General features: G+C 39.6%; 3 protein-coding genes and 3 pseudogenes across 4 annotated transcripts; 4 read left to right on the top strand and 2 right to left on the bottom strand.

Annotated features, from left to right (window-relative positions):
- Nucleotides 1-10,071: 10,071 nt before the first annotated feature.
- On the top strand, nt 10,072-16,724 carry LOC127770166 (uncharacterized; annotated as a pseudogene).
- Nucleotides 16,725-22,440: 5,716 nt separating this feature from the next.
- Nucleotides 22,441-43,977, top strand: LOC127770167 (L-type lectin-domain containing receptor kinase IX.1-like; annotated as a pseudogene).
- Nucleotides 43,978-60,007: 16,030 nt separating this feature from the next.
- Nucleotides 60,008-67,941, bottom strand: LOC127770168 (amine oxidase [copper-containing] zeta, peroxisomal-like; annotated as a pseudogene).
- Nucleotides 67,942-80,735: 12,794 nt separating this feature from the next.
- Nucleotides 80,736-82,123, top strand: LOC127772299 (ornithine decarboxylase 1A, chloroplastic-like). The gene has a single exon (XM_052298327.1). The coding sequence runs from the start codon at nt 80,736-80,738 to the stop codon at nt 81,966-81,968; it is 1,233 nt and encodes a 410-aa protein (XP_052154287.1). The 3' UTR covers nt 81,969-82,123.
- Nucleotides 82,124-97,064: 14,941 nt separating this feature from the next.
- Nucleotides 97,065-100,138, bottom strand: LOC127769460 (uncharacterized). Its single transcript, XM_052295046.1, has 5 exons — nt 99,728-100,138; nt 99,455-99,637; nt 97,995-98,064; nt 97,820-97,891; nt 97,065-97,314 (listed from the first exon to the last, which is right to left on the bottom strand). Exons 1-5 carry the CDS (start codon nt 100,022-100,024, stop codon nt 97,262-97,264), a joined length of 675 nt encoding a protein of 224 aa, XP_052151006.1. The 5' UTR covers nt 100,025-100,138; the 3' UTR covers nt 97,065-97,261.
- A 7,351-nt stretch (nt 100,139-107,489) lies between these two features.
- LOC127772138 (protein PELPK1-like) lies at nt 107,490-113,879 on the top strand. 2 transcript variants are annotated; one of them, XM_052298129.1, is made up of 4 exons: nt 107,490-107,724; nt 111,583-112,601; nt 112,683-112,766; nt 113,505-113,879. In XM_052298129.1, the coding sequence occupies exons 2-4, from the start codon at nt 111,608-111,610 to the stop codon at nt 113,585-113,587; spliced, it is 1,161 nt and encodes a 386-aa protein (XP_052154089.1). In that variant the 5' UTR covers nt 107,490-107,724; nt 111,583-111,607; the 3' UTR covers nt 113,588-113,879. The 2 variants fall into 2 exon arrangements, with proteins under 2 accessions (XP_052154089.1, XP_052154088.1); XM_052298128.1 differs by having other exon boundaries at nt 107,491-107,724; nt 111,554-112,601.
- Nucleotides 113,880-144,179: the final 30,300 nt, after the last annotated feature.

Consider the following 144,179-nt stretch of genomic DNA (forward strand, 5'->3'; position numbering starts at 1 on the left):
ACGACATAAGAATCGTCACTAGATTAATGACCAAAAAATAAGGTTTTGTCATAGAACGCCATTAGAGACGCATGATAGGTGACGAATGAATTTTCGTCACGCGAGCGTCACAGATTACAAACGTGACAAAATTTTATGTGTTTATGATGTAAATGAAGTGTCATCTATTATAAGATCTCTTGTAGTGAACTCACCCATCATGCTCATCTCAAATTCCTTGCGCATAGTCTCAGCAAAATCTATAACCAAAGCGTGAGTTGAACAACCAAAGATGATATCATCCACATAAATCTGAACGAAAAGTTGATTATCACCATGCTTAAGAACAAAAAGCGTTTTGTCAACCTTTCCCATTGTAAAACCTTTTGCAAGCAAAAATTTTTTAAGCCTATCATACCATGCCCTAGGAGATTGTTTCAAACCATACAAAGCTTTAGACAATTTAAAAACATGGTTGGGAAAATCAGGATTTTCAAAACCTGGTGGTTGTTTGACATAAACTTCCTCCTGTATAAAACCATTTAGAAAAGCATTTTTAACATCCATTTGATACAATTTAAAACCTTTTGAAGCAGCAAAAGCCAACAAAAGTTTAATTGCCTCAATTCTAGCAACAGGAGCAAAAGTTTCATCAAAATCCAAACCCTCTACCTGAGTAAAACCTTGAGCAACAAGTCTAGCTTTATTTCTCACAATCAAACCATCCTGATTTTGTTTATTTTTGAAAACCCACTTGGTTCCAATTATATTATGTCCAGAAGGTGGTTCAACTGAAGTCCAAACTTTATTTCTCTCAAAATTTTCAAGTTCTTCATGCATGGCATTAATCTTCGATTCATCAGTTAGTGCATGAGTAACATCTTTGGGTTCAAAAGAAGCAACAAATGCGGAATTTGCACAAACATCATGAGTCGTTACCTTAGACCTTGTAGTCCGCTCACCTATATTACCAATAATTTGTTCCGGCGGATGTCGTCGTTGAATGTGCAAAGGAGCAGTGACTTCTGAAGTTGATCCACGTTCTGTATCAACACTGGTCGAAGTAGTAATCTCCGGAGGACCATCTCGATCAGCATCAACAAAACCCTCAGCCAACGACCCTGGCCGGTCTGGCTGCACGTCCTGCGCCGGTCTGATCGGAGGTGTGCCGCCGGTCTGACCATCCTGGCGCCCGGTCTGACCGGCCGAGCTGACCTCGTCGTCGTCGTTGTCGTAGTCACTCTCGTCTTCAAAAATATGACCATCCTCCCCCTGAACCTGTGACAGTGTACCTGAAATTTCGGGTCTAGTACCTGGACTAGCCTCGTCAAAAGAAACTTCGCAAGTCTCAACAATTTTGTTAGTCTTCATAATAAGTACACGATAGCCACGAGTGTGTGCGGGGTAACCAAGAAACAATCCATCGGTAGAACGTGCCTCAAACTTATCCAAATTTCCAGATTTCAAGACAAAACATTTGCAACCAAAAACACGCAAATGTGAAACTTTGGGTTGATGACCAAATCGAAGTTCATAAGAAGTTGTTCCAAGTTTAGATCTCAAGAAAACTCGATTTGAAATATAACATGCAGTGTTAATCACCTCAGCCCATAATTTTTCTAGAAGTTTTATATTCATCCAACATCGTTCTAGCCATCTCAACCAAAACACGGTTTTTCCTTTCAACAACACCGTTTTGTTGAGGAAGACGAGGAGAATAAAATTCATGTTCAAGACCTCTTTCATTGCAAAATTGTTCAAAAGAAGCATTTTTAAACTCACCACCATTATCACTTCGAATTCTTTTCAAAGAACCAGGAAATTTAAGATCCAATCGAAGAAACAAACCACGAAAGTGTTGAAAAGCTTCGTCCTTAGTTGCCATAAAGAAAACCCAAGAATATCTAGAGAAATCGTCAACAATAACCAACACATACCACTTTCCTACAACGGATTGCACTCTAGCCGGACCAACAGTGTCCATGTGTAATAGCTGTCCCGGTGCATCCGTCATCACAGAAACAATAGGATCATGTGAAGTAGAAACCATCTTAGCATGACGACACGGTGTACAAACCAAATCAAGATCTTTCTTAAGTTTAGGCAAACAACGAACAAGATCCAAACCACTTAACCAAGTGAGATGATCAAAACCAACATGTCCAAGTCTACGATGCCAAAACATCACATCTTTATCAAACTTAACAACCAAACATCTTATCATAGGTGAAACAGGATTTTCAAAATCAGCTTTAAACACTCTTCCATATCGAGAAATATTCAGCACATAATCACCACGAGAATCAAAAACTTTACTTCCAGTTTTCTTAAAGTGAACCTCAAACTCTTCATCAACAATTTGTGAAACCGAAAGAAAATTATACTTTAAATCCTCAACTAAAGCTACATTCTTCAATTCAAATTTTTCATTTACCTTAACCAAACCTGTAGCGAGAACGGCACTTGTAGAAGCATCACCAAAGATAATCGATTCAGTCTTGGATGCCTTTTTGAGGGAGGAGAACCAATTTATATCACTGGTCATGTGCCGCAAACAACCGGAATCCACGATCCACATGTTCTCCTTCCTTGCCACCAAAGCATCATTATCTTCAAAGTCTGTGTCAGATTCACCACGCGCCATGAAGCAAACATCGGAGATATTCTTCCCCTTTTCATCATCTCCACTTTCACCATCCACATCACTTAGTGGCTCGAAAGCGGTGCAAACTTGTTGAAAAGCCTTCCTGAGATTCTCCATCTTCCTCCCTTGGGATGAACCCTTCGACTTGTTGTTGTTGGGCTTGTTGTTGCTTGTCTTCTCACCATCTTTGTCTTCTCTTTTGCCTCTCCCAAGCTTAGGACAATGCGAACGTAGATGATCAATTGAACCACATTCAAGCAACGATTTGGTCCACCTCTTTTCCTGTTCCTGGCATTATTCATAGCTCGAGCAATACGGTTAGCAACCAAAGCCAAATCCTCCTCCTCGATCTGTTCGAGTTGATCATCGGATGTGGCATTAAAAACAACAATAAAAGAAGGCTTAGATGAAGAAGCATCAACATCCAAAGAAGAAGAAGAAGAAACCAAAGCAGTCGACTTAGAATCAACTTTTCGAGAAAGAACATTCATCTCATGTGTTTTCAATTTGGTGTAAAGTGAATCCAAAGTCAAAGTAGACATATTAACCGACTCCTGAATAGATGTAACTTTCATCTCCCAAATAGACATATCGAGACCATTCAAAAAGTGACGAGAAATCTCAGATTGTGGATAATTAGCATCATAAGAAGAATCAACAGATCTAAGATCACTCAAAATTTTATTAAACCTAGAAAGATAGTAATCCAAAGCTTCTCCAGGTTTCATCTCAAATTTAATGTACCCATTTTTAAAAAGATCTCGACTAAGCTCTTTAATGTTATATGTTCCTTGATGAAAATTACTCAAAGCAACCCAAATCTCATGAGCAGTTTGAAGATAAGCAACACGATCATAATCCGAACGAGAAATACCACTCAAAAGAATGTTGCGAGCTTTGCAATTTTGTTCAAAAGCAGTTTTTCAGCAGGAGTATTAATAGCTTCAGGAATCACATAAGCATGAGAAACTTTTCTCCAAATATCATAATCTTCAGCCATAATGTAAGATTGCATCCTACTACACCAATGAGAAAAATCCGTTCCATCGAAAACATGTGGCTTAGTTGAAAACCTAGCAGGAGTAGCCATGGCAAAAACTCTAGATCGATAAAAATCCAAAGAAAAAAAAGAGGCTCTGATACCACTTGTAGGATCGAATAGCAATAACTAAGCCAACCAGAGGGGGGGTGAATGGTTGGTATACCCAAAAACCGAAAACTTTTAGCGGAAATAAAAGTTACCCTCGAATTCGACGAAGATCGGTCTGACCGGAGTAGATTAGCCAGTCTGACCGAAGTGTAGCCGCCGGTCTGACCGGTGTTGATCTTCCGGTTGAACTGCCCAAGAATCCCTGCCGCGCCTGTTGTCGCCGCCGGTCTGACCGCCGCGTGCCGCCGGTCTGACCGCCGGTATATTGCCGGTTAGACCGCTGAAACCCGGTGAAACACAAATCGAAGAACTCTTAAAGTGGATGACGACTTTATTACTTCTCTCTGTGTTTACAAAGTGCACCAACAGCACTCCTTACAAAAAATTCGACTAAACTCGAAACCCTAACTCAAAACTCAACTCAATTGCTCTCAAAAGCGATACTGGGAAGTCTCACGCTCCCCCTCTATTTATACATGAAGTAGGCAGCCTAAAGCCACGAACAAAACTCATACTAGGAGTCCTAAATATCTTAGGAAACCCTCTAGTACAAGAAAGAAACTTTACATAACCAATCGTACTAAATTTGGACTCCTTCGAAATTCGACTCCGCATACCATACGCACACAATAACTCCATTGTATGCCATATGGAATCTCTATCAACCACGTGCATCAACTCTAGCCTAAGTATCCCGCATGATCTTTGACCACCACGGACGTTGTCTTATCCCCAAGCCGACTCCCGGTCCATCACCGCAAATACTCTCCCGAGACATCGAGTCACCTACACATGAAATAAACAAAGAAACCATATTCCGAGACCAAGCTATCTCCAACTTGACTCATTAGTAGCAAACAGTAGTATTACATACGTATAGTATCCATCTAGAAGCTATAATCATGAAATAATCACGGATATCCAAATAAACAACCCGAAACCGAAACCGACACAGCGTCGGCCGGTCAGACCGCGGGCTACGCCGGTCTGACCGCGCGATACACGCCAGTCTAACCAGCACACACTGCCCAGTCTGACCGGTCACATAAAATGACGACTCCTGCGATCACCTATGCCCAAAACCACTTCATGAATAAATTCCAAATAACAAAACCAATAATCTCCAATGCCCAATTGTTCATCACAGAATAATAATAAAAAACACCTTTGATTTTATACGCCGGCCCTTCCCGGAGGTTCTCTGCCCTATACGACCACCGTGGCAAGTTCCATAGGTCCTAGTTCGTATCTTGTGGGTAAAGTGTGCCCCTCTGCAGAGATTAACTAAATGTTCGAACAGCTGTGCCCACGGTCATGGGCAGATGTGAGGTGTTTCCCGTTGCATAGATTTGTTTGCCTGTGCTTTGTGAAAAGTTGTTGTGGATTGGGAATTCGTCACCAGAATCAGCCTATGTGGCAGATGGATGACCTGAGTGGTCAGAAACGAATCTGTGTGATTCGGGAAGTCTGCGGGCATCATAGACTAGGGTTTCCGAGTGGAAGCAGATTGCTTTGCTGCGTGGCAGCAGGATTCTGAGAGTCCGAGAAAATTAAAAAAAGGCTTTGGGAGCCGATTAATCAAGTGAAATGGCTCTGGGAGCCGAGAAGTAATGATCCGATCCGTGAGGTCGGTGCATTACCATTGAGTTGTTGAAAAGCATATCTTAAGTTGAAACGAGACACTTGTCTCTTTTTGACCCAAACTTATAAATAAATAAAATCACTTAGTGATTTCAAAGTGGATTTCAAACAAAAGATTTGCAAAGCAATCTTGCCTCTCTTCCAAGCTTGCATTAAACACCTAAAGTCCCGTGACTTGCTGAGTACGTAAGTACTCACCCTTGCACTATAAATATATATATAGTCCATCCGCCCCGAAGTTGAAGATGAAGTGAAGAGAAGATTATGGTTTCGTCCTGGTTCCTAGCCGTCGCCTGTGGTGTTGGGTGTTAGACCGTTGGTTCCGCTACTACTGCTGTTGTTGGTGTTTGCCTCGTCTGCGTCGTCGGTTATATTCTCGGGCTGTCCTGAGCTGCAATCTAAGTTAAGGTAAATAAGTCCTCTATTTATTTTAAGGATTGCAATAATTCATAGTTGTCACCGTGGGTACCAGTGCTATGTCCTGGGACTGGTACTGAGATCGCGGTTTCATAGGAGGCGGTTCGCGCCTTTTTCCTACGACACGCTCTGTTGTACGGTGGTGCCGGATCGGGGTGTGACAATTGGCTACAGAGTCAAGGAGTCGCCAAAAAAATTGATGAAAAAAAAACAAAGAATGGCAATTCGCGTGATCGCGTCGCGGCTTGGCGGCGCCTCCCTCCTTCCTGGCCTACGCGTGCCGCTGGGCTGTTTGGGCTGCCGGGTGGGGAGGGGGGGTTGGGGTTTCATGGGCCGGGCCCCCTGCCGGCTTGGGCCTTAGGCGGTCGCACAACCGGCCTAGTTCTAGGGCTGGCCCTGCGTCCCTAGCAGCAGCACACGATCAAGCGATGATTTGGGTGGCGAGCATCTCGTCGGGGAGGCATCTCGTCCATGGGCAGCTAGCAACTTCTCTTGTTTCTCCTTTTTTCTTTTCCCTATTTGTTTCTCCTTTTCTTTTCCCCCATCTTTGCAAGGAATTCATTTGGTGATCATTTTCCTGGTGAATGTGATAATATTTTTGGAAGATTTTTTGTACCCATTGCAAGTTTGCGAAAATCCTGTCAGAAATCTATCAAAATTTTTCAGAGTTGGTCACATTTAGAGAAATATACAAGTCTTATTAGAAAATGATAGGCAATGTTAAAGGGTATATATGTTTTTTAATGACTGAGTTGACACCATTAAGTCATCTTAAGACAGTGGGGGTAAACCGGTGCTTCGTTTGAAAAAAAGCAAAAGGTAAAATTACAAATCCTAAAAAAAAGGGATAAAATCACAATTATATCTGAAAATAGGGGTAAGAATGCAATTAACCTAAAAAAATTAAGTGTCATGAAGAGATGTAACTAGTCCAATGTGTAACAGATGTATGTCCAAAATAAAAACATTGTAATAGATATAGTTCAATTGTCCAAGCTGCAAATGTGGTAAAGATAGATGACGCAACATGCAATTCAGTCTTCTTGTTTCTTACGTAAGTACTATAGATTATAGCGCGCTCTTGTTTAAGCTTTCAATTGGTTTATGGTTATGGTACTGAATTTGAAAACTTCTTGCAGAGAAAATAGTCCTCCTACACAACTTCAGAATAACTATTACTAGTATTAGTCATGAGATCAGTTATTACACCCTTCAAGGCAATATGGCCAGTCAGATGCTACTTGTACAGTTGTACTTCTCCACGGCCTACTCAAAGTCTGAAACAAACGCCCCCACATACAACTACAACTACAGTGAGGATGACAGTGAGGTTGTTGGGACCAACTTGACGTGTAACGTGACTTTAATTTTCGACCAGTGAGTCTCCCATGTAACCTTCGAGCAAGTTTAAGTTTAATAGTATAGTCAAATATTAGTTCTGAGTCATCTATAGCTAATCTAATAGCCCATTCATATAATAGTTAACTATAAAAATATACTATATCATTAATACCCGATCCCATCTTTCATACTCATAATATTTAGGCTGTGTTCTTTCCTCATGGTTCGGAACCCAACCCTTCAACATGGAAAACGGAGCAGACCATTAGCGCGTGATTAAATGAGTATTAGCTAATTTTTTTTCAAAAATGGATCAATATGATATTTTTAAACAACTCTCGCAGAGAAACTTTTTGCAAAAAATACATCGTTTAGCAGTTTAAAAAGCATGCGCAAAGAAAACGAGGGAGAGGGGTTGGAAACCCTGGGGAACGAACAGAGCATTAGAGCATTAGAGTTCGTGTTATAGCTGGCTAATGTAGCCCACTTTCTTTTCTCTTTTCTCTTCTCGATACGTGGTTATAACTGGCTTATAGTATGGTATTATACCTGCTCTTATATGGTTTGCGTAGTCACTACTCACTATATAATATAAGCACAACTACACTCTTTTCAATGTTATTTTTATAAAATCATGTGGTTGACCATTGCCCCGGCCTGGTCTCCCCTTCCAATGCAGAATTCAACTGCGCGTAGGTTCGATAAGTTACGTTGTCTCTATGATATTACTCTCTTTGTTTTCTAATAAACTAGCATGATGGTACATGTAGATTGCACGGCTAGCACTATTATAAAATTCTCTCACATAGAAGCATATATGTTTTCACATTTTATTATAAAATGTATTAAAAAAATGGCAACATAAATTATATTCTACATGGAGTATTTTTCTCGATATTAATTATTTTCTAATTTAATCCGATTTTAGATTTTCTTTTTATAAATTATTTTTTTACATGTGCTCTTATTTCAATATTTATTTTTTATATATTTAATCCAAATTTCATATTTTTGAAAATTGTTTTTTATATGGACTCACCTTTTATTTTTTGACTTTTTTATCTGAATATCATAAATTTTAAAGATGACTCTAATTTTTATTTTTAATTAATGTATGAATTTCTAAACCTTGAGAACAAACGTGGTGATTTGTTTTTCTATTATCTAATTTGTTGATGAAGCTAATTTTGTCGAGACGAATTCCCGCGTGACAGCTATTATTGTTTTGTGTATTTGTATTTTGCTTTGGTTGCTAAGTCTGTGTATTTTTTTTACACTAATGTAGTGAGTATAATACGGAACATAGACATGCATTATTTTGTTTCTGTTTCTGTTTGGTTTCACTTTGATAGACCATGTATGACTGTTGTTTTCTAAATTAAAATATTGTTTCCAAATTGAATAAAGAATAGGGTGTCCGATTGATTTTTTTTCTTTTCTTTTCTGTTGTTAATGTGATACCGTCTCATCTTGTGTTTTATTTTTTTCTTATTTTCCTCCAATTAATGTGGGATTTTTTAGGCCATGAGAGCGAACGTGGATGCTTCTTTTTCTATTCCTTTAATAATATAAAGATTACGTTATTGACTTTTAAATAAATATTTGATTATTTGTCTTACTTCTATACCTAATAAAAAAATTTGTAAGGCTTCCGTTAGTCCGTTTCGTCCGTCGTCCCTCGTAGGAGTCGAGTCCGAGTCCTTAAAAAAAAAATCCCCCAGCTTGATCCCCAAATAAATCGAACAATGAGACAACCAAAAATTACACAAAATTATCTCATTAATTGATCCCAAATAAACATAATCCCCATCGTTCGAGTTACTAAATCAACATCCCAAATCACAAAATCCTCAAAATATTCACAAACCAAACCGCCACCATGCCGGAGAGAACCGCCGTTGGCTCAACTTCGAGGAGGTGAGGAGGGCAACCGGGGAGGGAAGCTATCGCCACCGCTGCCGCCGTTGGCTCCATGTCTGGAGGGGAGGGGGCAGCTGCTGCCACCATGTCAGGGAGGGGAGGAGCAGCCGCCGCAACGTCGGGGAGGGGAGCAGCCGCCACCGCTTAGGATTTGAGGAGACGGAGAGGAGGTGAGAGAGGAGGCGTAGAAAAAGAGGGTGCCACCGGCCAGGGGAGGCACCGTGGGGTGTGGCTGAGGGGGTGGGGAAGGGGAGGGGGAGCGGTGGAGAGGGATGCTGTCGCTCGCTGAGGGGAGGCGCAGTGAAGCAGGAGAGAAGAAGATGTGGGCGGGCGGAGGAGAGAAAAAAGAGGAATGAATCAATCTTTTTTTGAATTCTGGGTTTTGTGGAGGGGCGATTTTTGGGCGATCTCAAGGGGGGGCGGCTGTTGGGGCTTCGCCGGCGGCGACGCCGGCCTCCTTGGCTTGCCTGTGGCGGCCCTGTTTCTGGCGCTGGCCATCCAGCCACTGGAGTCGTCCTCCGGAACCAGGAATCGGGCCACTGTTTCAAGTCCAACATTATTCAAACTAGTAAACAGCGTTCTTCAGGCCGACGGCCGGGAGTGGAGCTGTATCCTTCCCTCGCCGGTGCTGTGTCCTTGCTCCAAAAACAGATCAATGGTCTAGTAGAGGCTCCCCTGAGGTTCTTCCTCATTGCCGGCAATGAGTGCATCTCCTTCGGCGGTGGCTTCTTCTTCCTCAGGACAAGACCAAGGTAATTTTCCTACCCAGGATGCAGGTGCTGATCTTTGTGCAGGAAGTCTGAAGGTCTATGGACGGCGCCATGACTACCACCTACGTCGGCTAACCCTAGCACCAATTCCTTCCTCGGTAAGTGGATCTCGCTTCTCCAGCCTAGCTGACGTCATTGAGGAAGGAGAGATCGTTAATTCAGCCAGCTGCAATCAAGACCACGTTTGTGGACAGAATCTGATTGCAACCATGGCTGCCACAACTTCTGCTCCTGATTCTCCCGCTCAAGTTCATCACAACGGCTCAACGGCTCTCGCCGGCATGGAGGTTATAGGACTGAAAACGCATGACTCTCAATCAGGAGAGTCCGATCTCTCCCTAATCCAAGGGTTCTGGGACGAGATTGGTTTTCCCACTCCTGCTTCTCGTTGGTGGGAACAAAAATGCCCGACAGTGTCAGGGGTGAATCCAACTGCCCCACCTATCACCGAGGACGATCAGTGGACCAGAGTCTCATCAAAACAGAAGACAAAATCCACTGAGCGCCATCGCCGTGGATGGGTAATGCGTCCATGGAAGGGACCATTACCTCGTCCACGGCCAGCGTAAACAATTTTGCTAGGAGATTTCTTGCCGCAGGCCAAAACTTCACCAAATTCAAAATCAACACCTACCCAAGATCGGCAATCGATGGTGTCCGCATCAAACCGAGTCGATCAAAGTGCGGGAGGACGATTTTTGGCTAATTCCCTTCCCCAGATTCAGTTATGAGTGTCGATATTCCTTCCTTCCCACACAGACCGATTGGAAACCAATTTCGTGGAAAGTCCCTGGCCCACTTTCGCCTAACAGATGCACGCCATCTAGCGAGAGTTCCCCAAAGAAACCCTCCTACGCAGCGATGGTGGCATGCCCTTGTGATGATGCAGCGACGGGATGATGGAGCTACAGGGAATCCACCTTTCAATGCAAGAAATCAGCATGGGCCAAACCACTATCCTCCACGCCAGTTTCAGCGGCCGCCGGTTTTCCCGAGGTTCGGGGGCAACCATGCCGGCGGGTCTGGGACTGGGGGATCGGGAGGGCGTTGGCATGGAGGCGCCGGGCAGTCTCAACACAATAGCAACATATGGTTTCCTCAGGGAAGCAATGCTGAGGGTCATCGCAGGCGAGACCATGACGATCTCCTGCGTCCGGACCAGCAAGATCGGAAGCCCGAACCTCGGGGGAAGGGGATGGCGGAGCAAGGCCAGCAAATGGAGAAACTGAACCAAACAACAGATGGTGGGCAGCCACATCCTACTGTACAAGCAACTAAGGCCAAGAAGCCGAGGCCACCTCACTGTCACCAGTGCAAAACGAGTGGTCACATAGCGCAGGTGTGTGAAGCGGACATCGATTGCTATGTATGTAACAAGAAAGAGTCACATCTAGCTGTCAAGTGCCGCCCGCTCAAATTGCCGAAACCTACATGCTCTCTTTTTGGATTTGGGAAAACCGAGTTCGGTTTTATCCAAATCAGTGATTTTGGGATGAATGTATAGGAGGCTTCATCGGTTCCAACAGCTTTGGTCTCCATTCGTGGCGGTTCCTTGACGCCTGAAATCGTTCAGACAGAGTTAGCTCATCGAATCAGACCGAATTGGAAGTGGGAGGCAGTCCCTCATGCTGAGAATTCCTTCCTTGTCGCTTTTCCTTCCATTGAGGAATTGAAGAGGATGGATGATGTGGAATTCCGTCTAAAAAATCATGGTGTGTCAATGACAATAATCGAGTGGAAAACGACTGATGAGCTGATTCCGGCATATGAGTTGGATGAAGTGTGGGTGCATGTGTCGGGTGTGCCTAGCCCATGGCATCATTACTTGGCTTTTTAGGCGCTTGGTTGTGTTATTGGAGCTACTCAGGAAGTAGATATGCTCACCTATAGGCGGACGGGAGTGATTCGTGTGAAGGTTTATATGCATAGTAGCATACAACTCCCTGTCACTACAGATGTGGTTTTTGGGAAATTGGGCTACCCAATCACTTTTGCTTTGGAAGAGGAAGGTTTTCAGCCGGCACAGATTTTGGAGGTGGACTTTATGGACCATGACGGGGATGCACAGGAGGATCATGAGGACTCGTCAAAGGATGGCTCTCATGATCAGGCACACAAGAGGGCTAAGAATTCAGCTTCTCCAACAATATCAAAGGAACAAAAATCAGATGTTACCGCCATGCAACTAGTTCTAACACCGTTTGGAAATTGTCGGCCTCCACCACCACCTCGTCCAGTGATCACAGATGGGATAGCTTACACCATTGGTCACACCAAATCAGGTGCAACAGTGGTGGGTGAGGTCATAGCAGCAGCGGAAAAGGTGGATGAAATTTATTTGTCTCAACCGGTGGATAGTCCTACACCCGAGCAACCTTCTTTGCTGCCACCGGAGTTGGAACGTTGCTCCTTACTGTCCTCTCAGCCGGCTGCAGCTGCCAAGATCACTGGCGAGGCCTCTCCGGCAGCCACCACTGTTGCACTCTCCCTAGCTATACCTCAGATGGCTACACCTACCTCGACCGATGTCAATCGCAGCAAGGACCAACTGAGCAAGACATCTTCTACACCTCGTCGTCGTAGTGTGAGATCCAATGTTGAGAACATGGATGGCATCGCTGCGGGGGATGATGACTCACTGCTCAAGGCAATGAAGAGGAAAGCATTGTGCAATTTGGATGACAGCTTTGCTGGACGGGAGGTTTCGGCAATGAATTCTCAGCAACACTCGGCCTCTCATAAAACATCCTCTAGTGAAGGTACTGTTATAAACTCATCCCCTTCTTTACCTTCTTTACATTATGATTTTGTTGCTTCCAATCTTAGTTCTTTAGGTGTTTCTTTGGGTAACTCTCATGATGAAATTTCTTTCTCACTTAACGCTTTGAAACATATTGAGGTTGATAGAACTAAAGCAACAAACAAGACTAGTGAGTGTAACCATTCTAAGCACGTTTTTTCGGAAGTGGATCCTTACAACTAGTGATGACGAGGGCGACGATGATGTTGCCCTACTCGCTCACTTAGTAAAGGATCTCACGGAGATTGATATGGACGATGTGGACCAAAGTGACAAAATTTGTGACTTGTTGGTATCCACTAGAAAATCCAAATCTTCTTCAAAAAGAAAAGAGCGAAAGGCTCGTTCCCAAAATCCAAAAGCCTCTAAATCTGTTTCCTCATGAAAGGTATTTTTTGGAATAGCAGAGGTCTTGCTGACTTGGCTAAATACCGTTATGTTGCAGAAACAGTTAGAGAGAAAAAACTAGACTTTGTTGCGTTAATGGAGACAAGAAAGGGTGAAATGTCAAAGATGAATTTAGATCGTCTCTCTAGGGGTGCTGATTTCATCTGGCATTGTCTCCCACCTAAAGGAAGATCAGGGGGTATACTTCTCGGAATTAATGCAGCTGTTTTGGATATATCTTTAATTATTGAAGGGGAATTTTTCGTTAAATTTCATCTCAACAATAGGGAGGATAATTTTAAATGGATCTTGATGGCTGTGTACGGTCCGGCCCAAGATGATTTTAAATCTAGTTTCTTGGCGGAGTTCGTTCGTACATGCCAACAAAATCATCTACCTACTCTTATAGGGGGGGGACTTCAACATCCTGAGAAGTAGTGTGGAAAAAAACAATGCCCGTTACAACTCCCGTTGGCCTTTTCTCTTCAATGCTGTGATCGATAGCTTTGACTTACGAGAAATCGCTCTTTCGGGTAGGCAATTTACATGGGCAAATTCGCTTCCCATTCCTACTTATGAGAAACTAGACAGGGTCCTCACATCAACGGAATGGGAATCCAAGTACCCCCTGGTTTCGGTGCATGCTCTTGACAGAGGGGTGTCAGACCACACGCCTTTGCTCCTTGACACAGGGGAAGCGGCCTTCACGGGAAACATTAAACAGTTTAAATTGGAACTGGGTTGGTTTCTACGTGATGACTTCTATGATCGTGTTCTCGAGATATGGAACAAACCGGTCAAGGATCGTAATGCGGTCCAAAGATGGAATAACAAGATGAGCGCTTTACGTCGCCATCTTAGAGGTTGGGTTGCTCATACGAGTGGCGTCTTTAAACAGAAAAAGGCAAATTTGCAAAACACAATTGATTCTCTAGACATCGCAGCAAAGGTACGACTCCTTTCGGATCAAGAAAGAATTCTTCTTGATCAATCGAGGGATTCTTTGGCAAGTCTAGTCCGTGAGGAGGAGATTAAATGGTACCAACGCTCGAAAGTCTCGGACGTACTCTTAGGAGATAACAACACAAAATATTTTAACTTGATAGCCAACGGTAAACATAGGAAGAAGAGGATCTTTTTCCTAGACCAGGATGAAGGGAAAATTGAGGGGGTTGAGGCCTTGAAAACTTATATTACGAGTTTTTATAGGAAACTTTTTGGACCACCAGAGGAGAACTCGTTTTCGCTTGATGAGTCCATAATTGGTGATATGGCTCAAGTTTCACAAGCTGAAACTGATTTTCTTACTGCTCCTTTTTCGGAAGAAGAAGTGAAAGAAGCCATCTTTGTGATGGAGCATAATAAAGCTCCTGGACCAGATGGTTTCCCAGCTGAATTTTACCAAAAATTTTGGGACGTTATTAACCATGACCTGATGAACCTTTTTAATGAATTCCATACTAGTAGCCTCCCAATTTTCGGACTAAATTTTGGGGTACTTACTCTAGTTCCAAAAGTTAAAGAAGCAAATCAAATCCAACAATACAGACCCATATGCTTGTTAAATGTCAGCTATAAAATATTCACTAAGGTGGCTACAAACCGAATTAGCTTGGTTGCTGACCATTTAGTGAACCCGACCCAAATTGCTTTCATGAGTGGACGAAACATTTTAGATGGAGTCGTCATCATACATGAAACGGTTCATGAGCTACATAGGAAGAAGTTGAGTGGGGTGATATTCAAAATTGACTTCGAAAAGGCATATGACAAGGTTAAATGGCCTTTTCTGCTACAAACTCTGCGTATGAAAGGTTTTTCGCCCAAGTGGATATCTTGGATTGAGTCTTTCATTTCCGGGGGAAGCGTGGCAGTCAAAGTCAATGATGACGTCGGACCTTTTTTTTAAGACTAAAAAGGGCCTTCGGCAAGGAGACCCTCTCTCCCCAATCCTATTCAACTTTATCACTGATATGCTAGCCACATTGATAAATAGAGCCAAAACACAACGGCAAATTGATGGAGTCATACCACATTTGATTGATGGGGGACTCTCCATTCTACAATATGCCGATGACACGGTATTGTTTATGAATCATGACCTTGAAAAAGCTCAGAACATGAAGTCAGTGCTTCTAGCTTTCGAGCAGTTGTCGGGTCTTAAGATCAATTTTCATAAAAGTGAACTGTGTTGTTTTGGTGAAGCACTTGATTATAGTGATCAATACAACCAGCTCTTTGGCTGCCAGGTCGGCAACTTCCCATTACGTTATCTGGGCATTCCGATCCATTATAGGAAGTTGAGAAATGCGGAATGGAAAGAACTAGTCGAGAGATTTGAGAAGAAATTGAGTAGCTGGAAAGGAAAACTTCTTTCGTTGGGAGGACGACTTACTTTGATTAACTCAGTACTTAGCAGTCTCCCAATGTATATGATGTCATTCCTTGTGATTCCTAGTGGGGTACTTAAAAAACTTAATTACCTTCGATCTAGGTTTTATTGGCAAGGGGATGGACATAAGAAGAAATACCAGCTTGCTAAGTGGGACATTATTTGTCGTCCCAAAGAACAAGGGGGGCTAGGAATTCATGACCTCGAGATAAAGAATAAAGCGTTGATTAGTAAGTGGTTATACAAACTACTTACCACTGATGGAATATGGCAACAACTGCTACGCAATAAATATTTGGGATCACAACCTTTATCTCAAGCCTATTGGAAAGCGGGGGATTCATATTTTTGGGCTAGTCTTATGAAGGTCAAACAGGACTTTTTCCGTTTTGGATCCTTCAAGATTAGGGACGGCTCCCAAGTTAGGTTCTGGGAAGACAAATGGTTGGGTAATGCCTCGTTAAGAGAACAGTATCCTTGTCTCTATAATATAGTTAGGCATAAACAGTCGACTATCGCCACAGATTTTCCAAACCAATCCTCCGTGCTTTTCATGGCGACGGGATTTAATTGGCGCAAAACTAGCTGCTTGGCATAACTTATTGCCTCGCATAGCTGATTTGGTTCTGGTACAGGAGCAAGATGAGTTTCACTGGAACCTCACCCCGAATGGGGTCTTCTCGGTCAAATCTCATTATCTAGCTCTAACACATACCGGGGTTCCGAATATCAATAGACGGATTTGGAAGGTGAAAGTACCCCTAAAAGTTAAAATCTTCCTTTGGTATTTAAGTCGGGGCGTAATTCTTACCAAGGACAACCTTGCTAAGAGAAATTAGAAAGGCAGCAAGACATGTTGTTTCTGTCACAAGGATGAAACTATCCAACATTTATTCTTTCAGTGCCGCTTATCTCGCTTGGTGTGGTCTGTAATTCATTTGGCTCCTAATCTGAAACCTCCTCGCAATGTTGGTCATATGTTTGGGAGTTGGCTATCATGTGTCCCCAAAGAAATGAGGAATCTGCTTTTGATGGGTGCAACAGCTCTGTGTTGGTCCATTTGGCTAAGCAGGAATGGAGTAATTTTTGATAACAAGATGGTGTCTTCTCCTTTGCAGGTTATCACCTTAGTTACCCGGTGGCTACGTACCTGGGCTATCCTCCACCAACCGGGACTGCGGGATACTATTATGGTGGTATCTCGACGTTTGGACCAGGTAGCACAGGAGTTTTTTACCCAGGAGCATGGGTGGCGGTCTAGTCTACGGATTGATAGCCACTAATATATATATGTTTCTGTCAAACTTTTGTGCTTGGGAGATGTTCTAGTTGTTTCTTTCTTCTTTTTTGGCTGTGTGCATTTTATGCAGAGGCCGGAGGTGACTCAGTTTGATTGTATTATCTTGGTGTAATTAACTGAGTCTAAATAAAGCTTCCATTATCTTAAAAAAAGGCGGAGCGGAAAAAGAAGAGATAAGGCGCGCGGAAAGATCGAGACACGCCCGCGCGCCGCTCTCTCGCATTCTTGGCTCCGCTCGGGTCTACGCTCTGATGGGCGATTTTTTTTTTCATCGTTCGTGCGAAAAAAATCGGACGACAAAAAAACCGGGCAAAAAAAATCAGGCGAAAAAACGAATCCGATTCCAAAAACCGGGCAAAAAAACAATCCTATCCCGTTAACGCTTAAAAAAGGGTGAAAAAAATAAAAATGAATATGTCCGATTTAAAAAAGGAATTATATGTGTCGCAGTAAAAAAATCGAATCCTATTATGGTAAAATCTAAACAGGAGGCCTCTCTCTTTAGTCTTAATGGGAGACGGTATAGAAAGCCTACGTACATAGCAGAGAAAGCCTACACATCTGTACAGGAGACAACAGACAAACGCCTACACATCTATATAGATATGCATTTCTTTTTACCCTTCTTATAAAATTTTCTCCAAAATTACTTATCCGATATACAATCCGATTACACCATTGTGTTCGTTACAATTAAATCTTTACAACAAGATCTTACATGATTATACTGCGACGAAAAAATATTTATGTTTGTAAATTACTTTTATTATATACGTAAGTTACTTTTATCATATATATATAAATTACTTTTAGATTTGACTAAGTTACTTCTTATACATTCATAATGCTCTAAATCGATTATTTGTATTATTGTTTTTAGTCAATTCTGTAATTTGTGGACTTTAAATTTAATTTTTCGATAGACCATATTTTCTTTCCTACAACGAATTTACTTCTAATGTTGTAACAATTTACTTGCATTTTATGCTAAGTTACTTTTATGATTTATGTAAATTATTATTTATAGTACAGAGAGTTAGAAGTACTTCTATTACATAACTAAATTACTTCTGTTGCATATAATTACTTCTACTACAGAAACTTATTTCTATTGCATAGCTAAGTTACTTCTATTCTATAGCTAAGTTACTTCTATTGTATAGCTAAATTACTCTGCAATTTAAATACATTACTTTTAAATTAATAAAATATTTGAATATATATCCAATATGGATATTGCATTGTCACATATTTCATGCAGAGCATAATGACGCAAATAGATCCTAAAAACAATACGTGATTTAAAATATATAAGTTATTAAAGAGCTTAAATCACATATATATATGACAAAAGTAACTTACATATATAATAAAAGTAACTTACAACATATATATATATATATATTTTTTATCAGAATATAATCATGTAAGATCTTGTTGTAAAGATTTAATTGCAACGAACACAACGGTATATACAGATTATAAATCAGATAAGTATTTTAAGAGAAACTTCTCTAAAAAGAAAAAAATACATAGATATTGAGTGTACTAGTAGCTTCTTTTGGAAAGAAGAGTGTCTCTCTTTAGCACTATCTAGCTAGCACTCTCGGTGTAGTTGTGTCCTCCTATTATATGTGACACGGTAAAAAATTAAAGATAATTATCTTCATACCTATCTCTATCTCTATCTCTACTTTTATAAAAATTAAAGATGCTTTTATGGTATTTTAGTATGTCATCTGTGTGTTAGTCGGTTTTTAAAGTAAATTGCTTTTGGAAATACATATCCGTACTTGAGTCGGTTTTTAGACCCTTCACTTTTGGTAACACAGAAGGAATCATATAAGAAATCTGTTTAAAAAAACTTGCATGCTAACTTGAGACAATCGGACTCTAACTGCAGCTCATGATTTTCTAAAAATATATATATCCAAGCGAACTCCCACTGTGAATTTCATCTTAACTAAACCATATCTCTACTATTATAAAAATTTAAGGTGTTTTTGCCTGAAAGTTTGCTCGCTCGGACTGAAGATGAAAATTGAATTGAGCGATTTGAAGACGAGGATACTTTTCTTGCTAATTGGACTGTAGAAAGCTGGCCAAACTGACAATATGGGCTGTAAACTTAAGGGGGAAGAATAAGGGGGCTGCCTACGGCTCGCGCGCCCGACGATTTGAAGAAAAATCGGGCGCTGACATCGTGCTGATGCCAGCGCCCGATTTACGTGCAAAACTATTTTAAACTGATTTTTCTTCTAAATTACTTACCAAATCATGATCCGATTTCACCATTTAATTCGTTGCAATTAAATCTTCAAAACAAGACCATGGATATATTCCGACGAAAAAAAATTTAGCTCATTATTGAATTATTTTTAAATGTTGCACGATGTTCCACCAGGTATATCGGAATTGTTTCACTAAGTAGATCGAAAATGTTTCACTCGTTTAAATTGGGTGTTGTTTCACTTATATAAAAACAATGTGTCAACAAATAGCAAAAGAAAGGTGAAATATTTTTCGGTGGAACAAAAAATAAACCAAATTCTTTTAATAGGGGGTTTCCAAAATATGTCGGTTTTTTTGTTACAATAGATTATTTCAGTTCACTGCAACATTATATTTATACATAGTGAAATATTGTAAGTAAACATAGTGAAATATCTTTTGTGGAACATGGAGAGGGATAAGTGGATGGGTCCAGATGGGAAGAGGGAAGCGCGTGCATGGGGGAGGGGAGCGACCGATTTTTCCCACCTCCCCTGGTCGCCCGATTTTAATCAATATCGAAGAATAAGTCTATTTTACTTACCTCAGTTTTTGCCTATGAGCGAATAAAAAAGGTACTATCTGTTTTAGTTTGGTTCGTCTGGTTTATATTTTTGTCGCCGTTTTTCCTACACGCGGAACGGTTTTGTCCCCGTGCACGGGGTAAGTCCTTTTTTTTTTTTTTTGTCTTTTTTTCGGTTCTCTGGTCTGATCTGCATGCGCATAGCGCGCCTCAGCCGCCAATCTTCCGGTTTTCTTGGTCCGTGCGATTTATTTTTTTTGTCACTGTTTATTTTCACGCGAAACGGTTTTTTTTACGCATACGATTTTGCTATATCTCACTCGAAAGATTTTTTCTTATCTCTCACTCGATTTTCTCACTCAAATTTACAGTGTATTTTATTGTAAGTTACAGTGTAATTTATGAAGCTTACATCGTAACTTTTGTAAGTTACAATGTAATTTTTGAATCTTCGCACATAAGTTATAAAATTTATATTGGATTTGGTCTTTTTCTTGAAGATATGGTAATTTAGTGTCTATTATGGTGTTTCTTAGTTGCTTTTTGCTTTTTACTGTGTCTATTGATTTTTAACCCAAAGATTAAAAATTTATATGATATGATCATAAAAATCTTTCGAAAGATGCATACTTACTCCGCGGTAAGTCCTTTTTTCTCTTTTTCTTTTTTTTTTCCTTTTTCCGATCTTTGATCCGATCCGCACGCGCTCAACACGCCCTGCCTTAGCAGCCAAGCTTCTGCTTTCGTTGGTTCGTGCGGTTTATTTTTTTTCTCTCTTTTTCACGCGAAACGGTTTTTTTTCTTCGCATGCGGTAAGTCTGGTTTTTTTGTCTTTTTTTAATCTCGTCTGGTCCGGGCCGAACCCTAGTGCCGCTGCCACGTTTGATCTACTTCCCCGTATGTTTCCTACTTCAACTGATTGCAAAAATCGATTTCACATTCTTCCATCATCATTTTCCCTATGATATCATGGACTTTAATTCGCTGAATTTAATTCCGATTTGAAATTCGCTGATCATGGCAGGTCAACAAACTTTGATTCGCTTCGATTTTGAAAAAAAAAAGGAAAACAGGAAATTGAGTGATCAAAAAGTTCTGAACAAATTAAATTTTGGGAGATCTAGAATGATTCTACCGAATTTGGCATTGTACAAGCACGGGACTACTTTTTGGAGGTTGACGACGGAAGAAAAGCAGGGCGTATGGAGAGAGGTAGCGGACTGGGCTAGGACTAAAAAGGCAGTGGCCTGGGTTAGAACTAGCAAAGAAAAAAAGAATGTGCTTTTGGTCTAAAACCAATAAAAAATTCATTTACTTTTTTAATTATAGTGTATAGTGATTCCAATGACTTAGCTCTTAATAGTTGTTGTGTCACGAAAAAAATATATTTACCCATTATAACACACGGGTATTTTTTCTAGTAACAATAATAAGATTAAAATAGGCTTCACCCATTACAACGCACGTGTATTTTTTCTAGTAAAAATTTTAGATACATAAATATTAAGAAATAAACAATGCTTAAATTATTTTTCTAATAGAGAAAATCCACTGCCGTTGCCTTGCTCGCTTGCCGCTGGCCTATGGAGGCCTCACGGTGTGTATTCGTACGACACGTTGATAAAAAATAAGAGCATTTGTAATTGGTATTCGTTAGACTTTTCTCTTAGTAATAACCCAAGTCATAACAAAAATAAGTGATAATTATAATTTTTAATATAAATTAACGGTATCGTCGATCAAAAATATCAGAGGGAGTAGTTTTAATTAGATGGGCTTCGGTTAGAATAATTCAATGCATGGATGAAAACGACACGCCAACTAATTAATGTTGGCGAGACGTTGCTCGGATATAGCCACTGGGGGGTGCCGGGTTAGGCTATCAGACACGGGCTTCTCCGGTCTTGAGTGATGCTTTCATGGTAGTTGGATAGTAGATCAGAGAGGCAGGCCAGCAGAATATAGAGTTGTTTTCGTTCTCTTATTATTCTTTTATGCTATAAGTCTTTCTGTCTTAGATTCGTAATGTTTGGCCAGGTCAGCTTCTGCTGGAGCAAAGCGGAAACACGTCGCCGGAGGCTTGGGCCGGAGCAATCCTTTTAGTGTTTCACCTTCATATATACTTTTTGTAAGCTGCCATTCGGCGTTGTAACCTCACCCCGATATAATGAAGATATTTTGCTGGCTGCCGCCCGTGGTTTTTTCTCTTCTGTTTTGAAAGGGTTTTCCACGTTTAATCTTGTGTCTTATGTGATTGATCTATTCTTCTTTATCGTTTATTTGCCTATCATTTCCTAACAACGAAGGCCGGCACTAGACATCGATGAAGACAGCCGCAATGGATGGCGGCCCAAACGATGACAGCGTACTCGAGGCCGGTGTGCCCTCCGATTCACCCCGGGCCTATGTGCTCGAGGTCGCCGCTCGAAGCTGCGACTTGCTCCGCCATCATCGCCCGTCATCCCCTTGCTACGCTACCACTACCGTCACTCCTTCCTCGGCCATCAGCGCTATCGCTGCCGCTTGATGTGCCACAGTCGGTGTCAACGCTTGCTGGTGAGTGGCCGGTGGAGAGAGAGAGGGGGAGGGGATGAACCAGATGGAGGGATGGAAGAGGTGGTGGGACCCATCTTTGACCAGTGGGGGAGGCTAGCTCCCTTTTGCCATCCTGCCGATGGAGTCTTTTGGAGTTCGGTACTTTTTTTTTTAAGTATTGGCCAAATTTTAGCTTTTAGAGAGTCAAGTAGGAGACTTGGAGATGCTCTTACTAGTCAACCAATCCAAGCTCGCTAGCTAGGATGATGATCATTATATATACAACCCCCGGCTGGTTGGCTTAATTAGATCTCACAAATCACACTAGCAAGCCAAGTCATAACTCGTTTCATGTTTGCTAGCTGTAACAATGTCGCAGCTTCTCCACGCCGGCTACCTCCTACTCCTCTCCATGCCGGTTGAGCTTGATGCTTCACGCCTCATGGCTGAAGAAGCAGCAGCAACGCCACCTGTGTCCTTCAACTTCAATTTCTCCGATCCATCCACCTACAGCCTAGATGACCTCATGTTGGAGGGCGACGCGACCAAGCCGAAAGATGGGCTGGTCGACCTCACCGCCAGCAGGTCCAGCGGCCGGATGTCGTATGCTCACCCGGTGCAGCTATACGACAACACCACCGGCAGTGACGAGGTGGCCAGCTTCTCCACGAGGTTCACCTTTGCAATCAGCCCCATCGAACACTATACCAGAGCGGATGGCCTGGCTTTCTTCCTGGCCAGTTACCCATCTAGGCTGCCGGCCAACTCGTTCGGCGGCAACCTTGGACTCATCAATGACGGGACGATCACCGCCTTCGGTTCGGACCGGTTCATCGCCGTCGAGTTCGACACATACAACAACACTTTCGACCCCGACCCCGAGAGAAGCATCGACCACATTGGCATCGACATCAACTCCGTCGTCAGTTCCTTCAACACCACAATCTTGCCCTACTTCAGTCTGAACGGCACAATGACAGCGCACATCGAATTCAACGGCACAACGCAGACGCTGGTCGCCTCACTGTGGCTCACCGGCCATCCAAGGTCTGCGGACCACGATTATCAGGTGAGTGCACAACTGCCAGATCCGGTCAAGTCGTTGCTCCCGCCGCAGGTGGCCGTGGGGTTTTCTGCAGCCATCGCCCGTGGCACGGAGCAAAACCAGATAATGTTATGGTCATTCAACTCGACTCTTGTTCTGGTACACCAAGGTACGTGACCATGTTAATTGCCATACATGTTCTTCAACGCTTATGCTTTTCTTATCTTTTACGTCGTTAATTCTTTTTTTTTCTCTTCTGTTTTCCCTTTGCGATATCTTTAATCCTTTTTTTTACTCTCTACTACCTTTCGTATGACTGAAGTTTTTGATAATCTATCTAACTTTATTATATACTAAAAGTCCATTAAACTTCCTACAAACGCTCTTATGCCGTCACATGGCGCTCTAAAAACGCTCTCAAGCTGACATGTGGCATTAATAAAATCCATCACTTAATTTTCATTTAACTCGGTGGGCCTATATTCCAAGCCGTTAATTTGGTTGGGATTAAAACAAACCAGCTAGCTGTGCGTGAACAAGCGCCTCTGGAACCGCTATGACCCGGGTTCCCGTGCAGGCAGGGTGATCGATCAACATGTTGATCTCTGATCGATCGATCGATCAACCTGTATAGTGGACACCCTTCTCCTGCTCGTCCTAGCCTCCTTGCAAGATATGTGGAAGCCCTGATGATTAATTAATTCACTATTCGCTTTTGATATTCAGATTCCTATGCATACGTACATGTGATCTCTGCGTGTATACTATACGCTGATTAATTTGCTTGCCGAATAGTAATAAATCCAACCCATCTCTAACCTCTGCTTCACTCCCCTTTTCTCCCTTCTTCGTACGTATAGCAGTTTGAGATAAAATTTTATGATAATAAATTTCAAACAGCCATAACTTCTAAATTATATGTTTGATTTTTATTTATTCATCATCTATCTATTACATACTAAAAGTCCATTAAATTCCCTATAAACACTCTTAAGCCGTCACGTGGACTCCTACAAACGCTCCTAAACCGCCACATAGTGCTCTAATAATTTAAAGAAAATTTTAAGAAAAATATCAAACCGTCAATTTTTAAATTTCATTTAAAGTGGTGGACCCAGTACTATTGACCATTGGATCAAAACTAAATCCCCCATCACCCTTCTATCCCGGACCCACATCCATGTACGTGGACTATTACATCTGGTAGCTGCAACGTTTATTTATTTGTTTGCTTGATTTATCATTGACATTAGGCAGCATAATTATATATGGCCTCCGTGTGCTCGATTGATGCATGCATCCAGATCCTGATTTTTTTTCTAAATACACGATATACATGTACATCGTAATTTATCATCATAAATTATAAATTATTAGATCTATTTCTCATGGAGACTGATTTAGGTATGAACGTGCAAGCGCTAGGGATTTACAATAGGAGTGATCTTGGCGTTGTAAATAAGCAATTATTTTAGACGATCTACACGTTTAATTTAAGATACACTTGAGCAGCTTTAGTTTTTTTAATCAAATCAACAATTCAAGACCATGTTGGCTATTTGCTTTACTATTATATCATATTATATCTTACGGGTCCTCCTCCTATATATATTATACAACTATGTATTTATGATACATCGCATTCTAAAAATAATTATTACACAATTATATTTAACCATCCAATCGTATTCATAATAGCCTATGTGGAGCCTCGCACACACTCTAAATGAAATGCTCACAGATGGATTGTCTCTCAAACTATGCAATCATATTACAAACCCATGAATGTAGTGTAGCCTCATGTTGTACCCAATACATCTGTTAATAAATAATGGGCAACCTAGCTAACATCAATAATCCAATTAAAAAACAAAAAAAAGCACCTTGCTTACTTTACATTTAATTTAGTAGGCATGTTTTCTAAACAAAATAAGTCTACCTTCTATTCAGATGATGAAGAAGATTATAAATAATTGCTTATAGAAATTATTTGAATATGATATGATATAAAGGTAACTAATAGGTTAAAATTATATAAGCAATACTAACAAAAAAATTGTGAATGTATCGTACTTTTAAAGTGTGGTAGATTTTCTCCAGTGATATTCTATCCTTATAAGCTTCTCAAACCCAACCTACGATACATGCCCGCGCATTTGTGTTGAGTTGTATAAAATAAAACAAAAAATAGAAAAATAAATGCCAATATGAACTACATTAATTGAACTAATTGGTGAAAATCTTATAACTTATTTTTTTTCATTCTTTTGTCTTAGATATTAATGATTTTTCTTGCATCGCATCAATTTTTTAATTAAGTGCTTAGATTATTTTTTTTTCTCTATCATACGCCACAGTATTATGAATTTCTCCACATATTATTGCAAATATAAGCAACATACTAAGGTTACAGTACATAATCGATTTAGAAGTTATATTTCTTACTATTAAATTTAATTTTTTAGGGTCAAGTTGATTAGGTTTTTTCTTTTTAAAAAATACAATAGATCACAGATATCATAGGGAAACGAGACCTAGGATACATGTATATCATCTATGTCTTATTCATATGTATGTAATAATTAAACTGCATCAATATAAACCAAATAAAAGAATCGCTAGCTAGATGGAACAAATAAAACACTTTTGATAGCAATTAAAGTATTTTTAAGATTTGATAGAAAAAAGTTATCCCCTAAAGAAACACCTACCTTTTAAATTACATTTAATTTGTAGATATGTTTTCTAAATATACTAAATTTGTCTTATTTTAGATGATGAAAAAGATTATAGAAAATTGCTTAAAGGACGATTAAATATTATATGGTATAAAGCTAACAAATAGGTTAAAAGTTTATCTAAGTGATGCATCCTATGATACATGTCCGCGCTCGCGCAGGCTATCTTCCTAGTTCCAGTAACTTTTCTCATCTTTTCTCCACTAGTAAAAAAACCCTATTAGGTGCCGGTTGAAAAACCCACACAATCGTCACCTAATTAGAAGCAGTTATGGTGCTGAGCATCGGTGCCGGTTCACATATGTGGGTTCCCAGTAAACAAAAAAGAAATAGCATCGAGCCGGCTTGATGCTTTGAGTCAGTTAGATGATGCTTTGAGCCAGGGGATTAATCTAAATGCAAATCGATGATTGCAAAAAGACGATTATGAATCTTGCAACTCACTTTTTGCTGGCGAGATGATGCAGAGGAGGTTGCCGTGAAGAGACCATTTCTCACGAAGGAGAAATAGTCAACGCCACACCGGGTGTAGGGAGGAAATAGCCGTCGCCGTCCCGAGCGTTGGGTGGATGCAGCCGCTGCCCGCTGGTGAGCGGGTCACATCAGCTAGCTAGATCAGCCCACCCCTAAGCTCATGTTGGCTAACTCTGGCTGTACCAAGCTTGTATTGGCCGGATCAGGCGGTTGTCGAGGACGACGAGGAGAAACTGTTGACAACTTTTTTGACAAGTCGACAAGCACGATCACAGCACCTAAACGTCTTGTGGTGATATGGAGTCGCCAACCACCTCGATCTAGCCAAACGGCCAAATCAAGATGGGTTTTGCAAAAAGCAAAACTAAACCGGCTAGCGGAGCCGATTTAGAGATCAAAATCAGCCTCTAGGCCGATTTAGACCGATGTGAGGATAACTACCCGTCTCGTGGGCAAAACGGAAGGTTTTCAGGACAAACCTACAAAAAGGTGTCCCACTCTCGCAGCGGCGGCGGACGGTTTACGGCGCAAACCGACAAAGATGGACTAAAACTAGGGTAAAATAGAAAACATAGCAAAAGAACGATTCAAGTAGATTATATTCGGGGGTTTTACAATGAACTGGCCTTGTCCCTTAAATAGGGGTTGGTCTTGCCCTCTACAGGCCCTTCTCCACGTCTAACTCGGGATAGAAACTAAAGAAAACACGAAACATGCCCTCCTGAGCAAGGAAACCCGAGACCTAATGAAAACAGACTCGGACTCGGACCCTGACGGTCTGACCGCCCACATACCTGCGGTCAGACCGGCCCTACTAGCCGGTCAGACTGCCCACACACCTGTGGTCTGACTGACCCTGTGAAGGAAACCCGTCACTTTCCAAACTTTGGCAATTTTCTCCTATTTCGTCTATAGGTGCCAAATTTAGGTGTAAACACATGCCCCCTGCCTTTTTGGTGAACATACGTGAACCTAAAAGCATAGAACATGTTATCTCAGGGAGATAATTCAATTACCGGCCATAGAAACTTCCTAAGCATCTTACCAAATGCTCGGGAAGTATTTCTTCAAGCATTTCCTATTAATTGCTCTCTAAAAACACCGTCTTGAAGTGTCTTCATCTCCTTCAAAATCTTCAAACGCTTGTCGATGACGTTTTCAAAATTGCTTCCCATCAAGGTCTTGTAATCTTTAACCGATAAGTCGACTTGCTTGAAATACCGAAGAGAGCCAAGATTTACCTCAACTGGCAAAACAGCAATTTCAACAATGTTTTATTACTCGACTCGGCTTATCCATTAGCCTGAACGTAGTAAAGAGAAGAACTTAACAACTTAATATCATAAGATTCGGCAAAACTTCCCACTTCCTTGGACATAAAAGAAGCTCCTTTAACGTTTGAGGAATACCGGATCTATGAACAATATGCTTCAAAATAAAGTCAATTACCTCCGTACAAGTAATATTCTCGAGCGGCACGGCTTCGGCCCACTTAGTGAAGTAATCCATTGCAACTAGCACGAACCAATGCCATTTTGATGACGAAGGATAAATTTGACCAATGAAATCCAAAGCCCAACATCAGAACGGCCATAGTTTAATGATAGGATTCAACACAGCGGTAGGCGCTAATTGAACATTGCTGATCCGTTAACAAGCTTCACTCCCTCTATAGTATTTGAAACAATCATCAATTATTGTCGGCCAATGAAACCCTACTCTCCTAAGCAACCAATTTATCTTACGGGCCGATTGATGAATTCCACAAATCCCTTCATGAACTTCTCTCCTAGCAACTTTAGATCATTATCTAAGTACTTCAACAATACTCCATCTATTTTTCGGCGATATAATATTTGAACGCTTGCCGCCGAATCTTCCGATCAACCTTAAGCATAGGATCTTTCAAATATCTAATCAAAGGAATTCTCCAAGCTATTTCTAACTCATGGGCACAAATGTCCTAATTCACAATTAATTCGGCCTTTTAATCAACCGTAACGTGCCCCCCAGCTCTCTGCCCAGGATCGGTCAGACCAGCCACGCAATGCCTGTCACACCGCCCTGTCTACCCGGTCAGACCGGCCATGCAGAGCCGGTCAGACCGCCGGTACCACTGGTCAGACCGGCCGTGCAATGCCAGTCAGACCGCCCCTGGTCTATGACTTTACCAATTTCATCCAAACTTTTGAAATCAAGCATCGGCCTTTAGTATATAATTTTTCTTCACATAATAGCCAGATGCTTGGTGTATCAAATCATTGGACCAAAATTCCTTCTCTCTAGACATATAAAAAACTATAACATCCAACTAACATGTCTAGATGAATACTAATTCAAATGGCTTTTGAAACACTAATCATTATGGCATCAAAACACTTAGCCAATTGAAGTATGATCAATAATGAATCACCAAAATCATGTGTCACATGCATAGATTCCAATAAACTACAAATGTAAGTAATCGGCTTGAGCATGTATGCAAAATATTAAAAATGCCAATGTTACTAAATCAAACAACTCTAGAACAAATCATCACATTGACCATTGACAATAGCCGAATTACTAATAAGAAAGTCTTTCATGGTGCAATAAATATGAAATCTATATCTTATATGGTGATCCATAAAAACACATACAATTTGGCTTTAAATAAATATCAAAGACTCATGAGCCAAATCATACTTCAAACAAATTATATGCCAACCTACCAATTCCACTACTTAGGACTGGCATTTGCAACATGTATGTATAATATCAATTCGATAAGCAAAAACACACATGTGCTAGATAGTAAGCAATGTTCTAACATGGCATAGGCATATAATATGATGATGAACACAATAAACTCATACCTTGCCTTAGCATCCAACAAACGGCGGCTCAAAGATGTGGTATTGTATCCATCGCCGTTCATCTTCTCTTGGTTTCCTCATGAGCATATTAATGTCTTGCCCCTCGAGCAAAATTGGCTTTCTCGACTGCACGATTTCAAAGGCAAGACGAACACCGCACCAACATCCATAGCATGATGTGAAAGAGACTTATCTCTAATGACCGATGATTCTTCTCTCATCAAATTGGATTTATCTCTACTATGGGAAATCACCGGTCTCTTAACTTTTACCTCTTTGGGTCTCCACACTTGCCTAGGTGCTGTTCGAGGCTCTAAATTATTGCATTTCTTGTTCTCCACATCTTCGGCCTCCTTTTCTTTTTGACCTATGGCCCGAAGACGCTGTAGCCTCCTCTTTTGAGAGCGAGATAAGCCAGAAGGTATCCACTTCGGCTGTGGTTGTTTTCCAGGAGCTAAGCAATGATTCTTCATATTTTTGGTCAAAGTGGAAGCTCCTGTGTTGCTCTCCATTTTCCCACTCTTCTCCAATGCCCCCGGTCAGACCGGCCTCTAGGCCCGGTCAGACCGGTCACAAGCCGTCGGTCAGACCGGCCAGGAGAGTTGGTCAGACCGACCGTAGTCTGGCGGTTAGACCGGCCAGCTATTTTGGTCAGGCCGCCGATGTTGACAGTAACTGCGTCGGCTTCGATCTCCTTTGCTTGCATGATTTCCACTGCATCTCCAGTAGGTACATGAACATCCTCAGACTTCTCCTTGATAACAATGACCTCCAGAGCTTTGGCTTCTTTCCTCACTCACACCTTCTTCACCTTTTTCACCTTTGATCCACCGGACCGATTCTTTTATGGGAAACGGTCTTGTTTTGAGTTAGATGAATGATTTGGCACTGTCCTAGGTGATTCCTTCCATCCTTGCTAATACGGCATAGGTGGTTGAGGCATCCATGGCATATAATACATAAAAGGATAACCATATAGTGACATTGAATATGGATACCATGGCATCACAACCGGAGGTTTGTATGGAGTTGGTATAGTTGATGACTCTGATTGCTTTGGTGTTTGACCAAATCTCTTCCTACGAGATGATCTTGGTCTTTTTGAATCATTAGTTTGATTGTCAAATCGTTGACCGGTTAATCCGTTCTTGTACTTAGCCATAAGCATCTCAAAAGTGAGCTTCGGCTTTTTGGTCTTTCGGAAACTAGATGACTCATCCTTTGCAACTTTATGATCTTCGGCCTTCGCATTTTTTATCCTATTCTCGGGCCGAGGATCCCCAATAATAACACTTTTCCCTTTCTTTTTGTCAACATCAATAGAACTAACAGGGAGATGATTGCTAACAATTCCGGTCTTAGCAATAGGTGTAACCGAAATAGTATCACAGGTAACCGATGAATTATCAATCGGTCTTTGCTCCATCAAGCTTGCATCTTTGAAATAATCATGAAACTCATGCTCCATTTGTGACCATGTAGAAATTGAACTAGGAGCAAGTAAACTATACCATGTAGATGCAAAGTTTGACAAAGAAAGAGGAAACAACTTTAACTTAAGCAAATCATTACTATCGGCCTTACCACATTGATAAATAAATTGGCCGATATGCTCCATTGTTGTTCTAGCATCCTCACCTGTGAATTTCGTGAAGTTGGGCAACCTCAAATCCTTGCGGGTATGGGACCGAATCTATATGTTCAGGATACGGCCTTTGATATGTACGCATAGCTTCTTTGAATCCTATTTCACTACTACCCCGCAAGACATTGTCATTATCTTTTCCAACATCCACATGACCGATTTGTGATTCGGTCTTAGGTGATAATGCTATTTTATTTTCGTTTGTGATGCAATCCAAACTGCCATTTAGTTCGGCTATATTTTCAATGGTGCTATTGTCTAAGCAAGCAACACAATCCAAACCACCACTTGGTTCGGCTATTCCATCGTTGTCTAAACTAGTAACACAATCCGAACCAGCACTTGGTTCGGCTATAATGGTTGTTGCATTATCATCCAAGCTAGTAAGACAATCCGAACCAACACTTGGTTCGGCTATAATCATTATGGCATCATTGCACAAATTATTAACACAATCCGAACCATCGCTTGGTTCGGCTATACATGATATTGCACTATCATCTAAACTAGCATTTAAGCTATTGTCATCCACTCGGCTTTCCTGAGCCAGAGCTTCATGCAACACATGATCAACATCAAGAAATATTTGGCCATTCAATCTCTCTTTAATAGAATCAAGCAATCCATCATATGCAATGTTGGCCAAATCTTTGTCAGTTATTTTCAAATTAAAACATCGGTTTTTAACATCTCTAAACCTTTTAATATAATCAGCAACAGATTCATTGTATTTATGCCTAACCGATGTTAAATCAGACAACCTAAGCTCAGTTTCATTAGTGTGAAAATAATCATGAATTTTTTGTTCTAATTGAGCCCAGGTAAAAATTGAATTTGCCGGTAAAGAAGTAAACCATGTAAAAGCAGTATCAGACAAAGATAAAGAAAACAAGCGCAATTTAAAAGTATCACTATTAGCCTCACCACATTGCGCTAAAAATTGACCTACATGCTCCCATGTGGTCCTACTATCCTCAGCACTAAATTTGGTAAATTCGGGAACTCTATAACCACGAGGATATGGCACATTATCATAATAATTAGGATACGGCTTTTGGTAAACCTTAGCACGATTCCCAACTTCAATCCCGAATTTATCCCTAAAAATCCCACTAATTATTTCCTCCATATTATCAGGCCTATGTTGATTTAGTGGTGGATTTGGTGGCCTAATAGGTTGTGTTTGTGGCACAATATGATTATATTGGCCTTGCCTAGTATCGGGAGGATATCCCCTATTAGTATCGTTGTAGACATTAGGGATATGTGGAGTAGCATGACTAACAGTATTAACAGGTGATGAATAATAATTAAAATCAGTACTGCTAGTCGTGGTATGAAAACCTAGAGAAATTTACAGAGAACCGGTCAGACCGGCCACAGGAGGCGCGATCTGGCCATGATAGAGCACAGTCTGACCGGCTATGGTAGGCACGGTCTGACCGGCGTAGCACACGGTCTGACCGGCCATGGTGGGCATGGACTGACCAGCATAGGATGCGGTTAGACCGGTGCCATGACCAGTCATACCGTTTGCTAGATTTTGCATGTAGCCAATTCCTGTGTAATCGGCCGTACAAACACCCGTTGATCCCCATAGCATTATAAGCATATTGTATAGGAGCAAAACTAGAGGTAGCATATGCATCTACACAACGATTATTAGCAAAGGACGGGTTGGGCGAATCGGAGGTTACCTTCGGTGAAATTACAACTTGAGGTAGCGGGACGTTTCCTCTCATGACGCTTTGATCGGTCCTAATGTATTGTGTAGCCATATTGTTGAACCCGTTCCCGCTCGTCATAGTTGATGAAGAAATTCCTTGATTAAATCCGGACATATAGCTCATAGCCGAAATATTTGACTGAATAAATTAATATACGGTCTTGGAATTTTCCTTGTATGCTACTGTATTTAGCAAAAAATTGGAGAATTTGAAGCTTCACGGGAATAACCGATACAGTGAATCAGTTTTGATATTTCTTTTTTTTTTATCGAACAGCCGAATGTCAATCGGCTTTGATTTTTTTTCTTTTTTTTTTTCGGTAACAGCGTGCAGCAAGAACAGAACTGTTTCTGTCTCGTGTGTGGGCAAAAATTCAGAAAATCGATGTCTCACAATAACAGCCGAAACAATATGAATCGGCTTCGATCTTTTTTCTCGGTAACTGTTGCCTAATGCACAATAACAGAAACCGATTTGGTTTTGTCTTATTTCTAGGTAAATCGGCTCTAATAGCCTGATTTTCGGTATGTGGGCAGTAGCAGATCGGCTTTGACAGCCTGATCTCTTCTTCTTCTTTTTTCTGTTGATGTGTGAAACAAAAAGGAAACGTTGCTAAGCCGGCTGCTGCTTCCTGATAATGATCTTCGATACACACGGCAAGTGCTTATACGAATTTGATGACGACCGAATAGATTAATCCAACGATAAGAACAGTGCAGCGGCTATAACAATTAAGGTGTAGATTAATTTCGGCCGTTTGGCCGAAACAAACTGATTCGACGAGACAACTAGATTAAACGAAATTCGGCCGTGATATGGCCGATTAGATCGTTCCCCAGCGGAGTCGCCAAAAATCGTGTTGGCAACTTTTTAGACAAATCGACAAGCACGATCGCAGCACCTAAACGCCTTGCGGTGATATGGAGTCGCCAACCACCTCGATCTAGCCAAACGGCCAAATCAAGATGGGTTTGCAAAAAGCAAAGCTAAACCGGCTAGCGGAGCCGATTTAGAGATCAAAATCAGCCTCTAGGCCGATTTAGATCGATGTGAGGATAACTACCCGTCTCGTGGGCAAAACGAAAGGTTTTCAGGACAAACCTATAAAGAGGTGTCGCACTCTCGCAGCGGCGGCGGACGGTTTACGGCGCAAACTGACAAAGATGGACCAAAACTAGGGTAAAATAGAAAACATAGCAAAAGAATGATTCAATTAGATTATATTCGGGGGTTTTACAATGAACCGGCCTTGTCCCTTAAATAGGGGTTGGTCTTGCCCTCTATAGGCCCTTCTCCATGTCCAACTCGGGATAGAAACTAAAGAAAACACGAAGCATGCCTTCCTGAGAAAGGAAACCCGAGACCCGACGAAAACAGACTTGGACTCGGACCCTGACGATCTGACCGCCCACATACCTGCGGTCAGCCCGGCCCTACTAGCCGGTCAGACCGCCCACACACCTGTGGTCTGACCGGCCATGTGAAGGAAACCCGTCACTTTCCAAACTTTGGCAATTTTCCTCTATTTCATCGATAGGTGCCAAATTTGGGTGTAAATAGAAACCACCTTCGCGTTGGCTGGCTCCACGTTGCTGCCATCACCAAGAAGCATCTATCACCGCCCTCACTCCAGAACCGGTCCCGTTGTCGCCACACGTGACGACGCCACTGTCGAGGAAGAGGAAGCCACTGTCTAGGGAGGGGAGGCAGCGTTTCCTAGGAGAGCGGGATGAGACGAGAGGAGGCCGCCGTCGAGGGAGAGAAGGCGGCAATCCATCGTCATATCCCTAACTGGCTAATCCCCCGATCCCAATAAGCATTCCTGGCGGTGCCGTGTGCGGCCTGGACTCCAATCTGGAGGTAGGAGATGACCGCTAGAGAGCAGCTACGGACTGCGCTGGCGCGGGGCGCGTGCAGCTTGGGCCGTGCCGAGTAGAGCGGAGAGAGTAGGAGGGACACGGGAAGGAATAAGTTCACTTTTACTCCCTTAAAAGTCACTCGAATCTAACCCATTACCCTAAACCATAAAACCGGATATCTCGACCCCTGAACTATTGAAATCGGTGCAATTTATCTCCCTATGCGGTTTCGGAGGGTGGTTTTGCTGACGTGGCGACTACGTGGGCGGTATTGACCGGGTCTTCTTTACACGTAGTGTTATCGTGGCGTTTAAGTGGTATTAGAATTAAAAAAAAATATATAGGACCCATTTATCAATTACACAAAAGAAAAATGTGGGACCCACATATCATCCTCTGTCTTCTTCCTTCTTTCTCCCCTCTCTCTCTCTCTCTCCCTTATCTCTCTTTATCTCTCTCCCTGTCTCCCCTTTCTGTTCCCCTTTGGCTATCTGCGATTCTGCGGCAGCGGGCAGGCGACTCCCGAAGGACGGGCGTTGAGCGGTGGTGGCGGCGCGCGGGCGACGGCCGGAGCTGCGGCGGCTGGTGCTTGGGGAGCAGCAGCGTCGTCGTCCTCCCATCCGCCACAATGCATCTCCTCCTCCCTTTCGTTGTCCACCTTGTCCTCTTCCTCGAGGTGGTGGGGGTGGAGGTAGCCCGGGAGCACTGACGACGATGTGCTCGGAGCAGGAGTCTCGATAGGTGGAGACCGGCGTCGCGTTCGCATCCGTGGCTCAGAACGCTGAAAAACTCATCGTCAGACGAATCAAGAAGATGGCCACGAACAGGTGAACATTCAATCGTGAAGAAAATGACCAAGAACAGGGAGCAGTTCTGGACAACTCATCAAAGCGAGTCGACATCGGGTTCTTGAGCACCTCATGGTGTTCGTTCTCGTCGCCATCCAACGCAGTCTCATCACCGCTGCCGCTTCCCACTGCCGTGACTCCATCCGGCTCCGTCGAAGCAGTCCCGCTTGTGAGCCCCCGCATCATCAGAGGGACCCGCCGTAGTAACCCCATGAACGGCCGCTTCGATGGAGATGATGAGGCATAGCAGCCGCGACGGTGCTCAGCCTCTCGCCGATGACTGGGCATGTGCGGCACCCGGCCTCGAGCTCCGTCGGAGCCGCCGCTCCAGCCGTGCTCCCCGCGGCCGGCCGAAGGGGAGAGAAGAGAAAGAGAGAAGGGAGGAAGAAGAAAGACTCAGAGAGGATGACATGTGGGGCCCACATGTCGGTGGGTCCCACATTTTTTTATGTGTGTGAATGACAAACGGGTCCCACGTTTATGTTTTTTAATTCAAATGCCACATAAGCGTCACGTCAACCCCACAGACTAGGTCAACAACACCACGTCAGCGCCATGTCAGCGAAACCGCCCTTCAAAACCACCAAGGAAGTCAAATTGCACTGGTTTCAATAGTTTGGGGGTCGAGATATCCGGTTTTGCGATTTAGGGTCATGTATTAGATTCGGGTCATTTTTAAGGGAGTCAAAATGGACTTATTCCACAGGGGAATGGGCTAGTGCGAGGAAAGAGAGGAGGAGTGGGCCAGAAATGCGGGAGGATTTTAATTAGGAAAAAGTTCATTTGGAGTCCCTTAATTAGTGGCCGAATCTGATTCGTACCCCGAAACCGCAATACCGGATATCTGTACCCCTCAACTATTAAAACCGGTGCAATTTGACTCCCTCGGCGGTTTCGGATGGTGGTTTCGTTGACATGGTGCTTTGACCTAGTCCAACCAGCTGACTCATCATGCGGGTTAGTGTTACATTTTCTTCTCCCTTCCCTTTCTTTATTCTTCTTTTTTCTTTCTTCTTTTTCCCACGGTGACCCGAGGCGGATGCGGATCGGTGGCGTTGTGGCCTAAGGCAGCACGGCGGCGACGGTGGATGCGGAGATGAGCGCGTAGCGCACGGCGACCTGGTTCTCCTCCGGTGGAAGCTATCGGAGCCGTACTCCCAAAACCCTCGCCCCATCTTCGCTTTCCACTACCTATGGACGATGAGATCGCTCTTCACCACCGCAACTGCGGCGTCAGGATTCACACCTTGCCATCTTCACTCTGCCCGGATGTTGGGCCTCTGGTGATGATTCCGATATGTCGAGCGCCATCACAGGTGACGGGCCTCGTGGTTTCCGCGGTACGTTGTCGATTCTTTGGTGTGCTTCTTGAGCTTGGGCTTGTAGCGTGCTTTCTTTCCAGTTAACGAAACATTCTCGTTCTCGTTCGTTCAAGGCAGCATGGGCGACGGCGGCAGCAGTGGCGGCGGCAGTGGTGCGGCGGCGGCGGCTGCGGCGGCAGACAGTGGCGGCAATGGCGGCGCGGCGACGGGTGCAGCGGTGGTATTGGTGCATGGCGGCGGAAGCACTGCCGGAGGTGGAGGCGGCGGTGGCATGCGGCACTGCAGCTGGAGGTGGAGGCGACGTCGGCGTGCGGCGCGCACGGCGATGACAGATCGGGTAGCGTTGTGACAGAGGCGGAGGAGGAGGCGGCTCCGTCGTGCGGCGGCGGCGTTGGCATAATTGGAGGTAGAGGCGGCATTGGCGGCGGTAAAGACGACGACGACGCGCGCCGCGGAGAGGCAAGAGAGAGAGGGGATCCAGAAGGCTCACCTTCTAGGAGCCGAGATGCGGCGGCGGCGGCGTCGGTGGCGACGGCAGCGACGATGACGACTGTGGTGGTGACGACGCGAGGTTGCCCCAGAGTTGAAGCCGAGATCGAGAAGAAGAAAATCGTCTAAGTGTTGGTGGAGAAGACGATGTCGCCTTGGACCTATATATACCCCGCGATCTTATGTCCCGATTGGTGGCTAGAACCGGGACTAACGATATCTTTAGTCCGGACTAAAGATATCGTTAGTCCCGGTTCTAGCCACCAACCGTGGATAAAGGTCTTTTCCCGCTATTTCCAAATTATTTTTAAACCAGCTAGGTTTAACAAACAGGAATAAAGATATACACCGGGCCTATTTAATTTCATTACATATAGGTTTAACAGAATAGTAAATAATGCATTAAAATGAAATAAAATCACAAAATTAATAACAATACATTTAAAATAGATTAAATTTTTTAATAAATTATGTGGATGATATATAATTAACATATCCAAGATTTAAAATTGTTTTAAATTCTAATAATTATATATAGATAACATATGCAAGATTTAAAATTGTTTTAAATTCTAATAATCATATATAATTAACATATGCAAGATTTATAATTGTTTGAAATTCTAACAATCATATATAATTAACATATGCCCATATAACAATTGAAAGATATGGATCTTCAATACATCCAAAACAATTTATATCGTCTATACAACAATTAGGGCAATACATCGGCGGTGATGGCAATACATCGTTGTCTATGGTCATTATTGCTTTTCTTCCAAGAGTCTGTAACACCCCAGGTATTCTCTTACCTAGAATGCTACACACTACGGTACAGAAACCACTAAGTCCTAAATTCATTAAAATTTTTGAAAGAGTCTCCACTGTAAATACGGACATCCACGATAGGCTATTATAGATTAAACTAATAATGGAATCATTTCCATGGCGCTATCCATCCATATAATCCATGGAAAGAAACTAAAAGATTATTACAAGACCGGACCATGATATAGTTTAAGTGTCATTATGGACCTAGGTAATATAGTTTGATAGTGTGCAGATAGATGTGTATAAAAGGGTGCTACTATCCCGTCCATGCATGCCAATCTCAATGTGTACCTAAAACCAAATAAAACACAAGAGTGAGTATAAAAATACTCAGCAAGTACAATATGGAACTGGAAAACACATATACACATCATTGGCAATAAAGCATGAACAGAAAGAGTTCTTTCTTTAATAAGAAACGCATTTTCAAACACCAAGTCGAAGAAATTAGTAGTTCCCATCTCGGGCAGGCATGAATTGAAATAGTAGTTTCCATCCCGGACAGTAGTGAATACATCCTAGCATTTGCCGGCAAAGCCGAGTAAGCGTGATCAGCGCTTATCCACAGGAACATGAATACAGATAGCACATCCATGAATCGCATGGAACATGAATAATTGAAACTGGAAACAAAGAACCAAAATCCGGAATATTGAAACAAGAATAACGTCGTAAACATAGGATAAACATGAAACCTAAATAGCATGAACAACAATATGAATATAAGAGGTCTCATGTCACATAGAAGTATATCGGAAATACATAGATATAGAATAAACAATCCATGAAACACACAAATAGTTCGTCATGCACTTGCCTCCAATGAAGGGTTGGTATGATACACGATCTGAAGGACCACCACCTAACCACAAACAAAACCTCAGCAAAAACATTCAAACATGCATATAAAACAATCGAAAAGGTGAACCTACTGCCCCATCCCGTCAAAACGCAATAACAAGAAACGCCGCTTGCACTATAAACAATACTACTGCTTCAAACCATTATATATTACAAAATAAAAAAGCTATTACTGAAAATATATACATTTTGAAAATCTAAAGAACAATACCTACAACTTTGATGTAGAAAGCATATTTTTATTCTGCCATTTAAATTGTCTAATTTGCGCTTGAAAGCAGGCTTCAGAATCTGTCCAGAATTTCAGACTGTCCACACTAAAACAACCATAACTAGAGTTCTACTTGCCCAATCAGGGTGTACTTTACCAATATGGAAAGCTAAGAAAAACCTCTACAACTTTGTCTATAGGCGGCCTGGCTGATTCTACTGTTTAGCCTGTCCAAAAACAGTTCAATCTACTACTATCCAGATTATGACATAAAAACAACAGTTATACTCAAAAATTCATATCGCCTAAACCACTTGAGGTAAAATCACACCCTTTGGTCAGAAGATGGATCCAAACATTATCTACAACTTCCTAGTTATACACTTTTGCAGAAAATAACATTTAGAGCCCGAAACATCGAAAACCTAAAGCACTGCAAATCTGCCCACATGCTGAACTGCAACAAACCGAACCGCAACCACCCAAACTCCTCCTCTAGCCTTGCCTAACCACGAATTAAACCACTAAAACGATCCTAGAACAACTGATATGAGAAGGGGAAAAGCCTCACCTAGGGTTTCTTTAGAGAACTTCCGAGGAGACAATAGGGGAGACTTCGATCTAACTCCTCCTTCTACTCCTCTCCTCCTCCTCGTTCCCTTTTTCCACTTTGCTTCTTGATCTAAGCTATGAAGATGGAGATCTAGGGAGAGCAATTTGCTGTAGAGGGGAAAGATGCGAACAGAGGAGGAACGGGAGGAAGGAGGCGCCGGCCAGGGAGAGGGGTGGCAGCACCATGAGGGGAGGTAGGATTCGGTTCCCCTCTATCTAGGTTTTAGAGGAGAACTAATGGGCTTGGTTTATGAGCCTTCTCATGTTGACCCACTTCTAAAGATATTTTTCTTTTATTTATTTCTATTAGCATCTTTATTTTAACAAGTCAACCCAAACTAAAAACCTAAAGATATATATTTTTAATATACGGGGTATTACAGAGTCCCCTTCCCCGTAGTCTCCCTTCATGGCGGGATTCGGGCACCCCGATTGGACGAAGGTCTTCAATAAATTCTACGCAGAATTCAATGACCTCCTCTATTCCATACCACTTGACGATGCTTGCCTCAAGACGAGAACGGTTACAAACGTACTTCTTTAGAACACCCATGTACCTCTCGAAAGAAAACCTGTTGTGTAGGTACACAGGCCCGAGAATACCGATCTCTTAGACAAGGTGACAAAGCAGATGTGTTATTATATTGAAAAATCAAGGTGGAAAGATCAACTTAAAGCTGACAAGACATTGCACCACATCATTTTGAAGGGCTTGTAATCTATCCGGATTGATGATCTTCTGAGAAATTGCGTTCATGAAAGCACATAGGTTTGTTATTGTTGAGCAGACATTGTCAGGAAGGATACCTCAAATTATAACAGGAAGCAGCTGTGTCATCAGCACATGACAGTCATGAAACTTTAGGTTTGTGAACTTCTTCTCCTTCGTGGTTATTATTCGCTTTATATTCAAGGAGTATCTAGACGGTACCTTGATGATATTCAAGCATTTAAACATACTTTCCTTCTCTGCGTTGCAACATCTGACCAAGATCATCCGCAGCGTCGTTATCTTCAACATCCCCTTCCACCTCGCCCGTTCTATTTCCTTCAAATCCATCGTACTGAGCCTAGTCCGGAATGTTCTCGTCTTCCACTTCATCTTCTTCCATTTCAACCCTTAGCTCTCCGTGCGATGTTCAACAATTATAGCTAGGCATGAACCTCGACTCAAATAAGTAGAAATGAATAGTTCTTAATGCAGAATACTCCTTCTGGTTTTTGCACTTATTGCATGCACAACAGATAAAACCCTTACGCTTGTTAGCATCGGCCACTCTCAAAAAATAATGCACGCCGTCAATAAGCACTTTCGACCATCGGTCCGCGTACATCAATTGCCGATCCATCTACATGAAATGCACAAAAATTGTAAAAATAATCAACGAAAGTCAAACAAATTAAACAATCATACAATAATTATATATAATTATTCATACAATAATTATAAAATAATCCCACATATTATTCTTGTTTTAATTATTTTTGAAGTTGTAAACAAATATTTATTGTGTTGTACTTTAATTTTCAATTTAGTTTGTTTTCTATTCTTTTAGTTTAATTTTCAAGATTTTTTCCTTCTCAACTCTTTTATAAAAACTTTTTATAAAACTGTAAATAAACAAAATTTCTATATTCTTTCTTCCCTACACTAATATTCTCTCTCATCAACTTCCGTCAAAGTTTTAGAGGCAATAATATATACAAAACATATCTCCAAATGTAATATGCTAAGCAAAAACAATTGGAGGATGAAGTTGCTAACCTTTTAGACACCTTCAATTTGTATATTATCACTAAAATAAATTCACAAAAAATTTTGGCAGCACCTCACCTCAAGAAGAAATTTTGAAGCTTAGCTCGGGCTGGAGGTGGAAGAAGACATATATATATATATAGGAAGCTAACTTTAGTCCCGGTTGGTAACACCAACCGAGACTAAAGATCCCAGGGAGCCTGATAGCCCCTGACAACATGTGAACCCGGGACTAAAGATGATATGTTATCAACTGGGACTAAAGATCAGATAGTCCCGTTGCGCTTATGAACCGGGACTAAAAAGGATTTTTAGTCCCGGTTTTTATTGCAACCGGGAGTATTGTGGAATTTGGTCGACCGACCAAGGATGGTTTCTCTAGTAGTGATATGGTCCAATATATCGAGGTGCTAATTTTCCTTTCGTTTGAAATCTTTGAACTCCTTTTGAGTGGCATAACCTTCCGATAGACAAAATCTCCAACTTTAAAACTCAAGTCTCTTCTTCGGTTATCACTGTAATTCTTTTGCAACAAATATTTTTTTATGGTATGTGTTCGACCTCTCTTTTGAAGTCACTATTTCATCAAACACAAATCATTCACTCCCCACCTTGTGCAAGGTTCTTTTTTTTCGTTGATATCGATTTTAGGTTCACATTGGAGCTGCTCTAATGAATAATATGAGACATATATTTAAACATGTCAAAATATTTTTTTTTAAACTACAATACCTCAAATAGTATCTCCAGAACTAGACCGGTATATCTTAAGACTAACAAAGCCACCACATGTGTCTAACTGTACCACATAAATAATAATTAGTCTTAGATATGAGCGTCCTTATTAAGTTTAGAATTTAAATCTTGGTGGACAGGTTCCACCACAGAGTACCCACCTAGCATAGCTCAGTTGATAAGCATATCAAGGCATTGTAGATACCATAGTACAGTATGTTAAATGAACAAAAGTTCATTTTTAGCCTAAAACATAAGAAGTTCATTTCTTATAACTAAAAAATCATTCGTTTTCCAACCAGAACTTTTCCAATCAGGTCTAGTATCACCTCATTTACATTTTACAGTTAACCTTGCACTGTTTCCCTCAAACCTCCGCCCCCAAAAAAACCAACACTTCCTTTTAATTTGTATTCGCATTGCTCAGGAATGGAATAATCTCATCCCGTGAAGCCTGGCTGTTGGTTTGAAATTTTGTCAAATTTTTTTCAGTTTTTTCTTTCAATTTTTTTCTCTTGATTGAAGCATATACTGCTATTAATTTTTCAATGTGTTTCATGTGCATGCAGTCAGTGCAGAGAGACACACTAGGGCATGGCTTCTTGTAGGATCGATGGTCGGAGGAGCTTTTGGATTGGCGTTAGTGCTGTGGTTTTTGCTCTCTTGTTTGAAGCAGAAAAGGATACGAAACACCTTCGAGAAGGGCACAGGCGGGGCCAGACGGTTCGGATACAACGATTTGGCCACCGCGACTGACAATTTTTCTGAGAATCGCAAGCTCGGAGAGGGTGCCTTTGGGGTGGTGGGTGGTGTACAGCGGATTCCTAAAGCGGCTAGACCGAGAAGTTGCTGTGAAGAAAATATTCAGGGAGCCAAGCGGAGAGAATCACAAGGATTTCTTCGCCGAAGTCAGCACCATCAGCGAAGCCAAGCATAAGAATCTCGTCAAGTTTTTTGGTTGGTGCTGCCGCGGACACAGCCGGAACATTCTCTGTTTCATGTGCAGCTGTTGGTCGAAGAAGAGGAACATGGAGCTCTTCCTTGTCTACGAATTAGTGAATAATGGCAACCTCAACAACCACTTGCACAACAGCGACGCAGTAGCGGTACTGCCATGGCCTACGAGGTAATCATGCATATATCAAACCATGTGGATATTAATTTGGATGTTGCTAGCGTTTGAAAAACTGCTAAATAAATAAAACTGGATATACACAATATAATGTTGGTTAAAATAAACCGTTAACTAAATAACTAATTAAGAATATTCAGGTACAAAATAGTCAAGGAGATTGGCTCGGCTCTACTGTACCTACATCACGACTGCAAGCCTTACATCCTGCACAGGGATATCAAGCCAGGAAACATACTTCTGGACAAAAGTTTTAACGCCAAGCTTGCTGATTTTGGTTTGTCAAGGATCGCGAACATGGACAGTGCAACGCTGCTAACAACTGCTGTAGGCACAGTAGGGTATATAGATCCACAGTGCATAAAAGATGGAAAGGTTAGGTTCAACCGTAGCTCAGACGTGTACAGCTTTGGTATCCTTCTGCTGGAAATCGCATGCACAGGCAATTCCAGGGAGCATATCTGGGATCTGTATGAAGGCGGCGGCAATTTTGTAGTCGAGTCTGCAGATAAAAGGTTATTAGCTACTGAAGGTGGTTTTGACAACATAGAGATGGAGCGTGTCATCGTCTTGGGGCTATGGTGCTCTTCTTCTGAGAAGGATCGTCGACCTACTATGTGGGATGTAATGGATATCCTCAACCATGGTGCTCCATTGCCTGACCGTGACCCATCGTCAACTCTACTTTGGCTTCAACCAACGACGTCCAAGATACTGGCAGTAACCATGATGAGGCACCATTGTTTTCTCTAGGCATGCAGTAGCTCTTCGATCTAGCTAGTGAGCATCACAAATAATGCCTCACATAGCTGAGACCATAGAAATAAATCTCAGTAGCATGTTGCCACTTCTGAGACACACCGACCTTGATCAATGTAAATTTATATACAATTTTAAAATTGTACCGATCGACTATATATTTTCAAACAATTACATGTATCCATGTTTTATTTCGTAAATATTTTGCAACCTATTTAAGGAAAACATTTGCAAAGAGTAAAACATAATTAGCATAGCATGGTATCATATATTATAACATCGTAATATCATTCTTGTTCCCTCCATGGCAGCAAGCAAAATATATCCATTTCAGCCCATACCAGGCAAAATTCATCATTTCAAGTACATAAAACAAGTTCACAAACATTTGTAAAACATAATAGTATACCCACATCATAACACTATGTCGCTCATAACCGTGAGCATGGCTAATCGATTAGTTTTAGACTCTACAGAGTTCTTACAGTTTTACCCATATGATATGAACACTCTAGTTTGTTTTGTGCCAGCCAAAGCACTACCACACTCTACATGATGAGTGGTACGAGGCTTTTATATTGACTGTTGTCTTACATTGCATGAGCACGATAAGTGTGAATCCACCCTAAGCTTAAGTCCTAGAGCCGTTAGATGGCGGGCCCACGTCTTAACTTATGTCGTGGCGACGAACAACCATTCCATCGAGGCGTACTTTATTATTGTATTGGACAGACTTAGACGACATAATGTGAGGTGGAACCTTTAGTCCCCTCACAGAACACACACATAGGGAATTATTCATCCTATAATTAATCAAACACACACACATGGGTAGTTCCTATAGATAGCCCACAGTTCACTCGTAGCTACTACCTCTACTACAACGGCCTCCCGAATGCAAGGTTAGACGAGTGCTCAATTTGTATAGTAAACATAAGTGGGTAATATGTAGTTCGGTCCTTCAACCATGCATGCGAGCATAGAAACGTTTGATATAAATTTACAATTTCTGATGTTCCTCACTCAATTAATATTCCTAGAATTGCATAGTCTGTAATATTTGATTGAATAGCCAAATTTGCAGTACTTTTTTGTGACAACAAGATTTAAGTTATTTCAAACAATAATTGTATTTGATATACAAACCATGTTCCACTACTGCACAACCTATATTTACCGCCGGTTGGCAACCGTTTGTTGTCCCGGTTATGCAACCGGGACGGCGAATCCGGGACTAAAGATGTACATCTTCAGTACCGGGTGAAATAACCGCCGCTCGGCCCAGCCAAAGCAGCACCAGCAAAGGGGTAGGTCATCGGCCTTGGGCCAAGCACAGCACGACCCAACGGGCCCGGCCACATGTGGATGGTGCCGGCCCAAGGATTTTGTGGGGAAGGCCACTGGGAGCCGGCCTTCCACTGTGCACCTTGCACCTGTGCTGGGACGGTACCGCCGTCTCCTTGGATGCTGTTACCGCCGCCACCACCACCGCCACCGCCGCCGCCGCTACCGCTGTTGCCGCTGCGGCAATGCCGGTTGCCGTTGCCCTTGCCGCCGCCGCCGCCTTGGTTGTTTTAACGACTAAATTTGGTAATATCAGCATCGGAGTTGAAAATGGAATCGAAGCGGAATCGAAGATGAGGATTGTTGCAAAAACAGAGTAAGAGTCGGCTGGAGTCCGGATCGGCTACGACTGGGATCGGCTAAGTCTGAGTTAGACTAGTTAAGTGATACAGCCGATTCCATCAATACGACTTGAGTACGACATCGGGGTTGAGTTGAAGTGCTTCAATATGATTGCCACATATGGATAGAGTCCTGGGAAGGCAATTGTATCTATTAATTAGGATATTTCATGTAAATTCCTTAGAATTAAATGTGGGCAAAAGTCTGCCGCAAAGACTTATGGTATCTTAGAGTTTGTTAGAGATAAGAGTCATGTCCAGTATGGACATATCTTGTAATTCTCGGGTATAAATAGACCCCGAGCCCTATGTAATGATAAACATACACGTTCAATACAATTTCGGCGCATCGCCACCCTTTTTGCTTTTATTTCGACGAGTTCTTGCTTTCGGGTTGAGCTGCATCGATTTCGATCTTCAACAAGAGGTAAAACTTGTTATGGCGGTTTGCGTTCTCGAGATTAGTGCTTCCATCTTTATGATACTCTAATCTTGCTTATGTAATTCGTCGAGTTATCATATATCTTGCATAATCTTTGACAATATCGTCATCTAACCTATAATCGGCTAACGTCTGTAACCAGAAGGCAGCCGATTAGGTTAAATAATGATGTTGGCTTAGATTATATAAGATATCCACCACTCTATGAAACATCCAGCGGCTTGATTGTCTAGATATTGTTCTTCTTTTCATACTTAATGTTGTATCAGTTGAGTTTGATCTATTAAGTCGTGCTTAGAATTTCAATCTCTAGCCTGCCTACTGGTTGCCGATTAGGATAGTATCGGAGTTTTAGCCGATCTTATCTGATTTAACTACTTTTATCCTATATGCTTGATTGATATGTTAAATCTGCCCTTTATATTAAGATCTTACTATGTTTAAGTATATTAGGCTTCTGTTTGGTATACTCTATTTGCTTTAATATCTTAATATAGAGTAGTATCAGAGTATTAGCCGATACACGCTAGATCTATCTGATCGGCTATGCTATAAGCATATATAGTCTTGTTGTTAATATATCTTTCGATCTAAGTGATTTATACTGTCTTGGCATGGCGACCGATCTATTCCAATCACTTGATCTAAGTATATATCGATACAAAGATTATATATTGTTAATATCTACAGCCGATCGAGTAGATTTAGTTCTTCTTTACTTATTCATGATCGCCGATCGATTTACATATGACATCGGCTTAAAGATAAATGATATGTCATCGGCACCTAGCCGATCGGCTATCATTTATGGATTTAACCACGGTTTCTTTGCCTTTGTTTCTTGTTGATTGCAGGATCAAATCAACTGGCACGCTCATACATCCAAAGGCTAGTTTTGGACCTGCACTGTAGTTAAGCAAATCTCCCAAGCCTCGTGTTTTCTGTCAACACGTTGCCGGCGCCATAGCCGGTGCTGTGCGCCGGATTGGCGCCCTTGCCGCCGTCGATCATGCTGCCCGTGCAGAGGAAGACGGCGGAAGAAGCAGACGCGGCGTGGTTCGGCTTGGAGAGTTCTTCCAATCGAAGAATGGAGTGAAGCTCGGCGAAAGTCGGAAATGGCCGCTGCATGGGAACTAGAGACCGGAGATTATTGAACTTCCCGGACAAACCGTTCAAGGTGTTGAGGACGAGGGTACGGTTGCGGACGGGCTCGCCGACGTCGCCGAGGCTGTCAACGAAGGTCTTCATATTGCAGCAGTACTCATCGACGGAGAGGTCGCCTTGTCGGAACGTGTGGAATTCCATCGTGAGGTTGAGGGCACGTTGCTCGCTGTTGCCAAGGAATTGAAACTCGAGGCCGCGCCATACGAGATGAGCCGTGGTGTCGGTCGCGAGGACGTCTTGGAGAAGGTCGAAGGAGATGGTGCCGAAGAGCCAAGCAAGAACGACGCAATCCATTTGCACCCAATCGGCGCGGTCGAAGTGGTACACGTTGGAGAGGACGTGATCCGTGAGGGCGTACTTGCCTAGTGCCACGAGGAAGAGGCCACGCCATCATGTGTAGTTGGCGGTGGTGACGTCGAGAGTCACGGGAACGAGTGCCTTGATGTTGAGGACGCCGACGGCTTGAGCGTGGAGTGCTGCCAAGGCGGCGGCGTCGAGAGGAGTGGCGGGTGGGCGCGAGAGGTCGGGGACGGTCGGCGCCGGTGTGTGGATGCCATGCATGAGGCGCGCAGAGGCGAAGAGGGCGGCGAGGTCAGCCGGCATGATGCCGGGAAGAAGCGTAGTGGGCGCAGGCGCCATGCCGTGCGTGGCGGCCACACAGGGCACGGCGATGCCTGCGCCGGGGGCGACGGTAGTCGTGGGGGTGCCAGAAGTCGCGGGAGCGCCGGTCATCGCGGGAGTGCCGGACAGGAGGGTGCTCAGCACGGGGGAGAGGGCGTTGCGAGCGGCGTCGGACGCCCGGATGGCAGCAGAGTCGGCAACGGCGTTCGCCATCGTGGGGTCGATCTCCATGCCAGGCAGCACCTGGAACGTGGCGCAGACGGCCTGCGCGATGGCGTTAGCCGCTGTGTCCAGGGCGGCAGAGGTAGGGGAGGAAGGGGTGGAGGAGGCGGACGACATGAGGCCGGCCGGAGAAGCTGTGGTGGCCGGTGAGGTCGCCGGCGCTGGGTTAGGGAGCGGAAGCGTGTGATCGGCTGTCTGATACCATGAGAGTGGATATGGCTCAACGCGATAATTATGTTGATACACGAAGAGTATTACATATAGGCACCAACCTTCCTTCCATAGAACACTCGACCGATTTATGGAAACATTATCGGGAGGTTTAGGAAAGAGGGCCAATCAGAGATACATGCCATATACAGTCTAACAGAGGAATTGCGCCGAAGATCACCCGGGAGTGAGGAACTGACGACGATGACCGGCGATCGGAGTTGGAGAAGACGGCGACGATCTCCCTCGTCGGTGCACGATTCTTTGGTTTACTTGAGGGCTTTCGAAGAGGAGGTTGTCACGATACTGGTGGCGCAGCAGCTCGCCCGGAGATGCACTGGATCATCGGGAACGGCGAAGCAACGAGCGGCGGCGCTCTGGACACCGAGGACGCCGACGAGCGCGACACCAGGTGTTCGATCCATGGATAATGAAAATCCATAGACATAAAAGAGTTAGGCATTGTTTGTAGATCACGTTTCCTGGATTAGATTGCGGCAAAGCTCACCAGACAAGCCTTGAAGTGGATAAAACACCTTCTATGAAAAGAAAGAAGAGGATGTTCTTGGAGATTCCAAGGGAGTTCTTGGTCTATATCTTGATGGAACATAATGACGGATGAAAGAAGAGTAGTGATTAGTTGGCTGCTCAAATGATGAAGAGTGAGCTGGCAGTGAGGAGCTAGGTGTCAAAACATGGTTTATACACGAATTTGATGAGAGCTGAGTCTAGAGCGGTGCAACCTCTTCTACTTCATCCAAACTATCTCTAGAGGCTGTCAAGTGGTCCATTGTGAATGTTTCCTAGAAGATTGAAGAGTATGGTGATGTTTTGGGTGAAAATTGGACTCTAACTCTCTTTTTCTCCCTCTCTCTCTCTCTCTCTGATGAAGTATATATAGATTAAAATGAGTGATCACATGAATAGATGGTTGGTACATGGATGATAAATGGGCCCATGTAAATGTACTCTAGGTTTATATGTGTGGTAAGGTAGATACTTAGGTGAGAATTGTATTTTAACCTCTCTCTCACCTTTTCATAAATAAGGGAAAAATTGAATGTGTGATGAGTAGATGTTAGTCTCGGCTGTGGTTGTATGATTAGTGGGTCCCACAAGGATTTGGTCCACATGTAAGAGAGAGTTGTAGAAAGAGAGGACTAAAGGCTCTAAAATTCTAAACTAAAACTACTTAAACCACACGGTTTTTAATTTATGAGAAAATAAGAGTTGGTTCATATGGAACCATTATGTGTGATTTATGTTCCCTGAATGGCCACACTTACTTAGATATGAGAGAAAATCCCCCATGTACCTATGAAAGTTCACCTAATCCCTTCTATACCCCTGAATTTTGCTCAATCCCTTCCATGCCCTCCGCTAGTTGACCGTTAGTTGACCGTTAAATTCTTTTGAAAAAGTCCATTTTGCCCTTTGCTATGAAGAAATATAATAAATTAATGAAGTATATTGTTGGAATGTAAAAATTTATTGGATGAGACTATTATATTTATGAGTCTGTAATGCACCATATTATTTGTGACAATTTTACTTTTACATATGATATAAAAAGTTAATATTTATTAGTTATTAAAAGTTCTTTTACGTAGCATATGTGTTTTCATAGTAATACAACAGATTTGTTTATTACTATCAGAACACATGTAAAAAAAATATAAATAAGTATTAATTTTTTATGTCATATCTAAAAGTATATTTATCGCAAATAATATGGTGCATAACTATCTCATAAACATAATAGTCTCATATAAAAAATTTCTATGCTCCAACAATATACTCTATTAATTTATATGCTTCTTTATACCAAAGAGCAAAATGGATTTTTTCATAAGAATTTAATGGAAGGGATCCAAACTAAAATTCAGGGGTATGTAAGGGATTGAGCAAAATTCAGGGGTACAGAAGGGATTAGGTGAACTTTCAGGGGTACACAGGGGATTTTCTCTAGATATGAATACCCACATACCATACGTATTTAATAGAAATCAAATAGGAAAAATACATGAAGTGTACTCCCTCCATTATTTTACCTATTATTTAAGGTGTCTTCTTCAAAACGTACAACTTACACACCAAATTTAGAATTGATATTTTAGGTTATTCCAATATGATACGTACGAATAGAATGGACCTTACATGATAAGATGATTTAATCCGTAACGTTAATTTTTAGCATGATTTGTCATATTTCTTGAATGCCATGTGCAAGGCCCCCAGATATAACCTGCTACATGTTGGCATTGTAAATCCAACTTACTTAGTCGTGCATATTTGTGAACTGATATGGTGTAACAGCCCTAAAATTTGTCAAATTTTGAAAACCGATTGTAGTTTGCTTTGGTTCTCCAAAATTATAACCATCGAGTTAGTCATTTATTTAAAATATCATTTCCAGTGTTTCTTTTCTCGTTCAATTTAATTTGTCGCAAAGTGCATCTCACCCTTCAAATAATTCCTTTGATCCAAATTCAATTCAATCCCGAATATCAAACCACCTAAATTTCACATCAATTCAAATCCCAACCATTTTACTTTTCTCCATATTTTCTTTCTTTATTCTACCCTTTTTAATTTTTTTCTTTTCTCTCTCTCTTCTTTCTTTCTTTCTGCTTCTGGTTTCTCCTGCTTCATCTATTCTCTGCCAGGCCGAGCCTTCACTGACTTGATCGCCGCCACCACAGGAAAAATCCCCAAAACCCTATTCCCCGGCTACTCACAGAGCTCAAAAATTCGTCGCACACATCGCCAATCGTCTGAAATTGAAGGTAAAAATAGATTTTCCATCTCAAGTACTCCCTTTCCCCTCTCTTTCCCCTTCCAATATGTCGTCAGAACGTTACCTGCGCGCGCTGCCTCCCACCGCCATTGCTCTGTTCATCTACCGCCGGCCGCACAGCCCCTTGCCACTTCATCCGCCGCCACCCGTGGACTCCCCTTGCCACACTGAAGCCCACCAAGCCCGCCACCCTTCCCGGAGATCGCCGGAATCGCCGCCGCCATGGCCGCCTCCGCCTCCTGCTCGTGCCCGCGCCACCAACATCACCGCCGGCGCACCATGCCTCGCCGGCCACGAGATTAGGGTCGCCACACCCTGGGGACCCCAAAACTGGCGCCATTCTGACGGAAACCGGCTTCCTCCTCCGCCGGCGTCGGCTCCTATGCAGAGAGAGAAGAAAAGAAAATTTGATTTTCCTAATGAAAAATAAATCAGAAAATTCCATTTTTCTTCTCTGATCAAGTTGACCATCCGTTTGACCTGAAAATCGAAATCCGAGACATATTCCAAACTCCTAGAATTATTCTGAACCCATCTGTGTCGTTTCATTGCAATCCGAGCACCCGTTGACGTGACCCTAGTTTTGGCCTAGGGTTCGTCGTTCACCGAAATCACAAAGATCTCTAAAGTTATTTGTTTAAATCTTTTTCACCCAACCTTGCACATTGTGTTATCATTTAATTTTTTTATTTTTATTTAGCTTTTATTTAAGGTCATGATGATTGTTTCATAAATAGAAAACGCCGATATTGGTCCCGTAGTTGGAGCAAGTGAAATCTCCGAGCTAGGAGGAGACGGGTTGTACGAATACATCGAGCCTGAAGGTTGCAAGACATGCACCCTCAATTGAATAATTTAATCCCATTAGTTAGAAAGTTATTTTGGTAGTGTACTTATCCTTTGGAGTACGATAAACTGCATGAGTTGTTTTAAATTTATTATTTTACTATTATTACTTATTTTTCTGTTGTTGTTATGAACGACATCTTAATGAGCCTTAAAGTCTAACAAGCTTATGATAAAATTTGAGAAACACCTAAAAGAATTGTTAATTATTTAGCATGCTATTGATTTAATATGGATATTGTTAATAGCATGTGAATGCATGGTTATAGAACTGTTTATGGCTGTATGCCGAGAATTGTTGACACCGCATGGGAGCGGTTGGTTACACATGATGGACTTCATGTGGTTGGTTTTATGAACCTGTTTATAGTCGAGTTAGACATATGGATATATTTATGGTTTTTGTTTATTTAAATTTGTGTCAACCCCCTTGTGTCAATAAGAATGACATAGTTTCACCCCTCCACACGATTGATTTATCGAATCTGGTCGTATATTGCTTTAGTTGATTAAACTTCTGCAGGGCTTTCAGTGTATTGGCCATTAACTTTCAAGTGTGTGAAGCAAGATGATATGGTTTATGTTTATATGATTTATATATGTGGGCTCGATAGGCCTGAGAGTTCATAACTACCCTATGGGACCAAGAAGTTCTGGGCTACACACATAAACTAACGAACAATGGTAAGGGGATGAGGAGGTAGGTTGGTGAGTTATGGGCTGCACATCAACTAAACGAACAACCAACACCTCGCATCGAATCACTCCTACTGCTTGTTGAGGCTCTTGATCATGAGAAGGAGTTCTTCTTCTTCTTCCTCCTTTTGCTTGTATAGCACGATTCTGTGTGCTTTGCCCTCTAAGTCCCTCCATTGTAGCTTCATCGGGGAACGTGTCACGCCCGGAAATTCACTAATAATTTCCGAACTTATTTGTGCATAAAATCTTCGTCCAGAAATCAGCCGAGGTACACAAACTGACAATTTAATATACAAATCCATCATAATAATAACGTTACACACTTACAAAAGAAAAGAAAACAGCAGCGGAATAACGGTCTAGTGATGGCTTCAGCTCCACTCCCACAAGCAGCTCAACTGGGGTATAAGCCAAACGTCTTCTCCTTCTGGATCCTTTTTCTTCAACTGAGGTTGATTGATTATTGCAAGAATGAGCATATAACATACTCAACAAGCCACACAGTAAATATGCAAGTGCACAAGGATACCAAAGGATGGCATAATATAGGCTCATTTGCAAAAACAGCATTTAGCAAACATTTAAGAGTAATAAAAAAGTAGAGTACTTTAATCATTAATTTTAATCAACACTGAACAACACGCCCATGCTGCTCAGGCCCAACCATTCTCAACAACCATACCCGGCTGTACAGATCTAACTCCAAACCAGGAGCTAAGCAAATTATTACCAGTTATAGCATCAATAATTATTGTGAGAGGGGTGGGACTAATCACGAAAAACATTGCTCAACTCGCCCATAACCGCGGGCACGGCTATTCGAATAGTTTTACTCTGGCCAGAGATGTACCACTGTACCCACAAGACACAGCCTCAACATCATGTCTACTATGCGTCGCGATACTGGAAAGTACCCGAATAGAGGCTGTGACAATACCCCCTGCACAACACAACTCACCACAGTGCACCATTCCTGGATCATAATCACCCCCTCTATAAATATAACCAGAGGCATGGACTCCCCAGCGACCCCCACGGACTTCTCGCTGCTTCTCAGTCTGGTACCCCGCAATGAATCATGCTGTACAAAAGGTAAAGCCGTTGCCCACGTTGGCTTGTGGTTGGTACGGTTAATGTCTCACAACAGTAGCTCGCGAACCGGTCCTTAATTGTCATGAGCACGACCTTCAAAACCATGTGCTCACAACCCACTATTGTCAAGTTTTAATTATCAATTAATTATCATAACACAATTAACCATCATGAGCTTCCATTAAATATAACCATAATTAATAATATAGTATAATTCACCCCATTAATGATGCTAATGTTTCTAAGCATGGCTAAGCAATTATATATATAGCATTTAGCTGAACCAAACCAATATATAAGGTTCTAGCTAATCAAATTATAACCTATAGGAAAATAAAGTCATCTTCGGCCATTAATTAATCGGGAAAGGCTCACCACCCGATGACATTCGAAAATAATGCATAAGTTGAAATAAAACAATAGCTTTAAATGGGTTCAACATGCTCAAAGGGTTGTTTGGGATCTGTGTGACTTGCCTTCAATTAATCCTCTGAATCTCTTCCGACGCACTCATGAACCTTCACAACGAAAATGCTCTCCTCCGTAACGTCGGAAACTAAAGCGAAAGAACAAAAATCAACAAAACAGCACAAAAACAAGCATAAACAGTACATGTGGATATTTTTAACATGTAGATCTTGATTTTAGAAAAATTTAGCAACTTGAACCACTCGAATCGGATCTACGGTTATTTAGTTATGAATTTCCGAAGATTTAATCTATTAGAAAAACAGAAAAAAGAAAAACGATGATGACGTCATGATGACATCATCAATAGCCGGACCAAGATGGCGACCTCGCCGGAGATTGGATGGTCGGCTGCGACTTTGGAGGACATGTACACGTAGAGGACGACGAGATGAACCCAACGGTACTCACCCTCGAACCAAACGACGAACGACGACGACCAGCGACGAGGTCTAGCGGCGGCGTGGCTTCGGTCGACGGCGGCGATGGGGCTCCGGTGACCAGTGACAGCGGGGAGGGAGCGGCCGAGCTTGCCCACAACTCGGCGCACCTTACGGCGCTGACGGCGACCGGCGGAAACGGCGGCGCGACACAGCCGAAGTTCGGCCGGCGGCGACGGCGAACTTGGCGGCGGCGGCGGAGAGGCTACGGGGCACGGGAGACCACGGGAGAGGGGCAAACGAAAGAGGAGCACTAGGGGGTCCTATTTATAGGCTTGGATTGAAGAGATCGGACTCCTCCCGCAAGAAATTGATCCGGGAAATCAAAAACTCGGTTTTGGAGATAAACTCGAAAACGAGTTCGATTCGGATAAGATACTCAACGATTAGCTCCGATTTTTGGGGGTAAAGATAGAGGAGGATAAGAGGAATATTTCCCCTCAACTAATTTGGAAAAAGGAGCAACGGGGAGGCGAGATTTAGAAGGAGGAGGCGGCGGCACTGTGCACGGCACGGCTGGCTCGGGCTCTGCCTGAGATGGAAGATGAACAGTAGCGCAGGGGGGGAAGTAGACTTTTCCGGCTGGGCTGAGAGGAGAGGAGGCGGCTCGGGTTGGGCCGGCGTGGGCTGCACAGCACGCGTGCGAGGAGGGAGAGAAGAGGAAGGAATGGGCCGAAAATGGCCCAAGCTGAGGAGGAGGATTTTTATTACTTTTCCAATTAAAATAATCACTTAAATGATCTTTGAATTGTTAAAAATACTTCCAATGCTCAAATAATTTCAAGAAAAATCCTGAAAATACTTGGACACTCAAAGTACTTAACAAAATTATAATTAGACCATTTAATGTTTAATTTAATATGTGGGTAATTACTGAAATGCTCTTTGTATGATTAAAATTAGGAATTGAGCTCCGAAAAATCTGAGAAAATTCCAGAGAGTATAATTAACCATGGAGAATTTAATAAAAATTAAATCCATCCATGCTTTATATTTAGGAAATTTTATTTCCCACATTTATCTTCACTTGTAAATTAATGAACATTTAATATAAATTCTAATAATAATTTATTAAATAATTTATAAATCCTAAGACGAAAATCAGGATGTGACAGAACATGAGTCCTCAGTCGATTTTAAGCGAAAGGTTTCCTTATTTTCTCCAATCATGGATTTGGGATCAAACATCGTCAAATTCAAGAAAATTGTGTGGTTCAGATATGTCGAGATGCGATAAGCCTACCTAGGACGATTGCTGGTCGTTTGCGAGGAGGCCCCTGGACCTTTTCGGCTTGTTCTTCACTGGCAGCCACCTCAGAAGTTGTTCCAGTTTGAGGCTCTTCCTCGGCCTCAGTGGTCTGACCTCCTGGTGGGATTTCTTCATCGTCACCTCCTTTATTTTGGGGGCCACCTTCAGTCGAGGGTTCTTGGCTCTAGGGCCCTTGTTCCGGCTGGTCTTCAGATGACAGCTCTTGGTGGGTTTGGTCATTACCAGCTGTTCTAGGTCCACTTTCTAAAGATGCTTCATTAGCCGCTGGCTCGCCTGTTGGATTCGACTGGTTTCCAATTGGGGGCTCTTCATTAATGGCCGAGCTCTTTTTCGGCTCCGAGTGGCTAGCAGCTTTAGATTGACCAGTTGGGTCAATGTTCTGCTATTCCATGCTCACACAACAAAGACAGAACGTAGAAACATTAACACAAAGGGGTTGCACATAGCACTTGTTGGACATGTCAAATCAGGATCTTTGAAGTCAAGTTTTTCTATGCATACCTGCAAGATGTCCTAAATTTTGGGATTGCCCTTTTGGGTTTTGTTTTGTGTTTCAGTAGTGTCAGCACATGGTTCCCGGCTAGGATTTGTACCCGCAGCTTGATCTTCATCTTCATCAGATTCTTCAATGCGGAGTTTCCTAACTTTCTTCCCAACTTTATCGGTTGGTGGTTCCTCGGCTTGACTCTTTCTCCTTTGAGTTGGTTTGATTGTAGCATCTTCAAGGGCATGCTCGAGCCATAGTCAAAGGTTGGACATGGAAGTGGTATTTTCCTGCAAAAGGTTTAAAGACAATAATCACTTGGCTATTCATTTATTCAAGATTGAGAAGATACAAGAGAAGATAGAGGAGGTCTCCTTAAGCTATATGGGGCGACTGGCAGCTTGTGGCCATAGTCGACAACAATCCAAGAAGAGAAGACCCGGTACATCCAGGAGCACATGATGTAAAAAGCAATAGAATCTTCATCTTCTCGATTGGGGTTAGTCTGGCCCTCATACTTGAAGGTTGGCTTTGATCTCTCCTTGATTAGGGCCAGCCAACACTTTATAAGATGTCTAGTAACTTGTTCCCCAAGTAAGCCAGATTCCTTGATTTCCATGATATTCTTTAGCAAGGTCTTAGCCTGAATCAAGTAAATGCCTTCTGGCTACCATGGACTAGAGGAAGGTCGACAATGGCGGGAAGGCAAGGGACTAGATTTGTGATGTAAAACCAACTATAATTCCAGCCCTTGTTTGAAGATTTCAAAGGAAGAGAGAAGTAGTGTTTCTGGAGGTTTCCACGCAATTGGAAATTAGAACTGCCAACTAGGCATGGGTTTTCTTTGCAAGGGTGGGCTTTGAGATAGAATATTCGGCAAAAGAGGTTGAAATGGGGGGAATGCCCAAAAAGGCCTCACACATATGAATAAAGATGGCAATGTGGAGAATGGAGTTAAGGTTCAGATAATAAATCCTAATTCTATAAATATCAAAAATACCACAGAAGAATGTGGAAGTTGGAAGATTAAAAGCACTCTAAAAAAAGGACCGAATACCACAATTTCTCCGGATTTGGAGTAGGGAATTCCTCGTTGTGTGCCGGTTGCCACTTGATGATCTCCTTCTCCGACAACACTCCTTCCTTCACCATCACCCTTAGCATCGATTCCTTCACATCGTAAGTCACCCACTACTCGAAAGGGATTTCCTTCCCTCCCACCATGGATGGGTTCGAAAAGCTCCGGACTAGGGTTTTTGGGATAAGATTTGAGGGGAAACTGAATGTGGTGAAGTGCATCTGCTCTAGGAGTGGATTGGTTCTTGGTTTTAGAGGATGGATGCATGGAAATCGCAAGCCCTAGCTTTGGCGGCGACAGTGGTGAATAGGAGCGCGGAATGTGAAATTTTTGGAGTCAAAGAGGTGGAGAAGACGATGTCATTAAGAGTTCACAGCCCATATCTTTTCAGATGGGACCTATGGCATTTTTTCTTTTAGCAAAATGCATGTGCTCAGTTGCCCAATACCTTAAAATTCCTTTTGTAACGCTGTTATATAACTTTTTGGAGTTGGTACAATGCAATTTTAAAGGTGTCAAACAACGAAGCTTTATATATAGCTGTTTGAATTAACTTTTTTATATAAGTTAATGACATAGTTTGGATTTATATATCAAGCAGATGATTGGATACAATATCATTGCTTTGGGCCACATATGTGTGCATTTTCTAAAAAAAGACCAATATTATGGCTTTGTGCTAATTATATATTTTGGCCATTTTTATGGAGGTTGGTAAATCTATTTATGACTATTACTTTATTCGGATTTTATGCCATGTATTTAACTTTCTATACATAGGTTTTATTGTTTGAGACATTTTGTTATATAGTCGGTTTTATGCTTTATGCAATATAATTTATATTTAGTAGTCTATATTTTAACTCTGATAATATTATCTGGGTATTTGATTTGCATATGCTATGCCTAGTCACTCGGCTGACTATAATTATTAGAAACTACTAGGTTGGTTAAATTCTTTTTTCTATGTACTTAGTTTGTTTGACTAACCACATAGTCGGGGTTAGACCTAATTAGGTGCATCTATTAAATGAATGCACCTAGGTATATTGTTTTAGTTCTTATTTTTTTTCAGCCCTTCATGAGACTATTGTGAAGGTTATTGAAGCACTCGACTTTGGATTTATTAGGTTTAAGATTAGATTATCTTTTCAATTGTGAAGGTCTCAGAGGCTACTCTGGATATTATCGGTACCATATACCAACATGGTTGGTCTATCTGACTGGTTATAGAGGATAGGTTATATACTTATATCTGTATAGTATAGGTTATATCTCTAGAGTATGTAGCAGATTGTGAGTTGGGTATTACATTTCCTTGTGTATTAAGGAAACGGCCGAAAGTCTTAGTTCGGTAATATTGTAAAGTAGATAATGTATTCGGTTAGGTTTTTATCTATAATCCTGCCCCTTGATCTATATAAGGTGGGTAAGAGGCCCCTCAAGGGCACAACCAACACCAAGATTGTCAGATCAATACAACGCTTGACGATTTCTACTCCCTAAACAGAGGTCGGGAATTATTTCTCTTCGAGAAGACCTGTTTAAACCCTTGTCTCACAACCCATCTACGTTAGCTCTCGTACGCTACCGCCTTTTCATATTGCCGATTCCTAGTATCGACAGGGAGATTGATCCCATTACCAACAATTCTGTTTTGCACCATTATACATCACCTAATCAACAAGTAGGCTTTGTTACTAATGGTATTCCACCTATTTGGCTATTCCTCTGCCCATTCCAAATTTTTACAATGGTCTTAATGATGTTTATGGCCAATATAATCATATTGCGCCGCAACCACCAATTCCTAGGTCACAAAATCTACAACCAAGGCCTCAGATAATGGAATACCATGTGAGAAATATCATTAGAAAAACGTTTAGAATTGTACCAAGCAATTGGGCTAGGATTTACTGAAAATATATCATGATTATTTTTACAATATCCCATATCCCCGTGGTTTTAGAGTCCCTGAGTTTACTACGTTTAATAGTGAGGATAGTGGGATCACATGGGAACACATAGGCTAATTCTTAACACAATGTAAACAAGCCATTCTTGTGGTGTTTCAAGTTGGGTCTACCATGGTCCATGAAAAACGATCATCAATCAATATATGTTATGATCTCATAATCATATTTGTTTCGTACATGATATATAATCATAGATTATTTAAAAATAGTAACATATCACTTAAAAGCCTTATGAATAAGTCACATACTTATCGACTAAAATTACATTATCTATTATAAGGAATAGAATAACAATTTGTTCATAAATTCATTACATGCTATGTGATACAATCGTGTCTATGATTGTTAGGACATATTACTAAACAGTTGTGATCAACTTACGGTGATATGGATTATCAATAGCACGCCTTTAAAAGTATGATTTATAACAACAAACTTTCTTATTAGCATTGCATAAATAAGTGCTAAGTTATTTTGTAGTAGCTCATTGATATAAACTATATCATTCGCCCATTCAATGATCTCTCAATAATTTATCCACTCATTTAAAACGCCTGGGCCGCTCGGCTTTCTTTGTGTGTACTTCAGATCCAAGAGGGACGTCGATCGCAGGAGAGCAGTCGAAGAATCCATCTGGCTGGAGTAGAACAAAAACAATATGGGTTCCGATGTTCAGAGCTGTAACGTTATCTGGAGCAATGTACGACAAGAAAACTATCTATTCGATGCAGTGAATAAAGCAGAAAAGAAACCAATTAGGCTGAACTTGTACCTTCAGCATGAAGCCGATGTGTTCCACTGGCATTACAGGCCAGTCTTCGAGCCTTGGGACATGGGTAACCCCGAAAACGTACCTGCAGTTACAAAACACGTGTTTTATTAGTCATGCCATTATAGATGGAAAAATATGTACTTAGGATATACAAATGACCATAAGTAATTTCTTTACTCCAAGTAAAAATATTTACTCAATGGTTAAATTTGGAAGTAAAAAAGTTACTCAAGATAACATGGACAAATCTTGGACATTTATTTTCAGGTTTACATTGTACATGGAGTTTACACACTACATATTTTTCTATTATAGGGCATGAAAAATTAGATGAAACTTACACATCGATAGCAATTGTTAGGAGGTGACAACTTACCAGAGAACTATGTTGGTTTCCTCTAGGGATCTATCCTGCTTTACCCATGTTGATAAACCTTCATTAATTCGTGGGTTCTGATTAGGAAACTCTCCTCCAGGGTACATCTCATCGTTTTTGTATGATGTAACCCAAAGATTATGCTTTAAAAATCCAGCTCTTCTCAGGAATTTCGCCTCAGGCAGGGGCAATGGAAGACAGTTTGAACCAGGTATGAGCTTGTAGCCTGTTGGTTGTCCAGTACGATTTACAGTCCTTGTGTTCCTTACCTGATCAACGTGCATAAAACAGTGTATCAGCGTGCGTGTATACTACCTCAGTATTATAATATACGATGCCCTTGACTTTTTCGTAATATTTGACCATATGTTCCATCCAAATATTTCGTGTAAATATGTAAAATATAGTTTAATTTTATAGTTTTTTTATAATGAAATAAGTCAACAAAACAAATCACATTTATACAGTTGTTATTTAATAAGATGAATAATCAAATGACACATAAATATCAACAGAGTCATATAATATACTCCCTCCGTTTCTAAATATTTGACGCCGTTAACTTTTTAGCACATGTTTGACCATTCGTCTTATTCAACAAATTTTGTGAAATATGTAAAATTACATGTATACATATAAGTATATTTAATAATGAATCAAATGATAGAAAAAACTAATAATTACTTAAATTTTTTAATAAGACGAACGGTTAAACATATTTAAAAAAGTTAACAGCGTTAAATATGTAGAAACAGAGGGAGTATATTATAGAATAGATCGGAGGGAATATAAAGCAGTGTCCCAAAAAGTCTCAGATCCACATGTATCGATGCAAGAGGGCACATCGTCCTTGGTGCAAGTTAACTGGCCCAAAATATGCAGGCCTTCACGAAGGAAGTTTCAGACACTTGCTGAGTTTGCTGAGTTTGAGAAGAAGCGGATTGAAAAGACTGAGAAAATACATAAAAACGAGGTGAGCCGTTAGCGCATGATTAATTGAGTATTAAATATTTTAAATTTTAAAAATAGATTAATATAATTTTTTAAAGTAACTTTTCTATAAAATAATTTTAAAAAGATACACCGCTTAGTAGTTCGGGAAACATGCATACGGAAAACGAAACAAACAAACTCACAATGTCATGCTGCCGAACTTAGCTGCATAGACTAGAAGGCTTTTCAGAGAAGAAGAAAACGGCTTAGAGCATGTTTACGCATAATATAGACAGGTAATGTCCTGTATTTATTAAGATACTAGTTTTTTAAAGAAAAACAAAAGCCACCACGTCCCTTCTAGATGCTTAGAAATGTTCACACTAATCGGAGTAAGACAAAAATACTTTGATCGGTCTTTCGTAGTAGGCCCAGACTACAAAGGTTTAGATCGATTTAAAGATATGTTGAAAGTTGTATATGAAATTTGGATCTTCTTTAAAAAAGTATTGTACAGATAATAAGCTAATGTTGTATATAGAAAAATAAAAAATAGTTGTATGTGTATATTAAATCCAATTATTTAAAAATATAGCTCCACACAAAATTGCACGTACGGCACTACTAGAAAAGGCATTTTTTCTGACATGAAGGTCTTTTTTCGCAGGCGGACATGACCCTTGAAGCCAATAACCACCTAAAAAAAATAAATCAGGATGAAATTTGTTGTCCGCCTAGAAAAATCTACTTTCACAGGTGGACCACTTAAGCGGCGCCTGCGAAAATGATTTTCGCAGGCGAACCGTGTGGTCCGGCTGTGAAAATAGGCTTGCGATAGCTAGATTTTTTCTAAGTCTCGAGCGTCCCTCCCCTTCCCCTTCCCGGCCTCCCCTCCACCTCTCCTCTCACCGGCCTCTCCCCTCCTCTCACTTCTCATCCTCTCCTCGGACGCCGGCCGGAGGCGGCGGTGGCTACCGGCGGTGGAGTTGTGTGCTCCTGGCAGCAGCGGCGGGCGGTGGCGGCGAAGGGCGGCAGCGGCGAGGAGGGTCGAGGCGGCGCGGCTCCCAGTCCCTCCCTCCCAAATCTGGCCAGAACGGGGCGAGGGGAGAGCGGTGGTCGACGGCTCTTGGCCCCTGCCTCCCAGATCTGGCTGGAGGGGGGCGGGGGGAGGGCGGTAGCCGTCGGAGCTCCCCTCCCTTTCTCGTCAGACATGGCGACGGCAGCGAGGAGGGTTAAGGCGGCGGCGGCGGGCGGTGGCGGCGGAGGGCGGCTGCGGTGGCGGACGATGGCAGAGCGGCGGCGGTTATTTTAGTAATGATTTTACATGTGATTTTGTTTGCTTTCTTTGCTAGAATTGATTCTTGTGAAACTGAAATATGGCTGGTGCATGTGAAGCTTTATTTTGGATGAACCGGTGATTTCTCTGTTGACTTTGAATTCACTGGATTGGATGGGGAATGGGTGGGAACTGGATTGGGAACGGAAAGCTACCGCCGTAAACAGCGGTGGCTGCCCATTTTTTTTAGCGCTAGAAGCTATTTTCGCAAGTGGAACAGTTGCACGCCTGTGAAAATCAACTATTTTTATAGGTGTTGAGTTGCAGACGGACGGCTTGCCCGCCTGCGAAAACGTGATTGGCCTGCCTGGAAAAATATTTTTTCTAGTAGTACGGAAAATCCACTAATTACGATGCACAGTAGCTAGTGAATTATAAAAGAACGATACAGTGCTTCTCTCCCACATTCTTACAATCCAATGACGTGCGGATGAAGGGTGACAATCACGCATGGCCTGTAGTTCAGATTTCAAAAGTTTTTCTTCCGCGTAAAATGCATTATTATGCATATTATTTGGTCCTGCACATTCCGCGTTGACGTTTACCTCTACCACCTGTGAGATGAAAAGGGAAGCAACGTTGTTAATTATGAAAATCGTACCAGATGATAATGCAATGAAATGCAGGCCTCCACGAAGTCTCCAAGACTTATAGTAGACTAGAATACTTTTCAGAAAAGAAAAAACGGCTTAGAGCATGTTTATGCATAATGTAGACAAGTAATCTGCTGTATTTATTTAGATACTATTCCCTCTGTTTCATTTCATATTATAAGTCGTTTGACTTTTATTAAACTTAATATTAAATTATACTTTTGATAATATGTTTGTTTTGTATTAAAAGTGTTGGTATATTTTTTTATAAATTTTATCCAACTTAAAGAAGTTTGAAAAAAAAATTAGACGACTTATAATATAAAACGGAGGGATTAGTTCTTTTTTTTAAAGAAAAACAAAAATCACCACGTCCCTTCGAGATGCTTAGAAATATTCTCGTTAATCAAAGAAAGACAAAATACTTTGATCAGCTTTTCGTAGTTGACCCAGACTACAATGGTGTAGATCGATTTAAAGATAAGTTGAAAGTTGTATATGAAATTCAATAGTCTTCTTTGAAAATGTATTGCACAGAGAATAAGCTAAGTGTTGTATGTAAAACATATAAAAATTAACTGGGTGATATTCCGCGCTTTGCTGCAAAATTTATGGATGAGTATATGATAAAGATTGTACAAATAATGAAATTTGAAATATCGAAAAAATAATATATGAAAATATTATTTCAAAAAATAATATTGATCTCTACAATATAATATTATATAATATTGTCTATGATGTGTCATGCTTGTATGAAATTTAAAATAGGCTAGAATTGCAGTTGCTAGTGGATGATAATGTGGCAGACTTGCATAGGATTTAAAATGGGCTAGAATAGTAATTGCTAGTGAGTAATGATGCGGTATGTTTGCATGTTAATCTTTAGCTTCTAATAATTTTTAGTGGGTACCAACTATATAGAAGGTATAGATTAATAGTAGTATGTGTATATAAATGGTCTATTTGGTAGAGTTTCAACTCTTAAATTTAGCTTCAGGAGTTGGCTTTAGCGTGAAGCTGTGGAAGAACCTAAACTCAACTCCACATCTCTAATTTATTTTGTGAGAGAGATTAACCCAGCTCTGCTCGTATTTTAGATAGAACTAAAACTGTTTCATGGAGCTCCAATTCCTGGAGCTAGAGTTGTGCTAAATAGTCTCCAAATCTAATTATTTAAAAATATAGCTCCACTCAAAATTACATGGGAAATTCACTACTTACGATGAATTTATGCGAAAAAATAAACAAGGTAATAGGGCATGGAGCAATATCATACTGGAAGTAGCCGATGCATGTGGACAACTAAGATTCTTGGATGAGCCAACCTACCTGATTATAGGCCTCATTTGGTTTGCAATCAACTGCCATGTCCATACGGGTGACAAAGAAATGCTGGTGCACCGGTGCATACAAACTAGGGGCAATAGTAGTACCATATTTCCTCTGCTCCTCGGGCATTAGAGCTCCTACACTAAGAATTCCAGTAAGCTTAACTTCTGCTTCTATCTTACCATCCTGCATCAAGAAAAAAAAAATGATCAGCATAAAAGAGGCAATCACTTCACAATTTAAGGAGCCTCCACCCCCCAAACCCTTATTCAGTACAATTGATATATCGTGCTTTAATACGGAATATGTATACATTGAGTGGTATCATAGGAATGGGATCTACGTTAAAAAGATTGTGGAGATGATATGGAGGATGATGTTTTCACAAGTTCGATAGTGGGGCGATGATGTGGTATATTTAAATGTTAAGTTTTAATAGAAAATAATTGCTAGTGAGTGAATGTTCACATGGTACATTTAAATGTTGAGTTTTAGAAATTAATAACTGTTAGTGGATTCTAATTTTAAAGTAAGTGTAGATTGTAGGTGTAGACATTTCACTAATTACTCACTTGGTAAAAATGCCAATAGAACCCATATTCATAATTGGCAATCGTGCAGACAAATGACACAGTAAGCCTCCTTGATCTTCTAACTTCAGCTAATCCTGTTCTCCAATCTCGATGTTTCCAGAGGATCCCATGGTCCTCTTCATGTAAGCAAACAGCATTCTCTATGGTCTCCACGCCATAGAGAATAGAGAATGTGCATCAAAGTATTTTATGAAACCCAAGCAGTCACATCCCTACATTATAACAAAGTTAAGTCCAATCAGCCTATAGGTGCAGCCATAAAATACATTCTTGTCATCGGCCCGGTAAAACTAATTCATCACCAAGCATAATCAACACAATTTCAATCCTTAACTTTTTAAAAAAAAATGAAATGAGAAATTCCATAAAGATGATAAGAAAAAGAATAAATAAATGGAAGAAATTATTGTTCCTAGTAAATCACTCTTTTGTGTTCACTCAATCAGATCAAGTTATCTAATATTAAAATTTATGGCAAGTATATTACACTGAGGTGCTAATATGGAACATCAAAATAAGCACCTTTTTAAGAGAGTTTGCGTTCTTTCCAAGCCCATCTTCTCCAGCATCAAATGCATTCTTCCGATAATGTGGTTCATTTGGATCACCATAAGGAACAACCATCTCAACAAAACTCAGCCTGTGAGCGATAGGTCGACGGCCACGGTTTCCATCAACATATGCAACAGAATGAAGAACTAAACCTTCTTTAGAGGTGAAGCCAATACGAAAGTTCCACTGTTCAACAGAAAATGTTTTTTAATCATTTTTATTAGATACTACTCCCTCTATCCCAAAATGTTTGACACCGTTGACTTTTTTAAAAATGTTTGACCATTCATCTTATTTAAAAAATTTAAGTAATTATTAATTCTTTTCCTATCATTTGATTTATTGTTAAATATACTTTTATGTATACATATAGTTTTACACATTTCACAAATGTTTTTAAATAAGACGAATGGTCAAACATGTTTAAAAAAGTCAACGGCGTCAAACATTTAGAAAAAGAGGGAGTACTACGCCAATAATTAAATTAAAACAGTAAACACTATAGACAGCCAGTTAACCTTCTGCCATTCCACAAGGTAACCGTTGACATGGAAACTTGGGCCTTGAGGTTGATTGATAACTAGAGGCTTCACATCACTTCTATCAACACCACCTCGTGTTTCCCCTGAAGTGTAGTTCCTCAAATGATCTGATGGGGGAAGAGGGACAAGCTTCCTATCTTCGAACTCTATCACCGTATTGTTCTGCATATCAACGATAATATGAATCCCTTCAACAGGTCGTGCATAGCCATTCTCGATAGGGTTATCACTTTCAGTTCTACAGAACACCAGAGGTTTGGCGATTCTTCTACTGGGAGCATCAGCATCACTGTAATATCCTGCACACCTGTATTCAAGCAGAAAAGGAATTATGTTTCAAGGCTCTATTGTTCCTGCAACAAGAGCTGAACGATAATGTTGTATACAACGTTTATTAACAACATAAATGAAACAAATTAGCTAGCTTACCATGGATCTACTGTGACAAGATCCATGTCATCAATTCCTCTTTTTCTCATGGCTTCAATGAAAGGGGGGTGGCTTTTTACAGTAGCTTCACACTCAACAAATTCCATGGCATCCTGAAAAATTTATACACATGAGAACTAGAAAAATTCAAATAAATCTAGTACTTGACCAAATATAAAAATGTATTGCGAAATTTTCTCAATGCTTCCAGCTAAGATTCTGTCATTCGGGTCATAGTTTTTGAGGAAAGTAGCACAGCAAACCAGACATAATTTATAAGAGGTGATCAGGTAAATATCAGGATTCAACTACATGTTCATTACACAATAAATTTGGATTAACTATGGCCTTTCAAATCAGCAGTAATTAATTGTCAAATGGATTGAATAAAATGATCAAAAAATCAATAGAATTGTGCCTAACAAATATACAGAAAGTGGACACATACCATCGCAGGTTGAACATCGGGAATTACAACCTCTGATGATATGAGCTTGCCTCCTCTGTGATGTCCACCCCTAGTATCACTATCAGCATGCACTTCAGAGAATTCTACAATCCAAATACTAGTCTCATTTGTCTGTCTGTTGTAGACAACAAGCTTGGCCCTCCTTGGTGGCAGCTTGGTTGGAATGATAAGAGCATTTCTGTTTCCAGGAAGCAGTGATGGTTGGAATGGAGGGAAAAAGTATGCATCAGCTAATGCCACAACGTTCTTTTCTGGTTCCAGGAGCGCAATTTCAACAAAACGCATGCCATCTCGGACCTATATATATGTTGTAAGTTACTTGTAAATTATTTATTCAAAGAATATATAGCATATTTGTATAAAATTAAGGGGTAGTACTAGCCAACAGTAGAAGTACGTGGACAGACCTCAGGAGTACTTGCAGCAGCTTTGACAGTTGTTACAGCCACAGCAATTTCAGCAGCCGATAGTGGGTCTAAGGGGTGGCTTCTCTGTGTCCTCGCGATGTTCTCGACGCCTGGAATTGTTTCTCCCCCTATGTAGAACATTAAAGGCCAGCAATAAATCTCTCTCCCTGTGCAATAGTCTTATGTGTTTGGCGCGTCACCGAGTTGCGGGAAAATAATATATTCAAACAGTTGGGCTCGTGGTTAAGGACCAGCAAAACTTATAATGCTCTTGACTAGCCCGAAAAGTTTTAGTCTTGCTTAAATTTTGATTGTGTAGGTTTCGTAAACTATCCTGATATGCGGGAAGATCAGGGTTTTATGGAAATGTGATAAATTATACACGATGGTAAACCAAACTAAGATGAAGCTTGAGGAGGTGGATGCAGATCTTCCTTTGTTTTATATTATAATGATACTTGACTTTTTTTCTAAGTCGAACTTTTTAAATTTTAACCATGTTAAGGCCTTGTTTAGCAAGAACCGGCACCTTTATAAAGAAATAGGTGCCGGTTTAAAGAAAAACCAGCATCAATACTATATTAATTGTTTTTTAAAAAAAACAATTAATTAAGTCGAGCCGAATGCGTCTTATTCACTCGGGCCCGTCCTTGTCCCCTCGCGAGGACCGCGAGGACATTGTCCTTATCCCTTTCTCTCCCGCAACTCTCTCTCTCTCTCTCTCTCTCTCTCCTCCCTACCCGCGAGCGCCGGCGGTGGCGATCTCCCTACCCGCGTGCGCCGGCAAGGGTGGTGACCTCCCCTCTATCAAATCTGGCAGGAGGGAGCCGGTAGCAGGGACGGCACCATCCCCTCCGCCAGATCTGACAGGAGGGGAGGCGGCGGCAGTGGCGGGTGGTGGTAGGAGGAAGGCGGCAGCGGCAAGCGACGCCTTCCCCTCCGCTAGATCCGGCGGGAGGGGAGGCAGCAACAGCGTGTGGTGGTGGTGGCACCCTCTCCGACGTCGGCCATGCTTGAATATTCTTAGTGTTCTTGCTTGAATATTTTTGGATTGGTCAGGGTGAAGGGGACCTGCTCGGCTTGTTGTATCGGCTCGATTCGAGCCTATGCATCGAGTCGGCTTTCTTTTATTCGTGGAACCTCAAAGGTGTCGGTTCCAAACCGACACCGCAACCGGTACCGACACGATTGGGATATTTCCACTCCACATCAGTGTTGCTTTCTAGGTGCCGGTTGGGATATTTCCAACACCTTCGTGGGGTTCCCAACCAGCATCTATTGCCTTTTTTGTACTAGTATTTATTCACTATGTACACTATTATATCTATTACGGTGACTTATGAGTATGTTTGTACTCACTGTTGACTATTCCCTGTTTTTATAGACAGAAGCTAACAGAGGCCTCTACACGTGCTTCCTTCTAAACACATAGGTTTTAGTATGATGAAAACCAGCGCCCAATAGAAGTTAATTTAAAAGGGGAGAGGTGAGCCCGCCCATCGAACTAGTCTTTTGGATTGTGTAGTCTTAATATCTAAATTTGTTGACTCCAGTCAAGTCTATGGTGGAGCAGGCCCAATGTGACTTAGGTTAGCCAATAGCTGCTGGGCTAGCCCACTCAATCCAACATGTGATATTGGAGCGTAGGTTTTGCCATCGTGGGATGCACACATCAAAGTGTGCAGATCGAGTAATTGTATGTACTCCATGTCAGCCAAAATCAATTTCAATTGATTGCAGTTTAGGCAGACCCTCCGTAGTTCGTTGCACCACGCCAGATTGGCCCACCTGTGACAGGCCAAAGTGCTTCATCACGATGACCTCATCTGTGATGGATACGACTATCAACGAGTATATCGGAAGGCTTTCGATATCCCAGTGATGAATCAGGACTAGGCTTGGGAGAAGATGAGGTCCAGATGGTCAAGGATATCACGCTGAATGCTCAGGCTAGAGAACAATGCATGTGGACATGAAGGTTTCAATATGGCATACACGTGGTGTTGTGTACGCATGGAAAGAGTAGTCAAATTTGGATTGAAGTCCATATTTGGAAAGATTTGAATGTGAAGTTGTATGGGGATGGTTTTTTCCTAGTTTGGTGAGTTTCCTATTTGATTAGGACTCCTAATTCTAGTTGGATTCGTGGCTAGGGGTAGCCACGTTGTGGGTGTAAATAGATGAGGGGTTGAGGCTAGAAGATATTGACTTTTTAGGGAGAGAAAAAGTCAGGGTTTGCTTCGAGATTTCGATTATAGTTTGTGAGTTGAGAGATGTGTGCTTTTGATGCACTTTATAAATATATATTGATGCAATAAATTTGATCTACTTTCAAGAGTTTCATTTGTTTGTGTTTTGCTGGATCCCGACAGTCTAACCGGAGTACAACGTGTAGTTAGACCGGCAGTGGTGGTGGCGGCCCCAAGAAGGCAAGATGATCAACTGACGGTCTAACCGGTGGCAAGGCGGCAGTCTGACCGACAATATCGAACCTGTCAGACCGGCAGCTTGGATCCTGTCTGACCGAGGTTTATCTGGCGGTTGAACCATTGGAACTTCGTCAAGTTTGAGGGTAATCTTTTAGTTTCCTAAAAAGATTTGGTTTTGGTTATTCTACCTATTTGGTAGGTTTGGTTCTTGTATTTGGTCCTATAAATGTATTCGCTTTAATGGGCATTGCGGGCTGATAGCTGTATAGATAGTATATGGAGTTCAGCAATGACATGTGGAAGAATAGAGGCCAACGTACTTGATATCACGATGACATGCGGAAGAATAGAGAGTCCTGCAACTTGGACATCATGACCGCTAACCATTCCTATCAATCCTGGCATGGAGTATTTCTTTAACCTATTCAGGCTACTCATTGTAATTGCACCATATTCTAACGTGTGTTCTGCAAAATATCCGATGTATCTATCTATTTACTAGCTTATATTAATTGAACTTTTTAGTAGCTCTCACATTAAAAAAAAAACTGACCATTGATAGGACGGATCGTAAAATCAAAACAAGAAATCTACAATGATTTGACATAGTTGGCAATAATGATCTATTTAACGTGGTGGGCTAACCTTCCTTCCAAATCCCATCAATTCTACGTCCGGTCGTCCTAGTCCATCATGTGGATCGAGTACAATCTGCACTCAACCAACACGATCGAGCAGAGTGATTAATGCGACGAACATCCACGCCGCATCTCCATTACTCCGTTGAGACATCTCTTGCTTGCTATTTTCTCTCAGTCAAAAGACTGTTTGCTTATAACTCGATCGGAAATAATTAGGGGAATTCAAAGCGGCACCTTTCTAATTTAATAAAAAGTGTTTTATTGATCTTAAACAAACACAACGAAAGGATATAATTTTTCTAAGATCACCCTCGACCTCTTTATAATTAGAATGCACATAGGCTATAAATATTATAAAGAAAAGGAAAAATTGGCAACACAACTACTACAATCGTGCCGCGGTGAATTACAACCAGAAGTAAACTTTATTTCTTAACTCCACCAAAACAACACTTAGGCTGACCCCTCTCTCTGGCATGCAAAATAAAATATTTATTATTACATGATTAATTAAGTATTAACTATTTTTTAAAAAATGGATTAATATGATTTTTGTAAAAACTTCATAAAGAAATTTTTTTTAAAAAAAATAGACCGTTTAGCAGTTTGAAAAGATGTAAGTTGAATCAACTATGAGAAGAACATAACCTTAAACTTGAGGATTGAGATGTTCTAAGAGCAGGTACAATAGCAGACTATAAGCCAGCTATAAACATATTTTAAAGATATAAAAGAGGAGAGATAAGAACAGCGAGCTACAGATTTGTAGCCAGCTGCAGCACGGACTTCAAGATGCATGTTTATATGACAGGTGGGACCAGATATTTATTATATAGTATACGTTTATAGATAACTATTGTATGAATTGGCTATTAAGTTGACTATGGATGATTTGTAGCCAGCAGTTAGCTATACTATTAAACTTGCTCTTAAACTTGCTCTAAGAGCAAGTTTAATAGAGCAAGTTTAATCGTATAGCCCACTACTAGCTCCAAATTATCTATAGCCAATTCATACAATAGTTGCTTACTATACTATTAATATCTGGTCCCACCTGTCATACACACATTACATCTTATATTTCGTGATGTAGTTGTTCTTCTCTCTTAATTTATCTCTTTAAAATATGTTTATAACTGGCTTATAGCCTGTAATTGTACCTGCTATAACTTCACACTTGGAAGCGGCACTGGACCAACATCGGCAAGCGTGCTGCCAAGTAGCTAGCTGGTCCAACGACACGTCGATGCACGCGCACAACCCCACAAGTCTGGTATAGCTTTTCCATCTTTTTTAGCGTTAATCAAGAACACTCGAAATTATTTATTAGAGCAAGTTTAATAGTGTAGCCTACTATTAACTCTAAATAATCTATAATTAATATAATAGCCATTTTATACAATAGTTGCTTACTATACTATTAATATCTGGCCACATCTGTCATACACACATTACGTATTAGAGTCTGTGCTGCTGCTGACTACAGATCTGTAGCCCGCTGCTTTTCTCTCTCTTCCTTTATCTTTTTAAAATATGTTTATAGCTGGTTTATAGCGCTACTGTACCTGCCCTTAAACTTGCCTACCGAACGAGCTTTTTGGTGTAATTCGTGTACTGCTGTACGTTAGTCAGAATGATTCAAGGTGTGGATTGTAATATCATTATCACATATCATCTCGAGAGTTTGGCCTTGTTTAGTTGGAAAAAATTTGTTGTGTTTGGTTGTCACATCGGATATACGGATACATATTTAAAACATTAAACATAGTCTAATAACAAAACAAATTACAGATTCCACCAGAAAACTGCGAGATGAATTTATTAAGCTTAATTAGTCTGTCATTAGCAAATATTTACTATACCAACACATTGTCAAATCATGGCGCAATTAGGTTTAAAAGATTTGTCTCGCAATTTATGTAATTGTTTTTTTCCTGTATTTAATACTCCAAATATATATCCAAACATTTGATATGATAGCGTAAAAAATTTTATTTTAGGAACTGAACAGAGGCCTTTGTGTTAATAAAACATGCCGTGGGTGATAGCAGCATGGACTCTTTACAAATATTTTTTTTCTAGAATATGGGATTATTTACGTACTGAGTTCTTAGCTTAGCCCTTTCTTAAATCGATTTTTTATTTCGAGATTAATAATTACCAAGTTGCAGCATGTGTGGATTTTATCTTTGTAAATATTTTTGAAATTTATTTATAAAATTAAACTGCTGGATAAAGCCCTGATAGTATTCCTGGTAAAAAATATTTTTGAAATTTTATTTTGTTTTTTTAATATATATATATATATATTAACTTTATTTCACAATCGATGATTACATACCAAACTAATTATATGTATGGATGCTATATACCTAGAATCAAAATCTAACAAAAATAAGTTCAAATTTAGTTCAAACTTGCTTTGAACTAGTTAGTAAAGTAGTTAATGTTAATACCTAAGTAATTAAAAAAGTTTCATACTCATTTGAATTGGGTATATACTCAATTTCAACAATGATGCCCGGACACCATGGAGCACCAAACAAATTTACTATATATATATATATATATAAGTACATGTGTTAGTGTGGAGGTATATACCTCATAACTTACAATTTTAGTATATATACCCCTATACACTTATATATACTTCCCGAGAATAAGAAAAGCTCCATCATTACCAATCATACTTATAATCAGTTCAAACAAATAATTTCTTTACTACTAAAACAATAGAGAGGAACATACCTACCCAAGGATACCATAAAACCTCTATATGCGTTTTACTTCGTTAGCACTAATACGTGCGTAACGCTTAGTATATCCTAATTAATATTAGTGATTTCAATAATCATAAAATATTAATATTTATAGTATCATTAAAAATAACCTATACAACACACGGGCCTCCACCCGTCAGAGCAAGTCTAATAAGTACTCCCTCCATCCTAAAATATAAGATTTTTTACATGGTGCTAGGTCAACCATTTTTAACTTTAACTATTAATATCAATAAAATAAAAAAATTAATCATGTAAAATTGACGTTACTAGATTTATTATTAATCAAACTATTATAATATGCAACTTTTTTTTATTTAAAATATTTTATTTTTATAGATATTGTTGATCAAAATAGTAACTCGAAGACCGTCATGAGATAAAAAATGATTATATTTTAGGACGGAGGAAGTAGACGATTAACCAGCAGATGATGTCTCGATCTGATGTGGAAGAGAAAAAGCAATGTGAGAGAAGGAAGGCAATGCTTCTGCAGCCGCCCGCTCAGCGCGAGCGCCTAGACGTGATGAGTGCTGACAGCTCGGACCCATATCAAGAGAAAGGAGGTATAGTACATGTCAGTCCCACCAAAAATATAAAAATGCTTATTTATTTGTCGTAGAGTATGTGTACAGAGCGAGCATGCTATTATAGCGGTGTTTAGTTACTTTTTAAAAAAGAAATTGAAGTATAAGGACACACATTTAAAATATTAAACATAGAGTAATAACAAAACAAATTACAGATTCCACCTGTAAACTACGGGGCAATTCTATTAAGCCTAATTAATCCTACATTAGTAAATATTTATTGTAACATCACATTATCAAATCATGGCGTAATTAGGCTTAAAAGATTCGTCTTGCAATTTACAAACAAAATGTGCAATTGGTTTTTTTTCCACATTTAATGTTCCATGCATATGCAAAAGTTTGGACATATATATAGAGCATTAAATGTGGATGAAAAAAAACCAATTGCACAGTTTGCATGTAAATTGCGAGACGAATCTTTTGAGCCTAATTACGCCATGATTTGACAATATGGTGATATAGTAAACATTTGCTAATGACGGATTAATTAGGCTTAATAAATTCGTCTCGCAGTTTACAGGAGGAATCTGTAATTTATTTTATTATTAGTCTACGTTTAATACATCGTTTAATACTTCAAATGTGTGTTCGTATACGTAAAATTTTTTTTGCCAAAGCAACTAAACACGGCCTAAAATTTGCAGAAAAAGTAAAGTAGGTGGTGTTTGTATCTCCTGAAGATGAAGATTAAGTTTTTCACGCAAAACAATGTGGTAATAACGTGTTATTAATTGAATTTTAATTATTACAAACTTGAAAAGTGGATTAATATGATATTTTAGAACAACTTTCATATAAAAAGTTTTCGCACGAAATATACCGTTTAGCAGTTTGAAAAGTGTGCTATTTTAAACCAAAAGTTTATCCTCAAATTTCATTGGAAACGAACAGGGCCTAAGAGTCGCCATATGTGGTATCATCAATCCATCAGTGCATGGGAAAGAGTTTTTGGTAAGCAAAGCACGCAAGGACGTTCAAGGAGACGAGGAAAAAGCTGCGTACCTTCAAATGGGACCTTGATGACGCCAGAGGCAGCGGTGGTGACTGCTGGCCAGGGAGCACAGCCGCCGCAGCACCCCTTCGACGTTTCCTCTACCGCAGCCATCTAAAAGTAGGCAACATATCCTATGCACACAGGCCCTCACGTGTACACACGTGCACACCAATTAAAAAATGTCACCAAAAAATCTAGAAAAAATCATACACATACTTTCAATTGTATTACACCTAGGGTTAAAATCTTAACGTCAAATTCATTATATTTTAGCCGTAACAAAAAAAACAAAAAATCTGACAGTTTTAAGGTTGCAATTTTGTCAGAATTTTATCTTTTTTGTTATTCTCTATGTAGAATGAATTTGAAGATGCGACTTTGCACGTAGATGTAATACTATTGAAAGTACATGTATGAATTTTCCTAGAATTTTTTGTGATAATTTTTAGTTGGTGTACACGGTGTGTACACGCGAGGGCCTGTGTGCATAGGATACGCTCCCCTAAAAGTAGGGTCACACCTACCTCTACCGTGTGTTCCGCTCGCCACTCCAGCCCTTTTTATAATACAATTGACATACCACACGATTGGTGATGGGATCTGTTTTGTTAGACAAAATTTTGAATACTTTAAACCACCTCTGATCTAGAGATGCACTAGAGCAAGTTTAATAGTATAGCCCACCACTAACTTCAATTCATCTGTAGCTAATCTAATAGCCAATTCATATAATATATGGTCCCACCTGTCATACACATATTGTGTCTTGGAGTCCGTGCTGCAGCTGGCTACAGATCTGTAGCCCGCTGCTCTTCTCTCTCATCGTTTATCTCATTAAAATATGTTTATAGCTGGCTAATAGTTTGCTATTGTACCTGCTCCTATGGGGGTGTTTAGATCCATGGGTGTAAAGTTTTGGCATGTCACATAGGATATTATATAGAGTGTCGTATGGGGTGTTCGGACACTAATAAAAAAAACTAATTACAGAATCCGTCAGTAAACCACAAGACGAATTTATTAAGCTTAGTTAAGCCGTTATTAGCAAATGTTTACTGTAGCACCACATTGTTAAATCATGGAGTAATTAGGCTCAAAAGATTCGTCTCGCAAATTAGTCACAATCTGTCTAATTGGTTATTTTTTAAGAGTATATTTAATATTTTATGCAGGTATTCGATATGACAGGGTGTAAAATTTTTATGTGGGATCTAACAGGGCCTATATCAGAGTTGTATAGAACAATGAGTTCTAGAAGTTTATAATTGATAACATTTTCATTTGAATTTATTTACAAGGTCTTTCAAATACAGAAAGGGGAATTCTTCAAATGACCTTGAATGGAGGCTTTCCCTATGTAAAAGTTAGTAAAGATGCTCTTCATGGAGAGACAGAGGTTTCGGGTTCTGATCCACATGCATTTATATTTTAAAGGAAAAAATCATAGTTTTGTGGCTAGTGATGCCTGACCATAGATAGATGGCTAATAAAATTCAAAATATTATTTTGCTCTTTTTTGTGCATTTAAAATACGAAAATCAAGATGTTCCATCGATTTTTTTTTTTTTGTTACTAGTGACTGTACATTGTGAATTGTTACCATTTACAAGCGGTAAGTTAGGGACCGTCGAGTAATCAGTGGAAGATGACTCATTTGTGATGGGTCAGTATATATGAGGATTTCTGATCACTGACGAGTCGCTTATCCGACAGAAATGAAGCTTATGAACAATCACAGGAGACATATTCCCTTGTAGTTTTCACATCATTGAGAATCGAATATATTATGCTTTTGGAAAAGATTGCACTTTGCCAAACTTAAACCCACAGTGTTATGTAATCTGCAACTTTGCATCATTATAACTATAATTTTGTTGTTATATTTGGTTTACTTTATTTTATCCAATACTCAATAATTTCACATCAAACTTCTAAGTGTAATGATTGATGGGACTGATACAATCTACTGTTTAATTATATGAGCAATTTGATGCAAGACTCATTAATTAACAGCTAACAATTGTTCTGAGGATACGAAGGATTTTCTAAAAGGTGCTTCCCCAAGTTAAAAATCGGACAAAGAGAGCCATCATTTGGCTTATGCTTATACTTATAAACCTACATTTGAATTTTAAAACTTAATTTTGGGATTAAATTTGTCTTTTTTCATCATAGTTTATTTTACAACCTTTACATTTGAATCACCAATAACACATATATAAAAGTTCTACTCAAAAATTAATTTCCAGTTGCGAATAAACCATACGGGTAAACATAAGCATAAGTATAAATGAGACGATATAGCTGAAACAAATTGTCGTGTTTATACAATTGAACGGACTTAATTTATCTGAAGTTAATCTGCATGGGTGATATGGGTGCTCAACCATCTTTTAAATTTTTTAATCACCTAACACCCTTTACATACTGCGTCCGTCCCTTGTATTTTGGGATATAGATACAAACATACGAGAGAATGTACTCAATGCTGAGTTTTTCCTGTTCAACGATTTAACACTGATTATTGTCCGTTTGTATAATATACCGATGACTTTATCAACTATTCAATAATGTGCCGTTGGGTTGAACTTTTTTTCAAAAAGACCCAGAATACCCTTAAATACAAACAAGATTAAGAAGATTAAGGCTGTGTTCGCCGGTCCATGTTCCCAACCGGAACAGTACGCGCGGAAAATGAAGCGGTCATTAGCGCGTGATTAATTAAGTATTAGCTAAATGGTTTTTAAAAATGGATTAATTTGATTTTTTTAAGCAACTTTCGTATATTTTTTTTTTGCAAAAAACACACCGTTTAGCAGTTTGAAAAACGTGTGCACGGAAAACGAGGGAGAGGGGTTGGGAAAAAAGCAATGCTACACGTACTAAATTTTTCTTACTAAACTTTTATTAACAATCATCTCAACCGTTTGATTTAAGTAGATGGAAGTTATAAAAAATCTAGATGCACTTATAGCATGATACATCAGTGTTAGTAAGAATTTAGTAAAAAAAAGTTAGTACGTATAGCCTTTTCCTTGGGAAAGAGCAATGCTACACGTACTAAATTTTTTCTTAGTAAACTTTTACTAACAATCATCTCAACCGTTTGATTTAAGTATATGGAAGTTATAAAAAATTAGCATGACACATTAATGTTAGTAAGAATTTAGTAAAAAAAGTTAGTACGTATAGCCTTTTCCTTGGGAAAAGGGGATGCCAAACACAGCCTAAGCAACCGCATTATCATCCTCGCACAGTACAGAAAATATCAACACTATTCAATGAAATTTGGCAGCCATGCAGGTACAGTACTACACAAATATACGTAATGTCCTAGGATTCGTGCATTACAGCAGATGTTTCGGGATGTACTTCACCCAAATATAAAAATATATAGCACATATACTTTTTGTGAAATCAAATGGCGAAGTGTAGAAACGGTAGGGCTAGATATATCGTATCGGCTATTAAGCATGACAAAGCAAAATATTTTGTTCGATGATGTCTTAATAAAATTCAAATAAAACAGTAACCATCTAATCTCATTGCTGAATTCACACGTGAAATATCAAACTCAATATGAACCGAAAGTGCAGACAGAAGAGCAAAGGGGGTATTAGATAGAATAGCTTGGTGGTTAACTTTAGCATAAGATATGCTTAAGTTTATAAGCCAAAATTTAAATTTCGAAACTTAGTTTTGAAGTTAATTTTGTGCTCTTTTCATCATCCTTTATTTTCAATCATTCACATTTGAATCACCAACAACACACATATAAAAGGTTTACTCAAAAATTCTTTCTCAGTTGTAAATAAATAAGCATAAGCATAAATAAACCAATAGGTCTGAAAATTTTATCGCACTTATACAATTAAACTGAGTTAATTTATCTGCAAGCTAATCTGCATGGGTGATCTGGGTGCTCAGCCAGTTTTTAATTTTTTAATCACATAACGCACTTTACATAGACCTGCGTCCCAAAATACAGGGCCTATCTAGATACATAATCGTATCCCTTGTATTGTTGGATGAAGATACAAAGATAGGAGAGAATGTATTCTATGCCACTGCGTTTGTCTCAGTTCAATGATTTACCACTGACATTGTCTCCTTTACAATGTACTGACGACTTTGTTATACAATACGCTCTTGGGTTTAGCCATTTTTTTAAATTTTTTAATCAAATAACACACTTTACATAGTACTTGCATCCCAAAATACATGGATTATCTAGATACATAATCGTATCATTTGTATTGTTGGACAAAGATACAAAGATAGGAGAGAATGTACTCTATGCCACTGCGTTTCTTTCAGTTCAACGATTTACCACTGACATTAACTCTTTTTACAATATACCGATGACTTTGTTAATTGTTATACAATACGCCCATAGGTTTAGCTGTTTTTCAAAACTATCCAAAACACCCTTAGAGGCATTATGGTTTAGCAACCTTGGTATCAACCTTGAACAGTACAGAAAAGAACATCATTGTACGTCAAAATTCGGCAACCATGAAGGAACAATACAATGCATTAATGTGGATCAGGACCTAGGGTTCATGCATTACAACGGAAGTGTCATAGTGTACTTCGCACATATATAAAAACATATTGGACATATACTTTGTATGAAATAAATATTTTATTATTATTATTTTGTGATTAAAAAAATGGTGAAGTGTACGAACAAGCGGGCTAGATATTGTATCGGCTATTAAGCGTGACAAAGCAAAATATTTTGTTGGATGATGTCTTAATAAAATCCAAATAAAACGGTAACCATCTAAGCTCATTGCTGAATTCGCTCGCGAAATATCAAACTCAATATAAAACCGAAACCGCAGACTAAAGAGCAAAAGGTGTATTAGATAGAATATCATTCTGGTTAACTTTAGCATAAGATATACTTTAGCAGATAACTTGAATAGTAGTGGCATATTTTTGATTTGCCACATTTGCAGTGGCATAGATCCAATTAACCCTTTTTTTAATGCTATAGCAAGTTATTTTATTTTTATTTTTTTAAGTTACTTGCATAATAGATTAAATTATTTTTAGGCTTTATTAAATTTATTTTTATGTATAAGAAGTAATTTAATGGAATCTAAATATAATTTAGATACACTGTAAAAGTAATTTGTAATTTTTCATAAAAAGTATAATCATGTGAGATCTTATTATAAAGATTTAATTGTTACAAACACAACGTTGTAATCAGATCGTAGATGACTTAGTAATTTAATAGAAATTTTTATTAAAAGCATAGATGGCATGAATATATTTTATACTTACTTGAAGTAGGTTCTTCCAATCTGTGATGTGCCATCGCTCGTTAGCACTAAAATGAGATGTGTCTCGATTTAGATTTTGCGTTCTATAAAAACGCAGGTATGTTGCCTTTCTTTAAAAGAAGAAAAAAACCAATATACCTGTTTAACACAGCAGATGGATCGAGAGGCTAATTAAGCTAAGTAGAAGCACACACGTACACCACCATGGCTGGAGGAAGACCCTTGGAGTCGGTGCTCGTGGCCCCCGGGGTGAAGGGAAAGAAGGTACTCGCATTCAAGCGCGACGGGCTCAAGAAAAACGAGGCAGTGACGGGCCTCATCCACGACATCGTCGCCAGCTCCAGCGCCAGGAGCGCGTTGCACGTCCTGGACCTCGCCAAGGTGGTCGACCTCTACGCGGGATGGCGCCGCGCGCTCCCCGGCGTGAGGCCCTTCTACGCCGTCAAGTGCAACCCGGACACGGCGCTGCTCGGCGCGCTCGCCGCGCTCAGCGCCGGCTTCGACTGCGCCAGCCGCGCCGAGATCGAGGCCGTCCTCGCGCTCGGCGTCCCGCCCGCCGCCATCGTCTACGCTAACCCGTGCAAGCCCGGCGCGCACGTCGCGTTCGCCGCCGAGGCCGGCGTCAACGTCACCACGTACGATTCCGAGGAGGAGGTGGCCAAGGTGAAGCGCTGCCACCCCAGCTGCGAGCTGCTGCTCCGCATCAAGGCGCCGGACTGCGGCGGCGTCAAGGTCGACCTCGGCCTCAAGTACGGCGCCAACCCGGACGAGGTGCTGCCGCTGCTGCGCGCCGCGCGCCGCGCGGGCCTCGGCGTGGCCGGCGTGTCGTTCCACGTCGGCAGCGGCGCGTCCCGCGCGGCCGTCTACCGCGGCGCCATCGAGGCCGCGCGCGCGGCGTTCGACGCGGCCGCGGGGCTCGGGATGCCGCCGATGCGCGTCCTGGACATCGGCGGCGGGTTCGTCGCCGGCGCCGCGTTCGGCGACGCGGCGGCGGTCATCAACCGCGCGCTCGGGCGCTACTTCGGCGACCTCCTCCCCACCGTCGAGGTGATCGGCGAGCCCGGCCGGTACTTCGCCGAGACCGCCTTCACGCTCGCCGCGCGCGTCATCGGGAAGCGCAGGCGCGGCGACGTGCGCGAGTACTGGATCGACGACGGCGTCTACGGCTCGCTCAACTGCATCCTCCTGGACAGCTACGTGCCGCGCCCGAGGCCGCTCGCCGGCGCGCGCCCCGGCGAGGAGACGCACGCCTCGACGGTGTTCGGGCCGACGTGCGACTCCATCAACACGGTGGTGACCGGGTACCAGCTGCCGGAGATGAGCGTCGACGACTGGCTTGTGTTCGACGACATGGGCGCCTACACCACCGCGGCCGGCTCCAGCTTCAACGGCTTTGCCACGTCAGCCATAAACATCTACCTGGCATACTCCAGCTAGGCTGCCACGTCGGCAACAATATCTATATATAATCTACATTTTATAATATACTGATGATACAATAATTATTCTTGATTATGATCTTGATCAACAGGCGATAAAACACGAAGTCAATCCTTTGTTTTTAATTCCTTTGTGTGTCGTCTGAACAAAGTGAGTGGAAAATTATCCAAGGGAATGTAAGATCAACATATTGCAATTCTAGATCATTTCCCTTTATATAAATCGTTGTAACAGATTGTAAAACTTTAAGTTAATATTTTAAACAATGTCATGGCCTCATGGCCGGGTGCCCGGCCTGTACGCAAGTTGAACTTGTTTTTACTTGAAATTGCATGCTTATGCATTATATTAATTTATAGTGACCTAGAATAATTTTCATAATTATTCCGTGTATGCAAATTCACAAAAATACTAGATGTTGTGAATCTCAGTTAAATTGGCACAATTTTATCAACTCATTTCATGCCTCTACTAACTTGGTCAAAACAGTCAAAACTAGAATTAAAACCATAATATATTATTTTATAAAGGAAGCTTTTATTAATCTAAAACAATTACATCAAATTGATAAACCATACTAATAAAACCCCAGTCTCTACATAACTAGGACGCACACAGCCAAAATACACACACGCCCACAAAAGAGCTTGTAACAAGTGAAGGAAAGTAGTAAAAATTAGGGAGCACCAATCTTCCACCTGCTCCAAGCGCTGACACGTCGCTTCAACTAAATCTCGTGAACTAGGCCTCTGAAGGTTAGTCCAGGTAAGAATGAAGTGGATAGTTAAAAACGGAGCGGTCCATTAGCGCATGATTAATTAAGTATTAACTATTTTTTTAAAAATAGATCAATATGATTTTTTAAACAACTTTCGTATAGAAACTTTTTCAAAAAAGCACACAGTTTAGCAGTTTAAAAAACATTAACTACAAGAAATGCAATTATTGGCAAGAGTATTTCCCCTTGCAATAGTATAGCCTTGCAGAAGATCCTTATCTGCTACCATCCCTCTAGTTCCTTGCTAATAATGTTTATTTGCAAGGGTCATGAACGTACCCTTGCAGAATGTCGTCATCCCCAAGGCATGTGCGATGGTCCTTGGGATTGTATGAAATAAAGCATCCCTTTGTAATATAAATTACATAATATAAATTGTACAGTTAGTTAATTGCTAGTATTACGCTAGCCATGCATGGATCTTGTGAGCTTGTTTTTATTTATAAATAGATTAAACATTATCTAAAAATAAAAATATATTTAATTGATTTCTGTAAAAAAAACTCTATAAATAGCTAAATAAAAAATAAAATTAAAGAATTGCAAATGAAATTGTGCCTGTACTGTCAAAAACTTCTTTTACATTTACTAAGTTTTAGTTTGCTAATTAAAGTATAGCTAACCGATAAAAATTGTATGAAACGTGTTAATAAAATGTCGACCACGCGACCTCATTACCAGTACTATAAAAAAGTATAAATGAACTATTCGGAAGGGCCTGCAAATGATAAAAACAGGGCATGTGCGTGTGACATGCATAACTGTTTGTCTTCCATTAATAGAAAAACATAAATTAATTATCATAATCTTTTAATAACACGAATATTTTAATAGTCGAGATACCGAGTCACATCTAAGGTTATATTTTAGTATAGGTTTTATTTAAATATTACATTAATAAAATGGTGTAATGCCATGATATATTTTTTGAGCCATATCTAACAAGTGTTATGCAAACGAGAGAAGGCGCCCACCGTTGTATCTGCCGTATAAAAATTTATCAGTACATTGGCACCTCTACTCTAGAGGGATATTTTCCCATGCTAGCATGCTTGTCACTACTACCTAACACTCTAGTAGCTACTACTTGTTGTCGCCATCACGCCAACCCTCTAATCAATACATTATTGTAACCACTGTTGTCGTTGCCGAGGTCTTATATACACTGTCTCTATGGTTGACAGGTTGAGTAGCGTTGCCATTGTTCTATCTTCGTCGTCAAGCTCCATGACCGCCACTTAGTCGAAGGTATTATTGTACACGCCTACCACACTTATGTCATTACTGGTGGCTCTACTCCCGTAGCAACGATCGTTATAAAAATTGAAAAAAATTAAAAAAATTCTAGATTGATTATCTAGAAATAAAGGATGCAAAATCTATATTTAAAGACGGTATATTTTACTCATATGGTCATGTAACTTTGAAAATAATTACATAATTTTTGTATAATAGAAAACACGAGATTTCATATATTTTATAAATAATATTACCATGTATAAATTTTTGATGCAATATTTTATCCTGAGTTAGTTTTTTAATGAGGGAATATGTGGAGTTTGTTTTGACCCAGCCACATCCCACTCCCTGAAAAAAAAGGAAGTTTTCCCGTACTTAAAAAAAAAGCCTGCCAGCCCTCTAGAAAAACCCCGTCAACTCAAAAAAAAAAAAGAAAAAGAAGGGCTCTCTAGCTCTCACGAAAAAAACCCCCAAGTCCCAATTCATCTTTTTCCTTCCCGCGATTTTCTTGCATTCCCCCCAAATCGTCGACCCCCATTATCCCATCTCTCCCACTCCCCATGTTTGCCGGTCTAATTGTGATTTCCTCATCTGATTGGAGAAAATTATTTGCCCCTCCGTGAGTTTGTAGCACCCAATTTTCTTCATTTGTTTTCTTCCTCGCGTGATCGCTAACAATCCCCTGCCGCGCGCTTGCCTCGACGCAGGTCGGCACCCCCGTCGCACTCCGAGCCTTCAGGTGCGGCACCTCCTGTAGCCCGGTGCCTTGACACCCAGGCCCAGCACTCCTACCTCGTCGGAGTGTGCCGCTCTGCCGTGCCCCGATCCTTCCTCCTCAGGTAACATCTTGATTAATGTGTGCCTACCAGCTGCTCGATGGAATTCCCCTGTGAGAATTTTGTCATGTCCTGTGATTTTCATCTTTTGTGATTGTATCCCAGGAGCATCTCAACTAATGATTTTGAAAGAATGTTCATCATCCTTTTGGTTTCTTCTACTCTCCTTGCTCCAGGATGTTGGATATTGGATTAATTTGTTTATGGTTTAAGTAATACACACTAAAATTTGCTCTCTAACTTGCACATGTATGAGTCAAGTTCCTGACGATGGTTGTGTTTCTAATTCTTTAGTTGCTCGCTACTAGATATTTTTATTGCCCAAAAATTACGAGTATCTCTAGTAGATATATATTCTATCATCAGTTCTTCGGATTAGAATATACAGGTAGGAATTATTAACATAGTTTAATTTATGATTGGTACTGATCTCAGGATTGCTTTAAGTGGTTAGAAAATTCAGGTCTCCTGAAAGTACGGTGGAATTTGAATGTTAATAATTGTGCAATCTCAGGATTGCTTTAAGTGGTTAGAAAATTCAGGTCTCCTGAAAGTACGATGGAATTTGAATGTTAATAATTGTGCAATCTGATAGCAAACCATTGGCATGTGTGCAAAAATTCAGTAAATTAAACAAGCTAAGACACATGTTGTTTATTCTTTTGGTGTATTGAAGTGTAGACAGAGTAAACAAATTATAGAGAAATATGTACTACTTAATATGTTCAAGTTATCACTAATAATGATTTATCTGGGAGCAATTATTTTTTGTATTTAAAAGAAGATTTGCTATTAGTCTACATCTAATCTTTCCTCTTCTTATTTTGATAAACTTCCTTTACATAATCTTTCAAAATATGCATCCTTACCATATAATTTCAAGTGTAGGGCTAGCCATTATTTGCATGTCAGAATAGCTTGTTTAGTGTGAGATTAATGGCTGAGGACCATAGTTGGATGTATAAAAGGGTAGTGAATGGATACATTTCAGATGAGTATTTGAAAGGAGTTAAGAGGTTTATGTCACACGCTGTATCAAAGTTACAAGGTCAGGCAGAGAAAAGGGTTAGATGCCCTTGACGAAGTGCAAGAATGGACAGCTGCATGACAAAAGAATAGTTCAAATGCACCTTTGCAATAAAGGATTTACTGAAAATTACCATGTGTGGAGTAGACATGGTGAAAGTGGAGCTGATACCAGTGAGACACCAGAAGGCAGTATTGACAATGAGATGAATGAAGGAGGTAATGCCTATGGAGAGTCAGATCATATAGATGAGATGGTGTTGGATGCCGCAGGGCCTAATTTTTGTCAAAATATTGAAGAGCCTCCAAATGCTGAAGCAACTTCATTTTTTGATATGTTAGATGCAGCAGACAAGCCATTGTGGGAGAAGTGTGGAAAACACTCTTAATTATCTGCAGTCTCTCGGTTGTTGACAATAAAATCAGACCATAATATGTCTGTAGCTTGCTTTGATGAGCTGGTCAAGGTTATGAAAGAAATGTTGCCTCCAGATGCAAATTTGCCAGGGAGTTTTTACAAATGCAAGAAAGTCGTCGAAGCTTTAGGTATGCCTGTCCAAAAGATTGATGTTTGTAAGAATGATTGCATGTTATACTATAAGGAGCATGCTAACAAAAGGAAATGTATAACATGTAATGAGCCTCGTTATATTGAAGGGTTAGAACTCCCTGAGAATAAGAAGGGCACTCCACAGAAGGTGCTTCGCTACCTCCCAATCATTCCACGCCTACAGAGGCTCTACATGTCACGAGGCACTGTGTCACGCCCGGAATTTCTATCCAAAATTCCAAACGCTTACATGTGTATGAACCCTCGTCCAGGAATCAGCCGAGGCACACAATAACAAATTGATAATAGAGTACAATTATTACTCTAATTAATAAGCGAATAAAATGTCATTACAGAGGTAGATAGTTCCTCTCAATCAATAAAGATCTAAGCAGCGGAAAAAAAATAAGATAAACGGCGCAGACGACTCCACTCCACAGGCAGCTTGACCAGGGCTACACCTAATCCTCCACACCATCAGCATCACTGTAGAACTCCTCCTCTGATGAATAATTGCAAGGTGAGTATATGACATACTTAGCAAGCCACGCAGCAAATATGCAAGTGCACAGGATAACAAAGGATGGCATAGTAGGGTTTCATTTGCATAAACAACATTTAATAAACATTTCAGAATTTAATAAAACAGTTAAGTAATAATTAAACAATATTAATCCAACGCTATACAATATACCCTGTTGCATAGGCCCAACCATTCTGAACAACCATCCCGGTTGCACAGTTCTATATCCAAACCAGGAATTAACCATTCCAAACCAGGAGCTAATCAAATTATTACCAGTTATAGCATCTTTTATTATGATGGGAAGTGTGAGACTAATCACAAAAGACATTGTTAGACCCGCCCATAACCGCGGGCACGACTATTCGAATAGTTTTACTCTGGCCAGAGGTGTACAACTGTACCCACAAGACACAGCCCCACAACATGTCACCATGCGCCTCAATACCACCACGGTACCTCGGAAAGGAGCTGTGACAGTACCCCTCGCACAACACAATCCACCACAGCGCACCGTTCCTGGATCATAATCACCCCCTTATAAACAAGGTATGGACTCCCCAGCGACCCCCGTGGGCTTATCTCCGCCACTTCTCAGTCTGGTGCTCCGCAATGAACCATGCTATACAAAAGGTAAAGCCGTTGCCCACGCTGGCTTGTGGTTGGCACGATTAATGTTTCACAACCGAAACTCGTGAACCGGTCCTTAATTGTCATGAGCACGACCATCAAAACCATGTACTCACAACCCACCATTATCAAGTTTTAGTAGGCACATTAATTAATTAACCAATCACGATTGACCATCGTGAGCTATCATTAAGCCATCATTAAATAATAGTGAATTATAAGTTATCCCAATAGTGTGCTAAAGTTTCTAAGCATGGCTAAGCAATCGTATCTATTATCTAGCTGAACCAATATATAAAGATCAACTAGTCAAGTTACAATAACCCAAGGTATCAAGAAATAAAGTAATCAAGAACAAAAGGGCTATAACAAACAATAGGTTAATTCCACCCAATGGCATTCGAAAATAAATGCAATAGTTGAATGGAAACAATAGCTTTAAACGGGATCAACATGCTCAAAGGGTTATTTGGGATCCGCGTGACTTGCCTTGCTGGCCTTGGAACTCTTCAAATTCTTCTCATGCGAAAACGGACTCTCCGGAAACGTTGGAATCTAAACAGAAAGGAGCAAAATCACCAAAAAGCACATAAACAAGCATGAACAGTACATGTGGATATTTTTAACATGTAGATCTCAATTTTAGAAAAATTTAGAGACTTGAACCAACTAAATCCGAGCTAAGATGAATTAGTTATGAATTTTCAAAGATTAAATCAGATTAAATCATTTATTTAGATTTTAATTGAATTATGACGCAATAATGAATTATTTTTGAAAAGGAAAAAAGGGTTTATTGCGTCAGCGGCTAGGGTTCGCGGTGAACCGGGTGCACGGCGGCGGCTCACGGAAACGAACGGCCGACATCGTTTCATCCAAAACGGACGGCCAAGATCCATCGGTCCATGACCAGGCCACGGAGAACGACGACGATGACGTCAGCGGTGACGTTACCACCGGCGGCGGCTCGGGCGTGCATGCTCGCCGGCGAACGATGGCACGACAGCGCGAACGGAGGGAACCAACACGTAGAGGGCGACGCGGCGAACTCACCGGTGACCAAAACAACGGCGGAAGATCGACGGACGGCGACGGCGTCGAGGAAGAAGCGGCGGCGACCTTCGGCTTGACGACGGCGACGGTGTTCCGGCGGTCGACAGCGACGGCGGAGGGGCGGACGAGGTCGGCGACGGCTTGGCGATCACGATGGTGACCTCCCCGAGCGACGACGACGACCAGAGCGGCGGCGGTGCACGGCTGGACGAACGGCGGCGACAGCGGCGCTAGGCTACACAGCGCTAGGGCTCTACCGGCGACGAGAGGCGAAGGCGAGGGTGGCGGCGGGTAGCAGCGGGCTTGGGGGTCAATTTATAGGGGTTAGGAGGCGGCGGCGAAGGCCCACGGCGACCGGCGACGCGAAGGAAAGTCTAGGGTTCGGAGGAGAGAGATCGATCCGAATCAAACTCGAGTCCACGGATTTCCAAACGATTTTAGCCGACGATTCCAAAAGAGAAAAGGTAGAGGAGATCCCGAAGATCATTTCCCCTCTATTGATTTCACCGAAAAAGGAAAGGGGCGGCCGAATTTGGAAGGAGACGGCGGCGGCGCGGCGCTAGGGCTCGGGCAGCGGGCGGCCGGAGGTAGACGACGACCTGACAGGCGGGCCCCACCTGTCAGCGTCCGAGGGCGCGCGCACGCGGCTGCTGCGGGCGGACTGGGCCGGCTTGGGCCGGGGAGAGAGAAGGTTTTGGGCCAACTTTCGGCCCAAAGCCAAAAGAGGATTTTAAAAACCTTTTTCAATTTAAATTATTCATTAAATGCAATTCCATTTATTAAAAATACTTCCTTAGCTCAAATAAATCCCAGAAAAATCTAGGAATTATAGAATTAAGCAAAGTATTTAATGAAATTTTATCTGGCCCCATTTTATATTGGAATTTATTAATTAAAACTAGATCTTCTCTTCTAGGCTTTTAAAATAAATTCTAATAATTCCAATTTAGACAACAATTTATATATTTGGGATTTTTGGGGTGCGACACACTGCAACACACATGACATACCACAAGGATGGGCTTGAATCAGAGAGGTGCAACAATGAAAGCAGAAAGAAAAAGTTAACTCACCCAGCAGAGAGTGAAGCATGGAAGCATATTGATTCAAAGTACCCTAATTTTGCAAAGGAGCCTCGAAATGTGCGTTTAGGGTTGTCAACTGATGGATTTCACGCCATTTAATCAAACTGCAACCCCTTACTCCTGTTGGCCTATTTTTGTTGTCCCATATAACTTGCCCACAGCATTATGCATGAAGGCACATAATATTTTCCTTACCATGGTTATACCAGGGCCTACGCACCCTGGAAAGAACATAGATGTATTCTTCCGTCCACTAATTGATGAACTTTTGCAACTTTGGACAGAAGGAGTTGTGACATATGATCGCTCAAAAAACCAGAACTTTGTCATGCGAGCTGCCCTTACGGGGACAGTAAGTGACTTTCCTGCATATGGGATGTTGTGCGGCTGGAGCACACACGGGAAATTAGCTTGTCCAATTTGCATGGAAGACACAAAGTCATTTTGGCTAAAAGTTGGAGGCAAGCCATGTTGGTTTGATTGTCATAGGCGTTTCCTACCAAAGGGACACCCTTTTAGACGTGCAAAAGACAAGTTCATCCAGAATAAGGAGGAGAAAGATGGCCCACCTATTCATCGATCATCTTCAGAAGTGTATGATTGTGTTAAATCTCTCCCTCAAATTACATTTGGTACCAAAGCAGGAAATCAAGAGATTGAAGGTTTTGGAAAGGAGCATAATTGGGTGAAAAGATCTATCTTTTGGGAGTTGCCTTACTGGCGTGAGTTGTTAGTACGGCACAACCTTGATGTGATGCACATTGAAAAGAATGTGTTTGACAATATATGGAATACTTTGATGGATATCCCAAAGAGGACTAAAGATAATGTCAAGGCTCGATTTGATTTAGCCAATATATGCAATCGCAAAGAACTTCATATGCAACAAAAATCTATAGGTCGATGGGTGAAACCAAAAGCTTGTTATAGTCTAGATAAGGCACAGAAGAAATTGGTACTGCAATGGGTTAAGAATCTTAAATTCCCTGATGGTTATGCATCAAATTTAGAACGGGGTGTTGATATTAATCGAGGCAAGATCATAGGAATGAAGAGTCATGATTGCCATGTCTTCATGGAAAGGTTGCTACCTGTGGCATTTTGTGATTTCCTCCCCAAGCACATCTGGAAGTGTTTAGCAAAACTGAGCTACTTCTTTAGGCAACTATGTGCAAAAGAGGTGGATATAGAACAAATGAAGCACCTACAAAAGGAAGTGCCAGTCATTGTGTGTAAACTTGAACAGATTTTTCCTCCTGGATTTTTTGATTGTATGGAACACTTGGTGGTGCATCTAGCTTATGAAGCTTTAATTGGAGGGCCTGTAGCTTACCGCTGGATGTATGTATTTGAAAGGTATGTTTCTTTGGTTAAGTACTAAAGTGTGAATTTGTATATTAATTTCATAATTATGTTTTCTGCTCAATTCATAGGGAGTTACATGAGGCTCGCAAGAAGGTTCGAAACAAAGACGTGTCGAAGGTTCAATTGTAGAGGGGTATAGAGTACAGGAGGTCTCTAATTTTATTTCTATGTACTTTGCTGATCATGTGCGAACAAAGCACACTCGCGTCCCTAGACATGATGATGGTGGTTTCAGAGCACCTACTGACTGGCTGTCTATATTCTCTATCCCATATCGCACTCTTGGAAAGAGCACTTCACGTAACTTATCAAGAGAAGAATGGCAGGCTGCTAGGGTATATGCATTACTCAATTGTGCAGAAGTTGACAAATATGTCTTGTAAGTATATATTATTCTGTTTTCCTATTTTATTACTTGGGCTCTATTTTTGTGAATATGACATATTACATTTATGTTATTGCAATAAATGTCAGGAAATTTGATAGGGAGATGAAACAACAAAACAGGAACATCACTACAACTCAATTACAAGAGATGCATGAGAAAGATTTTCCAACCTGGCTTCGTGAGTTGGTAAGAATACATGATGTAATATCTGATGGATTATTATTTATTTTAATGCATGATTCATGAAAATTGATTCTACAGGCTGGAAAAGATGAAACAGTTGAAGAACAAGTAAGGGCTCTTTCCATTGGGCCCCGATACATGGTTAAGTGTTATAAGGGATGTGATGTTCAGGGGTTTCGTTTTCGTACACAACCATATGAACAAAAGAAATCATCGAGGACAACGACAAATTGGTTTGATAACCAAGGGCCTGACTACTATGGCACTATTCAAGAGATAATAGAGTTGGAATATGTCAGTGATAGTGATCTAAAGGTGGCTCTATTTAAGTGTGACTGGTTTGATCCTAAGAAAGGAGTGAAGTATGACAAAGCACTAAGCCTAGTTGAAGTTAACCATACATCAAGATTGGAACAATATGAGCCTTTTGTGCTTGCATACCAAGTGGACCAAGTATATTATACACCATATCCATCGCCACCACGTGAAAGAAAAGATTGGTGGGTTGCATTCAAGACAAATCCAATTGGTACTTTACCCGTTCCTGCAGTGGACGATGAAGTTGATGATTCGCTTCCTCTTGTAGTTTCTGAATATTATCAAGAGGGAGAGCAGCTTGGAGCTGACATTTCACAGGAGCTTGCTGATGAAAGCTTGCTTCATGAATCAAATATTGTTGAGCAAGTTGATCCAGAAGATATGGATTTTTTAAATAGACCAAATAGCCATGAGAACATAGAGAGTTATGTTGCCATGGACAGTGATTGCAGCAGTGAAGATGAAGGGCCAATAGAATCAGATAATGACTCAGACAATGATAGTGTGTGTGTGTGTGTGTGTGTGATATTATTATTTCATTTTCTCATGAGCAGTGGCATTATTACAAATTTACTATGTTATCTATTCTTTAATGAGTACATTTGCTTGCAAAATAACCCTTGTTTTTACTAGTTAAGTACTATGTCAAGACGCCATCGACATTATCCGGATCCTGAAGTTGAAGACCATTTTGAGGATTCAACACAAGATGAACCTTCAGATTCTTTGGTTACTTCAACAAAAGAAAGTAAGGGTGGTCGTGGTCCAAATGTTTTGATGGCACCAGTTCCAGAGAAAGATAGGGCAGTGATAACTCCACTCAATAAAGAGTAAGTTGACACTCTAAATTTCTGCTTATATTAAAACACACACTGTCTATCACACACACAAACACACTCCATATAATATGTATATCATTGTTGTTAATAATTGAAAATCTTGTTGTAAACTCCATGTTAAATTTTAAGAAATACAGATGCATAGTTCCTATAAATCCAATATTATGATGGCTGAACATATTTTTTTGTCACTTTCATTGTTTTACACTAATATTACCTAACTTGGTAAATGGCATGTTGTTTCTAGTGCCTGGATTACGAATCCTATGAAGAAGAATGTTTCATCTACCATCACATGTCTTATAAAAGCTCACTACCCTGGCACATATAGACCTTTGGATAAACATGGCAAACAGGTGCCTGAGGATGAAGCAGTTGTCATTGCTCATTATCACAACTTTCCTGCTCATACAAGGATAACTATTCTGAAGGAATTTTTGGTGAGTTATAGTGTTAGCATTCACATAGAATATTTAGGTTCTTTTAATGGATTGACGTCCTACCTTATCCTTTTACAGCTGCGTTTTAAGTTTGCTGATGGTAGAGAAGAGGATTGTGCTAGATTATTTTATCGCAAAGCTGTTGAACGTTTTAGCCAAGCTTTGTCACATGAGAAATCTGAAGCAAAACGTTCTTTGGAGAAGCATATCGAAAATATGCGTGCGACTGAGTTACAACAGGATGGAGATGCCCCTTCTCATGATGATTTTGATGTTGATGATCCTCAACTTTGGAAGGCATTCCTTATTGGATTGAGCAAAAGTGGTGGGATATGTTGTGTGACTTGTGGTCTGATGAAAATGTAAAGAAGGTGTCAGCTCAAAACAGCAAAAATCGGATGGAAGGAGGTGGTGTTCATCATACTTGTGGTTCACGAAGTGTTGCTATGCATAAACAAGCCATGGTACCAAAGTTAAATGATTTTCCTATTATGATTTATACTACTTTGACTTCTCACTATGATATGTACTTTTGGATAGATAATTGAGAATGCAGGGACGGATGTTGATGATATTGATGTCTTTGAACGAACACATCGACATGCAAAGGGCAAGGGACAGTATGCCAACAAGAAAGCTGAACAGTTAGCGGTATGTGTTCTGCTTATTCTAGTTTCTAGTTTCAAGTTTGGCAATCAAAAAAAGTGAAATCATCTAAAACCATGCAATGGTGCCACTACATATCTTAATTAGGTGGTGTATAATGATCGTGTCAAGGAAGGAGAAAACAATCAAGTCGACAAACAACATGTTTGGGTGCAGCTCACTAAAGGTAGAAAACGTGGAAGGTATTATGGTCTTCCAGAAATTATAGATAGAAACCATGTTGGTAATTCAGCAAGTGCACCATCTGGTAGCATGGAGACACAGCCACTATACACACAGCAGCAAGTGCAAGACATTGTTCAGCAGGCAGTCACTAATGCTGTGAACAATGCTCATCAAGAACTAGCATCAAGGATAGAAAGGCTAGAGCAGACAGTGGATAAGGATAAGGCAGAAACTCATTCCCATGTAAGTATAAATTAAAGCTATTTTTGTTACCTAGAAAGAACATACTAACTGGTATTATTTTTCAAATCACAGGATGCAAATGGACCATCTTCTTCTGTTGTCCCTGAGTTCCTTCATGCACTTCTCATGGTATATACTGACTTCAATCTTTTTACTACTGTGCATCCTTATTATTTATTCTCTTGAACAAACATTATGAAAAATTTGGTTCTTGGACAACAATAGATCAATTTAAAAATGTTCTGCCAATGGTATGGCTTTAGTTGCGATACCAGTTAGTGAGTTCAATTTAGAAATGGACTGCTATGTATCATTCATAAGTTCAAACTTAGACCTACCCTTATAGTTTTTCAGTAACTTTGTAGCTTATTCTGTAATTTTATTTCAGAATGGGATGAACACTACTGAAGAGGCGCCACAAGCTGGTCATTGTGGAAGAACTTGTGAGAATGATGACCTCTGGCGTTTCTAGGATGTGCTAATGTCGAATTGCAAGCATTTAGAGATCAGGAATCCAGGATCATGTTATCAGACCTATTATAGTTGCTAGATTAATCAGTTTGATCAATTTACCTTCCGAGACTATTTTATTTATGTGTTATTGTCTACAGACCTGTCTTAGATTAAATGCAAATATATTGTCTACTGTTTATATTGATCATTAAAAATCCTTTGACGCTTTTCTATTAGAGCAAATATAATTGTTGCATCATGTGATGCAGTATCCAATGCAGATGTTATTTGCTACGTACTGCATAAAAAGAAACGCAGATGTGTTGCATAAAAAGAACAATAATTAAAAATATCATTCCTGGTTAATTAGAATTAATAAAAAAATGATAAATCAAAACAATCCCAAGGGTATTTCTTTGTATAGGAGAATTAACTAATAATATAAAAATAATTAGATTTTTTAATAAACTGAATTGAAAAGGTATTTGCAACGAGCAACCCTTGAGATTGTCACTGTTCTATGCAACAACCAAGACGGATTATTTCCAAGGAAAGCTCTTGAATTTAGCTCTTGCAGAAGCTATTCTCAACGGGGTCCTAGCAAATGATAGTATTAGCTAGGCCATTAATCCCAAGGCACCAATTACAAGAGTATCCCCTTGAAAATAACATTCCCAACGAGAACAGCATCAGTCCCAACGGGGATTGGCTCTTGAGAATTCCTTCTTTTCTTGTAGAGTACACACGGAACACGAGGGAGAGGGGTTGGGAACACTGAGCAAAGAACACAGCTATTTATCCATAATCCATCCGATCATCTATTAAAAATGCTTCCTAACTTCTATAGCAACTTACACCCTCCGTTTCAAAATAAACGATCACTTTGGATTATAATTTTGTTCCAAATGACCACCTAAGAGTCCTACTTGTCCCATTAATCATCTCTCAATTAATTTTTTTCCGTCTTACCTCTAACTACCCTCCTACTCAGTCTAGGCAACTCTTCTCCATAGCAGCAACCAAACACACCCATACACCCATATAGCATAACTACACATTACGAACCGTGATTCAACCTGCCAGCTCACCAATCAGATCGGTGACCAGGAGGCCGACTGGTTCACTTGTCGGTCCTCTTTTTTTTACCTTTTTTTTTTGTTACTGTGACAACCGGCCAATACCTCTTCCACTCATCTTATTCTGAAACGTGTCGACGGCCTGTTTGGATGGACTCAATTTTGGCCCATCCCCGTGTAGGCGGTGACCACATGGATAGGCCCATCGAAGCAAGCCCTCGGGAAGTATTGTCACCTCCTATGTTCCCAACTAGGGAATAAGTCCACTTTGACTCCCTCAAGTATGGCTCAAATCTGATTCATATCTTTAACTCGTAATACCAGATATCTCGATCCCTCAACTATTAAAACTGATTCAATTTAACTTCCTCGATGGTTTTAGAGAGCGGTTTCACTGATGTGATGCTTTGGCTTGTTCAAACCTACTGAGTGATCTTGTGGGACCTGCATGTAAGTGAATCCTTCATCTACTCTCACCCTTATATTTCCTCTCAGTGATGGTGTGGCGGCGAAAGGGTGATGGTGTTGGGTGGAGCGGTGGAGGTAGCCACTGGTGCCAAAGAGGGGGCTGGGGTACTGGCATTGAAGCAGGGGCGAGAGACAATATAGCAGCCTTGCAACACTGGCTCAACGGGGCGGCGGCGGAGGCCAGAGCGCCCGAAGAGCACGGGGCCACCAACAATGAGGACGTGGCTTTAGCCACCCCGCTCACCCGGCGGTGATGCAGCTTGGACAGAGACGTGGAGTATGTGGGGGCGCCAGCGACAAGGACGATGGTCCAATCCCCCCGAGGTAAGATGGTGGAGACGACCATAGTCAGCATCAATCTAGGAGGGGGCATGATTTGGAGTTTCGGGTGGCGCACTTACATGTGGACCCCCATATTTTGTTTTAGGCTTTTAGCTTTCAATTTTACTCCACTTTTTTATCAAACTACCATGCAAGCGTCACATCAACATCACGTTGAACAAAGACCTACTCAAAAGACCCACGATAGCCAAAACCAACGAGAATACTACCGAGTGACCTCGTTTACACTGATTTTATAACTTGGGAGACGGTTGTATCTGAACGGACGAAAATCGACGACAAATTGAGGGACCCTATTGTGAACTTATTCACTGAACTTTTGCACTACTGTGCCTTCGGCTAAAGCCTGACGGATCTGTTCAGACTTTAGAACTCTGAAGATATCCTCTACTCCCGAAGGCCCATAACAGAAGTGCAGACAAAAGAGTGACAAATTGAGCGTTCAGCAATCTAACTAACCAAGATCACAAACCCCAGCACACTAAGGTACATAGAAAGGCTTGAGCACTTCCAGATTTTACAGCTAGAATTAATGTACAAGAGCAACGCCCCGACAGCCTACGAAGGCATCGATATCTACACAAGGAGCATGTTTATTTACTGATATTATTAACTGGTATCTTACTACACCTTGCTGGCCTCCAAAGCCTTGAATACGTCCGTGCGAGTGACGATCCCTGCTTGTAAGTGAGTAAAAAAACAAAAAGTCCAGGTAAGTCATGTTTTTACATTTATAATGAAGGGCAGGAATCATTTGGAATTCATGCATTCGCACCATAACGAAAACCAGGATTCTGAAAAGTGAAAACATACGAAAATCTGGCATTATTAGTGATGGCAACAGTTATGGGCTGTACGACCAGTTTATCGCTGTCTTTCGGCGGAATCATGATGAGGGGACCTAAAATTTTCTGGTTGTAGAATGTTTGAGAACCACAAAGGTCAAGAAAATGGACTTAAACGCATTTCAGAAGGCCGTTGAGGATGATCAAACTCAAATCACCCCACCAGGGAGAGAAGACTGCTTCACAGTGGCAGTAGGGACTCATGGTAGAGATATAATCTTAGCAAAGCTAAATTGCAGCATGTATCAATTACGTCAAATAAAAAAAGTACAGGTAAATGGCTACAAATTTTTATTAAAATATCATAGCAATACCAAAAAGAGAAAGGTCGTCGTACCGATCACTTGCTGTTGTTCATTCACGACTGGTATCCTGTGAACCTTCTCCTTGAGCATAAGAGCAGCAGCTTCTGCTCATATAGTCAGTCAACAGGAAGAAAATTAGCAAAGGGTCAGAACCAGTTCATATTGATATTTCTCTAGTAACTGTAAACAAAGGGAGTCATAATTTACCCAATACAGTCTTCTCGGGTGTCAGAGTTATAGCAGGAGATGACATGACTTCTCCAACAGTTGAGTCCAACTGCATCATGAGCAGAAAGCATGGGGAATAATGATCAGAATCATCAGGAATCCTTACAGAAGCCAATGTAATCATGAAGTTAATGCTGAAGATCTTGGGTCACAAAACTTTCACTATTTATTATACCTACCATACAAACATATTGCATTTAACAAGTTCTGATAACATTTCATTTTGTTCAGGGCTTTGAGAATGACAGTGTGAATCAATTATCTTTGTTATATTTGGAAAAATCTTGTTTGTAGTTTAGTGAATCAAATCAATAAAGATACAATTTCTGAAGTAAGAGCCATGTCCTCTCTCTGAAGAAGTATGTGCCACGCCCGCTCTCTGAAGAAGTACACACCGAGTCTACTGAGATAATGGAGTGATCCATATAATGCCATAGGATCAGAAGGTAGAGGCCTCCTCCCTCCCTCCTTCTCCTTGTGAAGGTAGTGGTCTTATACAAGATAGTTTCTTAATAATAAGTTGTAAAGTTGAAATTTGGTCATGATATTTAGCATAAATCTCAATAGGCCTACATCATGAGTTGACAACTATAATTGTTCAAGTGAAGTATTTGGTGATAATTACTGCTCAGAAACCATGTCAGAGTTAGAAAGGGAGTAAGAATGTTGATATTCACAAATATCATAGCATACACAATTTGTGTCATAGATCTATTTCACAGTTCGTGTTTAGCTCATACATTTTTCTGTACTTCAATATTCAATTTGTGGGATGTGCTCATATGGTTACAGGAACTACTTCCGATGATCCGGTTACTACCATAACCAGCATTTTAGAGGTAAAATTGATTCAGAGTATATTACTTATCACCCAATGTAGTCTGTAAAATATTGCAGTTATCATTGTCAACCCTTAACTTCACCGTGCTAGTTTTAGCTTGTCAACATTTAGACACATCAGGTTGTAACATATCAAGAAAAATCAGCACACAAGTTCAGTATACTTGTCATTGTCAGACATACATACATCGATTATAATTGATATGAACATGCAATGCACAACAGTTTGAGAAGTTGCGTAGCACATCATTTTGCATACCAAGTGCTAGCATCACAACAAAAGCAAGTAACACAAGATATGTGGGAAAATATGTAGTGTGACCAAATATTAGTGGAAACTTGGAATGCAAAATAAACGTCTGACATTTGTCCACGTCATTACAGGTAAAATTATTTATTCTGGTAAAACTTTTACTTATGGGTTAATATAAATGTTTTACTCGCAGTGACAGTAGTTTCTAGGTTTCCATAATATATGTGGCTTTCACTACATATTTTCCCAAGATATGTATAATAAGATATGATTTAATTCCACAATTAGCAGTTTAATTAACAAATTCGCAATTGCAATTGCAAGGAGGAGGAGGAAGAGCACAGACCCCATTGGATGCCTTGGCCTTGTCCTTCTTGGAGACGACGCCGATGCACCTCCCCTCCTCGTCGAGCACCGGCAGGCCGGACTGTGCGCCGAAGAAGGCGTCGATGTCCGCCAGCCTCTGGTCCGCCATGGCCACCTGCACGGGCCGCGACATGACCTCCCCGAGCTTCGCCGTCGGGCTCATCTGCTCATCCGCCCGCGAAAGAAAACCATCAGATCCAAGAACTCCTCAAGAAGCGAGATCGAGGTGGCGCGCGCGCAAATCAAACGAAACCTGGTCGGTGGTGACGATCTGCGACTCGAGGTAGGCGCGGAGGTCGGCGTAGCTGAGGAGGGAGAAGTTCTCCGGCCACTCGCCCGAGAGGATCCCCTCCGGGTACTCGTCGATGGCCGGGCGCAGGTCACCCACCGCCGCGCCCGCCGCCACCATCCGCCGCCGCGGAGCACGCCACGCCGCCACGCCGCCGTTCCGCGCCACGTCGCTCGAAGACAGCCGCGGCGGCGCGACGGGCCGGAGCGCGAGGCCGCCCTGGACGGCGGCGGCAGCGGCGGCGAAGGGCGAGGACGCCATGGAGCAGCACGAGACGAGGTGCACGAGTCGACTCGCCGCTGGCGTGGACAGCGTCTGTGCGTCGTTCGTTCTCGCTCGTTGGCTCGCGGCGCCCAATAGAAGAGCGTTGGAGTGGAGTGGAGTGGAGTGTGGAGAGTGGTGTGGAAATTTCTGGAAGGGTGTGGGGAGGGTGGGGCCCACATGCAGAGGGACGGACGGACGGCGTGCGGTTGGGTCGCTGTCCTGTGTGGCGTTTAGTGGGGGTTGCTTGTTGGTAGGCAGAAGCTGCTCGTTTCTCATGTCATGGGGCGTGGCAGCGAGAGGTTTTTGATGTGTTTGTTCTCTTGCTGTATAAACATTGCTGCTTCGTGTTTTCCTTGAGTTTTTCTCTTCTAAAGTTTCATTAAGGATTTTAGTTAAGTTTTAAAATATACCTTCTGATAATTTTTTTAGGGTTTAATAGTAGAATTAGGTTGTGTGAAACTCATCATTACCTTATAAAGACACTGAGAATACAGTAGAGTGGCATGCTTGACACAAATATACCTTCTGATAACTTTTATTAGTGTTTTTTTACGGGTTTAATAGTAGAATTAGGTTGTTTGAAACACATCATTAATTCATTACCCTATAAAGGCGCTGAGAATATTCTTAGCAATGTGGCCTACTTAACTTAAATAGTAAAATGTTTATATTGCATTTGAAGTGGAACATGTTATAAATTATAGAAGATGGTCTTAGAAAAACAATGCAAGAAACTATGTTTAAGAACAATCGAAATGAGTGGTACCCATACTTGCATATGATATTTTTGTGTAACAATGCACGTGTATCTTGGTATCTACAATGATATAGATATCAGAAAATAATTTTGAAAGCAACTAGTTCCCACTTGTCTGGTGTTTTTCATAAAATTGCATATACATCTTGTCATCTACAGTGAAAACAGATGATATTTTTACAGAGAAAACACAAAGAAATGTCTTCTTAATTGAAAAATGATGAACTTATTGTCTTAATGCATTGTAGTAACATTCTCAATCTTTCTGTCAGTTCCCATTAGATTATAAGTTATGGTTTAAATATATGTTGAAGTTCATAGGTGTCAGCAACCTTGTATGCTCTGGGCAAAACGAATAAAAATTACTGTTATATGTTCAAACCAAGGGTTACGCTCAATATTACAATGTATTTCATAAACTGTTTTCGGTCGGTTGATGTTTTCAACCAATATAATCCTCTTTAAAAACTATATATAGTTTCGTTGTGCACGCATTTTTCCGACCCAAAGAAAATTATTTCTATCATGAGAACTTAGTGATAAATTGCTATTTTTCAGGAGTAAATTTCTACCCTTTAGACATGATAATAGGAAAACAATCTTTATGAAAAAAAAAGATTATGAAGCGGCCACTTAGTTCCTGTAGAATAGAAAAAATACTTGTAGCATGAGGGCAAGGAATGAGAATAGAACCAAGCTACCCAGTGACTTTCTGTGATCCTGATGGATAACAACAATTGGGCATGTTCTTCTAATGCCAAAACCATTCCAATCATCTTCATGCTTTGGCGTTACTGTTTCCTGAGCTCTTCTTTATATTCATCTATGGTATACTAATTTATTTTATGTAATTGGGAAAGACATCAAGGCAAAATATCCATTGTCAATTGCATTCATGAATGACCAAGATGTATCAATTGGCTCTCGTTCAGATGTCCTAACAGGAGGAAGAAGGTTAAACGTTAACGATGTTTGACATCACTAAGGTAATTTCCTTTCTACAGTCTATTTGCCTCTAACATTAAACATAAAACTAAATGTTTCTAGATAAGAAATATAATGGTTTGGTCATCACCACAGTAGGATGGTACATTTAGAATGGTGGCATGAGAAGCTTGTGGCCTTGATGGATGGAACCAAGCTATAAGCAAAAACCATCAGATAGCTTGTTGTGGTCCTGATGGATAACAACATCTGGGCATGCTATTTTGGTGTCAAAACCATGTTGATCATCCTTAGCTCTCCTTCAGGAGCACCATTGGCGTACTAATTATTTTAACTAGGTGATACCCCGCACTTTGCTGCAGGATTCATGGATGAGTATATGTTAAATATTGTCGAAATGATAAATGTTGAAATGTTGAGAAAATAATGTGAGGAAGATGATTTGACACATACTTGTCGATCTCTATAATATAATATTATAGGTGAGTGTCATGCTTGCATGGGATTTAAAATATGCTAGAATAATAATTGCTAGTGAGAGAAGATGTGGCATGCTTGCATATGATTAAAAATGGGCTAAAATAGTAATTGCTAGTGGGTGATGATGTGGCATGCTTGCATGTTGAGTTTTAGGTTCTAATAATTGTAAGTGGGTACCAACTATATAGAAAGTATAGATTGGATGATAGCGAAATAGGGAAAAAAACATGATAAAACTACATATGCATTGCCAATTGCATCAAAATGCATCAATTCTCTCACATTCAGGCCTCCCATCAGTAGGCTGAAAATAAATAAATAATCATGTTGGGGTTCAGCAATTTGTTAGCACTTGTTTTTGTCATCGATGTCATTGCTTGGAAGCTCATGTTCTCTGCTGATTGCGATAGCTTGGATGTCTGCCTCTCCACCAATCAGCCAACAATGCCCTAGAAGATGTGTGGAAGACCATGTGTGGGAGAGGTGAGTTCAGTGATGGATGCAGCTTTAAAATATAGATGGGATGACATTAAACAAGGGGGCTAGCCCTGATTCGACGATAGCACATTGCACATAAACCATAATTCCGGCTCATGGCACCATCACGGTGGTGCACCACATGAACATCAAGCAAGTTAGCAACAAAATCAACTGGGAACAAACATCGGAGTTAGATAGGTGAGACAGTGAGCATAGTCATGAAGATGAGACGGTGATGGAGACCTCATGTTGGAAATTCAGGATGAAAATGGTTGAACCCAAAATTATTAATTTCAAAACGATTTACAAAATTTTGATATGTAAAAGAGTCCATTTTACTCTCCTGAACTATTTCACCGGATCACTTAACCCCTAAAATGTGGATTCACATGGTTTTCATCAAACTATACGGTTTTATGTGAGGACGTTTTTTTTCCAACGGTTTCCAATGAAACTTGTGCTTTTCTGTTGAGGTCGTTTTTTGTTTAAAAAAAAGTGCGATTAAATTGAGCCCTTTTTCTCGTGAATTGTGTTGGTTTTTCCCGGAGGCATGGAAATGGTGCACTGCATGTGGTGAAGATGAGAGGAGGATGACCATGCTTTTATAAGAGTAGAGATAGACGCTCGCTAAGGTGGAGCATTGAATCCCCTTACTATATGTCAGCTTAAAAAAATATTGAAATGTTTGTTTGTAAAGATTAATAAAAAAAATCTAGAATGCATTATTCTTTCTAAACACAAAGACCTTACTAATAAAAATGTAAGGCATGAACTTCGTACTTTAACTCCTACTCCCTCCGTCCAAAAAAAAGGCAAACCCTGGATTTCCATGTCCAACGTTTGACCGTCCATCTTATTTGAAAAAAATATGAAAAAAAATTAAAAAGACAAGTCACGCATAAAGTATTAATCATGTTTTATCATCTAACAACAATAAAAATACTAATTATAAAAAACTTTCATATAAGACGGCCAGTCAAACATTGGACACGGAAACCCAGGGTTTGTCTTTTTTTTTGGGACGGAGGGAGTACAGTTTTATTTTTTATGAAATTTGTTTCAATATAAAAATAACAGTTGGGTATAATTGAGGAGAGTTTTATGATAAACTACTCCCAGTGTCTCCATCTCCCAAAAATAAACCTATATTTAACCATATTCTAAAGTGTCTATATGTTCGTAGTTTAGATTCTCTGCATTTTCACCGGCTGTTTCTCCTAATCTCTAGCTTTGCAAGTATGGCCTTAACTAAAAAAAACACAACAATAAGAGAATTAGATCAAGACTTTTTTAAGAAAAGCATCATCAGATTACTCATTGGAGAAAAGAAAGTCTTCTGTTTTCACAAATTGATCGTCTCCCTCTTAAGCTGTGTTCAAGTGTTATGGTTGGAAAAGAACGACTTATTAACGCAAGATTAATTAAGCATTAACTTTTTAAAAAAGAAATAATTAATATGATTTTTTAAACAAGTTTTCTACAGATTTTTTAACGAGATGGCTATTTGGCAGTCGAATGATTTCTTTGGGCTGCATCATTCGTTTTTGAGGCCGTGTGATTTGTGTTGTGATTCGTGCTAGCTTTGAGCCCATTTTGTAGTTTCGGTCCGTGGGTTTTGGGATTTTTCAGTGTACTGAATTGTTTGGGCTTTGGATAATTTGTCTTTGGGCTTAAGTGGGTCCCACTTACAATTTTTTTTACAGCCTGTGTGGGACCCACTTGTACTGTTCAAGTTTTGAAATCCACGCTTGTCTTTTTTTGCCAAAGGGGAGAGAGAGAGAGAGAGAGATTTCTCTCGTTCTCATTGTCTCAGGCGACGCGGTGACGATTCCATCGTACACAGCGGCGACGATTCCCTCCAGCGGAGCGGCGTCAAATCTGGTAGGCAAGCGGGGGAGATTTTGCAGGCAAATGGCGGAGGCGATGCTCGGAGGATTTTTTTTTTCCCATTTTTGTTCGATTTCTTCTTCTATTTATGCATTTTCCTTGTTGCTCTTCTGTTGATTGATTTGTGTGTTATCTTAGCTATTGATTTGCTTGGCTGTGTCTATTGTGGGAGTCGACACGGCGCTGAAGTTGGAGGTGTTTGCGTTGAGTTTCATTTCCTTTTTTTCACCGTATAATTTGGACTGGATGCTTTAGTGATTTAGGTCGTTGATTCGTGTGGCTTGTAGTTGTTTGTCTTTGTTATAGTAGATCTGAGCTTGGAGTCTGCATATTTGTTGATATTCATTTCTGAATCGGTGAATCCCCTTGATTCATATTCGATTATAACTTGGTGATCTATTAAGTTTTGTAGTTTATTTGATTCATGTAACAATCGAAAATCCAGCCAACAATGCATAAAAATCCAGCTCATTGACTGTCTTGAACTGCATATCCACTCTTGGTATATAATTGCTATCAATTGATGCATTGTTTCCTTTTTTAGCTTCTTCTTGTTCCTGGTCTAGAAAATTATTTATATCTTCTGTCAACTCTTCATGATTTGAATCTGAATCAAAATTTTCACTGTATTCAACTTCTGTACTTGCTTCATTTCTTTGATGTGCACTATTTTCTTCTAAACTTTGCTCCTGCAATTTAAATACAGACAAAATGTAAGTCATGTGTACAGAAGACATAATTTTGAAATGAATGTTAAAAAAATCTAAACTTATCTTACATTTTGAACATCTGGCTAATTTTGGTATATGGAACAGTATAATTCCAAGACTGTACAATAGGTTTCTTTGACAATTTTTTATTTACAGTAATAACATATTGTAGTTACAGTTTAAATGTATTGTAATTCCATTAGAAATTAACTGTAATTTTTGTTTTTATCATGAGAAATTTTTAGGATTAGATTGAAATGATAACTTTGGAGAACTCACATTCATCTCTACATGAAAACAAAGAAAATGTCTTAAAGGTATAGTAGTTTTCCACCTAATGTAACTCTGATTTTGAAACAAAACTTTTTCATACCTTTAGAGATCTTTCCAGATTGATCATCCCTATGTTTACTGGTAGCTGAAGCATTTGATTCCTGCCTATGATTTACTTCTCCATTTGTTGTGTTTCCTACCAAAAAAAAAATAAAACCATTGCATTTAATGAAATGATTCCATATTGTAGTTACAGTAATAACATATTGTAGTTACAGTAATTTCATATTGTAGTTACAGTTTAAATTTACTGTAATTCCATTAGAAATTTACTGTAATTTTTGTTTTTGTCATGAGAAATTTGTATGATAAGATTGAAATGATAACTTTAGAGAACTCACAATCATCTCTACATGAAAACAAAGAAAATGTCTTACTGGTAGAGTAGTTTTCCACCTAATCTAGCTTTTGAATTCAATTCAAATAGATCATTGAATCTTTATCTCAATTCAGCAGTGCAATTCAAACATACATCTCTGAATCTTTATCATAGATATAGCAATTCAGCAGTCAGCAGTGCAAGAGCACTGAAACTGGAATGACAATTGCAAGTCAATGGATATGAATAGCCCAACAAGGCTACAGGAACTTAACAACAGTGGTAAAAATCAAGTAGATTTGATTGTACATTTGTTTTGGCTGTCATCTTGTATATCTGAGCTTTTATATAGTTTTGATTTGTGGTAGAGTATTATTGATAAACAGTGTTAAAGTACCTTGCATTTCATTCATTCCGATAACACTTTTAGTAGACTAAATTTCAATTTACAGTACAAACATATTGTAGTTACAGTTTTAGTGTACTGTAATTCTATTAGAATTGTACTGTAACTTTAGTTTTTGAAGATGTCTTGTTTAACTGTTCTACTATTTTTTTGTCAGAAACATCAGATTCTAAACTATTTGAATGGAAGAAAAACTTCAAACTACTTCAAAGGAAGAGGTATTTAAGTCCAAAAGTTTGTTTGAACTCACCTTTGGTCTTCTTGTTCTTGCCCTTTTTCTGACTTTGATCTGCAGCTTTTCTTCTTTTCCTACCTTCTCCTTGAATCTTTCCTTCTAAATTTTCTTGAGGTTTGGTTCTCTTCTGATTTTGATTTGAAGTCTTCTTTGAATCTAGATTTTAAATCTTACAATCTCCATACCCAGAATCTTTATGGTGGACTAATTCCCCTTCTTCTTTCCCCTTCTCCTCACTTTCTTCCATTGCGTGATCTGTTTCTTCGATCTATTTGAGACTGATCTGGGATTAGAGATGTATTTTGTTCTGGAAAGAAGTTAGTGCTTGATGAGCTAGAAAAAGGTGAGCTGCAATCACGTGCAGTACAAGTTTCCAATTGTGACCTTTTGGGCTGAGATAATGTTCTGCCTGTTCCTCCATTTTTGGGTCCCGATGGGCTTTTAATTGGGCTGACTTTTTTAATTGGGCCTTTAAAGATATTTTTGTGCAAATTTCTTTTTTTTTTGTTTTTTATGTTTAATATTAAATTGGGCTTTAGATTGGGCTTTTTTGGATCTGGGTTATTGTTTGGGCTCAATGGGCTTTGATTGGGCTGAGCCAATATGATACGGTCAAGAAAAAAAGAGTCATAATTTGATGATATGTATTTTATTTTAATTTTTGGCGTGTAATATTGTGAGCAGTTTGATGTTGATCCAATGGTATCAAAATCTGAATTATTGAAGCATCAAAAATCATTAACATCACATATAGACAGTCCCATTTTTTAATTAAAAAATTAGTTTGGGAAGCGAGTAGAGGAGGATACGAAAAGTCAGAAAAGTGACAAACGAACACATCCTAACAGCAAGACACAACCAAGGCAATCGGACGGTCGGCGTTGCTGCAGAGTTTTTTTCCGTTGGATTCGATTCGATGCCATCCCCACCAAATCCCCATTTTCTCTCTTCTCTTCTCTTCTCTGCCTCTCGCCGCCTTCGCCGCCGCTCGTCGCCGGCGTCCCCCCTCCACCGCCGCCTCTCCACCACCTCCTCCTCATCTACCTCGTGCCGCCTCCCTGCCTCGACTCGCCGCACCGCCGGGTCGCCTCCTCCTCCGCCCACCCCACCGTCGGCACCACCCCTGCCTCCACCGCCGATCTCAGGTGAGTCCTCCCCTCCTCCTCCACCCACCCGTGTGTCGCGAAGCAGCTGTATTCAAGGGCTACCTACCAGCTCCCCCCCACGCGATTTGTATTGTACGCGTTCCGTTTCCTAGTGTGAAATTGGATTTTTAGTTTGTTCCTGGAATTGGGAGCGGCTTCTTTCTTTCTTTGCCCCCCATTTGTGGAAACAAATCAGCTTTCCGCATTTCGATCTGTGAATGAATGCCCCCCGCTCGATCCCGTGATAAGACCTGGCATTAGGATTAGGTTCCTGTTTGAGCCCTTCTTCTTCAGAACAGGGAAAGCAATTAAAATCTTGAGTTTATTATGCTGTTTTTTTTTTTGCCTGTAATCAATTCCTGTTAGCCCTGTGTGTTCAATTCAATTACTTTTTGTTTGGTTTTGTTTTGTGCTAATGATGACATCTGGGGGTGTCATTAGCAAGAGAGGAATTTAGCTTTAGTTATTAGTTGCCTATTAAATCACGATGTGATCCATGCTGTGAGCTTTAGTTATTAGTGAGCTGTTTTTTTTTTATAGGAACCCCATGCTGATTTGATTTTGTGACTCCACTGCGATGTTTTTCCTCGTTTGCGATTAGCCTGTTGTTTCTGTGTGAGGGTGAGAATAAGCCATTTTAGGTAGCAGCTGTGATGATATGAGACGAGATATCATCATTTTGAATAGTAAAAATGATGGCAAGTTCCTACCCATCACCGTTTGGTTTGTGGTCTATAGTGGGGGTGACAGGTTATTTACCTGTGCTCGAATCATTTAAATTTTATTAGCAGCAGAATTACTTTCTCTTACTTACATTTTCGTTTTATTGTTTACAAATAATGTATATGTCAAGATGGCCAATTAGTGCTATTATTTTTTTTCACCCAAATGAAAGCTCTGCCAATTTTCATTAAGAATAAGACAATCGACAAAGTCTTTATTCTATTTTTTTAGCTTGCCATTTTATGCTGGTTCTGTGAATTCCAGGTGGCTCTGAACAATTAGTTTTGTTAGGTTTATATTTCAAGTTATGCAATCTTGACATGTGAAAAACAAGGAATTGATCGAATCTTATTTATTACTTGCTGAAGTGCTGATTCTCATCGGCTACTAAAGAACAGTAGATGGACAAAGCTAAATGTTTAAATTTTGAGCCTATGGTATGAAAGGCCTGTAATAATGGACTAAGCTTAATTACATGCATTCACTTCTTCTCTAAGTAAAGTTAATGCACTTATTCAATTGTGTCCGAGTCTTGTGGGAGGCTTAATTTTAGACATGCACTCTCAGGTTTTCTTGTAAAACACAGTGTCCTCCATTTCAGTTTAAATTTTGTTATCTAGTCATTGCACTCCACAGCAATGGTTTTAACCCCTTTGATTGTCCAATTTGGTTTCATCTGAATGTGAATGCATATGCCACTTAGGTTGCAACTGCTGTAGGATGACAGGGATAAGATATGAACAATTTGAATTTACAAAGGTCTCTTTTCCTGGTCAAGGCCAATTTCTCTGTGGTTTACAGTGAGAGGGTAAACTTATCTGTCCGTGAATTGCTCAATTTTTTAAGAACTATTTTTTCTTTCTTTTTGTGGCTATGCTATTTTTCTGTTTTACATAAAGCAATGTCCATGCATTGATGGCAATATAGCCAGATAGCCTTGTATTTTCTGGACCAAAAATTTGACAATAGCATGATCATGGAAAGACTTTGAATTCCACAGTAGCATGATCCTGAATGACAGTACGATAATAATAAAAAAAAAGTGCATTTGTTCCTTATTTGCTGTTCCTGATATAACTAGGAAATAAAAGATAGCTTAGGCCATGATTGAAGTTATGGTGTTCACTTATATCTTGATTAATAAGCTCTATGCTTGATATTTTACTGTCATATGCCATGGAATCTCAACGTAAACATCAACCTTAACATGTTAATTTTTTCAGGCTTACTAAAATCACGATAATCAATCTTGCATGGTTCACTGTGCTAGATGCATATGGATGTTTGTTCACTTTTACTAGAACTAATTCTATTCACTGTGCTAGTCTCGTTGATTTTCCACTTCTCCTTTTGCCTAATGGAATATTCTCTTTACTATTCTACTTGTGCTGAAAGGGATACTATCTCTGTGTACAAATACTCGACACAATTGGCTCAATTATGCAAATTTTGACCACTACTATTTTATTAATAAATTTGTAAATACCTAAAACTATACAACATTATTGGAGTAAGTTGAATGGCAAATCTAATAATGCGACATCCATTCATCCTATCTGAACAATTTCAAAAATAGATTATTGGTGGTCCAAGTTTTATAGTATAGTTAGCCATATCAAACATATGAATAAAAGTAAAACACTTGTTTTGTGCGTGACCAAAAATTATGCTTCCAGTAACATTTGTTAGAACTTGGCACATGAAGTTCATTGCATGCCCAACCATGGGCATCTACCTCTCAATATGTGCACTTACCCACATCCAAATGAATATATTCTTTTTATAAAAGTGTTTGCCTTTCATGGGAAGATCATTCAAGAGTATGCCTCCCCTTGTATTAGCAAATTATTTCCATATGACACTAGAGATGCACAGATAAAAATTATGTCAAACCATCTTGACAAGGGATCTTATGATCTTGTGAAATATAATGCACCGTTGCTCCCTTTTCTTGTGCATTCTTTTTTTTAGCATATGGCCATTGTTTATAGGTAGATTATACCCCTTTTCTGTATATGTAACATATGTTCATCTCTATGACAGTATTCAAGTTTAAACATTTTTAAACGTGGATTATTCAGTCCATTTTTTTATTTGTGAAAGTATTCTGGAATTGATGGTTTGCTGCCTCTTTCAATATCTAATTAACTCTTCCTTAACAGAAGAGAACTCAGCCAAGATCTATATAAATTATTGCCATGAAAATATCTAGTTTTGCATTGCTTTTTTAAAAAAAATCAAACTGTTCTCCGAATTCATTGGGTGAATTCTAAGCATCTTATCTTATATATAGTGAAAGCAGCAAGCTTTCTTGCATAAGGATATGCCATACCATAAAAAACATATTGACCATCGGATAAAGAGTTTGGATAAAGAATGGCCACATTAATAAAAGAACACAAAAGGGCTAAACATATGGGGATTTCCAGAGGTTTCTAGTGCCTCCTCTTAGACACATGAAACAAATAGAGAGGGGGCAAAGACTATGAAGGGAAAAAAAAACACAGGAGGCTTCCAATGATTCCTTTTGTAAACATATAGTATAACTATAAGTTAGCTAAATCTATATTTGGTTAGGCCAATCGATATTTTGTAAATAAATTAACTGATGTCAAAACCTTCTTAAAAGCTAAGCTAAACTAATAAACCATATACACAAGTTCTTAAACTGGATCTAAGTCGCGCAAAGTGCGACTATGTGGCTAGTGTAATCAGGGATATATCTAGCAGTTGATAAAACCAAACTGCAGAAATCAAAGACTTTAAGTTGTACATGAAACTTATCACTAGTTACCGTTTAAATTATTTCCTGTAATAATTTTCTATTGTATGTTTTCCTTTTAGAACAGATATTAGAATATTGCACCATTTGTTGCATTCTCTTCAATTTTGAAGAGTCTCAGTTGTAATGCCTGTTTCAAATTCATGAACTTGCATCAAACAGAAAACAACGATCTTCAATAGAAAACTACATTGCTTCGCTATCACTTTTTTTTTTTTGGGGGGGGGGGGGGGGGGCTATATTTAAGCAGTTGGGGTCTTTCTAGTTAATTATCTTTTGTGATGGTTGTTCATCTTATTGAGGAAAGCATCTTGTGTATTGCAGGTTTCATTAACTTTGATTATATAATGTAGAAAAGTGTAGCAGGAGCCAGTAGCCATGCCAGCTAGTGACAAGCAACTAGCATCCACAGTGAAGAAAGTAACATCGCGTGAGCTGCCAAAGAAAGGTGCAGACGTTGTAAATATGTCTCAGGGCACTTCACCGCTGCCAAAGGATAAAGGTACTGCCACAGAGCCTGGAAAGACCGTGGGCACCAAACGGTCTGATGCTCCTTCAAGTCCTGGGTATCATAATGTTTATGTACGAAGAAAAGTGGAAAATGACCATAGTAAAGTGAGTTCTTCTCAGGAGGTGAAGGGTAATGGAAGAGACAAAACAAAAGAGCAGGAGACACAGCAAAATGTGCAACATGATCAGACCAATAAACCAGAAGTGTCATCTTCTGTTGCTGTGCAACATGATCAGTCCAATAAGCCAGATTTGTCATCTTCTGTTGCTGTGCAACATGATCAGACCAATAAACCAGAAGTGTCATCTTCTGTTGCTGTGCAACATGATCAGTCCAATAAGCCAGATTTGTCATCTTCTGTTGCTGTGCAACATGATCAGACCAATAAGCCAGAATTGCCATCTTCTGTTGCTGTGCAACATGATCAGACCAATAAGCCAGAATTGCCATCTTCTGTTGCTGCGCAACATGATCAGACCAATAAGCCAGAATTGCCATCTTCTGTTGCTGTGCAACATGATCAGACCAATAAGCCAGAATTGCCATCTTCTGTTGCTGTGCAACATGATCAGACCAATAAGCCAGAATTGCCATCTTCTGTTGCTGTGCAACATGATCAGACCAATAAGCCAGAATTGCCATCTTCTGTTGCTGAATCTGGAGGCATAGTGTTTCCTAACTCTCCTGAAAAAACAAATGAACAAATTGTGAACAAGAAAAATGAGCCTCCTGTAGCTCCTGGTACTACCGTTCAAGATGATACCCATAAGTCAAGCAATCAATACTGGAATGCGAGATTTAATCGGTTACAGACATATTTGGAGAGCTGTGATCGGTCAACTCAGGAGGGTTATATGCGAAGTAAGATATCTGGACAACCTTGTGATAATCCATAGATTTTTTTTCCACATATAGTACTTACTTCATTTCACCTATCTCCAGTGCTTAGGTCCCTCTCGGCGGCTGATCGAAGCATGCATGCAATTGATCTGGAGAAAAGGGCAATTCACTTATTAGTGGAGGAAGGTAATAAACTACCTGCCATTTCCTGTTTCCCATAACTTTTAAATATTAGGGCTGCATCATATCATTAGACTGTTCTGTAGTGTAGCATACCTCTGCTGCCACATCTGATGATCTGAAGGAAAGGAACCCTAATGCTATATATTGCATCTCTTGCATCCCTGTTTCTTATATAGTTTTTATCTATGGTAGTATATCATACAGAGTTTGCTGCTAATCTCATATGAACTTGAAACACTTAATCGTTGCATATAGTAAGACAGTATTTATATTATGAAACAAAATTAGTGCATATTGAGCTGGAACACATCATCATCATAGGATTATGTAGTTGATGCGAAGTTACAATGCATGGTGCCATCCAACTAACATCTATGTGATGCCCATGCATTTGAACTATGGTAAAATCCTTATTTGCCCTTGAAAGTTGACCCGATCCCTTAGTTTCCTTTGCAATACTAGTTACGAATTTGAGACCCATCAACATATAGCTGATGATATAATCACTCAATCCCAATAACATTTACTGCAATGGACATTAGAAATGTCAATATCAATGCTATGAAATGCTGAGAGGCGTGCATGTTAACTTTTGCTACAGACGCTCGTGCCATTAATTCATTTCATTGTTGCTCAATCTGTAATCATTACTAGAGCGTTTCAAGTAATTTGGCGTAATTTCTTCTTGTTTCCATTATCAAGAATGTGCATTGTGAAACACACAATTATATCATTTCGCAGGTAAAGAGCTGCAACGGATGAAGGCTTTGAATGTTCTGGGAAAAGTTTCGCCAAACGTTCCTTCAAAACAGGCCCCTTTGTAGCGACAGTACCAAGAACGAGATGGATGGTGTAATTCGAAGAGCTGAAATGTTCAGGGGTCAGGTCCATCGCAGCAAAGACTAGTCTACTCATGTAGCTCCATTTTTCCTTGGGCCTCCTTTGCCATGTAACTCATTTTCCTTCATTTCTTTCTGCTTTTACCTCTCGACGACTTACCAACCTCATGTGCTGTGAGATTGCTGTAATGTGATGTAATTAACTTGTATGGATAAACCTGCCATGCTTAATGGCCAAGCGTGACAATTTCAATCAGTGTTATTTTTATTTTATTTATTTATGTTTTCCATGATATTAACATGAGTTAGCTCACCAGATTGGTATAGTTTCTTTTCTTTACTTATATAACTCAGTACCAATTTTCCCTTTATTTTTTTATTTGGTTCTTCCTCCTTTTCATTCTTGTCAATATTAGGCATGAAAATTATAAAGAAAGCATAGTAGTAAAAGAATTGATCATGGACCATCTGCAAGGCTGCAAGCCACCTTGATGGGCCAAATGTGCACTTGGATGGGATTTGATGCAGGCTATATCACAGGCCCATTCAGTTCAATTGAAAGGCCAATTAGGCTATTCTGACTTATAATTGTCACCGACACTATTCATGTTTATATATAAAATACGGCTTTTACTCCCGCCGGTCCCTTATAATTGTCACAGTTAATCGGCAGTGTTTGAACTTCGACCATTAATAATTTTTGAATGGATAGTCTGCTATGATAATTTAATGCTTTTAATGCATATGTTTATGATGCAAATCACTTTAATAATTTAGCATCTTTCTAGATATTTACATTCTTTTGCAAAAGGGAGATGAAGTAAATATATAAACATGAATAGTGTCGTTGACATGTATTTAGGAATGGAGGAAGCGCTAAGTTTGTAGTATGCACTAAAAAATAAACTCAATTCAATAAAGTTAATTTTGTCCTTCATTACATTGGAATCAGAATACCATATATTGCTATAGAAATTATGCTGCATTCTTTTCCACAACTTCAAACTACAACTTTCTCGCTTTCTATTATCATACTTCCCAAATTGTTAAATGGTGTGTTTTATGGGAAAAAATAATATAAAAGTTTCTTAAAACCAAATAAATTAATTTTGCAAATTTATAATAATTAATACTCGATTAATCATGTGGTAATGAGGTGTCTCGTTTTGCATGCTACTAATATGCTCATCTAATATGGAGGTTCAAACATGCCCTTAGGAGACAAGGATTGTGCAATATCCATCTTAGTTTTTTTTTTGGGTGAAGCCTAAAACCTCTGCCCCTAAAATACAATAATCTCTTGCATTCCACTGCGCTTGTCAATTGTCATTGTCCATCATGTGCAGCTACATTGCCTTAAATTCAAGAAATGAATTGCCCATCCTTCCATCCAGCTCTTCAGTCTTCTTCACACCTGGTTAGATTTTGTGACAAGAAAGAGCATCAATGATTAATCCCCCCTCCTTTTTCATGTGAAATGCTTCTGCAATGTAGACATGCATGGCATCCCAAACTCAGATTGCATGCATGTATGTCTGCTGACCTAGATTTGTATAGCAGGATAAGGCTGGTGAATTGCAGCCACATGGGCAGATGGGCTAGTTGCAGAAGGATCGGAATTAAAGCCACAAACACACACACATAGATATGAACAGCATATACCCATAGGTTGAGTAATTCATTCACTTCATGGGTCAGACAAGCCATCTGAGTTTTGTCTTGCAAGTCATCACAACCTTATAATTATATATTAATTAATCTGGTTACTTACATGGTGTGTACTGTATGAACATAGATTCAGAGTTTAATTTGTTCATGGTGTAAGGCAGAAGTTGTCTCAAGCATCAAGAACATGCACAGTCCATGGAGAACATGCACAATGACGAATCTGTACAAGGGATGAAACTTATGGCGAAAGTGACTAGATAGTTGACGAAACCAATAAGATGTATTTTGCTTCTTTCTGTGTCTAATGTTGTAATGGCCATGCAAAACAATCAACCATCATTTTCCTGAATTATTTGACAAGTTGTGCAGTAGCCATATCATCCCACAGCTTGAAGCAGATGCTTATATATGGCGTTTCTGAAGCTAGCTGATGGCACATAAAGCCACTATAATCTTTGGGCGTATAGCACACTACATTATCTGCCGAAATCTAAATTCGTTTCAAACAAGTGCTGGAAAAAGATAAATAAATATATCTAGCGATAGTACCCATTGGTTGCAATTCAATGAAGAAGCTGCTTGTTGGATATACATGACATGAAAGATATTCTCAAGAGGTCAGAAATATAAAGAAAATAATAACAAACAAAATCATGAGATATCTACTCCTAACCAATCAAAGAAAAAAAAAAGAAGAAGAAAATCTACTACATTATTCTATATTTTTATTTTGTTGATAGGGGAATCGAACCACCTATAGCTGGAGAGGGAGCGTATCCTATGCACACAGGCCCTCACATGTACACACCGTGTACACCAACTAAAAATTATCACAAAAAATTTTAGGAAAATTCATACATATACTTTCAATAGTATTACATCTACGTGCAAAGTCGCATCTTCAAATTCATTCTACATAGAGAATAACAAAAAAGATAAAATTCTGACAAAATTGCAACCTTAAAACTGTCAGATTTTTTGTTTTTTTTGTTACGGCTAAAATATAATGAATTTGACGTTAAGATTTTAACCCTAGGTGTAATACAATTGAAAGTATGTGTATGATTTTTTCTAGATTTTTTGGTGACATTTTTTAGTTGGTGTGCACGTGTGTACACGTGAGGGCCTGTGTGCATAGGATATATTGCCAGCTGGAGAACCGAGAACACCGGAAAGCTTCAGATTTTTTTTTCCTTTATGAATTTAAACTTCTACTGTTTTTTGCTAAAATTCTTGTTTTTGCTATAGTAGTACACATGGTTTCTCAATATCACAAATATTGAGATATCAAAAGAGATAGCAACTCCTAACCAATCAGAACCAAACTACTACTTTTTGCACAAACAGTGACTAACAGACCAGCTCTATCCGGTCGGGATGATGTATTTATTTTCCAATCTTTTTCATAATTTGTTTGTATGCGTATAAGAATACAACTAAATGCAAATTATCCAGAAAGAGAATCGAAGAGGCAGAGGTCAGAGGGCACATCTGAAAATCTGAATTTTGGCTGAGTTTAACAAGAAAAAGTATATTGCGTTCGGCAGCAGCACAAAGACATGAAAACTCCCTCATTTCTCATGTGCATGCTCCCAAACTGCTAAACTATATTTCTTTTAAGAAAAAACTATAAAGAGTAATTCATTCACTTCATGGACCAAAACCAAACTTGCACGGATCGAATTTCTCCAACATTTTAGCTGGCGGTCGAGTGAGCATGTAGTTCATCGGATTAGTTGGTTCGAAATCCATACAGATGACATATCGATGCATGTTACCTTCCGGTTTTATGCACATGGATTGCCTTTGAATGGACACATCCCATCACATGGAAGAACATTGGAAAAACTTAAACTTTATTGGTTAATAGCTTGCACATTTGGGATTGATCGATGCTAGCTTGCACATATAGCAATCCACATGCCGGAAATTGCGAACCTAATTGAAACATGCCGGAAGTTATCAGTTTATCAGTCTGTTTTCACTTCGTGTTTTTCAAGAATTCCATATCAAATATGTTTGGGTTGATGAATGAAACTTTATTTCACGGTTCAATATGCTAGCCATAACATTTAAATTGTTGAATTATGTTGTGAAATGATTTCGTCGTGGTCAGATTTCATTTCCATTTTCAAGGGATAGGATGAAACGGTTTGATCTTGGAGTTCCATTATTTTTTCCAAGGCATAGATAACTGAATATAACTATATGGCATCACTTCTTTTAACATGACATCACTTTAACCTATATGGCATCTCATTTAATGAGATTGAAACTCTTATCAAACATGCACTAGGAAAGGCCTCACTGGTAAGTGGAAAATGATTTAGGAGATCTTGACATATTTATTCCAGAACCAATAATTATGAGAAAATCTAAAAAGGAAATTGTATTCTCTTCGTTCATAAATAAGTAAATTGGATGACATTTAGAATAGGTGCGTGCAGTTAAATATCAAAAACTTGAATTGCTAATATATGAGAAAAATATTAAGATTTAATTGAAAATAACATTAATGTATTTTCAGTAAAAAATAATGTAGTTATAGTTTAGTGGTTTTATAAATATAAAGTATATTGTGAAAAGTAATGCTCAAGTGCAGATTGTGTGTCAATTAATCGTCCTAAAAATTAAATTAACCAAAAAATTATTGGAGAGAGTAGTAGCATAGAATCCAATTTAGGTGGGAACCACATGGGATTTGGATCATAACAAGTCAGGGGGCTATCTAATTGAGAATCTAGTGCTCACAAATGCATTTTATTAGGAAGTGTGCACATATATATATGATTAACATGGAAGACATATGCCGTGATTGGTGGGCACTAAGCTCCAAATATATGATCATGGAGTCGAAACTGAGATAGAGTTGAATAGCAATTGAATTTTTGTTAGAACAAGAAAAGCATAATGTGTGAAAGAATTTCTCATAGTGGTCAAAAGGAGAGTTGAAAGTATATACTACTACACGTGCATGGATTTGACTTGGAGGAGGACTATCACTTGACAAATACTACTAGTATAGGGTTGTTAACTAATTAATGAACTGCACATTCCAATACAGTGTTGACTACATATCACCGTGCAGCTAGCTACAGGCGCCGTACTATACCTGTATATATAAACCAACTCAACCAGAAGTCAAAAGCTGAAACAGACATGTCCTTTTGCACATAAATCGAACAAATTAACACATCACTAATTAAGTATACCTTCCGTCCCAAAAAAATTAACCTAGATAAAAATTAGACGTAACCTAATACTACATTCGTTTTCTAATAGATGACGCTGTTGACTTTTTCTCACATATTTGACCATTCGTTTTATTCAAAAAATTTACGTAATTATAATTTATTTTGTTATGAATTGTTTTATCATTCATAGTACTTTAAGTGTGATTTATATCTTATACATTTGCATAAAATTTTTGAATAAATCGAATGGTCAAACATGTGAGAAAAAGTCAACAGCGTCATCTATTAAAAAACGGAGGGAGTATAATGGATCTGAACATACTCATGTCCTTATTTATGTTATTTTTCGACAAAGGGAGTAAATCTATAAAATATTAAATAAATTAATATATTTTTTAAAATGTTTTATAAAAAACGAGAAAGTGGAAGATCGGAAAAGGGACATTGGAACGCAGCTTTTTAAGTCATACGGATTTACTATGCGTTTGTTATAAGAAGAAGTTCATTAATTAAGAAATAGTCTTATCGAAGCACAGATCATTGACTTTGTTTCTCAGAGTGCTCTGTCCCTAAATCCTGCTTGCAAGAAGCAGTGCAGTCTTCGGACTATGGAGTTTTTAACATTCCCTAATAGGCTAATAGTTGCGTCAGTAGTATACTTCAGTTAGCCCCCAATATATGCCAGAAAATACTTGTACTCCACATACAACACATATGGATGAATTGATGAAATGGTGTGCGCGTGCGTGAACAATTGTTTTTCAAATTACTCACCAGATTATTACAACGAATTATTTGCTCTGCTTCCAGTGGTTTCTTGCATAAAAAAATCTTCTATCTTATTATTCAGATTACTTGTTTGAAGCTATTTGTTTAGTTTATTCCTTAAACTATTTAATTTATCCATTTAATCAAGCAGATAATCCCTACTGATTTCTATGTACAGTTAGATCTAGAGTTCACCAAAGATATGAGAGGAGAAGAAACGACAGTGGGTCAAAAGACAAGTTAAGCAGTGGAACAGCATGCTACAAATGTACAGTGGCATATGACTTGTAGAGGCTTCATTCATTCTTCTGATCGATCAATTAAAAAGCAGATCCGATCCGGCCGGTAAGGATCAATCCGGGCAGACAACAGCCCATGCCTCCTATACATCTAGCCTTTAATTTTGGACGAACCACAATGGACGGTGAACTAGACATATAATTGAAGACACCTCTTGAATTTCACTTAGATGTAAGGATCAGTGACTCAATTGTCGTCCATGTCCGGGGCACTGGATCATGGAGCCTGAACTGTCTCATAAAAAAAACGAGATTTGAAGGGAGAGAAATTGTGAGTGTATCGAGGACTAAAAATGGGATCTCAGTATTGAAACCACACACCCCCTTGTCACTGCACTATGAGGTGCATCTCATGCCCTGTCTCACGTTGTAGTACTGAATGTGCTCCCCCTGATTTGGACCGGCCCCCTCATCTCATACTCAAAATTCTGTGTGCTCTTTGGATGAATTTGCTGCTAATTCTATAATACTCCCTCTGCTTTGAAGGATAAGTCGTATTTAATTTGTTTCGTTAGAACAATGCTTTTATCAATAATTGTTCTATTAAGATATCATTTGTATGATCAAACAAAAGCACAAGCATAATAATAAGTTCTTTTGAATACGAAACAAATAAATCAATTTTGTGTCAATAATTATGTTCCAATAGAGTAAATGTCGATCAAACTTTTATCCCAACAAAACAGAATACGTCTTTTATACCTTTTTTTGTATAAACGCCTTATATTTTGAAACAAGGAAGCACTATGTAACACTACAGTGTACACTATAATACATGGACCCCCTCATCTCATAGACTCATACTCAAATTTATGTGCACCCTTTGGATGACTTTTTTGCCGCTACTTATATGGTACTATGCACGTATTATGGTGTACAATACAATTTGTCAAGTTCAAGATGCAATTGGTACCGTAGTATTCTGTCCTCTGGTCATAAAAGGGGTGTCGTTCTATACCTTGTAAATTATCTTTGTTCACAAAAAAAAAAATCTCTTGCATGAATCTGTAAAAGTGAAATATTATGAAATTATTTATTCTGACAAAAGGAAAATGAACAGTGACAATTACAGCCCTGCTCTGTTTGATGCAATGCAAGGCGAGAACAGGAGGACAGACATGGATGGAATGCACGGCAAGATAAGATGGATTTTACTGCAGACATATTCTGAGATGATGCATCATATGGCTGGTCATGGTGCTCCGGTTCTTGACTTTGCTTCGGTCCATTGGTCGTTAATTTGATTCTGCCGGTCATTCATTCTGCTGCATGCATCATTTCACCGCCTGAAAGCAGCTGGTGAACTTTGCTTCTTCGTCTTGCTGCGGCGTAATGTCATCACGCTGCCTCTCTCGTTTGGATGGCTGTGAGTCTGCCGCTGCAGTTTACATAAGGATCTACTAGACAAGCAGCCCTGCAGGTTAAGGATTCAGTTCAGAATTTATTCTGAATCCAACAGGCACCGCACGCGCACTACATGTTTTCAGTTAAAGATCATGCGCTAATGTATACTCCATCTGTCCTAAAATAAATTTATTTTCAATCATCTCACAAATATCAATACAAAACTAACTTTATTAAATTTTAATTCAATTATTCCTTTCTTTATCTACTCTTGATTCATTTATCTTTTAGTTTCATAGATTCCAATGCAATGATTATTTAAAAATAAAGAGCCTGTTCGGCTGCCATTTTTCGCAGCTGCATGGCAGCTAGCTGCAGCCGCAGCGCTGCCGCAAAAATGACAGCTGAACATGCCCAAACTTAGTTTAGAACAAACGTGATCGAGGAACAAAAAATTGAACTTATGTCACCATAAACCACTCGATTGTTCTTTACAAGAAAAAATTTCTAATTTGTTCCGTGGTAGAAATGATTTACTCTGCTCGGGTTACTATGGAAGAATTAAACGGATTTACATCTCCTTCGCAAAATAAAATCAGTGGCACAGTAAGTGAAATCCCTGTCGGGCTATCATTGTCGGTTTGGCGTGAACCAGTAGGTATTAACCATCTCTATCAGTTCATGACGTTTGAGGGTGTTTTCTTAACCATCCTGCTAATTCATGGTGTTTGAGAGAACTTTTCTGCATAAACAGCAATGTACAATTGTACACGGGATGGAGATCCAGCATGGGTGCTAGAGGAACTCAAGTCCCCGCTATCTCATTGGATCACCATTGATAGAATGAGAGAAGGGAAAAAGAGGGAGGAAGAGAAGAAGGGGGGCTGAAGAAGGAAGAAGGAGACAAGTCACACCTATAAATTGTTTTAGGTATTATTAAAAATCTGCCATAAGTTTTTTAAGGGAAAAACTTTCAAATCTAACTATAATATAATTCCAACTATAATATAATTGTATATAAGTATTGAAATAATATATGCAACTTTATATCTAACTTATATAGAGATTAGAATGTAGTTACATTGCAGTTACACTGTAGTTACAATGTATCTATAGTGTAAATACATTGTAGTTACACTATAACTGTACTATAGTTATATTTGAAAGTTTTTTGCCAAAAAATTTGCGATAGTTTTTTAGCAATTCCCTTTTTTATCCACCTTTAGCCATGTACCTAGGTTTCTTTTATTAATAACATAAAATAAAATATATCAACTGTACCTTATAATTTTGCAAATATATGGACCAATGCCCATCACTAGCTCGTGGAAAATAAACGAAAAAGTTCAAAGGTGACAAGACATGCAATTATTGAAAAACACACACACACATGTAACCAACAACACCAAACGGTACGGTCCATCAACTGATCTATCATATATAACCATCCTCTAGTTACTAGACAATTAATAAAACAAAAGGCAAGAGAGAAAGCTTGACATCGGTCGCTATATAATTAGTTGCATGGATATATGATATCTACATTAGCAAACTTAACAATCTGCTATATATCATGTAGTAGTAACAAAGTGTGTAAAGCCATTATCTAAAAACAAAATGTAAGCTCAAGCCTCCCTTTCAGAAGCAATTCTTCTGTCCCCCAATTATTTTATTTCTTCAGACATATCGATCGAGCTGAATGCGTTTGTTTGCATGCAGAGTGTACACACAACGATACGACGAGATTCAGTCAAAAGTGGTTTCGAACATTCCATCAGATCAAGCGTAGATGCATGCAGTTGGAGAGCATGCGTCCATGGATGCCAACCAGTTGGTAGGAGTACTGAACTACCAATCAAGCTATATAATATACTGGCTAGAGCTTAGCTTCAACCTTTGCTACTGGCTTGTACTACCAAGTCTACCATTCTGTAGTATGGCGCATGCAGCTTGGTAGGATATGATCCCTACAGTACTATATTGACCATTTTTCCATTTAATGATTGCGAGGGGTATGAATTATTTTCCATGATGATATTTAGGTTATATTTGGAGAGCGAGAGCTTAATATTCTGAGAAATAGCTTCAGTTTTTTAATTTATCTTTTAGATTTTATAACTACCCCTCATGAAAAGAATTTCAGAGCCTCATGGGGAAGGGAGGGGGAGATTATAAAAATAGCTGTAACTGTCAAAAGCTACTAGAAAAAGATTCTAAGAAGCAAATGATTGCTAGCTAATTTCTGAGAGTTTGAAAAAACTAGGTTTCTCAGTTTTTTGGCTTCTAGTTTATTTTCTGGATTCTACAACGCTGGATGAAAAGCTTCTGAGCAAAAAGCTAAACTGAGCTTCTGATTGTAGAAGAAATTACAGATGCCGGAAGCTCTGCCATACATGATCATATACTACCTCTATTATGCTTGCTTGTTTAGTGTTTTTGACCCTTTTGGGGTGTTCAACATGTGGCTTTCACTGTTATTTTTTAAAAAATTTGTATTTATATATAATACTCCCTCCGTCACAAAATAAATTTATTTTTCATTCATCCTACACATATCAATAAAAAAAAGGCTAGAATACTCTCACTTTATCAAATCTCAATTATTCCTCTCTTTATCTGCTCTCAAAGTCTCAATGTATTTATTCACTACTTTTATGCAAATGCAGATGCAGCAATTACTTAAAAATAAACTTATTTTGAGACTGACGGGAAAAGCTAAAAATAAACTTATTCTTGAATGGTGGGAGTAGTAGTGTTATGATATTACGGAAACAATTTTGAAAATATTTCTATGTAGTGATATATGTTTTTTAAATAATTTTGCACTGTCCAAAACATATTAATTGCGAAAACTTCGAAAATATCGAAGCATGGATTACAAGGCGTACGCAAACGAAGGTAGCGTGTGGCTGCAAAATTCGTTGTTGTCAATGCAAAATGTTACTAATTTGAGGCTTTGTCCAATTAACCCACCAAAAAAATTCATAAAACAAAATAATCACGGGCAACTATATATTCTTTAAGACTAGCAAAATATCCGTACACTATTACAAATTACATACAAATATTCCCTCCATACTAAAATAAGCACAGCAATTAGCACTTATTTTAGGGCAGAGGAAAGAAAATAATTTTAGTTTTAAAATTAATAGGGACTTAATCCCTTTTTTTCCTCTTTTTTTCTGTTTTTACTTTTCAGCATTGTTGTTGGAGAATTAAAGGGAGAGGTTAGCCTTATAGGTATAAGATATTTGAATGAAAAATGTCTATCAAGCCAGTCCCACATGTCAGCTTAGGGGATCGATCAGATGGCGGTAAGAGTGACAGACGACTCATCATCACAACTCCTTTCTTTTAGCACAGAAAATATGTTGATAGATATGTGAGAAATATATGTGGTATTTTTATTAGAAACCCACTCCAACAACTAAACAGTACTTTGGACCAGTATATGAATATGATCAAAGTACACGCTTGCAAACATGCAGGCAAAGACAAGGTAGGGTACCTCCATCCATGTTTGCATGAATCCTAGCTTGCTCAACCAGCAGTTGGTATGTACTATACGTACCTATGTACGGAGTGAGAAGACAAGTTAACCAATTTAGTAATGCTGAAAGTCTTTTTAAAAAAGTATACTAGCTAGCCAAGTAGCTATCAATCTCGACTTAAACTTTCTGTCAACTGCAAGAAAGTACCTCTAAGCAAACAGTAAAAGGAAGGCATGGATCACTTTGGCAGAAATTGGTCTAAATAACATTGTACTAGCTTTATTGGCATGTTTGGTGCGTGTTTCTCTCAGAATCAAAAACTCCCCAAACAATTTATCTTTTTATCCAAGTATTAAGAAATTATAGCTGCGGAATCCAAAAAATAAACTAGAAGAGCCAGAAGTTGGCTTTTCCAACTTCTTCAAATTCTCACAAGTCAGATTTCCACTAGTTGTTTCTCAGAATCTAGAACTCCCCTAAACATGCCTATATCTACTAGTACCCCTTTTGCTGATCATGCATATGCCTTATGATTGAGGATGGCATTTTTTTTCTATAGCCTAGCTACTAGGTAGTACATGCATGAAGGTGAAAATGAAATAAGGAAAAAAAAAGGAGCACACCCTAATTAACATATATAGTCAAGCATTGGAAAAAGACTAGCTAGTGTCACTTTGCTGCTTCTCTAAGGCTCCATGCATATCTATAGTTAAACAAGTAGTTACCCTAACCGTTGAGAACAAAAGTCAGAGATTTCTTTCTAGCTAGTGATCAGAATCTCTGTTTGGTGGCAGTTTGGACTTTATGTTGTCAAATTAAGAGCTGCAGAAAATGAGTGGCACACAGCAAAACATCATTGCAGCAAGTGATGGATGGTGACATGCAAGTTGAAATAATGGGAGAGGCAAAAGTTTGATGCATATATGCATATGTAAGCTAGCTCTAGTTGTTGGTCTCACATTGCATATATTGGATGGTAAGATCAATATATGCATGGAGAGCGACTTTATGCCAAACTCCAAGCACACGTAGTACTACATATGCATGCAACACACGACAAGAGAGAGAGAGAGCAGCTACTACCTGCCGTTGGATGATCGCGGACTTAGGGCACCCAACAGAAAATCGGAGTTGAAATAGTAGTGATTGCATCCACACTACTGGCATGTAGTGCTCAAGCATAATCTAGCTAGCTACTAGTATAAATTAATTATAATTGAGAAAGTTTTAATTCAATCTTGTTGATCCAATTATATGTATATCCATGCATGTGCTTGTCTTACTAGTCTGATCATCTCTCATATGCTCCCTCTTTGGTGACAAATTAAACAGGCATCGTTTTAGACATATTTGATCAAAAATTTCTGTTGTAATATATACAAAGTTCATGTATTCTGAGACAAATATAAGTGGACCTCTTCATGTACTCAAATCTAAAGAAACTTGAAGTTGTATAAAAAATATACTTTGATGTCCAGAGAATGACAAAGTACGACACTAATAATTAATTAATTAATTAGTGATCAACTAACTGCTTTAACGATTTTTGACAATCAAACAGTGTTATGCATTTGGTGGCAGATATACATCCCCAATTGAGCTAGCTTTTTATGGACCTACACGCCGTGTCTCAGTGGTTTGCCCGTCATCGTTACATGCAATATTATCCTATTAGTCGGCCGCACAATATTTAACAACCTCTCGTCTATTATTTCACATCATTAAGGTTTTTAGCTATCTAAATCAAGGATTGTGATTGCGATCTTTCCCATGCAATTGACAATGTAGTAGAAGCTAGCCTGCTTCAAAAGTATCATCTAATTTGATTGCACATAAATGCCACCTTTTTATATAAGTATGCATGTCGTTTTAGATATTATTTTAAGTCAGCTTTGAACATAAATATCTTTTCAAATATTTAGACTGAATGTAGTATTACCTTGCTGGGCCATGAGTGGAAGGTGTTTTTTATACTATGGCTTTATAAAGCTAAAGACATGTGACCAATATAATGAAATATAACTTCAGGATATTACCTTTACATATTTATCATTAATAAGATCAAAAAGCCAAAGCTGAGTAACGGAAACGAAGAAAAATAACCTAAATTAATTATAGAGTTCAAAATTTGTTGTGGCTTATGATCTAAGATATATATGCCCAATTTTCGGAGATACACATAAATATAGGGTATACGTGTGTGTATTTATAAATATGAGTGTCTGCGTATTCGTGTGAGCGTCTATGTTAATTCGGGGAAAAAAGAATAAGCGAGCATGCTGTTTTCAATTTATTTTTTCAGAAATTAGCGGTAGTATTTTTAAAGATTACAGATTGTGTTGACACATATGTTGTCGCAAGTTTGACCGCCACCAATTTAATAAAAATGTGTGATCGAGTACGTGTAGCGGTTGCAACGTCGTCAGGCTCGACAACTAATTAACGACTGGAGTTAGGGGCAGAGCTAGGTAGAATGGGAGGGTGCCCAAGAACCCGGTCAAGAAATTTTTTTAGCTATAGTTTATCTATTTTCACCATATATGTACCCCTTAATCTAAATTTAGGCACTTATATCAGCCTAAAGTAGAGTAACACAAGTAAGTGGCACCCCTCTCTATTTCGTTCTAGCTCCGCTCCTAGACTAGAGTATTAAGGAATTTGAAGTTACCAATGAAATCGATCGATCGATGAGGAGGTAGCGGATGCAATGCTGCTGGTGCAGGATACACATCAATCGTGTTTGGCTTTGTGCAATTTCTCGGTGGTTCAGTTTGTCCGTTGCTGCAGATCATCTTTATTATACTAGTCGTCCTAGCTACTAGTAGTCCGCTGCATAATTAGAGGTGTAAAGTTTTAGCAAGCAGATTGACAGATAAGTTTTACAGTATTATATTAAGTTTGATAGTAGTATCTTACTTAGGCCCTATTTAGTTCCAAAGTTTGTTTCCAAACTTTTAATTTTTCATCACATCAAACCTTTCATACACACAACTTTTCTATCACATTGTACCAATTTTAACCAAATTTTTAAACTTCAGTGTGAACTAAACACAGCCTTAGTGGGGCAGAGGTATACTGCATATGATCAGCTTATAGTAGCTAGGCTAATGACAATGGCAGTGTAATTAAGCAAGCACAGATTGATTGTCAGACAGAAGCATGCAGCTGTGAGCTAGCGAGAGTGGCATATATGGAGGCGATTTAATTCGATCTATCGGACGGTGAGAGGTCGCATCGCATCATCGATCGATCGATCTTGCAGGAGTTCGTTAGTTTGGATTAAATTCAGCGCGCAGGAGTTTAATTGTTGGTTTGGATTAAATTCAGCACGCAGGAGTTTAATTGTTAGTTTGGATTAAATTCAGCGGGCAGGAGATTGTTAGTTTGGATTAAATTCATGGCCTGACCTGATCTGAGATGAGACGAGCTCCATCACGTGGCCAGTCAAACGTTGTGCGAAAACTATATTGAGGCATCACGACGACGTCGACTTTTTTTTTTTCGTTCAACTCCTCGATCTCTTCTAAAAAAAAAAAAAAAGTCGAGCAGTAAAAGTGAAACTCCTTGACTGCACCGACCAAAGTCCAAACCGATCGATGGGTTTGACTCGACTCGCGCCATGCATGAATCATCGTCACTTTTGCCCCGCCCGTTTATTTCCCGCCATCATTCGGCTGTGTTTGTTTTAGATTACTGGGAACCAAACTCTTTCGCACGAAAAACGGAGCAGTCTATTAGGAGTATTAGCTATTTTTTTATTTCAAAAATGAATCAATGTGATTTTTTTAAGCAACTTTTATATATAACTTTTTTTAAAAAAAATACACCGTTTAGCAGTTTAAAAAACGTACGCGTGAAAACGAGGATGGGGAGTTGGGACCAAGGGGAAACGAACTATGGAGTTTGGAAACTTCACCTTCTCACACGTAAAATGAAATGATTCATTAATTAAGATAAATTTAAAAATAGATTAGTATAATTTTTAAAGTAACTATTTTACTGTTATTTAAAAAATATACCATTTAATAGTTTGTGAAACATGCAAGTGATGTGATAAATAACACACCTGCTCTTAATTAACCAAGGGCATAGTCTCCGAACCTTTGTGAGCAGCAGCAGCAGCAGCAGAACAGAAACAGTAGCAGAGGAGTGAGCAGTACATGTCGGTGGCAAAGTCGCAGCTTGAGCTCAGCTAGAGGCAGGCTAGAGCTAGTTCTTCCTCTGCAGTGTACTGCAACCACACATGCCTACTATTACCACTCCTGCGTTTGTTGCGTAGTAGGGTTCGGTACACTACATAGGATCCGCTTTTCACCTGCCGATCACCTTCACCTTCACCTTCCACGGTAGTTTTCTCGATCCCCGCGCAATTTACTCCTCCATCTCCGCTCTCCTCGATGCATCTGCTGCGGTGCTGCCCCCTGCTGGTACTATGGACGGCGGTTACATTTCATTGCCTTCCCGTTTTCACAGTGAAAACGGCTTCGCAATGAGAAAATGGTAAAAAATGGTATCTCTCTAAAATCTTGTACGAAAAACGGCTAAAACGAATAAGTTTTCACAAACCACCGCTGATAGTTTAACCGGTCGTTTTATTGACCAAATAGCTGATATTAATCACAAAAACCGATTCATTTTGTTGGATATGTTCACATACATTGTTTTAGAAGGGATCACATTCCCTCCTAGCTAGGTTGATTCTTTTTGGGACAAAAGGAGTACCAAGCATGTATCGACTGAAACCAATAAAATTCAGATAAAGTTTATTAAAAATTGTCTTGACTAGATAACATTAGTTATTACCCCCTCCATCCCATGGAGACTTCATTTCTAAAAGCACTCAGACAAATTACTACTATGAATAAATGACTATGGCACCTCTTATTAATACTCTTGGCTATTTTTCCTAGGCTCTAATTAAATATTCATAACTTTGCCTAATTGGTTATACTCCCTCCATCTACTTTTGATAGTCATATTTCATCTTGTCACATAGACCAATGATAAGTAATTCTACTTATCATCCATTTAAACATGCTACTAGTCATTCCTCGTAAACAAACGATTCTTTAATATTTACATTTCTCAATGCCCATATAACTAATCATGTGTGGAAGAATGGAGACTCGCGCATTAAATCCAAGAAATTCATTAAGAGGATAGGTTGTTGTATTGAATTATGCCTATCAAAAATAAATTTTTCAGAATTAGAAATATTACTATCAAAAGTAGATGGAGGGAGTAAGTTATAACCTCGTTCAAATGAAGACTTTGGCTGTGTTCAGTATGTTTTCTCAACTCTCCCCCTTTTTTTCGCGCGCGCGCTTTTCAAACTGCTAAACGGTGCATTTTTTTGCAAAAAGTTTCTATACGAAAGTTGCTTTAAAAAATCATATTGATCCATTTTTAAAAAAGAAATTAGCTAATACTTAATTAATCACACGCTAATGGACCGCTCCGTTTTTTGTGCATAGGAGACGGGTTCCCAACACCCACCTCCGAACACAGCCTTTATGGGATCGAGGAAATACCATTTTTATGGGATATTCTTATCTCTATTGTGACCATAGGAACTTTACAGGAATTTTATAAGACTTAATGAACAATATGTTTATCCTTCACACCAATTAGACAAATAATATTAACCTTGGTTGTCGAAGAAAGCTTCGAAACTACGACATATAAGGCTGCATTCTTCAGTTCAAATTCCTCACTCTCTCGTTTAAACGCACGCATGCTTCCTAAACTGTTAAATGGTGTATGATTTGTAAAAATTTTCTATAGAAAAGTTGCTTTAAAAATTATATTAATTTATTTTTAAATCTTTTTAAAGCTAATAATTAAGTAATCAATTGCTTTGTTTTTCGTGTCGAGGTGAGGATTGGGAACCCTCCCCTATAAACACAACCTAAGTAGTACTACTACAAGCCTTTTGTAATCAAGGAGAAAAATAACAGGATAAGGAGAGCAAAAAGAAGGAGACAAGCATGGTTGAATCAGCTGGCCGGTCAGATGACTCGGGCTCACATGCATCATGGAGATAATATGTTGTGTTGGGACATAATCATATCAAAGGCATACGTACATAGTGCAGGCTGTTTATTTGCTCACAAAATCTAATCTCTCTCTTGTTTGTAGAGTGAGTACACCTGCAACTGCTACAATATCTTTGTTTGTTCATATGGAGCATACTGTATATATATGCGTCCTAGGTTCCCGGTAGTTAGTAGTAGTATTTTGCAGTCCAAATTAATTAATGTGTAATCAAGTTGTTTGCGCATGAACAGCAACATGATCATATTATCTGCAACTGTCTCTACATGCTCTAGCTAAAAGTACCCCTTTTTCTCTTATTTTGTTACTTCTGGGTCTCTAGCTAAGCCTAGGATTGGATACGGGTACCTCTATCTTGTATGTATGTGGTTAATTTGTTCTTGTTCCCATTGCAAGAGCACTAATGTTTGACCTAATTTTAGATTAGATACTACAACATTATGACACTCTTTTTAGAAACTTCTTCGGTCCATTTCACAGATTAAGAGAGGTGTCGTGAAATTTCTACATGCAGAGTACTGTCTCTATATATTCACAAATCACAAATGCAAGAGATTTTGTACTGAGGAATTATTATGTTTTTCATGTTACACGAGCTATCACCGGTAATTTAGGTCTGAATGGCGTCTCTGGATTTGACCTCTTTTGTTTCGGACTTATGTGAAAGTCGTAAATTATTAAATTTTCAGTTTCACGAGAGTTCTTAGCTAGTTATGTACAGATCCTTTTATTTTAGTTTAATTGTTCATAACTAGGCACGAGCGATAATTATAGCGAAAAAATACACTTTCTTACCCCAAAGCAATAAAGAGGAAGAAAAAAAAACTTAGTTCAAGAAAAGGGGCAAAATAAAAAAATAAATCAGAGTATCAAACCATAATGCACAACAGCAAAACATCAGCTAGCAAAAGACATGCTATCCAGATCAAGGAACGAAAGAGAAAAGCGACCAGCTTAAATGGAGATTAGTGTCAGTGACAAGGAAGGAATTAAATGGAAAAGCAATGCAAGCATGCATGTGAGATGATTCTGTTGTCCTGGAGCATGGCATCAAATTACTAACACACAGGTCCATCCCCAATTAAGATCCAGATGATGCTGGCAGTGGCCATGACCTCGTACCTCACTCTCTTTTTCGCGCTCTTGTCTTTGTTTTATTAGCAGTAGTACTATACGGTCACCCACAATGGTTATCTATAGACTCTCTATAAGAGATCCATGTCAGCATATTTTCCTACTTGAAAGGTATTAAATGAAGAGATAGAGTAAAGCTATCTACTAACTTAGAGATAGTCTATAGAGAAAAACGAGGCAATGCATGAGAGAGCTATAGATACCAATGTAGACATACTATTAAGGTGGTTTACTATTAATCGAGTCTATTGCTGAGATGTATATGTTTTATAGATAGCACCTTACTCTATCATTGCTGGTGCTGTACTAGTAGTATACACTTAACTAATTAATTAATTAATCTATTACTCCTGCATCCAGTGTGACTGTCCGTCTGACTAATGATGATGAGTCACCGATTCAGATTAGATAAACTAGTGACAAAACAAATCGTTAATGCATGTGTGTTTCCGGATAAGAGATTTGAGAGCATGTGTCAGAGATTCCTTTTGGCCATGAGACATGCATGAGCTTGCTTGTTCTTATGTGACTTTAACTGTCTCATCATCATCGCTAACCTTCTGCATGCCGTTGCTAGCTTTTGTTATGTTTTGCTCTGCTTTGCTTTGCTTTGATTTGTTTGGTTCCTACTACTACTTGACTCTGTTTCTCCCATAAGCTAGCTGGATCCTAATTATATTAGTCTAACAACAAATAATTCTTTGATTAGTAGTGAATATATTGCTTGATTATCAATTGGCCACTTGATCAAGTAGGCTTTTATAAGCTGCAAAGAGGACAATACTCCCGGTATTGTTAGGTATGTACGGGCATTCTTTGCTTCTCAGATCTCTGAATCTGAAAAGACAGAATATATTTCATATTTGTAACGGGTATACATATAGACGACAAGGAATGGGTAAGCCGTTAGACTATCCTTTTAGTTTATATATAGTACAAATTTGGAGAAAGGCTGGAAATGTAATACCTATAAAATAAAATAATTACAGAAAGGGTGAAAGTCTATGGCAAGTTATTAAACCAGTGTAAACTCGATGGTTCATGTGCTTTTAGAGTCGTGGATTGATGACTTGATCCATATTAATGCTGGACACTATATATATTCCCTCCGTATTTTAATGTACGACGTCATTGACTTTTCGACCAACGTTTGACCATTCGTTTTATTTAAAATTTTTGTGCAAATATGAAAATATTTATGTCATGCTTAAAGAACATTTGATAACGAATCAAGTCATAATAAAATAAATAATAATTACATAAATTTTTTGAATAAAACGAATGGTCAAACGTTAGATAAAAAGTAAACGGCGTCATATATTAAAATATGGAGGTAGTATATGATTGATATAAATGCAGAGACATACTATTTCAGTAGAAATTAATTTCAGGAGGTTAAAAGATTCAATCAAAAGTTAGTTAAGGTTGGGCAAGTTCTGCAAAGAGTATACTCCTCCATAAGTTAGTTAAGGTAAGTACAAGTTGCTGGCCTTATGCCTTGGATTGTCAGAGCCTTTCTTTTGTCTGAAGCAGCGTCTGGGTCGGCCATGGATGGCGTGCAATAGCCAAAAAACAGAGTTGAGCTAATTAAGAGAGAGGACCAAACCAAAGGCCAGAACAAGCTAGCTAGGCCGGGTGCTGCGCCGTTAAATCTGCCCCCGCGTGCGCTGCACTCGACTTCATCCTGTGTCTGTCCTTCAGCCTTTTGCATGCCTACCTACACGCTAAACAGGGGCTTAGCTAAGCTACCAGATGGTTGCAGATCAGTAAATTAGTGTTTCACACGCTTCTTCCCTCTCGTTCACTCACTCCTTTTATTATGGGGTGGAAGGCCATCCTCTTCACTGTTTACACAACCTGCACTACCGGTATTACTGTTTGAGTGTTGACACGCATGTACTTAGAGAGTGAAATACATACATGCATGGCCAAGTTTAAGCAATGGTGTTACTTAGATTCCGTAGATTCAGAAATTACACGTTTAGATCCGTTATCTTGATTTAATGAATCACAATAGGTTAAAACCTTGTTTGATCGAAGTTGACCACCGACGTGACGTTCCAACATAGACAATAAGTTTGTATCCTAGCTCCTCCACAGCACGGCGTGGTGGTAAAATTATGCTTAGCCCCCTCAAGCTATAGGACTACCCCGAACCCCCCCCCCCCCCCCCCGCCTCCCACCCCCCTAGCATTCCCCTCTAACTGTGACACTTTTCAGGAGAGTAGCGAGTAGAGCGACACTGGTGATCATCAACCCTCTCATTTTGGGCTCAATCTTTGGTGCAATGACGACGATGAACCTTAGCTTCAGGAAAGAAGGTGAACCAGCTCATGTGTATCGTGAGTACCGCCACCTCTTTCTTGAGCTAAAGTGTTCATCTAGCTGAGTTTTATTGGTAAAGTTTGGTTCATTATGCAATGCAACATGATATTGCTGAAATAGTATATGTTTAATCTAGAGTTTAGTTGGTTGTTGATCGGGTTGCCTTTATTCAAAGAATGAGAGGGAAAAGGGATTTGGGGATTTTGGGTAGTACTATAGCTTGAAGGGGTTAAGTACAGATGTACCACCATGTTGTGCTGCAAAAGGGATTAGATTCAAAATTGTTGCCTATGTAGAGCGCCACGTCGGCAGTCATCCCCGGTCGGTTTGGATTAGTGTGGTAAATGTGTAATTTTTTAAATTTACGTATTTAAGTTATACCACAGCTTAAATTTAAGAACTGGCAATGTATTTTATTTCTTGTATTTACTAGTTCTCATTAAACAAAGAAGGTTGTCGTGTCTCATAGCCTAAATTTGAACTTTAAAATTAAATTTGGAACTGTTTTTGAGTTTTTTTTAAAGTGCAATGTATTTTTTAAAAAAAACTAACGTATTTATTTATATCGTAAATATATAAACGGTCCATCTATGATCTTGTTAAATGCACATTTAGACACATAATCTTGGTTCAATATATGGTCTTTAGTAATTGGTACTCCATCTGTTTTATATTATAAGTCGTTTAAATTTTTTCCTAGTCAAACAATTTGGTGGGAATACATATTTTGCAATTTTGTGTTCCAAAGGGGAACGTTAAACTTCGTATAAAAATACTATAGCACCAACGCATTTACAAGGGGCAATTGCTAAGCAATTATGCAAATTCATACAACTACTGTCATTATGTTATTTCTTTTTGAAAAAAGTACGAATTACCCCCTAAAGTATTGCGGTCGTCCGATTTACCCCCTCCCCCTAAACTACAAAAAATTTAACACCCTTAATTCTTCGAACCGGACAAATAACCCCCTATCTCAATACCACCTGGTTTTGATCCTACATGGCATCCATCATGATAATGAAATTCTGTTTTAATCCTGCCTGATAGTAGGAACCACCTGACAGTCTCTATGGCTCTATCTTGTCCTTCCTCATCTTCTTCTGCTCAACGACGTGCGGCTACACAAGGGAAGCCCACGCGCAGCGCCACCGGCACCAAGTTGCCACCGGTCACTGGACCTCCTCCAGCCTATGCTCCCTCCGCCGACGACTAGATCCACCCTCGTCGTTGAGCATCGACAGATCGAGAGAGAAAGAGGGCGATGCCACAGCCCGTCGCCTCCCCCAAGCAAGCTCGACTGCTCAAGCTCTTTCCGCCTGGCCGCCCGAGCTCACTGCGCCTCCGCCACTGTCCTCTGTAGGTGCCCCGCTGCGTCGCCCCCTCTCCCTCACCACCGCATTCTTCAGAATGGGAGGGAGAAGAGAGATAGGGGTAGAGATTTTGACAAGGCGGGGGTGTGGCGAAGAGACGGGCGGCGACCAGAGGTGTCGGTGCGACGGGTGGCCAGAGGACTGGCAGATGCCCCGCGCGCCGCCGTGCGCGCCAACCGCCAGCCCACCCCCGCACGCCACCGAAGCTCGAGTCGGTGGATGGGGCTTTGGAGCGAGCCGAGGATAGCAGTGGGCGGATCTCAGGGGGTGGGAGGACTTGCAGCCGCCAGTACTTGGGGCGGTCGAGGGGGTGGCGGGGCTCGGGACCCCCGCAACCGCTGCTGTGGCCGCTGCCTTCCACGGTGCCGCACCCCGCCGCTGCCTCCCGGTGGCCCGACGCGCTCACCTCGTCCACCTAGCCGCACCCGCCGCTGTCGGCCATGCGCACCTACGCCTGCTAGAGAGAGATAATAGGAAGAGGTGAAGAGGAGGTATGATAGGTAGGTCCCACCGATTTTTTTTAAGGAAAATGCTGACTGGGTTGGCACGCGTACGCCAAGTAAGACAAAACCGCTTTGGATGAGGTCGACGGGGGTAATTTGTCCGGTATTGGAAGTTTAGGGTGAGCAATGTCTGGTTTTTGGGTACATGGGGTAATTCGGTCGACCGCAATAGCTTAGAGGGGTAATTTGTATTTTTTTCCTTTCTTTTTTAATAGTGACAAGGGGTGTATGGTTTTAACCCTTTAGTCCCGTGTTCAATCCTCAAAACGTTCACTATTTCTTCTTAAGTAAAAAAATATTAATGCTTGGAGGTATGTCTTTTCCTCTAAATCTTGTTTCTTTTATTATGTTACTTTTACCTGGGGGTGGAGATGGAGTGGCATACGGCCAATGGAGACAGGCATCATTGAGTTTGTTCCTTGCTATGCCACGGCCTTTTTCCACTGGAATCATTACGTCCCTGTCTCACACAGCATCAGCGTCAGAGTACTCATGCAGCAGGGTAATTAAGCCCCTGAATCTCCTCTTGTCTCCCACTGGGGTGTGTACACTACAGTCCATCGCTAGCTACAGAAATTGCCCTACCTTTAGGAGATTAGATAACCTTAACAATTACCAGTACGGACAGGAGGAGTACATCTATCTATCTATCTATTATATACTAAAAGTCCATTAATCTTCCTACAAACGCTCTTAGGTCGCCATGTGAAATTCCTACAAATGCTCCTAGATCGCCACATGGCACTATCTAATCTCACCGTTGATTTTCATTTAAATTGGTGGTCCCGATATTTTTGACCATTAGATTAGATTTGTTATTAAAAAATAATACCTTCCTCCCACACGAAAAATATGTAACTGTTGAAAAAATATTAGTACTCTATACTACTTCGTACGTACGATTCAAAGGAAAAAAAAAACTTACCTACTGTGCCGCAAGAAAAAAAGGACCATATGCATGTACTTATACGATATATAGAAGAAAATAAAGCCAAAGAAACATGTGTACGTAGTACTACCACCATTGCAAAGAAAATCAACGGGATTTCATATAATTTAAAAAATTAATATATTTAAAAATAAAATATATCTATATTAAACTTCCTACAAACGCTCTCAAGTCGTCAGGTGACGCTCTAATAAATTAGAGAAAATCCTAGAAATTGTAAGAAAAAACAAATCAAATACTATTGGGTCCCACCTCTCCTCTTCTCGCGCTCATGTGTAGGTATACATAAGTACACTTCCTTCCCTTCTTTTTTTTCCTTTTTTTCTTCTTTTTCCATTTATATAATGGATATATAGTTTTTAAATAATCATAATTTTACAAACAAAGAATTTACCGTCATACAACTCACAGGTAACTAAATTAGCTCTACAGTTATTGAAAATAAAATTTACACCATTATATGTTACCCATTAAATTAATAATGTACTCCCTCCGATTCTATAATAATTGACATTTTAGATAAGGTTGAGATCGAACTTTTATAACTTTGACTATCGATAACTTGAAAAAAATTTAGTTTAAAGAAACTAGAACAACATATATAGATTTATCTTTCAAAACACTATAATAAAGGTAAACATATATTTATTTATCATATATATTATAATAGAAAAATAAGGTCAAACATATATTTTGTAGACCGTGTTATTGTCCAAAACATCAATTAATATAAAACCGGAGGGAGTAAGATAATTTTCACTAAAACTGGTGTACTCATTACTTTTTACTATTATTTTCAAATAATACAGTATTTTAAAATAAAGTTTACACAATTGTTTTGTGTACCTATCAAAAAACAATTTAAGATCTATATTAACTAATTTGTACATGCACTTCAACCGATGAACCCATTATTTAAATCATCGGATCTATTTTTTATTACATTGGACTATTATTCTCAAATAATGCACTATTTCAAAATAAAGTATACAACATTATATTGTGTACCCATTAAATTAACAATTTAAAATCTATATCAACTAATTTTCACTTACATTATAACCGGTGGACCCATTATTTAAATCATCGGATCTATTGTTTGCTAATAAATAAAGCGTCCGAAGTTCTCTTTTTGCTAGCTGCACAATGCACGTCTGCACATTTGCCTTTTGCATGCGTAACAAAGCATTGTCTCTGAGGCATCTAAGGTGATCACGGCTGCCGCAGCACTACCGCTTTTCCACATATCAAATCATATATGGAGATGATAAATTTTGTTAATAACATTAAAATAAAATTAAAGGTGTGATGCAGCGAGAGAAGAATTAAGCACCGTGGGTTGTGTTTTGCAACACTTAGCTCCGTTTAAGCTGAATTGAGAGTTGATTACAGAATAATTATAATGTATTGTGTTATGTCGTATTTGGATTTTGTACTATTTATTCGTATAGGTGAAAGAAATTATTATGTTATAAATGTGAGCACAATATTAACTAATATGAATAGAACTCTTCTAAGACAAGGGAGTTTAAGATACTCTTTTTTTCCTTGATTCCATAGTATGGATTTTCGTTTGCACGCTGTCCAAGTTTTTAAGTGGTGTCCTTTTTAAACAACATTTTAACTTTCAAAAGTCAATTCATTTGTTTATACCCTCAAATAGCTATCATATAAATCAAATAATTCATGAATTTCAGCTGTCCTAAACCCTAAGTAGTACTTTTTTTTCATGCGAGTCATAGTGAACAGTAAATTGGGATCAACGGATAATCAAAGTCGTAAGATGAATATGTAAGCGCTACTATGAACAATTATAAATAGGTGTCAAAATTAATTGTTGTTAATTAGACATCTAATGGCTTGCTAGCCACATAATTAATTTATCTCTACATGTATATAAACATGGATGAAGCTAGAACAAATATTACCATGTACCCCATACATATATATTACGCGGTTAATATTATAATTAAATTGATCTTAGAACAAACTAAATACTATGATGTCTCACCTCTCCTCCCACGGCATAGGTATGCACCTACGTACGTGGGTACGTACGCTTCCCCTCCGTTTTTTTCATTTTTCCCCTTTTTTTTCTTTTTTTCTATGCATACGCTTCCCTCCCTTTCTTGCTATATCACGCGCCTTCATGAGACGATTTAATTTGAATATCTTGCTCTTGCATTTTTCATTTGTGGACATAATACACGATATGTATATGTATGGATTATATGATAATTAACTAGCAATAGTTTCTTATTTACTCGAGAAAAAAAACATGATTCAAAAGCGGTAAGTACTTAATCCATCTCCTACTCAAAAGTTTATTAATGGTTTTTTAACATACCTTAAGAAAAATAGAACCCTTAAATTATTATAAAATACCATTATCCCAACTTTAGTTTGCCCTTAATTTATTTGACAAAATTTTTGAACAAACAATAATCTTACCTTCCAATAATATAATTGCCCGCGCATGCGCGCGGGCCACCTTCCTAGTTACATTAAATAGAAGATGGTTAAATTAAATTGGTTCGTCTCGATCGAGAGATGCCTAATTAAGCTAGTATTATGCTCCTGGCTTGCATAACTTCCGGGTGAAGTTGAGTGGAGCTCTCAATGTAATGTAAGCAAGCGATCATAATTTTGTCCATCCCTTTTCCTTGTCTGCTGTCACCATGTGCAGATGGCCATCCATATTATGGCTTCATGTGATCCCCTTTTTTTTGGGGTTTCCATTTTCGTTTTTACGACTTACCAAATGCAGAAATTCTTTGGAATGCATGACTTTTTTTTTGAAAAAAAAGATTTTTTCAGCGAGTTAAAAAAACGTATGGAAATTGAAACTAGTGATGCTTGTTGGCGAACACATATAATTTTGATATTATTATAGGAATTAAAATAAAACTTTTATAGAAAATTTCAATGTGGTTAGATTTGTCTAGTTTTTCTGCATCTATCATATGAACAACCCTAACTTTACACTTATACTTCTGTTTATTTCTTTAAAAAAATAATTTGTGAATAAAACTTTTATATATATATCTTTAATAATTTATTAATTTGTGAAATCAATTTTGAAACTACGTTTTAAAATTCAAATTTGGTTTACAAGCGTAAGCATAAGCGCAGCAATGAGGCTCCCATCCTTAGAGCAAGTTTAATAATATAGCCAACTACTAGCTCCAAATCATGTATAGCCAATTTAATAGCAAATTCATACAATATTTGCTTACTATACTATTACTATCTGGTCCCACCTGTCATACATAGCTGGCTACCGATCTGTAGTCCGCTGCTTTTTTCTCTCTTATTTTATCTCTTTAAAATATGTTTATAGCTAACTTATAGTTTGCTATTATACCTGCTCTTATAAACCCCAGAAAAGCGTTTAATTTGCCATGGTAAATAAATGGTACTAGCATCAAAACCGCAACCTTCCTACAAAACCAAACTGCAGCAAGAAAAAAAAAAAGAACGCAAAGAAACGGGCTCGCGTCACCGTGGGTCCCAACCATCTGACAACAAAACGAGAGAGCGCCACCTTGCAGGTGGTCCCCACCCCATCCGGGCCTACCTGTCAGCGATGCTTCGATGGTCCTTGGGATGCTTCGGCGGGGGCCCCACCGCGCAACGGCGACGCGGTTAAAGTGAAAAACGTGCCGCACCGACAAACCCACCCGGGTTACCCTGGTTCCGTCGCTGACATATGGGGCCCACCGGGTGGTAGGCGGGTACGCGTGCAGTGAAGGGAGGTGGGGGCCCAGGAGAAGAGGTGAGAATTGAGACGGAGCGGGTGGCACGTGAGGACCGACACCGGCAGCACGCACGTCACGAGACGGCGGTGGAGTTTAACCACTTAGCCCCCTCCATTTTGTACAAATTTTGTGTTCTCTCGGGTTTTCTTTTTTTCTTTTTTGGGACAGCTGCGAGCTTTTCGTTTGTGCGAGGTTTTGAGCCAACCGCCCGGCCGGCCGGCCACCTCCTCGGAATTCGAATTACTACAATACTGCTCCTGAGCTTAACGAATTTTGTTCGAGCATAATTCGGTGTCATCTAGAGTTTTGAGGGTCCGAACAACAGTTTATTTTCTTGTAATGATTTATGGCCATGTTCGTTTGATCAGATTATAATGTGGTTTCCGTTAGCACGCTTTTTAAGCTGCTAAGAGCGTTTTTCACATGTGAAAACTTTCTTTTTATATATAAGTTGCTGTAAAATATCAAATAAATATATTTTATAAGTTTGTAATAATTAAAATTAATTAATTGTACGTTAATAGCTCTCTCGTTTTACAACTAATTATTATTTCCGTGGTAAATGATGTACCCGTCAATAATAAGTCGTTACTTCATTAATTCTAAAAAAATCAATTTTAGTGTCTGATGTGCTCAATTTTAATGAGATGTTTTGTACTCACGTGTATATGAACATCTGTGTTTGTGTTGCGTTTCGTAAAGAAAGGAAAGGCAAAACTAACTAGTAACCTATCCAGATTTACTACTCTTTAAATCAATCGGTGATTTTACATTTAGCATGCTTTCCGAACTGCTAACGTATGTTGTGGTTTGTGAAAAATACTTTTTATATAGAAGTGTTTTTAAAAAATAAATCTATTCCAAATTTATGACATTTTTACATTTAATTAATAATATACTAATGAGTTTTTTCGTTTCATGTGTAAATAGTTCTAAAATAATAGTTGTCTTAGAGAAATAGTAGAAGTTGACTAGCAACCTCGTTATCCACTGAACACTACTACGTTTCTTTGTAAAACATCTTTTCAACAAAGCCTTCACAAAGTTGTTTTAGGGTGTATTTAAGAGAAAGGAAAAAAAAAGCGAAGATAGAGAAAATACGTAAAATCAATTGAATAATTGTGTATGATTAATTAAGTATTAATTAATTTAAATTTTAAAAATAGTTGATATGATTTTTTAAAGCAACTTTTCAATAGATTTTTTTTTAAAAAAAATATCATATAGAAGTTTGGAAAGTTTAGAAGCACGCGTAAAAAAAATGAGGAACTTTTCTTCGCCTTATGCTTCAAACGAGCACATGTATTAGTCTATTTGGTCGGTTAAGTCTCGTACGTACATTATAGCACAAAACGATTAGGGCCCCTTTGAATCGTAGGAATGAAAAAAATATAGGAATAGAAAAGACAAATAATTCTGACAAGAATGACCGTTTGATTGGATCGTAGGAAAAACACAGGAATCGAATGAAAGAGATAGACTCAAAGAAAATTTTCTAAGAGGTTGAAGCTCTTGCTAAATTTCCTCCAAAATCAATATAGGATTGTCCATTACAAAGGATTTTCAAAGGATAAAATAGGATTCAATCATTTGTTTCAAAGGTAATAGGATTTCTTCCTATAGAATTGAAATCATCTAAAATTTCTATGTAATTCCTCTAAATAAGAGGTGTCTTTTAACTCGAAAGAAGTCGAAAGTGGGACCAATGTGTAACTCAGTAAGGGAATCGCAATTGGCAGCATGCACATCAGCACATGATCTTGTAAGTCTCTGCAGATGGCGGGGGCACTTACAAGATCAATCCATTAATTGTTTTCCATCCCAACAGATGAAAATCTATAATGATTAATTCCTATGGCTCATAATTATGTGCCTACAACTATATATGGTGATGAGTTCTTTTTATATCAGTCCATTTTAATAAAGCATCTCATCTTGCTAGTAAATCTAAAAAAAAAAGTGAGGGGGCTCCTTCGGAATGCGAAATTATGAAAAGTACATGACTAAAAAAACAAAATTCGATTATACCTCAAATCATATGGATTGAAGAAAATACAAGAAAGTTATAGGAATGATCATTTAAATGCAACGTACAAGAAAACACAGGAATTAGAAAAAAGAGATAGATATAAATACCCCCCCTCCACACCTCCCCCTCCAAAAAAAGAGAGGTTGGACCTTATGTCAAAATTCCTCTAAATTTTTTATGTTTTGAGCCAATCCAAGAAAATTTTATAGGACTTTTAGCAGCTATTCCTTTGATAAAATAGGACCGTACACCACAAGATTGAATTCCTACAAAATTTCAAAAAGAAAAACCTTTGTTCTAAAGGAGCCTTCAACCTCGTTGTTTATTGCTAAGCATTGAAATAGTTGTGTTGATCGAAATATGATATTTAGCGTCACACATAAATATAAATACGGTACTAGTTTGCATCTTGTTGCTTGCACATGTAACTTATCTAATCACATAAGCATCTGAGCTTATCTTGTCCATGTAGCTCACAAGTGTGTGGTGTTATACTAGCATGGTGTCCAACTTAGCAGTGAAGACCAACATGGCACGTGTTTAATAAAATGCCCCCCCCCCCCTCCTGCCTAAACAGGATGGCAGTGATTTGTTTAAGCAAAATGCAAGATAAATGGTTAAATTATGGTATTATGGTATTGCCTGTGTATCTTACTATTCATTTTAATTTTGAAATGGATGTTGCATTTCTTATCTAAAGAATTGTTGGAGAAGAACAAGCGCAGAACAACTACTTATCGTATTGGACATCGACATGTATGTTTCTGAGTTACATATTGATAAAAACTATAAAAAGTATAACCATATGTGTTAGAATAGGTGTCGAATATACTAGTCCTATTTGGTTACAGTTGGACTTGGAGTTGTAATAGGTGTTAGGGGGTGGAGTTAGAGTCGGACTCTGTAACCCGGCATCTCTCTTAAATAGAGAGGGGGGCACCACAATGTAACCATGGCGACTACAATGTAGCGTAGACACGTATGGAGAGGATGGCGGCGATGCCATGGACTCGTAGCGGCTAGGAGCTATATTGGTTGGGGAGGAGCGCCCATAATCAGAGCCCCGGGGATGTAGGCTTCGGCTGAACCTCGTTAACAAAATCGTGTGTTCCTGTGTTGTCATCTGGCATGTCTTGGGTGATCGATGACTGAAGCGATCGGGAAGGTTAGTCGTCGTTCCGCTATATCGACTAATTTTTATAACAATATAAAAGTGTTTTATGACAATATTTACCATTCATTTGATAACGGAGGTAATAGTTCAATGGTTTGAGACAATAATAAAGTGATGGCAAAATTTGCTAAAGGAACTCAAATTCATTATCTTTGCTACAGGACACTAAAACATATATTTGTTGTAAGACACCATAAAAATACAGTAATTAGTTGCAGGACACCGAATATAATATTTTATTATATTCAGCGCAAACGATGAGAGAAGCATGGAAAATACCAATTTATCCTTATATTCATCGGCTTGGAAGGCGATTGGGTCTAGCGACCATTCTCACTTCCGTGATTCAGTCCATTCTCCCTGGTTCAGTCCATTCTCACTCCCTTCATCTAGGTACAGTTTAAACTAGATCTATACGGGTTAAAATGAAACATGTCTAATGGGCAAACTTGTTTATTTGACACTGGATATATAGTAAAATAATGTGTCCCGTATCCCGTAGCTAATTAATATG

The sequence above is a fragment of the Oryza glaberrima genome, chromosome 4 (genome assembly GCF_000147395.1).
Source record: "Oryza glaberrima chromosome 4, OglaRS2, whole genome shotgun sequence".
In the NCBI taxonomy this organism is placed as follows: Eukaryota; Viridiplantae; Streptophyta; class Magnoliopsida; order Poales; family Poaceae; genus Oryza; species Oryza glaberrima.

Bases quoted from the DNA above. Each gene is read 5' to 3' on its own strand.
- LOC127772299 (XM_052298327.1), top strand. From the start codon at position 80,736: ATGGCTGGAGGAAGACCCTTGGAGTCGGTGCTCGTGGCCCCCGGGGTG.
- LOC127769460 (XM_052295046.1), bottom strand. From the start codon at position 100,024: ATGGCGTCCTCGCCCTTCGCCGCCGCTGCCGCCGCCGTCCAGGGCGGC. The intron at 99,638-99,727 runs GTTTCGTTTGAT...GCGGATGAGCAG, and splicing joins AGATCGTCACCACCGACCAG to ATGAGCCCGACGGCGAAGCT. The intron at 97,315-97,819 runs GTACGACGACCT...ACTTACAAGCAG, and splicing joins TGAACAACAGCAAGTGATCG to GGATCGTCACTCGCACGGAC.
- LOC127772138 (XM_052298129.1), top strand. From the start codon at position 111,608: ATGCCAGCTAGTGACAAGCAACTAGCATCCACAGTGAAGAAAGTAACA. The intron at 112,602-112,682 runs GTAAGATATCTG...ACCTATCTCCAG, and splicing joins TCAGGAGGGTTATATGCGAA to TGCTTAGGTCCCTCTCGGCG. The intron at 112,767-113,504 runs GTAATAAACTAC...ATCATTTCGCAG, and splicing joins TCACTTATTAGTGGAGGAAG to GTAAAGAGCTGCAACGGATG.